General features: G+C 35.9%; 4 protein-coding genes across 6 annotated transcripts; 2 read left to right on the forward strand and 2 right to left on the reverse strand.

Annotated features, from left to right (window-relative positions):
* Positions 1-515: 515 nt before the first annotated feature.
* arhgef28a (Rho guanine nucleotide exchange factor (GEF) 28a) lies at positions 516-80,553 on the reverse strand. Its single transcript, XM_028462854.1, has 35 exons — positions 80,317-80,553; positions 71,888-71,942; positions 58,755-58,899; positions 58,333-58,677; positions 53,947-54,136; positions 52,500-52,689; positions 52,350-52,407; positions 46,674-46,720; positions 46,510-46,582; positions 41,964-42,079; positions 41,620-41,876; positions 41,376-41,556; positions 40,448-40,559; positions 39,500-39,586; positions 37,234-37,276; positions 34,792-34,915; positions 31,898-32,033; positions 31,745-31,800; positions 31,607-31,667; positions 26,769-26,904; positions 26,590-26,699; positions 26,388-26,528; positions 24,737-24,987; positions 22,500-22,625; positions 22,302-22,419; positions 20,673-20,927; positions 20,511-20,587; positions 19,511-19,689; positions 19,345-19,436; positions 19,077-19,262; positions 17,868-18,058; positions 16,461-16,508; positions 14,268-14,765; positions 10,242-10,503; positions 516-1,745 (listed from the first exon to the last, which is right to left on the reverse strand). The coding sequence occupies exons 2-35, from the start codon at positions 71,933-71,935 to the stop codon at positions 1,579-1,581; spliced, it is 5,106 nt and encodes a 1,701-aa protein (XP_028318655.1). The 5' UTR covers positions 71,936-71,942; positions 80,317-80,553; the 3' UTR covers positions 516-1,578.
* Positions 80,554-82,019: 1,466 nt separating this feature from the next.
* ankra2 (ankyrin repeat, family A (RFXANK-like), 2) lies at positions 82,020-88,233 on the forward strand. Its single transcript, XM_028462467.1, has 9 exons — positions 82,020-82,152; positions 82,663-82,971; positions 83,799-83,957; positions 84,041-84,106; positions 85,238-85,335; positions 85,410-85,535; positions 85,611-85,677; positions 85,745-85,825; positions 86,862-88,233. The coding sequence occupies exons 2-9, from the start codon at positions 82,704-82,706 to the stop codon at positions 86,915-86,917; spliced, it is 921 nt and encodes a 306-aa protein (XP_028318268.1). The 5' UTR covers positions 82,020-82,152; positions 82,663-82,703; the 3' UTR covers positions 86,918-88,233.
* A 3,120-nt stretch (positions 88,234-91,353) lies between these two features.
* btf3 (basic transcription factor 3) lies at positions 91,354-99,465 on the reverse strand. 3 transcript variants are annotated; one of them, XM_028462470.1, is made up of 6 exons: positions 99,379-99,465; positions 95,348-95,416; positions 95,083-95,196; positions 93,612-93,813; positions 93,483-93,533; positions 91,354-91,730 (listed from the first exon to the last, which is right to left on the reverse strand). In XM_028462470.1, the coding sequence occupies exons 2-6, from the start codon at positions 95,414-95,416 to the stop codon at positions 91,684-91,686; spliced, it is 483 nt and encodes a 160-aa protein (XP_028318271.1). In that variant the 5' UTR covers positions 99,379-99,465; the 3' UTR covers positions 91,354-91,683. The 3 variants fall into 3 exon arrangements, with proteins under 3 accessions (XP_028318271.1, XP_028318269.1, XP_028318270.1); XM_028462468.1 differs by having other exon boundaries at positions 93,483-93,539; XM_028462469.1 differs by having other exon boundaries at positions 93,483-93,539; positions 99,316-99,440.
* A 6,549-nt stretch (positions 99,466-106,014) lies between these two features.
* foxd1 (forkhead box D1) lies at positions 106,015-107,492 on the forward strand. The gene has a single exon (XM_028462466.1). The coding sequence runs from the start codon at positions 106,154-106,156 to the stop codon at positions 107,153-107,155; it is 1,002 nt and encodes a 333-aa protein (XP_028318267.1). The 5' UTR covers positions 106,015-106,153; the 3' UTR covers positions 107,156-107,492.
* The last annotated feature ends 36,687 nt before the right edge of the window (positions 107,493-144,179 follow it).

A 144,179-nucleotide genomic window follows, 5' to 3' on the forward strand; every position in this document is an offset into this window, starting at 1 on the left:
ATTAGCTACTTTGCTAAAATTATTTAAAATTGCTAACATGGGACGTTTAGGCATCATAATGTTTACTCACTGTTGTTGTTACGCAATATTATTTTCAATTAAGGAAAAAAAAAAACTAAAATGGATATGATTTCTTTGCAGGTTTTAACTTTTTAACCCTTTTATTATCATTGGGGTCAATTTGACCCCATTCAATGTTTATCATTCAACACAATAATAGTTGACTTTGGTTTTTTTCTTCATATTTAATGTATTTTCCGAATCTGATGAGTACAATTGATTTAGCATAAAATTATTATGATATTTTTTGCACACATTTGTGTTCCTATGGGGTCAAATTGACCCCAAGCTGTTGTAGCTGTGTAAAATGTGTCTATACAGTATGTATAAAAAATATTGTTTGTATATCTGGAGCTGTAACAAAAATAATTTCCTGCTGGGATTATTTCTGATTCTGATGTGACCTTACATTACTATTGACCTGATGGTGGCGCTGTAGGAAAAATTAATACCATCACCACAACCAATAGGATTCATACTCTTGTGGTCATTAATGTTAATTAATTTGGATGAAAACTATTCAACATAAATTAATTCTAATTTAAAACATTTGTCCTGATGGTGGCGCTAGAGAACAGGTTAAGGTTTTATTATAAAGGGCTTATTTACGTATTCAACAATTAATAATAAAGTGCCTGACACAAAAATTTCGTCAACAATTTTCTGAAAATCTTTTTCTTGAGACAAAAATCCCTGGAGTCAGATTGACCCCAGGGATAAAATGTGATAATATAGTGATATTTGAGGATAATAGGGGGATTAATAAGTTAAATACTCAACCAGAAGATGACACAAGGTGAAAAATCACAGATTTAGTCTTTATGTCCCGCAGGGAATTCTTAATGTTGACACCAAATGTGAGGACATGATCCATCAGACAGTTTTTCTTCAGGATGACAAATAATATTTAATCTCAGTGGACCATAAAGGGCAGGAGAGAAAAAACAACACATTATGGCAATTTATCCCACAGGTATTGACCTTATAGGGATAGAAAACCTCCAAATATCTTTATTTTTAGTTCAAAAACTGCTGTTTAAAAGACCTTAGTTGAGCTTTTTTTCACGTCTCTCTTTAAAAACAAATGGGTTCAATATTTCCTTTAAAAACAATGAGAAACAATAAATTAATGCTGCATAATTTAACTGATATGTAATGAATATTGTGGAAAACTTGATTATTTAGTTTATTTTAAGACGCTAACCCACAATAGTCTGATGTTTTACAGGCTTAAGGTTATTTAATCTATGTTTTCAGTGGTAAATGTAATATATTTAGAGCTTGAGGGAAGAAATAAGGCAGAACCATTAAGTGGCATTTACAGGTTTAAGGTCACATATGGCTGGAGGAAAGAAAACGTTTAAAAAATGACCAGAAAAACCAGAAAAAAACCCACTAGTTTCTCAATCTAAGGTGCGTGTGACACTGTCTGTTTTCCGGCTAAAACTCTATGTGACACAGAAATATACATTTCATTTTTAGCAGTTGCTGTTTTTATAAAAACACGTGTGTGAAGTGTCAGAGGTACACAATGGTTTCCTCCTTGCCTTCTTCTCCTCCGCTGTCGTTCCCCATTGAAACCAGTGAACTCAGGACTAGCTGAGGGTCACTGGGATACGGCAGCAGAGGATGGGGTTTAGCTCCGCCTCCTTTAGACGACCACGCCTCCCCGTTAGAGCTGCGATCTGAGTGGGAACAAAAAAAACACGCGTTAAATTGTTTTATATATGAAATGTATCACAAATGTATTTAAAATAAAGAGAAAACATGGAAAAGTTATCGGAAAATTAATAATTAAGTGCCACTACTTCTGCTATCACATCAAAGCTTTGTTTAGATCAACAGTAAAGCTCTGAAATCATAAGATATTCACATTTATCTGGATCAGTAATAATTCACACTTTAAAGTAGAGATGTAACGATTAATCATAAGGCAGTTAAAAATCGATTCATAGGTATCACGGTTCATATCAATACTCTGAAAATTTAGTCGCAGTACAATTTTTAAACAGCAGAGGGCGCTATCTATTTATCCTTCTCTTGTCCAGAAACGTAGGCGGCAGTCAGAATCGCCTACTACTTTTAAACATGTTCATAAATGATTCCTTACCCCTTTAGCACTGAAAGAATATCTGTAATATTACGTGAATATCTGTAAAAGTCACGTTTTTCTATTAGCTCTGTCTGCTAGCACATAGCATCTCTTCTTCACTGCTAGAATATCTGCATGCCAACCGACCACTGGGTTACCAGCGCCCTCTGCTGGTCCAAACAAAAATACATGAAAATACATTTTCAGTTGCACTTTTAAAAAGAAAAATAACTATTGACTTAATTACTCCTCAAAAACACAAGCTACAGCTTATGTATCCTACATTTCATGGTTTACGCATCGTCCGTCTATAGCCAGAAACACCTCTGCATGATGCAGTAGATAGTCCAGTGTTGCAAAAGGTCAAATCTAAATAAGTTTAAATATCTCAAATTAAGGCAATATGCGCTTAATTCTTTAGAAATACATAATTACAATTTTTCACCACATTTCCCTGTTCTGATAGGAAGGGATTTGTAACTTAAAGCCAAATAATCAGAAATTAAATGGGTTAAAAGTGACCAAAAAATGGTGGAAAAGGTGGTGAAATGGGATTTTAAAAACCACAGAAATAGAGAGTGGTCAAAAACAGACAGAAAAAAAGGAAAAAAGGGTTTAAAGTGTCAATATTGGAACAATTGGTTTAAACTGACAAATAATGGGCATGAGAAATGGTGAATGTGGTTAAATTGGCAAAAAATAAACATGAAATATGGTGAAAAGAGGTTAAAAGTGACTAATGAGTCAACATATGTGACATTAGGTGGAAAAGTGGTGGAAAGCGTTTATAAATGCTGAAAATGTCTTGAAATTGAATACATGTGTCGAAAAGGAGAAGTGACAGAAAAGGGAGTAATGTAGTAAAAATGCATTAAAAAAACAAGAAAAAGTGATGAAAACAGGTTAAAATATGGAAGTTTAATGTAGTTACAGAAAAAGGGTAAAAATAAGCAAATATGGGCTCAAATCGTTTAAAAAATATATATATATTCTTAGTTTCTTTTTTTAAGCCATCTGGTGAGGCCCCAAATGGGGTCCTGACCCCAAGATTGAGAACCCCTGGTTTAGTTAGACTCTGAGCCAAAGGTTATGGGTTCTCTGGGATTTCATTCATCAACCTTTTGACTTTAAACACCAATGGTTTTACCTCCTGACAAACTGTCGTAATTTCCCCATCTATGAATCTATCTATTTATGATTCTATTTATTTACGTTTTTTAATTAAGGCTCCTGTGTGGCGATAAAACAACTTTACGTGTGCGGTTAAATCACGGCGATATACGGCACCCATCGTGAGTTGTTAAAGCACGTGTATAAAATATTTTCACAACTCTGAATCTACACCTTAATTAAATACAGCAGCAGCAGCAGAGTTTGTTTTCTTATCTTTATTTTATTATTTCAATCCCATCTGTTTTATTGTTGCTGACAGTTTGATAATGAATGTAAAGCTCATAAATGGCTAACGCAGCCCAGGGCTTTACGCCTACAGCAGAGTGCACAGTGAGCTGTATGTGGACCCATGGCTCTGAAACCCTGGAGGTGTTCATCTGCAACATGTCGTCAGATCTCTACGTGATGTTTCATAAATCGAAACACAAACTAAATAGAAGCTATAAACTAACGTTGACGGTGGCACAACTACAGAAAACCTGTAGGTTTTAACATCATACTGACAAATGATAGTGTCATTTTGTATTATAATGTTAATTTATTCTTCTTAAAGTATCTATGTTTATTAGACAAGTTAATAGGTAGACAAAAATGGTCCAAAAACAGTCAAGAGTGGGGAAAAAATGGGCAAATAAAGAGAAACAGGTGGTATGTAATGGCAAAGGGAAGCTTTAATGGGCAAAATGTGGCCAATAATAGTGAAAAAGAGCAAAATGTAGAGAAATAAGATACAAGTGGTGTTTATTGAGAAAAAGTTAGTTTATTTGAATGAAAAGTAACCAAAAAAAAATCAAAAAAAGGACAAAAATTTGATAAAAATGTCAAAAAAACTTGCAAAAATGACAAAAACTTGGTAAAAAGGGATATTTATTGGAAAAAGGAACTAAAGTCTGAAAAAAAGCATCAGAACTTTATGAAAAGTGACGAAAATGAACCAAAAACAGTCAAGAGTGGGGAAAAAATGGGCAAATAAAGAGGAACCAGGTGGTATTTAATGGCAAAGGATAGCATAAATGGGAAAAATGTGGCAAACAATTGTGAAAAAAGGTAAAAATGTGGAACAAAAAGAGGCAAAATTTAGAAAAGAAAAAAAAGTTTTTTGGAGCTATTTTGTGTATTTATGTGTGTTTCTAGAGTCATGTTGTGTATTTTTGTTGTTGTTTGGTCTATATTTCGGTCATTTTGTGCATTTTTGAAACCATTTTGTGAATTTGTGTGTTTCTGAAATTCATTTTGTGTATTTATGTTGTCGTTTTGTGTATTTTTGAAGCCATTTTGTGTATTTTTGTTGTTGTTTTATACATTTCTGTCTATTTGTGTATTATTGTGTGTTTTTGTTGTTATTTTCTGTAATTTTGTGTGTTTTTTGTAGTCATTCCGTGTGCTTTTGGAGCCACTTATTGGTTGTATTTATAGTATATTGTCTGTATTTTTGTGCATTTGGAAGAAATTTTGTGCATTTTTTAAGCCATTTAATGCAGATGTGTGTCTTACGTAAGTCACTTTGTGTATTATTGTGTTGTCATTTTGTGTATTTTTGTCATTGTGTGTGTTTCTGTAGTCATTCTGTGTGTTTTCAGAGCTACTTTGTATATTTTTGGTTGTATTTATGGTATATTTTCTGTATTTTTGTGTGTTTCTTTAGTGTGTTTTTTTTTGTTATTTTATGCATTTAAGCTTTGAGGGCAGCACAAAAGTAGACTGAGGGCCATATGTGGTCCCTGGACCACCAGTTGACCATGTCTGCACTAGACATTAGAATCACAGAGCGACCCTTAAAGCCTGACTACAAAAATAAAACAATGCTAATAAATACGGTAGCGTTAAAACAATATTAATTACTGTTTTTCAATGAAGTTCTTCAGTTTTCTTAAAGGTTTACATCAACTTTAAAATATTTGATTTAAAAAAAAAAACTTTTTCATTTGAATTTCCCATATGGGAATAATATTATCCATCTCACTGCTGCAGCATTGTGTGTATATACATATACTGTATATATATATTCTGCTGCTGCTGTATATCTCTCATCCTTTATAGTGAAGTGACAACGTATTCCAACGCGTTACAAACGACGTGCATTCTTGTATACATACTGTAGTATACATACTTCCTCTCTCACCTCCTCACAGGAAGAGCTGAGCAACAAATCCAACAAACACAACCTGCATAACTTCACAAACACCAGCAGCTGCTTCCCTCAGATTACAGTAAAGCATCATCAACACATTATGGAAATCCAGTGAATTAAAAAGAGCTGCGCGTGCAGGAGAACCTTCACAGGTAAAGGATTAGCAATGAATTAGCATTAAAAAGAGATTCTTTCACCGTTTCATGTGGAAAAAATACAATTTACACGTTTGTTCATGTGATCCAGAACAGGAAGACATGGACAATAAAGAGCATGATATAGATATAAATCAGGAGTGTCAAACTCTTTTTTGCAATAGATGAAAGGTAGTGGCAATATTATTTTAATATGTGGAAATTAAGTCAGATAAACTGAGGATGGAGCAGGATTTTTAGAAAAACTAGGTTTGTTCCAACAATTGAAAAGTTAAAATGACTTGAAAACTGGAAACTGATGCGAATAGCGTTGAGTTTGATTGAATTTGTGACAAATTGAATAAAACTCAACTTGAATAATTGTAAAGTTCTACTTCCAAATAAATCTGTTGAAATGTTGTGCTTTTTAAAAAGTGTATTATTTTACATGGATGCCAAAATCTATATTTGGATATGATAGTGATTTGAAATCACTCCCAATTTCTGGTTAATTTCAATAAATAATTTGCATGAAAAGTTTCTATTTTTCAATATTGTCAAAATTCCTGAATTTAAGTTTTGCTGGAAATTATTATTATTTTATGCTCCTTTGCAACCCTACTGATATATCACAATTAAATTATTTGGTCATTTAACATTTTCAGCCGCACGACCCCCAAAAATAAAGGATTATTTATTAATCTGAATAATATCCACTGTTATCCAGGAAGTTTATTATTATTTGCTCAATAATACATAGTCATCTTAAAGATGTAAACCATTGTTTTAATCAAAACTAAAATGGGTTAAAAGTGACCAAAAATGGTGGTGAAATGGGATTTTAAAAAAACACAAAAATTGGTTAAAAGTTGCAAATTAGAGTGGGCAAAAACGGACAAAAAAAGTGGTGGAGAAAGGTTTAAAAAAAAAGTAGGAAAAATTAGCTTATAATGGCAAATAATGGGAATGACAATTTGTGAACTGGCAAAAAATAAGCATGAAATATGGTGAAAAGATGTTAAAAGTGACAATAATGAGTCAACATATGTGACATTAGGTGGAAAGAGTTTTTAAGTGCTGAAAATGTTTAAAATTGGTAAAAACGTGGAGAAAATGCATTTAAGTTTGATGTAGAATTGTCAGAAATGGGAGTAACGTAGCAAAAATACATTAAAAGGAGACAAAATAAGGCAAGAAAAAATAATGAAAATAGATTAAATATGGAAAGTTTGGTGTAGTTACAGAAAAATGGGCTCAAATTGTCAAATGAGTTCCTTGGATTCTGGATTTGGCCCCCAGGGTCTTGAGCTGTGATAAAGATGTTTGAGGTGAAACGTGAATAATGACAGATTCTCTGTTTAAGATGATGCTGTGGATCAGATATATCAGCTTGTTAACGAATGACTCAAGTTTCCCTGAGTCATTCGTTAAAGAGGAAAAGGTTAATAAGACGATCAATGAGTAACGGATGGAAGGAAAACAACAGCAGGAGCCGTCATTTTATCTGCTGGTTATCAATAAACGAGAGACGACGTGATAACAGAGCTGAGACTCATTCGTGTGTGTGTGTCCCCCCCCCTCCTCCCACTTCCTGTCCTTTCACCTGGCGTGATGACAAGTCACGCTGTAATGAGTTCTGTAAAGATTTTTCCAGATCGATGTTCCAATCAGTCAAACCGCCGTGATTCACACGCTGTTGTCTACGGAGAGCCAAAACATTGATTTTCCTCTTTCCCGTTGGCAGGCGAAGGCCCCCAGACCACTGATGGTGTGTGTGTGTGTGTGCGTGTGCGTGTGCGTGTGTGTGTGCGCGTGTGTGTGTGTGCGTGTTCTTTCTCAGACTCAGGGTTTGTTTGCGTTCTCACAGGTAACAGATCTCCTGTTTCTGCTGACGAGGTGATAACATGACGGACTGTTGTTAAATGCAACACTGAGCCATGACCTCATACATGGTTGTCATAACATCATCAAACAGTGACGATGAAGGTGATTTAGTTACTGAGCTCGTTTAAAAACTCAAAGATTCACCATCGCCAAAAACAGCTGACGAGCAGCCAAGTCACAATAGGAACACAAATAAAACAATTTCATTTCTTTGTTTGGCTCTAAAATATTAAAATATGGAGGTAGATTTATGTCTTTATAAAGACAAATGTACTACCCATATTATAATATGGCCCAAATACAAAAAAAATTACTTCAATCAAAAAAAAGGGGCGGGACTAATACGTTTATACTTCCACCCACATCTTTTGAACACAAAAGTATGTGTATGGAACAGTAGTGTGTGTATGGAGCCGTAGTGTGTGTATGGAGCCGTAGTGTGTGTATGGAGCAGTAGTGTGTGTATGGAGCAGTAGTGTGTGTACGCAGCAGTAGTGTGTGTATGGAGCAGTAGTGTGTGTATGGAACAGCAGTGTGTGTATGGAGCAGTAGTGTGTGTACGCAGCAGTAGTGTGTGTATGGAGCAGTAGTGTGTGTATGGAACAGCAGTGTGTGTATGGAGCAGTAGTGTGTGTATGGAACAGTAGTGTGTGTATGGAGCAGTAGTGTGTGTATGGAGCAGTAGTGTGTGTATGGAGCAGTAGTGTGTGTATGGAGCAGTAGTGTGTGTATGGAGCAGTAGTGTGTGTATAGAGCAGTAGTGTGTGTATGGAACAGTAGTGTGTGTATGGAGCAGTAGTGTGTGTATGGAGCAGTAGTGTGTGTATGGAGCAGTAGTGTGTGTATGGAGCAGTAGTGTCTGTATGGAGCAGTAGTGTGTGTATGGAGCAGTAGTGTGTGTATGGAGCAGTAGTGTGTGTATGGAGCAGTAGTGTGTGTATGGAGCAGTAGTGTGTGTATGGAGCAGTAGTGTGTGTGTATTAGTATGTGTATGGAGCAGTAGTGTGTGTATGGAGCCGTAGTGTGTGTATGGAGCAGTAGTGTGTGTATGGAGCAGTAGTGTGTGTATGGAGCAGTAGTGTGTGTATGGAGCAGTAGTGTGTGTATAGAGCAGTAGTGTGTGTATGGAACAGTAGTGTGTGTATGGAGCAGTAGTGTGTGTACGCAGCAGTAGTGTGTGTATGGAGCAGTAGTGTGTGTATGGAACAGCAGTGTGTGTATGGAGCAGTAGTGTGTGTATGGAACAGTAGTGTGTGTATGGAGCAGTAGTGTGTGTATGGAGCAGTAGTGTGTGTATGGAGCAGTAGTGTGTGTATGGAGCAGTAGTGTGTGTATAGAGCAGTAGTGTGTGTATGGAACAGTAGTGTGTGTATGGAGCAGTAGTGTGTGTATGGAGCAGTAGTGTGTGTATGGAGCAGTAGTGTGTGTATGGAGCAGTAGTGTGTGTATGGAGCAGTAGTGTGTGTATGGAGCAGTAGTGTGTGTATGGAGCAGTAGTGTGTGTGTATTAGTATGTGTATGGAGCAGTAGTGTGTGTATGGAGCCGTAGTGTGTGTATGGAGCAGTAGTGTGTGTATGGAGCAGTAGTGTGTGTATGGAGCAGTAGTGTGTGTATGGAGCAGTAGTGTGTGTATGGAGCAGTAGTGTGTGTATGGAGCAGTAGTGTGTGTATGGAGCAGTAGTGTGTGTATGGAGCAGTAGTGTGTGTATGGAGCAGTAGTGTGTGTATGGAGCAGTAGTGTGTGTATGGAGCAGTAGTGTGTGTATGGAGCAGTAGTGTGTGTATGGAGCAGTAGTGTGTGTATGGAGCAGTAGTGTGTGTATGGAGCAGTAGTGTGTGTCATTGTCAAATATAATGTAATCGTAAGAGTTCTTATTATTACAACTCCTTTGTCCTGTAACTCCTCCTATTCTATTAATGCAGCACTAATGACACGTATGTCATCATCTCATAGGGACAATGTTAAGGATGTGCAGTCGACCTTTTTTGGAGCCAAAGAACAATGTCAAGGTCAAGATCTCGTGAAGCGTCAAAGACAGAAATTTTCCATATCTCTACCAATATTTATTGTACAAGTTTGATGCTTACATTTATGAAAAGCTCATCTCAAGTGGAGCATTTTATTTCATTGGACCGAAGCTGTACGACCTACCAGTAAAAAGATCAGTAGGGGTCAAAGTTCATGACGTGACAAAAAAAAAATATATATTTTTTTTTTCTTTTTTTCCTTATAACTTGGCCACAAATTGAGATACAGTACTCAGACTGGTACCATTGAACGACATTTCCTTTCAATGTGTGACCTTGACCTTCAAGGTCATATTTAAATGTTATAGTCAGTGAGACTGCATTGTTACTATCAATGTAATCAGTAGAAAGAACAAACGTGTCAACAAATAGACATTTTTGCCAATTTTTTCAAATGGCAAATAGCAAAAAGTTGCTAAATTAGCAACACTACACAACGTTCCACTGCTTGGCAACGTTGTGTACACTACATACAAATACCATGTGAAAAATTATTATTATTTATTTATTTCTAAACTAAAAAAAAACAATGATATACTGGTCACTGCCCAGAACTAAACTAACACACACTAACTTATTTTACTCATAAAAGTTGGAATTACCTTAAAAAAAGAAAACTTCCCACAAATATGATTGTAACTGAAGGAATCTTGCATGTTCTCCATGAATGTTTTGCTTATATAAATCTAATTCTGTTTCTTTGCTTTCTAACCCAACGTGTTGTGATGTGACTCTTACCACTGACTGTGTGCTGGATCCTCCCTACAGGGCTGTAGAACACCCCTCTGTCTGGGAGCCAGCCCTGACAGTGGGGGTCCTGGCCCTGGGGGGCCTTAGCCACGGGGGACTGTCTGCTGTTGGATCTGGCCAGCAGGGTGTTCAGACTATTGTGGTCATTCCTTTTGTTGCAGGTGTGGTGGCGGTTATTGGTCAGAGCCGCTTCGTTCACAAACACAGAGTCGGTACCGGCGCGGCCCCTGGTAGGAGACGGAGTGGAGGCCTGAAGGGGAACGGAGACGGAACGTTTATGTTGGCAGATCAAAGATGGACGTAGAGAGAACAGGAAGCAAAGATAAAAGGGATTTAAATGGTCGCTTGGTTTCTATACTTTAGCACTGATAGATCATTTAAATGCACTGGATCACACCATAGGAATCTTAGACTAAGTGCCAGTTAAAGGAACGGGAGGAGCAAATCATATGAATTCTACCAACATTTACTGTTTATGAATTTTTACAAGCAGGAGAATTAGTGGCAGAAAATAAGGCTTCAGGTCTTAAAGGGATCCTACACTGTTTTTACAAATGTGTAAACCTCTTATTTACCGTGAGAGGATCAAAACGCGACAATTCCAACTCTGTAGATTGGTAGGAAACAATGAAGCAGAGAAGAAGAGCTTTCCTAAAGGGTCCTTTACTCCCCCTGTGGGAGGTTTACATCTGAATCTTTAACTTTTCCTGGTTTTTTAGAGCAACCAAAAGCAGCACAAGTTGTCATTTTGACTGAAAAAGCTGCTAAATCATCTAAAAAGTTAGTAAATTACCTAAAAATATTTTATACACACATACACACAATATACAGTACATATAATACACCTATATGTAGTATTATATGTCTGAAAAGGGGTAGGAATAAGTCAAATTACTTTAATCCTACCTCATCGCCAATATTTAATAATCACATCTTATAATCATTATGAATTTAAACAAAGTAAGAGGGAAAAGTAGTGAAATGTGATTTTAAAAACCACATAAATTGGTTTCAAGTTGCAAATTAGAGTGAACAAAAGGGTTCAAAGTGTCAATATTGGCTTAAAAGTGGCAGAAATTGGGGGTTGGTGTAAAGTAATTTAAAAAGTAAGAACAATTAGTTTAAACTGGCAAATAATGGGGATGAAAAATCGTGAATATGGATAAATTGGCAAGAAATTAGCATGAAATATGGTGGAAAGAGGTTAAAAGTGACAATAATGGGTGGAAAAGTGGTAGAAAGGGTTTATAAGTACTGAAAATGTCTTGATAGTGGAAAAATGTGCAGAAAAGACATTTGAATGTGATGTAGAAGTGGCAGAAATGGGAGTATGTAGTAAAAATGCATCAAAAAAAGTGATGAAAATCACTTTGAATATGACACGTTTGGTGTAGTTGCAGAAAAAGGGTAAAAAAAAATAAGCAAAAACGGGCTCAAATTGTTTTTTTTTAGTTTCTAGAAGGCATCTGGTGACCCTCCTCCCAGTGTCTCGTGACTCCAAATGGGGTCCTGACCCCACGGTTGAGAACCCCAGGTTTAAGTAATAGTCTAATATTGAAGGTTGGTCCCCAGGTAATTTAATTTCACAATGTCAAACGTCCTTGGGAACAAAAACAAAACAAAACAAAACAACCTTTGACTAAAGAAATAAAACAAAAGGATAAAAAGACTGAAGGTGAAAATGTTGCAGTTCTTTTGGTCTTTGCAGCAGGAAGGCTGCACAGCTGCATGTGTGTGTGTGTGTGTGTGTGTATGTGTGTGTGTGTGTGTGTGTGTGTGTGTGTGTGTGTGTGTGTGTGTGTGTGTGTGTGTGTGTGTGTGTGTGTGTGTGTGTGTGTGTGTGTGTGTGTGTATGTGTGTGTGTGTGTGATCCATTCAATCTGACCCTATGAAATCACTGCCCCAGGCTACAACGCTAGCAGAGCCTCGTTCTGATACTGTTGCTATCCCAGCAGCCTCTGCTCTCACTAGAATTATAAATAAGGTGTAAAAAAAAAGAAAAAGTAGAGCGTGGTCATGGCTGGAGTGAAAAGTCCTGAGGGATGTGGGGGGTAAATTAATGATGGGGAGAAGGATATTGCAATCTGAGACCCTCCTTTGTCTGCCTGCTCGGATGTTTTATGCACATCTTCTATTCAGAGTTTCTACCTTTATTTCAACTCAAACAACATAAGAACAGTCCTTTAATTCTCTCTGTAGTGTTCTACTGTAGTGCGTTAGCTGTAAAATGACAATAATTCACGTCCTTTACGGACAGGATTAATGGGGTCCTCGTATTGTGTTGCTCTGGTTTTAATTACTTTGTTGGACCTGGTATCTGCAGCGGTTTATTTAACATCAATCACGTGAATGTTTATTGGTGAACGAAGCTGCTGAAGCGCTGAGACAAATGAGGCTCAAATTACTCTCATAATCGCAGCTCGTATTTCAGGAGGGAATTAAAACAGCTCAGAGAGAGAATGAGTGAAATAGAGAAACTTAGAATATCTGCTTCATCACCTGATGGAGGGAAATTAATCTTTATTATTAGCGATCAAATCAAAACCATTGATTGGACGGTTTGATTACAAGACAATGTCCTACTATCACCCCATATATGCCTTATTATCACCCCATAAACCCTACTGACACAAGTGTACACCCTATTGTGACTTCATATACCCTATTGTGACCGTTATACACTCTACTCTGACCACAATGCACCCTACTATTACCCGATAAACCTTACTATTACCCCATGAACCCTACTATTACCCCATAAACCCTACTATTACCCCAATGCACCCTACTATTACCCCATAAACCCTACTGTCAACCCATAAACCCTACAATTACCCCATAAACCCTACTATTACCCCATAAACCCTACTATTACCCCATAAACCTTACTATTACCCCATAAACCCTGCTGTGATCGCATAAACCCTACTGTCAACCCATAAACCCTACAATTACCCCATAAACCCTACTATTACCCCATAAACCCTACTGTTACCCCATAAACCCTACTATTACCCCATAAACCCTACTATTACCCCATAAACCCTACTGTGATCCCATAAACCCTACTGTTACCCCATAAACCCTACTATTACCCCATAAACCCTACTATTACCCCATAAACCCTACTGTGATCCCATAAACCCTACTATTACCCCATAAACCCTACTGTCACCCCATAAACCCTGCTGTGATCCCATAAACCCTACTATTACCCCATAAACCCTACTGTTACCCCATAAACCTTACTGCCACCCTACTTGTTGTCTTGTGTGTTTTTACTGTCGTTTTGCATTATTTTGAAGTCATTTGCGTATTTTAACTCTTTTTTTTTCTTACAATTTTTATCTCATTTTGCTGTTGTGTGATTTTGGAGACATTTTGTGTATTTATGTTGTCTAGTGCATATTACTGTTACTTTGTATGTGTTTTGGACTCATTTTGTGCATTTGCTTTGGTGGCCGCAGGTTGCCCCCGGACCGCCAGTTGCCAAAGTCTGCCCTAGATTATATATACCTCACTAACGCTGTATATATAGTAGTGCAGACTTATACAGACTTTGATGACATATATGATCTTTGATGGAGATTGCCAGTAAAATTCACTACAGGTACGGTTTTAAAATGATAGCAGTGGTCATTATTAGTGGTTTTAGCGCCCCCTGGTGGCATTTTCAAATACAAATTAACAAATCAGAACACGTGACAATAGTATGTATAGCAAAAGTCATGCATATATCTTCAATGAGAAGATACTTGAAGGAGAAGAACCATTTATTTTGGGATATTTTTTTTGTTTGGTTTTATATATAATAAAATAATATAATAAATAGCAATTTTCCATTCATTTCACATAGTTTTAAGGAATAAATACTATATTGGAATATCTATCGTTATCAGGATATAAATCTACCCGTATTGTGATAGAAAACTTTCTCTACAGCACTAGACCTCAGTGTCCTCGATGCACCTGTTGAGTGATGTTACAAACAGGAAGTACTAAGCCCCGCCCTACCTGTGTCCCGTCCAGAGGGATGACCATGTTGGGGGTCATCAGCGGCAGACTGCTTTGCCTCTCATGTCTCCAGTGGCCCAGACGTTTCCTCTGGTTCTCCAGACTCTGCAGTTCCTTCTCCATGTTCTTCTGTCCGTCCCTGAGTCTCTCCAGGCTCTGCTGGTACTCCTCTAGACGCTCGTCTAGCTCCTTCCTCTCACGCCTCAGCCTCTCGGCCGCCACCTGGCACCGTTCCTCCTGCTCCCCCTGCTGGTTCTGCTTGGCCTGGCACTGCCGCTCCCACGCCTCCTTCTCCTGACGCAGTCGCTCCTGGAGCCGCCTGGCCGCCAACGCCTCCTCCTTCTGCTTCTCCAGGTTACGCTGCTTCTCCTGCTCCTGCAGGGTGGGGCAGCGGGTGCTTGGGTGGTGGGTACGCTGGGCTTTGGGGGAAGAGCTATCGCCATCCTGGAGGAGGAGCTTCTGGACCTCATAGCAGGTGTCCTGGATTGTCACCGCCGCCTGAAAGGGAAAGTAGGAAACCAGAGATGGAAATAAAGGAGATGAAGTCAAGAAAACTTCAAAGGAAACATCAAAGCTCTCAGCAAATTATTATAGTCTTCTTTTTTGAATAATATGTCATTCAAAACATAACATATATCCAATAAATCTTGATATTCCAGCAATATAATGCTGGAATTATTACGCAGAAGTCATGGAAACTTCAAAGGACACATCAAAGTGATCAGCAGACACCTCTGACGAAGACTGGCAGTTGTCAGTTGAAACATGTCCGAAGAATTAGCTGCAAAGGCTAAAGCTGCTCCTTTTATTGTAAAATGGGATTGTCCATGAAATAATAAACTAATAAACAATCAAACAGATCAAAGTAGTTTTCCTAAGGAAAAGTTTTCTGAATAAATAAAACCTTCTAAACATCCATCCATCCATTTTCAGACTCGCTTGTTCCTGTTTTTCAGGGTTACAGGGAAACCTCAACATATTATACAAAAAGAATCTTGCTGGAATTCCCACGCAGAAGTCAAGGAAACGTCAAAGGAAACATCAAAGCGATCAGCAGACGCCTCTGACGAAGAGTGCCAGTTGTTAGTAGAAACTTGTCAGGAGATCAAAGAGGATTTTCTAAGGAACAGTTGTCTGAATAAATGAAACCTTAACATATTATTCAAAAAGAAGACAAAAAGAATCTTGCTGGAATTACTATGCGAAAATCAAGGAAACTTCAAAGGAAACATCAAAGCAATCCCACATTGGAATACTAATGCTTTTTTGTTCTGTTTTTTTATTTTTAGATTTTTGTTCATACTAATGTTCATTTTAAATTATCTATTTATTGTGTTATACATTTCTGAAGCAGTTTGTGTAGTACTTAAACAATGCTGGAAAAGTGTAGCTTTAATTAATCAAAAGTTCATTGTTTTTGGATCGATTCATTTTTCGTCTTTCTCAACTAAACAAGTAAACAAAGCCTTCTTATTGTAAATATGAGCACACAATGCTGAGTTTGTTTTTGTGTGTTATGATCAGATGTAAATTGTTCCAGGGAGAACATGTGTTTATTTGCATATGGGGCGCACCTGTGACACGATTGAGGTTTTGGTCATGATGTCATTTTCATATTCAAAATACTACAACCTTCCTTGTTTATGAACTGGAAACCACCGTGATATGGGAAAAAGCTGCGAAATGATCTAAAATGTTCCTCATCTGTAACCAAAAAACATTCTGGCAAATATTTTGTGAGTGAATTCAGTAAAAATAGTATGAACAAAAGTGGTTTACATCCACATCGTCAACTTTTCCTGTTTTTTTTTTTGAGCAACCAAAAGCAGCACAAGTTGTTATTTTGACCTAAAAAGCTACTAAATGATGTAAAACGCTGCTAAATAATCAAAAAAGAAGCTAAACGATCTATAAATCAGGTTAAACGCTTCACTCCAATAGAAAACAATGGGCCGTGTGACATCATCAATCACGTGATTTCAAGATGGAGGAAAACAGGCTCTAAACTGTAAAGTAGTCCTGTTTTTAAAAGGCAATTAAATGAATACGGTGCATAATAATGTGTTTTTCTGGGCATAGATCTACTAATAAGTAATAAGATTTTAGCCAAACTTGTAAAAACAGTGGAAGATCCATTTAAGTGACTCCTGTCAACACATTTATTAGTAAATAGAACATTGTAGAAGCTCTTACCTGTAGACTGTACAATAGCTGAGTCAAGTTTTGGACACTTTGGCCGACCTGAAAAAATACACACACACACACACAATAGTGATAAATGTGTCAGTATTTAACACACAATAGCACTGCTGTGTAATCAGCTGCACTGGAACACAAAAACACAACAAGAATTCCTGACAAAAAAAACCTAGTGGTGGTACAGGTGTGCCCCCTGGAGGCTGCACACTGCACTACATCACTGTGAGAGGAAAAACATTCTGGTTGGGATCATTTGACTCAAACAACCTCACTGTAGTAGAGCAACATTCTCAGACTCACGACATGTTCTTTTCATCATAAACCCATCAATGATTCATGACGTTAAGAATGAAATGTAACTCTTGAGAAACGTGGTAAATTACTAACACAACTGTTGGCAATCTTGGGCCGCACATCTGTGCAGATGTGAAGTCCAGACGCAGCCTGAAAAGAGGCTCTACGGACAAACCATTACAGCCGTAACGTAATGGGACCATTACATTAATAATGATAAAACTTACGATAAATAAAAACAATGAATAAATTAAAAAAACTATTCCCAACTTAAAGTGTAAACAGGTTCCTTACAAACACAAATTGAACTAGGTAAGACCAGTATTCGCAAGACGAACACATACTTGGCAATTTGATAAAAAATGGCAAATAGAAGTGTTCATGTGAAACACATCTTATTGTGTGTATGTTGTTGACTAATGTCCCTTTATGTTGTTCTTTTTACTAATTAAATTGAAAGTAATAATGCAGGAAAAACAGAAGACTGACCTTGACCTTAACAGTGACCTTGAGTGAAGGTCAAGGTGACACATTGAAAGAAAATGTTGTTCAATGGTACCAGGCTGAGCACTGTACCTCAATTTGTGGCCAAGTTATGGGAAAAAAATAATTTTTTTGTGACGTCATGAACTTTGACCCCTACCGATCTTTTTACTGGTAGGTCGTACAGCTTTGGTCCAATTAAATAAAATATTCCACTTGAGATGAGCTTTTCAGAAATGTAAACATAAAACTTATACAATAAATATTCGTAGAGATATGGAAAATTTTGGTTTTTGACACTTGACACAACCTTGACCTTGACTTTGACATTTTGGCTCCAAAAAAGGTCGACTGCACATCCTTGACATTGTTCCTATGAGATGACATACGTGTCATTAGTGCTGTATTAATAGAATAGGAGGAGTTACAGGACAGTGAAATAATTAAAAAAAACAAACCCAGAACTCTCGTAAACAGGTTTTTTAGTGACGTTCTTGGCTAAATTAAGGGGTCATTTAAATTTCGTCATCAATAAGAATTTTCCAAACCCATTTTCATATCACAACTTCAGTTTATCTCCGTGGTAACAGAGATAATGTGAGATAAACACACTGAGCTGCTGACCTTTAAGTCAATGTCACTAAGATGAGCTGAAGGCTGAAGGACAACGCCCTCGCACCAGTTCTCCTCGTGGGCCTCGGGGTTCTCAGGAGACGTCTCGGATGAGTCGGATGTGAGTTCACTGATGGGAGGAGGAGGGTCCGCATCCAGGGACGACGAGATTTTAGAGGACAACACGGACTTCAAATTTACAGCTGCAAAACGTCAACAGGAGAGAAAGAAGAGGATGAAGAACCAAGGCCGACATTGATTTCTAGAACTGTAAACATAACATTTATTGAATAAAGACGTGTAAATGTTTGACACATCGTGGAAGTTTCAGGGCTTTTCAGTGAACCAGAAACTGGACATGTTGCCTCACGTGTGTGTGTAAATCATACATAAAGTATGTAAAGTGTTGACAATATCAAGGCAATAAGTGACAGACATCAGTCCCTGCAGGATTTTGTCTTTTAAATTTCATTGATTTTGTGACAAAACTCAATTATTTAGTAATTTAGACAAAAATTCACATTTTTTTTTCTATCTTTTTAACTTTCTCCTACTTGTGTGATTGTAATTGATCCAGTTTTACATTATTAATCCATATAAACAAATAGATACTTCTTTAAATGTAGTTTAATGTTCACTTCTAAACTTTGGTTATTCTTTTCTTTAATTTGTCAATTTATCACTGTAATTAAATAAAAATGAAATGTGTTTTTAAACCAGAATTTTATTTTGAAAATATGTGAAGTGGACACAGGCAGAGCTTTTTCTTTTATTATTGTTTTCATCTATTTTTTAATTTAATGTTTTAAGATGAAGATCCTGAAGAAGTGCAATCTTTTTTTAAGACAGCAAAGCATTTTTTGTTATTGCAATTAAAAACATGTATTTATTTAAATACATTTATTTATTTTTTAATGTTATTATTGTTAGTTTTTAAACTCTATATATTGTTTATTTTAAAACTCTTGCTGATGTTATAATGTTTTAATATTTATTTTTAAACTCTCTAATGTGTTTATTGTAAATATATCAACAGTTTCATGTTTTCTGCTCTTTTCTGTCGTGTAAAACACATTGAGTTGCTTTGTGTTTAAATACATTTGTCGCCTAAATCTGAAATGAAACCATTTGTAATTGATCTTTGATAGCGGACAAAGTGCTGAAATTAATTTGCAACAAATTAAAAAGTAAAGTTCATTAAAAATCTATACAGTATCTCACCCTCCTGCAGTGCCTTGCTCAGCAGCGTGGCAGCCTGTGGCGGCTCCTCAGACAGGACCTGAACCATCAGTCTAGGTTGGGTGGGCGGAGCCTCCGTCCTCCCACTCAGAACAGAGAGTTCAGAGTAGATGTGAAGCTTCTCCTCCAGGCAGGAACAGATCTGCTGGTCCACGTTCATCAGACTCTCTGTGCACGAGTTTCAACCATTAATACGTGTGTACGTATCACATGGGTTTCAAAAATGAGCTTTAAATGGACATTTTATCACCTTGAAACTTGTGGATCTTGATAGAACGAGCCTCAGCAGCTCGTTTCTCCTCCTCAGACTCACTAGTGTACTCCTCTTCCTCCTCTGGGCAGCTGAACAGAAAACATCATCACACTACAGTAGCTTCCATCTACACACACACACACACACACACACACACACACACCTCTCCACGGCCTCTCTGATCAGTCTCATCCAGGTGTTTCTCTCCTCTTTAGACGACGTGTGGACTTCGTACATCTCAGGTCCAGCAGCCGAGGCGCTGATCAGAAACATTCCTCTCTCTTCGTTTGCAACTTCACGAACTATTAACTTCTGCAGAGAAATGACCGGAGGTTTCTGGTCCTGGAACGACACAAACACACTCATGTTTCACCAACGTTTCACTGTTTGAATGACTTTTTTATACGTGGCCCCCTAGAGGGCGACGAAGGTGCTGCAAGTGGGAGACGTTTTATTCAGGGTTCTCGACAGCGTGTTTGAGCATTGGGGTCCCCTACACTGTGATTTTGAACCTGGTCCCTCCCTGGGGCAGTGGGGCATGGGTGGGGGTGGGGTCAGTACATTGGTGGAGGGCCTTGGGGTCAGTGGCGGGGTGCGCTGGGTCATCAGCTTCTTGGAGCTTCCTCAGGTGTGAGTGTGGGGGGAGGTGGCTGCCTCTCGGCCTGGGGTCTCTGAGGCGTGTGGGGGGTCTGCTCCAGTCTCACTGCGTCTTCAGGCCAGGGGCGGTGCTTGGGTTTGCAGAAGCTGTTCTTGCACAAATATTGATCATGGATGCACTGTCTGTGGGATAAACTCGTACTGAGCTTAACCTTAGACACGTTAATCTAGTTCATCTCTGCTGACCACCAGAGGCGGGGCTTAAAGCACTGAATGTTCCTTTAGCACACATGCTCACACTGAAATCATGTTTTGAATTTTATTTCTTTTTGCTTTTAAGTTGTATATATATATATATATATATATACATATATATATATATATATATATATATATTATTTTTTTTTTCTTTTTCGAACAAACAACAATTTAATACCATAATAACTAAAATATACAATAATGCCAAAAATAATCCCTAAAAATCCTTCTTCCCTTCCTCTTTATGTTTTTTGTATTTTAATACATGGAAACGACCTTATTACTGTGTTAGTGTTCTAGATACGTACCACAGCTGCAAACGTGTACTTCTGGTCTTTCTCCTGTAGAAATATGAGTGCGTCTGTGAGGAGCAGAGCCAGGACGTCTAAAATAAATATAAAAAACGACAAACATGTGAGCACGTCATTCATTTACAGGAAGTGACCACACGTGACTCCTCCTCCTCAGACCTTTGAGTCGACCCGTAGCGGTCTTCCACAGCAGCAGACCCTGGTGTTTCAGCCTCTGTCCTGTTCTCATCATGTCCTGCTTACGGAACGTGTGTCCGTTCTTCAGTTTGGCCGCGCTGCGGTTCTCCATGCGGTTCCAAACCTCCTGGAGCTTCTGGTGCTGCTCGTGTTCGTTGACCTTGAGATCCACCGCCGCTATCACCTCCCGAATGTGAACCAGAGCTTTGGAAATGTCAGCGTGTTCCTCTGTTGATCCTGATAAAGAAAAGAGAAGTTAGATACAGACTCCTTCAAGAAATAAGAATATTTTCTGAACAATTTCAGCCCTTTTTTGCTTATTTTTACCCTTTTTCTGCAACTACACCAAATTCACCATATTTTAACCTATTTTCATCACTTTTTATTGCCATATTTTTGCTCCTTTTAATACATTTTTGCTACATTTCTCCCATTTCTGACACTTCTACATCACATTTCAATGTCTTTTCTGCACATTTTTTCCACTTTCTAGACATGTTCAGCACTTATGAACCTTTTCTACCACTTTTACACCTAATGTCACATATATTGACTCATTATTGTCACTTTTCACCTCTTTTCACCATAATTCCTGCTTATTTTTTGCCAATTTTACCACATTCAAGATTTGTCATGCACATTTTTTGCCAGTTAAAACTAACTGTTCCTACTTTTTAAATTACATTACCCCATTTCACAATACTGACACTTTGAACCATTTTCATCACTTTTCCTCTCCATTTTTGGCCACTCTAATTTTCCATTTTAACCAATTTCTGTGTTTTTTAGAATTCCATTTCTCCAATTTTGATCGATTTTAACCCATTTTATTATCTTTAAGATGACTATATACTATGGAGCAAATAATAATAAACTTCCTGGATAACAGTGGATATTGTTCAGATAAATACATATATGTGGTTATCTTAACAAATTCATCATTCAAAAGCAGCCTTGTGCCTCCAATGTGTCATGTGTAAAATATATATATATATATATATATATATATATATATATAGTTGAAACAGTATAATTGTTGAGAAATATTTTGTTCAAGTGTCTATATTTAGTTTGTTTTGGTAGTGCTTAAAGTAGAAAATGCCTCTGCATTGTTCATAAAAATAATCATATCTCAAAAATCAAAATAGGTAAATTATTCAAATCACTAGTATTGTGTGTTCACACATGCCTTGTTTAATTTCCTACTTTGAGAAATCTTTTGGATCAATGTGTTTTGTGTGTTTATTTACTAAATATAATAAAATAAAATATGAAAGTATTTTCCTATTTATAACACAAATGTAACACATTTAACTACTGTTTATGGTTTATTTATATGTATAACCTTGTAGCTTAGGTTGTAAGGATTCTAGGGATGTAAAGTATTTGAAGATACTTTAATAAATGGCATCAGAATGATGAGAAAAATATGAATTTAGGTTCTGGCAAAACCTCAGAGGATTAAAGACCAAATATAGAAAAGTATAAACTTGATCATTTAAAACGACTTTAATTTTAGGAATGGGTATTATTTTCACATCCTATGTCTGTTGTATTGAGCGTGTCGGTGTAATTCCCTGCCTGGCCTGCAGAGGGCAGTATATCACAAACCTTGAGTGTACTGCAGTAATCTCTCCAGTAGCACTGGGTACTTTGTGAGTCTTTGAGTCACCAAGAGGATGCATTGTGGGATTTCTCGTCGCCGCACCAAAGAGTTGGTTCCTTGTTGCTGTGGAAACGTCAGAGTGAGCTCAATGTTGATGTGACTGTGAGTAGAAATTGAACGCTCCTAAATCAAAGGATCCAGACCTTAATGAAGCTCTGGAACCTCTTGTTGTGCTGCTGCAGCTCCTTAAAGAAGCCCACGGCTTCGTTGTGATGACTGCAGAACTCTCCGTAAACCTGCTTCATTTTCCCACCGTTGTCCTCGGAAAACTGAGAATCAGTAAATCAACAAAACATTAGCTATCAAGGAACGGAACGGGTTGAGGCGTTTCAGAGCTCGCGGGACGTCACGATTATAGATTTTCTTGGTGTGATTTTTGTTAGAGAATTATTCAAAATATTACGACAATCACGATTATTTTTGCGTTATTTAATTTCACACCAACATGAATGAAAGTAAAATCACATTAAAGCAGAACTAAATAACTTTTTCACCTTAATAAATCCTTCTCATGGTCCCTGTGTAGGGATGGAAAGTGGATTCAAAGGTGTCACGGTTCACATCGACACCCTGAATTTGAATCGCATTCCTTTTTTTGTTTTTCTTTAACAGCAGAGGGTGCGATCTATTTAGAATGTGAAATTCAGGACGCACCACCGCGTTTTAAATCAGAAGTGAGGAAGCATTTTGGCTTCCCCAAGACAAAATGAAAGAAGTGAGAAAGAAATGAAAGTTTGTTTCTTTATATTATTTCTTTGACATGGGATTTGTTTGAAAGTCCAATTGTTAAGACACAAAATACATTTTCAGTTGCACTTTTAAAAAGAAAAGGAACTATTATACAGTTTTACATAGTTTACTGTAGAGCCAGAATTTAAATGAATAGACTTCATTTGTATTATTGCTTTATTTATTTCATTCAGGAGTTTTTAATTAAATTGCATTGTTTTGCATAGTTTATCGAAGGAATCTTTTAACAATGAAAGACAAAAAAATAAAAAATAGTACAGTATTTTTATTTTTGAAGAAAAAATTGAATATTTTTCAATCATTTGTCTACAGTCTCATTTTGTAAAATAAATTGTGAGAGAATCGTATCGTGAACCCAGTATTGTGAATCGTATCGGGAGTTGAGTGAATCTTTACATCCCTATCCCTGTGAGGGTAATACGGGTGTTTATGGGGTTATTAGGGGGTCTTTCATCGCCCCCTGCTGTCTCCGACCCGGTGGCAGCCCAATACACACTATTGCTAGATTATGACCAGCCCTGTGGCTGCACACGGTTGTTTACTAATTCACTTTTCTCAAACTTATATCAGGGCGGAGCCAGCAAAAAAAAAGAAGCAGAGAAGACTTTTGTCTGAGAAACGGAGCAACTCCATGTAGTGACAGCTCAGCAGCAACACACAGGAAACAGACACACTGTCCTCACGGCAACAGGCACGCACACACACTCGCAACCCAAAGCTCTATCAGGCAGCACACACACAAATATCCATCCATCCACTTTCATATAAAGGCTAAAGGAGGAAAGTATATGAAATGGTTGATATTTTTAACTCATGAAAATTAAAAATGTTTTTAAAGACAATTCTGGGTTAAATTTGTTGATGTAAAATGCAGCACAAACACATTTATTAACCAATAGCTGTGCTACTTTTGCCTTTTTCTTTTATAAGGGACAGCACGTGTGAGTGAGTTCTCCTAAAACAAGTATTTTAATACAAAAAAAGCTATAAAATCAAAATATATTGTAATAGGCAATACTGGAATTTTCTATATCGCCAAGATAGAGATCTCAATATATATTGAATCTTGATTTATTGCTCAGGCCTATTCTAAATAAATATATTATATCATAATTTAATATGAATACAATATATATTTATAGATTTCATGACTATTTATTTGTAATAATTTTTTTGCTAACAATTTCAGCCCATTTTTGCTTATTTTGACCCCTTTTCTGCAACTACACCAAACTTGTCATATTTTACCTATTTTCATCACTTTTTCTTGCCATATTCCTGCTTTTTTTTTTAATCCATTTGTGCTACATTACTCCCATTTATGACACTTTTCCATCACATTTCAATTCCTTTTCTGCACATTTTTCCCACTTTCCAGACATTTTCAGCACTAATAAACCTTTTCCACCTAATGTTGCACATATTTACCCATTATTGTCACTTTTAACCTCTTTTCACCATATTTCATAATTATTTTTGACAATATAACCATTTCGTAGGCTGAAAAGGTTGAGAACCCCTGCTCTAAAGGAACGTGGAAACAACATGGAAAGCTTTTCAAACAAGTCATATGTCATAACGTCACAGCGTGAGTCAGCGGTCCCATGAACAAAGAGCTGAGTCAGCTGACCTGCTGCAGTAGGACGTCTCCTATCCTCTGGATCAGGTAGTTCTTGGTTCCCGGAGGCTGGGCCGACGCGTGGCGACGCTCCTTCAGGGCGGAGAAGAAAGCTCTGTGAAAGTGTAGCAGCTGATCCAAACAGGGGAAAACACGCTCCACTGCGTCTGTGTCCAGCTGCACTTCCTCCTTCATTCCTCTACGGAAAACCTCGGCCATGATGTGGAGCGTCTGCAGGTGGTGGAGCTCCGTCTGCATCAACTCTGTGTGACAATAACCATGAACAGCACGTCAGATCAATGGTTCTCATGGTTTATTTATTTTAAATGAAATGTCTCGTAAATACTGATTAAAAACATATATATATATATATATATATATATATATATATATGTTGCTCATTTTATCACATCTAGCTCAAACATCGGCAACAGGAGGCTGGGGGGCCACATGTGGCCCACAGTCTAATTTTGTGAGGTCCCCAAAATAAACAAACAAAATTATTAAAAGAAAGACACACAAAAATAACAGAGAAATGTACAAAATGATGACAAAAATACACTGAATGACTCAAACTACATAAAATTACAGAAAAATATACCAAAGGACAACAAGCATACACAAAAATGACACAAAATAAACCTAATATGTGAACAGAAACTCACAAAATTAACACAAGACGACATAACAGAGTAATGTATGAATTGACCACAAAAATACACCAAATGATTAAAACAAAAACACAAAAAGATATAAGACACAAAAATAACAGAGAAATGTACAAAATGACACTAAATAACAAAAAAAAAAAAAAAAAATGACAGAAAAAATACACAAAAGGACAAAAGAAATCTAAAATGTGAACAAAAACACACAAAATTACCCAAAAGTAGCACAAGGTGAGTAAAAATACACAAAAATAACAGAGTAATGTATGAATTGACAACAAAAATACACAAAATTTTAAAAGAAACATAAAAAATTTAAGGAAAAGAAGCATAAAAAGACAACAAAAAATGTATAAAATGTAACAGAAATACACAAAATTAACAGAAAGTTGCACAAGACCACTAGAAATACACAAAAATAACAGACAAATGTATAAAATGACAACAAAAATACACTAAATGACTGAAAAAAATCATAAAATTACAGAAAAATACACAAAAGGACAACAAACAAACACAAAAATAACACAAATATATATGAAATGTGAACAGAAATACATAAACTTACCAAGAAGTTGCACAAGGCAACTAAAAATACACAAAAAATAACAGAATAATGTATGAATTGACAACAAAAATACACAAAACCCTAACCCTATACACAAATAAAACAGAAAGTTGCACAAGACAATTAGAAATACACAAAAATAACAGAGAAATGCTTGAATTGACAACAAAAATACACTAAATGATTTAAAGAAACACAAAATTTAAGGATAAAAACACAAAAAGTCAACCAAAATAACACAAAAATATATAAAATGTGAATAAAAATTCACAAAATTAACCAAAAGTTGCATCAAGACCACGAGAAATACACAAAAATAACAGATAAATGTACAAAATGACAACAAAAATACACAAAAATGCCTTGAGAAGTACTGCGTTAGCCTGATGATTGTGATTTAAACTAATTGATGTAAAGATCAGCTGACCGTAGATGACGTCCTGCCTCTTGATGACTTGTTTGTCTTGTTTCTTACAGAACTTATGTTCCACCGTCAGACTCCATGACTCAGCATCGAAGGCCGTGGAATCAACGGAGAAGAGACTGTGGAGGTACGAGTCGCTGCAGTCTGTGGGAGAAAGTACACGTCTTTGGTCCAAATACTCCGTCATATAGATTTATCCACGTACCTTCACCAAACGATGAGTCAGCAGGTGACGCTGGAGTCAGGAGGAGCTCCTCTGATTGGCTGCTCGGCTTCTGAGCGTCTGACTCCATCTCTGAGCGCTCGCTGGGTTCACTGCGTTACAGAAATCCATATTTGATCTTATATTTAATCCCCAGGCTTGAACTGATTAATCTCACTGACCTGTCAAAGGACGGTAAACATCCAGGAAGTGAAACGACTGGTGTCGTCACCTCTCGTCTCACTTTAGGCGTCATGACGGGCAGAGAAGAAGAAATGGGAACCGTGAGTTGAGGAGCACTTTCTCTCACTGTGAAGTCTGAGAAGAAAAAAACAGGACAAACACAATGAAAATATCATGTTTGGTTGTTTTATTTAAATGATGTATGAACCAGTCGTTCAAAAGGTAATCTGATCAGATTTTGGATGATGGATTAGTTCAAATATTGAAAATGGGTTGTTCAAAACTAAAATCAGATTCTGAGATCAGATTAGATCAGGTTTTAATCTAAATCAAACCATGAGTTTGTGTTTCAGTAGAATATTGATCACTCTGATCCAAAACAATCAGGATGATTCTAATCCCAGCAGAGTGGTGGATTCTGGAACAAAATGTGATTTCAATTAAACTCAAACTGGTCAAATAAATTACATTTATCATGCAGTATATACACATTTATTTATTGATATTTTGCAACTGATTTTCAAAGCATACAGTTGAATTTATGAACTAGTTCACACTACAGACCAATAAAGTAGCATTAAAATAATCCTCTGAAAAGCTTTCAAAATCAAACAATATTCAATTCTAATTCTAATTTGAAACTTTACAGTATTTCTGAACCCATGCTGACTATCTACCAGTACACACTATTATTACACACACCTGTAGCATTCAGTGTGATACACTGTTTTATTTAGAACACTCATTATCCTGATTTTGTAATATTAAATGGTTGGAATCTCAATTTTGCTTTGAGCGACTGGGATAAAATTAAGACGGATTATGTGATCCTGGATAGTAGAAAAAATTGATTTCAAAATGTATTCCAGATTACACCTTTTCAACAACTGGACCATTGAGATTAATAATATCGTTCAAGAAAATCCAGAAAGCAGTAAAATGATGGGATTATTAAGGGAAAGAAAAGCGACTGTAGTTGATAATTTGACTCCTCAGATCCAGGTTGTAAAAATGTAAACGTGTGGTTGATGTAACTCAACCCACCTCAGGGTGGCGCTGTTATTCCGTCAGAACACAAACCAACATTATTGTTTGTTAATCTATCAGATAGGGGTGTCCCGATCCGATATCGATCCCATTTTAGCCAGAAAACAAATATTGGATTTGATCAGACTGCATCTAAAATCTCTGATATAAGTTTTAGTTATTTTTGGCCCCGCCCTCAGTTGTTCCCACCGTAAACTGACAGGAGAAAATAACTGACGTGAACATGAATTGTTGACTATGGGCTACGTGCACGCTTCACGTCCACGTTTGAGTGAAGGCCGTGAAAGAACGTTCGGTTCCTAACCCTAATGCATTTTAACAAATAACTATAGTTTTCATATTAATCTCACACACCTCAACAACAGCAGTAAATGTTTACAGAAAGCACTATTGGAGATATTACATTGGTATGTTGCACTAAAATAGAGTTAATAAATTGTACTTTTTCACAATCTTTTTTTTTTTTTTATCGTAGATTGATTTCTGACCAATATATTGATAATCACAGTATCGTCATATCGTGAGCTTTGTATCGAGTATCATATCGTGAGGTACCCAGAGGTTCCCACCCCTATTTCTTATCTTGTATAAAACCTAATGTCCTCATCTCAAGCAGCAAACCGTTCCAAGACAAACTTGTTCCTGATCCAACTCGTCCATCTGTCTCCGGAGCGTCGCATTTTCCACCCGGACCTCTACTATAGCACTGAGGGCTAAGCTAGTCCAACGCACCCGGCGCAGCAGACGAGCAGTAGTCGTGGTCAGGACATGATACATCTATTTCCTCCTCGGGGTCCTCAGAGGGAAAGTCTGGTCGCTCTCTTCGCCCCCAAACTCCAGGACGAGGGGCAGGAAGGAGTAATTATTCCATAAAAAAAGAAGCTCCACTTCTTATACGCCGACGTCCTTGTGGATTTGACGTCTCCTTCATGTCAGCTGCCAAAAAATGACGACTACAGACCCTGGTGTGATTCGTAATGGGAAAATTATCTCTTCGGATGTTGATGACTCACCTTTTTTTTTGCAGCTCATCCTCTTGTGGGAATGTAAAAAAACTCAACCTATATCCAGCTGAAGCTGCACACTTAGGGAGGCAACAGTGTTTGGAAGGTAAACTTCATGTCATTTTAGATGATGTCATTGTGTAAAAACACGACCACACAAACACGAAAAAAACTAAACTATGAAAAACACGTTTCAAAAGTGTGACGTTCACTTCTCCAGTGTTTTGACTGTTTGAAAGCAGTAACAGGAAATACTTCATCAGAAATACGTGACGTCTCACTGTGCGTGTAGCACATTGTTCTCTGTTTGAGTAACATCACTTTATCTAACATTCCACACTACAAAATAAGTCATAAAAGTATGTATGATTTGTGCCGGTATCGTATCGGTATAGGCCAATACTCAAGGCTGCAATATCGGTATCGTATCGGAAGTGAAAAAGTTGTATCGGGACATCCCTACTATCAGGCTGATTATACATTTATCTTATTTATTAATCTGCCTCTAGTGACTAATCTAGAGTTTAATTCTTACATCATACAGACACTTCACCTAATCCAGATGTTTTGGGTTGTTTTTTAATCTGGGGGGAGGAGCTTTAGACAAACCTGCAGATGAACCAGAAACACAGAAAACATGGTTTCCTCCCTGGATGATAATCTAGAGCTTCTGTTTGCTACACGTTAAACCACAGAGCTGATATTTAACCACGTCTACGTCTGGGATCATTCTAAAAAGATGATGAGTCATGTTAAATATTGTTTCTGAAGTTGGACTCGTGTCTCCTTCTTCTTGCTTTGCAGATACAAAAAACTTCACATTGTCTTATTAGTGTTAAAGCAACTTCTTTACCTTATTATAATCTTTCATAAGTTATTATTCTGTAGCTGTACTTCTCATTGTTTCTTTATGTACGTGACTTTGTTCCATGTGTTGTTATTTAATTATTGTGAGAACGTCTATGAAACTGTAACGTGTTGGTGTTCTGTTCCCCATCTTGACCAGGAAAAAATACTAAATAACTCATTAATCTCATTGTGGTTCTACTGGTAAAATAAAGGTTCAACTATTATTAAGTTTATAACTTAAACCAGGGCCTGATTTTCTACAGGTTTGTTTGCAGGAAAATAAATAACACATGTTGCACTTGATTTACTGACTGTGATTGCATATGTCAAACACATAAAATAAGATTAGCGCGTTAGCCTCTAATGCAAAAAATTTCCTTCAAAAAATTAAGAATATTTTCTGAACAATTTGAGCCCATTTTTGCTTATTTTTACCCTTTTTCTTCAACTACACCAAAATTGATATATTTTTGCTAAATTTAATGTATTTCAATGCATTTTCTGCACATTTTTCCCACTTTCCAGATAATTTCAGCACTTATAAACCCTTCCACCACTTTTCCACCTAATGTCACAAAATATTTCACAATATTTCATGCTTATTTTTACCAATTTAACCACTTTCACAATTTGTCATGCCCAATATTTACCAGTTTAAACTAATTGTTGATACTTGTTAAATGACATTACCCACCCCAGATTCTGCCACTTTTAAGCCAATATAGGAGGGGGTCACCATATGCCTTCAAGAAACTACAATTTTTTTTCTGAAATATTTGAGCCCATTTTTGCTTATTTTTACCCTTTTTCTGCAACTAAACCAAACGTGCCATTTTTAACATATTTTCATCACTTTTTATTCCCATATTTTTACTCCTTTTAATACATTTTAACTACATTACTCCCATTTCTGACACTTCTACATCACATTTCAATGCATTTTCTGCAATTTTTTAGTATTAAAAGCCAAAACTAACGCAAACAAAGCTGATTAGCTCAGTCGTCTCCCGTCTTGTTATTATAGTCAGTGCATCAGTGTTATTATGGGTATACTGGGAACTCTTGAAATAAGAAAGTTTTTTATAGATAAGAATGGTTTCACGCTGTTTGGTGTGTTAAAAAAAAAAAAGCGATTAACTGGGTTATTTTTTTTCACGCGTACATTTTTTCCAGTAATTAATTAATTAAACGATTCACTCAACTCCCGATATGAAAAATACTGTACTATTTTCCTTTTATTTTTCATTGTCAAAAGAACCCCTTGATAAACGATTCAAAACAATGCAATTTAACTAAAAATAAATCTTGAATGAAATAAATAAAGAAGAAGCCAATTCATTTAAATTCTGGTTCTATAGTAAACAATGCAAAACTGCATAATAGTTCTTTTTCTTTTTAAAAGTGAAACTGAAAATGTATTTTGTGCCTTAATAATTGGACTTTGGAAAAAAAAAACAGTCATTGCACTGTATTTACATCAGATATTTGTTTGGACCAGCAGAGGGCGCTGGTAACCCAGTGGTCAGTTGGGATGCAGATATTCTAGCAGTGAAGAAGAGATGCTACGCTAGCAGACAGAGCTAATAGAAAAACGTGACTTTTACAGATATTCACGTATAATTACAGATATTCTTTCGGTGCTAAAGGGGTAAGGAATCATTTATGAACAAGTGTAAGAGTAGAAGGCAGCCAGAAAGAAAGTAGTAGCAGATTCCGCCCGCCGCCTACGCTTCTGGACAAGAGAAGGATAAATATGCTGTTTAAAAAAAGTACTGTGATTCAATTTTCAGAGGATCGATGTGAGCCGTGATACCTATGAATCGATTTTTAACTGCCTTACGATTAATCGTTACATCCCTACAATTAACGCGTTAAAGTGACAGCGCTAGTAAAAAGACTCGGAGTGAAATGTGCTGAAGGAAGCGTTTTAAACTCACTCTGAGGCAGCGATGCTGTCCTGCTCTTCACTGTAGTTATAGAATATTTATCCTGAGGTTTCTGAGTGAGAAACATGAGAACGTTTAGTTAGAAACTGCTCAGGATCAGGATTGAGTTTAAACTACGACGTCACTCACCTTTAAACACGGAGGGAGAGAATCTTTACATCCCTTATGAACCATAGCAGTGCATCCTGTTGATTAGACACACACACATATATACAGTATATATATATATATAAAGGTTTAACTAATAAACATAGTTTATTTTAATAATTCAGTGTGTTTTACCTGAGCAGTGTAGGAAGTCTTTCCCTGAGGCTGGTTTATCACACACTAAACACACTGTGGGGCCTAAACATGGCCCGCTGGAAAACCGGTGTCTGTTCTGTTCTCTTTCCTTGGAATCTCGCTCCTTAGATTTACCCTTTGAAAACCAAGTCAGAGACATAGTTTTTTTTTTAAAAAACGGCCTGTGAACGCCTGCCTGAGAAGCAGCGTTTGATTCAGATGATTTCTCAGTCCCTTCACAGAGAATCCCCGCCTTTTTTTCTCTCCAAGCAACAAGAAAGTCTACAGACACGGAAACAACACCAGCGTCACATAAACACTAAATGCAAAGCAGCAGAGGAAGGGTTTCAATCTCTGAATCTGCTGACTCAGCAACAGCAGATTAATCATTAAGAGGAAGAGCCTGGACCCAATGTTTGGTCTGTGACACCGACCTTCACTTTATCCCACAAATAGCAGCTTTTTCCTGCTCGTTTCCCAACAAACGGCCGATAGAGACACAAAGATTCTGTGTCACACACACGCGTGCGCGCACAAGAGACACAGATACACACTGACAAAAATATACACACAATGAAAAACACACAAGAAAAAAACATGCAAAAACATACAAAAGAGAGAGAGAAAGACACACACAGAGAAACAAAAACACACAAAAAAATGGGAACACACACGCACACAAAAACACAAACCTAGACAAAACACACAAAAAAAGAGACGGACACACGTAAAAGATAGACAGACGCACACAGAGTGACAAAAAACAGCAAAAACACATAAAACACGGAAACAAAAACACACAAAAAAGAGAGACAGACATACACACACACACACACACACACAGACAAACACACATAAAAACACACAGAAAAAAGAGAGATGGACACACACACAGACAGAGAGACAAACACACACACACAAAAACACACACAGAGACAAACACACACACACAAAAACACACAAAAAAGAGAGATGGACACACACACAGACAGAGAGACAAACACACACACACAAAAACACACACAGAGACAAACACGCACACACAAAAACACACACAAAAAAGAGAGAGGGACACACACAGACAGAGAGACTAACACACACACACACAAACACACACAGAGACAAACACACACACAAAAAAAAGAGAGACGGACACACTCAAGAGACAAACACACACAGAAAAAGACACAAACACATACACACAAAAAAGAGAGAGAAAGACACACACGCAGAAGAAGAAATGTCAAATCTAATCAATATGACCTATTATAATAATAATAATAAATATTATTATTACGTTTTATCACTTTAGTGAGATAAGTGAATGTTTGTTATAGTTGCTTAGTTTTACACTGAAATCCTATCTTGGCCAGAAGGTAATTTATCTTAATGTGGTTCTACTGGTTGAATAAAGGTGATAAATACTGTAAATTAAATAATGAGAGTTTTGTGGATGAGATCAGGATTATTTCTTTAACAGTATTTTCTATGATGGATTGAGACGTTATATAAGCACAGACAGCTCACTGTTCTATTTTAATCAAACAAGTTTTCTACTTTAAATCTTAGAACAGGAATGTTCTACTTTAGTTTTATAGGACGGACCAGTTTGATCTGAAGTGGGTCATAGAGAAAATAATTACTGTTAACATTACTGTGACCTAGTTTTCACTTCTACTAACAAATGTCCAACATCCAAGCAATAAGTAACAGATTTGTTTCAAGACTTGGGGACATTTTGTAAAATAATTAAAAGGAACTTGCAGCATTTTGGAAAAACACACTAGGAGGGCGTCACCAATACCATCAAGAAACTAAGAATATTTTTTTTGATTTTGAGCCCATTTTTGCTTATTTTTTACCATTATTCTGCAATTACACCAAACTTACAATATTTTAAACCTATTTTCATCACTTTTTCTTGCCATATTTTTAATCCTTTTAATGCATTTTTGCTACAATACTCCCATTTATGACACTTCCCTATCATATTTCCACTTTTCAGCATTTATATAAACACTTTCCACCACATGTCACATATGTTGACCCATTATTGTCACTTTTAACCATATTTCATGCTTATTTTTACCAATTTAACCACATTCACAATTTGTTGTGCCCATTATTTGCCAGTTTAAACTAATTGTTCCAACTTTTTAAAATTATATTACCCTATTTCTGCCACTTTTTAGGCCAATATTAACACTTTTTCTGTCCATTTTTGCCCACTTTAATTTGCAACTTTTAACCAATTTCTGTGTTTAAAAAAAAAAACATTAAACCACCTTTTCTGGTCACTTTTAACCAATTTTATTTCTGATTAAAACTAGTTTTTACATCTTTAAGATGACTATATACTGTGGCACAAATAAGAATATAATTTTACTTGAATTGGCTTTGATTTTCTGTTGTTTTGTCAGTTTGTTTAAAACGTTTAAACCCTTAACATCGTGTGAAAAGTACTTAATGAGTTTTAATCCTAATCATAGCAACAATAAAACAATAAAAACTTGGATTTCAGGCAAGTTTGTCACATGACAAGAAATCTTATAAATATTCTTAGAGGAATATAAAGTCACATGACCAGGATACCAGGATGTTCATCTGAGGATTTTAGTCAATAATCAACTTTAAAAAGCTGCACCTTTATAAACATATTATGGGAATGCTCAAATTGATTATTTGGGAAATTGTTTTGGTTGAAATTTGGTAAAAAAACCCAAAACAAGATGTACTTATCATATAATGAACTAAAAAGCAACGTTATGACAACATTTTACTCATGCACAACAGTCAACGTCACTGTTGGTTATTAGATCTGTTTGTTTTTTAGAGTTTTTAATCCAAATAATCTGAGATTATGGGACGTTACTTTTAAAAACAGCATTTTTTACCTTGACCTTGTTGCGTGTACTCGACATGCGGTTCTTGAGGAAACTGAAGGTGCGGATGACTTTGTATTTTTCTGACTCCGCCTTTGATGGGATGCTGTACTTGTCCAGTTCCTCTTCCTCGATTCTGCACAAAGGGTTAAATTATCAGTGCTGAAATATTCAATACAAGAGAATTTACTGGTTTTCCACAGACAGGAAAAGTTAGTAATTAAACACTTTCGCATCGAATGATCCAAAGTGGGACGTTTCTGTTAAAATAAAGACAAGAAACAACAATTGCATTTAGGGGTAAATATATATATTTATTTATTGATTTTTATTGACATAAATTGACATTTAGGGCAATACAGAGCAGTGGCTCCACCTAGAGGAAGTAGAGTGTCTTAAACGACAACTTCTGTTAGTTTATTTCTTTGTCTTTACTTTGAAAACATGAAAAAAGAAAATGAACATAATGTCATTATAATAATAACACTAATATCAACATTAGGCAACATTATTTTTAATAACAACAAATAGTTTCACCCCTAATTGCAATGGTCATTCTATTATTAGAGCAGCGTTGCTGTCCTGCTCCGTCCTGCTGTGAATACAATGAAATCAGGAGGTTTAGTTTGTTAGACACGTGCATTATTACAGACGGACACGGAGCGTGTTGTTGTTAACACACTACAGGCGGTTAGAAAGGTAAGGTACGCGGTCTGATTCCTGCACATACTCTTTAAGAAACTCAGAGAGTGTGAGATGTTGGACGGACTCTTCCAGTTCCACACTGCTCTCATCATCATCAGTGGACTGGACACGTTTAGAAAACCTAATGTCCCTGTAAGAAACACACACACACACACACACACACTGGCGTCTTATTGCATGGGAGGAGCCACAGTGAACGAGGAGGACGGTTTATAACACGGTAGTAAATGGTCCACACACTCAAAAAATTCAGAAATTTTTACCAATTGTTCCTTAATTATTCAATATTTACACAGTAAGGGGGGCACATAGGAAAGATAAATATATTATAGTAATATAGCTCCACCTACTCTCTCAGAATATAGACATAGATCTGCTATACATCCTATATATCTGGTGGACATGTCAGCTCCTCTAAATAGTCACAAAGTCAGTGTGTGTTTGGGTCTGGAACATGTTTGGGTCTTCAGTAAACTACTTAGCATATGTCTCAGCTCCCTGTAATGTGATCAGTTTAGAGCTATGAACATAGACTGTTCACATCACTAATGATTAGTCACATATACTGTATGCATTAGATCTTGGGTCACACGCTCTGGAAATCCCCAAAAAATATGTATTTTTATCGGCTCATAACTGCATGTGGGAATGTAGGAAAAAATCTGATTTCTGTTTTAATCCATAGTATAAAGGTTACTCTTTATTAGGATATAAAACAATATTTCTTTATGCAACTTCGAACCGTAACTTTCGGTTATTTCACCAAACGAAAAAGGCACAGTTTGCCTATTGAATAATCACAGAACAATTGGTTAAAAAATCTGAATTCTATGATTATTCCCCACTTTTAACGAAGGTGAACTTTCGAGCCCCACCTGCCCAATAATCCATTTTTGAATTGAATTGAACTAACAGGGAACCGGTAGCATTATATTTCATAACAAATCAAAAACTAAATTAAACATATCACCTGCATAATAACAAATACAGAAAATAATAATAACATTGTTTGTAATTTGCGACAAAATGCTTAAGAAAACAAGAAAAAAAGGAAATACATTTTTTAACTAAGCTATTGAGAGTTTGTTTATTTTTCCGCTCCACTTCCCATGCCAATACACATTTTTTTTGTACTTAAGTTCCACGTTACATTTTGTTTAGCTAATGCCATCTAATAATTTAATGCTCTTTTTAATTTTTGCTACAGTTATAGGCTTCTCATTATTTACTTTCTTTGTGTCAAGGCATTTTGTTTACTTCCAAGATGACACATAATAATTTATTTAGAAAAAATAATGACATGTTATTCACTTTAAAGACAGTTTTCAGTGTTCTACCACAGGGAAACAGTGAGAAACATCCCAATTAAACATCTTTTTAGTGATTTTTATTGTCGAGAAAAAAACGTTTTTAAGAAGATTGGCATTAAATTGAACGTTTCCTCCTGTTTGTCGCACCCCACCTGTCATGTCTTCCATTCCCCACCAGGGGGATGCGACACACACTTTGAAAAGCACTGGTTTTTAGTCACAAACGTCAGAAAAAAACCAACATCAGAGCATCATCACATCTGTTGATCCCTGAGAGAAAAGATGGAAAACAGACAGAGGAGCAGCTCTAAAGTGACCGCCATCACCTAGCAACCTGGTCGCCTTGGCAACCCACGGATGCTGCCACCAGCGCTAACGTGTTTGATGAAATGTTAATTTATGTGAGGATTGTCTCAGTGACAGGTGGGTATTTATTTACCTTTTCTCCTGTAAATGGTCGGACACACTGGGAACCCTTTGCTCTGTGAACGCAAATAATAGATGAAAGTTACTGTAATAAAGCATTAAACAGTGTTATTAGTCATTAAATATCTGTACAGGACAACAGATGGTTTAAAAAAGCAACAAAGGGAGTTTTGGATCAATCAGGCACAGAGAAAGACGCCTCACAGGTCGTGCCAACATTCCTGCTCCTGGAATCCCAGCAGGTCTGAACCACAGATACCAAACATACCGTCTTTATCCATTAGATCCAAGCAGTCTGTAACTATTATTATTCACCAGTTCACACTACAACGATAAGACGAACAGCTGCTTGTTTTTATACTTGGGTAATTCCATGTCATTTTAACCAATAATCCCACGTACTTAAGTCTAAAAAACTGACTAAATTGTTCCGCGATTATTCAATAACCACACTGTAAATATTGACTTTGTTTATCAGATGAATACTTTTTGAGATATGGATAATTTAGTGAAGGTTCGCTCCCTACTCGTTTCTTTCTTAACTAAGAGTTTCTGTGATCGCAGAAAATGCGGAATTCACTTCCTGAAACAGAAATAGCAATAGAGTTCTTATATAATCATTTTTAAATTATTGATGGAATTTAAATCAAAGTAGAAATGCAAGATTCACCTTCGATCAAGCCCCGATATGACACAGAAACAGCGTACATGCATGCTATGGGACAATTTAACCCATTTACGGGATATTTTTCCCACAAATTGGGTGACGGAATGTCTAGCGAGTAGAGATGTAACAATTAATCGTAAGGCAGTTAAAAATCGATTCATAGGTATCACGGTTCATATCAATACTCTGAAAACTGAATCACAGAGAGCGCTATATATTTATCCTTCTCTTGTCCAGAAGCGTAGGCGGCGGGCGGAATCGCCTTCTACTCTTAAACATGCAAGCAAACTGCTTCTCTCGTCTCCTTTTTCGGCATGTACAAAAAAAAAAAAAAAAAATGTAAAAAAAAAAAGTTAATGTAACCATGTTGGAAATAAACTGAATAAATAAAAAAAAATAAAAATGTTCATAAATGATTCCTTACCCCTTTAGCACTGAAAGAATATCTGTAATATTACGTGAATATCTGTAAAAGCCACATTTTTTATTAGCTCTGTCTGCTAGCGCATAGCATCTTCTTCACTGCTAGAATAGCTGCATGCCAACCAATCACTGGGTTGGCATAAGGCACAAAATACATTTTTCAGTTGCACTTTTAAAAAGAAATATTATGCAGTTTTGCATTGTTTACTATAGAACCAGAATTTAAATGAATAGGCTTCTTAATTTGTATTATTCCTTTATTTATTTCATTCAGGATTTATTTTTAGTTAAATTGCATTGTTTTGAATAGTTTATCAAGGGATTCTTTTGACAATGAAAAATAAAAGGAAAATAATACAGTATTTTCTAGTTTTTTTCCTGAAAAAAATAAAGGAATATTTTTCAGTCATCATTTGTCTACAGCCTCATTTTGTAAAATAAATCGTGAGAGAGTTGACTGAATCGGGAGTTGATTGAATCGTTACATCCCGACTAGCGAGTGTAGCAAATTCAAGAAATTTGTCAAATTTCACTCATAATCTCATTCAAAATCTATGTAATTACACAGCCACGCAGGATTTTGTGGAAAACTTGGGGTTAATTTGTTAGAAAACGGTGAAATGCTGAAAACACTTCCATATTTTGGGATCTATCACACATTTCTAAGGGCTTTTCTCTGTAAAACGGGTGAATTAGTGCCAAACAAGTGTAGCAAACAGACATGTCAAAGTTCTCCCCGTGCTGTCTGCAGAAAGTCAACTGAAGCATATACAGTATATATTAAATAAATACTAATAGTTAACTCCATTAAAAACATAGAAAATGAAAACTGGGCCAATTGAATCATCAAATACGAAGAGAAAAATATTCATATTATCTATTAATTACACTGATTAATAGACTTAGTACTGAACTGATCACCTGTGTAGGGGACCCTGGTCGATGTCCAAAAGTGGTAAAAAGACTGTCGCACATTTAGAATATAATTACACTTTTATGACTCCATCAGACACCAAAAAAGGACCAGAAAATGTCTTTTTTTTTTTAAGCAAAATGTGATAAAAATAAAAGATTGTTGAGCAAATCTGAGTCGCTTCACGTCCATGTTCATGTACGATACCTTAGCACACACAGACACACAGACACAGACACACACACACACACGATGCAGAGTGTGGTCAGTACTTACTGCCAGGGTGGAGCAGAGACAGAGATTTAGACAAAGACAGAGCCTGAAGAAGAGATCGACTGTGACTGACACTGTTGAGGACGACGTCTACAGACACACAGAGAACACACAGGGGGTCACACCTCAACTAACTAAACTAAACATGACAAAAACCAAGACTAAAATGATGAAAAAGTGTTTGTTTTGGAGGAATTCTGTGCTAAAATATTTAGTTATTTGCCTGCCACCCTTAGACAACACATATACTATGTAGATAAGATAATAATAGGTACGAGAATTGCTAAAGATGTAAATCCTTGATTTAATCAGAAATAAAATGGATTCAACGTGACCAAAAATGGTGGAAAAGGTGGTGAAATGGGATTTTAAAAACCACAGAACAGCCAAAATTGGACAGAAAAAGTGATAAATAGGGTTCAAAGTGTCAATATTGGCTTAAAAGTGGGAACAATTAGTTTAAACTGGCAAATAATGGGGATGACAAATGGTGAATGTGGTTAAATTGGCAAAAAAAGGTAAGCATGAAATATGGTAAAAAAAAAAAAATAGGTTAAAAGTGACAATAATGGGTCAAACTATGTGACATTAGGTGGAAAAGTGGTGGAAAGGGTTTATAAGTGCTGAACATGTCTTGAAAGTTTAACAAATGTGCAGAAAAGTCATTGAAATATGATGTAGACGTGTCAGAAATGATGAAGAAAAATACATTAAAAGGAGCAAAAATATAGCAAAAAAAAGTGATAAAAATAGGTTAAATGTTTGATGTAGTTGCAGATAAAAAGTAAAAATAAACAAAAAATGGGCTCATATTGTTCAGAAAATATTATTTATTTCATGAAGGCATCTGGCGACCCCCTCCCAGTGTCCCGTGACTCCAAAGTTGAGAACCTCAGAGCTATACATCTATATATATATAGATCTATTTTCGTCAATGATTTAATCACTGACCTGGACTGGACGGATCCGTTACGTGGACGTCCCGAGAGAAACGAGGACGTAAACTGATTTTGGAAGAAGAATAGGAATAGGAGCGCAGCCGGATCCCAGTGTCTCCCAGTTCCTACACAATGGTGGGAAAAAGCTAAATATGTTATAGTAACACACTTTTAGTAAATCATTGATTTTAATGATTTAAAATGTTTATTTTGAAATTAAAATGTTTTAGAGTGAGATGAACACAATTTATTCACAGATTGCTTAAAAAATATGATTTTAGCTTGAACATAATGTGTCGTAGCTAACCCTAACAATAGTGCAAAAAAATAAATAAAATGTATAAAAATAGATAATAGTGCATAAAAACATGTAATGGTGTAAAAATAGATAATAGTAAAAAAAAAAATAGATATTAGTGCACAAATAGATAAGAGCATAAACATATAGTAGTGCAAAATGTATATAAATAAATCAAAAAAACTAGAAATTAGTGGAAAAATAGATAATGGTGCATAAAAACACAATAGCGCAAAATTAGATACTAGTGCTAAAACAGAAAATAGTACAAACATAAATAATAGTGCAAAAACAGATAATAGTGCAAAAATTGCAAAAATAGATAAAAGTCAAAAATGTGTCGTAGCTAACCCTAACAATAGTGCAAAAAAAAAAAAAAATGGTGCAAAAAAAAATAAATTACAAACAGTTCCATAATGCTACTTAATTAGCTGTTACGAAATTTGATTATTGCACTGCAAATTAAATAAAAACAGGGTTGGTTCAAGCCTCCTTTATAGAATATGAATAATAGATTATAAATAACTCTCATATAAAATGTAAATTATATATATATATATGTATATGTATATGTTAGGGAGCATTGCTGTTGATAATAGTAAATATGTTTATTTGTGCTGATAAAATAAAAATGCTTGTTTACTTGTGACGCGTGTTCACAGGTGGACGTAGACTGGCTGCGTGTACAAGACAGATCAGACGACGCTGGGAATGTTTTGCATTTCTCTTCATCCTTTTCCAGGAGTGGTGAGAACGGAGAGAGCAGAGGAGTGGGCTCAGCGTTGTCGTCTTCACTGTCCAGCTCCAGAGCCACCAGACTGGGACTAGAACAGAAAAACACACTGAAACACCAGAACACACAGAGAATTATCACTACAATGTAAAACCTGAGGTCGTCTGTGTCCATTAACGGGCTCTCTCTGTGATTGGTCGGCTCTGAGGAGGAGGGCCGGCTCAGTCTGATTAGGGCCTGGTCTAACGGGGAGAGGGGGGGTGAGGAGGAGGACCCCAGGGGACCGGAGCAGGGTGGAGGTGTGTCAGTGACGAGAAGAACATCCTCCGTCTCCACTCCGTCCCATAGTCCATCTGTTCCTGAGCTGTCTCTGGTTACTCCACGGACCGTGAGCTTAGTAACGTCATCCACCTGAGGAACATCAGAAGAAGAAGTGTGTGTAGAAAAATGACAGAAGAAGAACACGTAGATGTGAAGAAAGTAGAGTTTAAATCTCACCTCATCATGTGTTGGCTGCGTAACGATCTGATCTCGGCTGTGATTCATGGTGCGTTCAAGGACTGTGGGACGTTGGATGAGCTGAACTCCAACGGGCTTCATCGAATGTCCGTTAACTACAACAAACACACAGAGGTGAAAGTAATGGATTATAAGCCCTCACGTTAATGTGATTAGTTGCTTTTACAGGTAGAATGTTTCTAAATCAGTCATTAGGGCCCAAGCAGAACAATGCGTAGGACCCTATTGTAATGCACCACATTTTCATTATTATTCTTATAAAAAAGTGATCATATTTTTGATGGGCTAAACACGTTAAAAACTCATAAAAATGTGATATTTTGGGGGAATTGGACACGTGAATGATAAAATGACTCCACGGCGCACCCGTCAAAATTCTGACATCATCACTCTTTACAGTGATGACATCATCATCACAGACAGACAGATTCTTTGCTTTTATAGAGAGATGCATCTTGCATCCAACACTGCACTGTTAAAGTACTTCACACGTTCATATTTTTATTTTAAACATACATAATTATTTGGCTATAAAACAATCTTAACAATAAAGTTGAATCTTTATAGATGTACACCTATTGGTAAAAGGAAATTATAGACATATTTGTACAGAACATTGCAGAAAAGTTTGCGATATAATCCTTGAAAATGGTCAGCTACGTCTCAACACTTTAACATTTCTGCCATACAACACGCGTGTGGTTGTGAGGGCCCGTTCAACGCTGCCTGCAGCTTTAATTTTACGTTTCAAAATAAGTAATTTGTTACATTTCTACACCCATCCATTACTGTGTAAATCATTATTTTTTGTTTAAAAACCAAAAAAAAAAAACGAATTAATTAAGAGTAAAATATACAACAAAAATACACCAGAAAGACTCCAAAAACACACAAAATTACTCTAAAATACACAAAATCCAGAGAAGTCCTCATGTTGTCATTAATTTTACTTGTACTTAAGTAAGTTTTAAAAGAAGTAAAGTAATTTGTTACATTTCTACACCCAACAATTACTGAGTAAAATTTTTTATTTATTTATTTTTTGTTTTAAAACAAACAAGAGACATTGTGAAAGAAAAAAAAAAAAATGAAATAATCAAACAACAATTAAATGCATCACATCATAGCCGACCAATCAGATTAAACGTAATGCACCGTGTTAAAACAGTATTAAATGGAGGTTATTTTCTCAGTTTTAGAATTAGTAAATGTATATATATGTAAGTTTTTATTTATTTATTTATTTTTAATTTAATTCACAATTGATGAGATAAAAATAAGTAAATTTTTATATATATATATATATATATTATATTCCTCTCTCTCTAAAAATCTTTTTTGCAACCCTTCTGAAAGTAAACCTTGAACTTTTTGTTTTATAAATCATTTGGACAGTTTTGAGTTTGATGAGATCTGGTGTTTTTAAGAATAATCGGTTGTGAAGCTGTGAGTCCTACATGTGCATGAAGGCCTTTGTGTATTTTTCTACTGTAACTCACACTTTGAACTCGTGGCACTAATGTAAAGGAAATCCTGGGCATCACACAGGCATTTCCTCTCTGCTGCTCACACACCACACACACTCAAACACACACTACACACACACCTCACACACACACCACACACACTCAAACACACACTACACACACACCTCACACACACACCACACACACTCAAACACACACTACACACACACCTCACACACACACCACACACACTCAAACACGCACCATACGCACAAACACACACACCACACACACACACACTTTCTTATGAGCTTCATCCTGTTTGTCTCGTATCTATCCTCCTGTACAAACCCATAAAAACACAGACATCATCTAAAGGCGTGAGGCTCTGATTAACATCCTTCAAAACAAAAGAAAACCGGCATTCACAGTAGTAACCATGGCAACCCCTGAAACACTCGACCCTTTCTCCCTCACTCCTCTAAAGCTTAAACACTCCTACATGTGTTTAAATAAAAGGTTCATGTATGTGTGTCACAGGCTTGTTAACATTCCACTTCTACTAAACACATCTTTTCTGTCTCCACTATAGGACATTTAAAGGAGGGAGGGGCTACCAGCCAGACTAAAACAACACAGTGTCCTGTCCTCGTCCACGTCTTTGTCCCTGTGACATTAACCATCTACAGATCCTCGCATTAATCTATGTGTGGAGAGAAAGTCACACTGAAGACAGACTCAAAAATAACAAGAACACATTAGTTTCATTAGGATGTATCCATCGGTCTGTGATGCAGTAAATACATTGATTTCCTTTTACAAACGTGGCCTAAAATCTTTTAAATGTACTTATTAGAACATTTTAGTTCAGGGGCCAAATACGGTCACGTTTGAGCTTAAAGGGCTCACGTTACACTAAATTAACTTTTCTGTGCTTTATGGCTACAAACACATGATCAAAGTGTTTTTATCATTGATTCCATCAATCATTAGTCAGAGGGTGATTTTCTTACTACAGGGTGAGACCAAACACCTCGCTTGATGACACGTTCCCACTTTGATGATGAATTTGACGCGGCACTGAGCTGGAGAAGCCACGCCTCCAGGAAGCTCTCTGCTGTGATTGACATGTAAACAGACACGCCCACGAAGGTGAGCATTTCAGCGTCCTTCACGCTGCACTATGAATGTATTTTCTACAGTCTATGTATGTACCGGTGAACGCCCCGCCCCCACGCTCTTGTTTGGATAATAAACCAGCATTAGCTCGGCTAAGGAGTGGGTGGGAGGAGGGCGGGCCTTCCTCTGGCCGTACGTCAATGTGTGGGGAGGAGGAAGTCAGTGTCCGTCTATAGACACACCCACTCATGAATATGCATAAGTAGGATGCAAATCAGCCTGTTTGCGTAGAATTGGTCAGAAAGTGACTTTTCAGAGGATAAAACTCTGGAAAACAGGCGACTTTGGGAAAATAAACCTCAAATATTATGTTTTTGTGGTTCTTAGAACAAATGGAGATGATGGTGAAAAATAGCATGACATGGACCTTTAACAGTTTTTGAGGGGAAAAAAGAGCAAATTCAACATTAATGTGCCCTGGTTTGCACTTCCATGTTTAAATGATATATATATGATGAAGTATATTAGTCCTTCCAGGATCTTCACTTAAATTTCACTGATTTAGGGGATATTTTTTGGAATAATTTGAGAAAAAAATGCCAGATTTTGGAAAAAATTAAGAATTCTTTCAACAATTCCAGGTTAAAAATGACTGCCGTCATGTGTGATTGGAGTGGCTGAGATATCTACAACTGAATTATTTATTTACAAAATATTTCATGTTTTTTCTATCATTTTTACTTTCAAGTGGGCCGAATTTGATGCTGTAAAAGCCTGGATTTGGCCCTTTACGTGTGTATGAGTAGATGTATGTTTAACAAAACACATTATTCTGCATCATATTTGTTTAATTACCTTTTAAAAATAGGACTATTTTACAGTTTTAGAGCCTGTGTTCCTCCATCTTGAAATCACGTGATTGATGATGTCACACGGCCCCACTGCCTGTAAACATCCCATTGTTTTCTATTGGAGTGAAACATTCAGCCTGATTTTTAGATCATTTAACAGATTTTTAGATTATTTAACAGATTTTTAGATTATTTAACAGATTTTTAGATTATTTAACAGATTTTTAGATAACCACATTTATTTACTGATCTGAATATTATCCACTCTTATCCGGGAAGTTTATTATTATTTGTGCCATAGTATATAGTCATCTTAAAGATGTAAATTCTTGTTTTAATCAGAAATAAAATGGGTTAAAACTGACCAAAAATGGTGGAAAAGATGGTGAAATGGGATTTTATAAACCACAGAAATTTGTTAAAAGTTGCAAATTAGAGTGGGTAAAAACAGACAGAAAACATCAATATTGGCTTAAATGAGGCAGAAAAAAGTTGGAATACTTAGTTTAAACTGGTAAAAAATGGGCATGACAAATGGTGAATGTGGTTAAATTGGCAAAAATAATCATGAAATATGGTGGAAAGATGTTAAAAGTGACAATAATGGGTCAACATATGTGACATTAGGTGGAAAAGTGGTGGAAAGGGTTTGTAAGTGCTGAAAATGTCTTAAAAGTGGTAAAAATGTGTAGAAAATGCATTGAAATTTGATGTAGAAGTGTCAGAAATGAGAGTAATGTAGCAAAAATGCATTAAAAGCAGCAAAAATATGGCAAGAAAAAGTGATTTAAAAATTAGGTTAAAAAATAGCAAGTTTGGGGTAGTTGGAGAAAAAGGGTCAAAATAAGCAAAAATTGGCTCAAATTGTAAAAAAAAATAAATAAAAAAAAATCCTAGTTTATTGAAGGCATCTGGCGACCCCTCCCAGTGTCCCATGACCCAAGGTTGAGAACCCCTGGTGCAGTATAGTATATTACACCCCATGGGGTTTTAATCAAGAAAAACAATTCAAAAAAGAAAACCAGTTGTCATAAATTAAATAAATGACATGAGAAAAAATGCAGAAAATAAGAAACAAGCGGTTTCTACCAGATGTGGATGAAGGTCTTTCCTCTTCCTCGGTGTCACCATCCAACGACAGAACACACCGCTCTTCAAAAACCTTCAAACCAACCAGAAAACACACAGAAAGCTTAGAAAACCTCCTAATAATCACATATTTCACTTTAAAAACAGCCTTGTTTGGTACTCACATTGTCAGTTAGCTCAGTCTCTTTCACATGGAGCTGCTTTCTGACGCCTGAACAAAGAATAAAAGGAATTAATCCAAAGTAAATGAACGACACGATAAGACTCTCATCCTCTCATCAGTATCAATGGGTGTGACTGTAGTTACTGTTATAGATATATACACACAGGACATGTTCCCCTCTGTGAGGCTGTTATCTACACACAGGGTTAAGGTCAATACTGATCTACACTTCCTGCATCCTTTTATCAGTCGATACTGGTATCTGCCATCGCTATGGTTACCAGAAAGAGTAAACCAGTGTGTGAAAGAGAAAAACAGACAATAAAGAGGCACTATTAATAATTAGTCAGTGTGTTGACACGTCGCTCCTGGAGGTAGAGCAGTGGTTCTTTTATATCACACATTTTAATTTAAAATGAGTTTTTTGATCATGTTCGTTATACTGTGTTACAAACATAAAGTGACAATAAGCGCCTGCTCACATATTTTTAAACTGCATTTTATTTGGACTAGATTTGGTTTTTTTTTTAACGTAGTGAAAGTATAGAATACAGAGATTGTGCGTTTGTTGTTTTTATTTGAAAAGAATTATTATTATTTCATCGCTTTATGCTTTCTGTCTCTTCCTGCACTGCATGTCTATTTATGTGGCTTTATGTATAGTTTTTTTGAAATTGTGCAATGTAGGTAAATAAAAAATATATATAAATACAGTATTTAAAGTTTGAAATATTTTTTTATTAAATTACATTTTGTAAATTTCATTGTATATTTTTTTTTTTACCATTTTTTGAAGTAATTACAATTTTTGAAATAAATAAAACTAAACTTTTTTTCTAATTTGTATTTTTTTAATTATTATTTACATTTTTTTTTATATTTTCTATAGTTAAAATTTAGATAAAATGTATTTATTTATTAAAATAATATAAAAAATAAAATATTACAAAAAATATTATTAATTTTAAAAATGTATTTAAAAAATAAATATGTAAAAATCTAGTTTTAATCAGTTTTTTTTTTTATTATTATTATTATTTCATTATTACTAGACATTTCACAACCCCAAGGTTGAAAAACCCTGAGGTAGAGGGTGAAAAAACCTGTATGTTGTAATGGTTTCTCTGTGTGTTCCCAGTTAGACAGAGTTTTAGAGGAGACTGGGCCTTTGAAGGTGTCTTTAGGAAGTGTTTCCTCCTCTCCGTCGGTCGTATGTGATGTAATGAATGTCTGGACATACTCGTGTTTGCTTTAGTGAATCTGGGTCTTTGTGTGTATGCATACCTCTACCCATACGTAAGGGATGTTTGTGCACACAGATTCATCTGTTTTTTAACACAATATCAATATTAAGGGTGTAAGAAAAATCGATTCAGCAATAATTCAATACGTGATTATCGTATCCATCCAAAAAATGTCCAAATCATTGTTTTTAATCACGCTTTTTACCAAAAGAAAATAAATAAATTTGCATTAACATATGCATAGCATGTAAATGCTGGTCAATATATTGCGATATTTCACAGCGCAATTATTGTATCGATCCCAAAAATATCCAAATTGATTGTTTAATCGTTTTTTTTTTTTTTTACAAATAAACCATTAAATTGTGCTAATATATGCATTTTGAACAATTTCAGACAATTTTTGCCTATTTTTTTATCCTTTTTCTGCTACTACACCAAACTTGCCATATTTAAACATATTTTCACTTTTTCTTGCCATATTGTTGCTCCTTTTAAAACATTTTTGCTACATTACTCCCATTTCAATGCTTTTCTGTGCATTTTTTTACACTTGAGACATTTTCAGCACTTATAAATCCTTTCCACCAATTTTACACCTGATGTCACATATATTGACCCATCATTGTCACTTTTAACCTCTTTTTACCATATTTCATGCTGATTTTTGCCAATTTCAACTACAAAAAGCTCTCCTCTTTATTCCCTCTCATCAATGACCACGTCTCCACATGACTGTTACATATGTTCCACACATTTTGTACTTGTAAAGGCAAAATTTGTAATTATTGACATTGTGATGTATCACGATGTTTATTGTATTGTTTAGTATTGAGGTATATCGTATTCTATGCTAATTTTATATGATTTTTTAATAACCAATGTCCTGAATCTGCAGGGTGTCCTCACTGCTTTGTGCATGAAACTTCTGTCTGTGACACGTCGGTGCTTTTATAACTGCAGAGCTTTTGTCCGTCTGCCTGTTTGTCTTTCCACAATCTTTCTTCGTGGTGTTTTCTTTAACCCCGCCCACCACCGTACGCTGATCACACCACTCCCTTTCCTGGTGGTGTTCACCAGTGTCTTGTTAAACTTGTCCTGCCAACGCTGGTATCCTGTGCATTCCTCCATGTTTGGCTATTATTTATTTAAATGGTTTAATGCTATTTACAATGAGTTGTATTTGAGCAACACCTCAAATGCAACTTTCAACAGTCTCTTAAAGGAAATAATAACTGGGTTTATGAGTGAGACATTTTATGACTGTCAAATATTAGCTTACAAATTAAAATCCAATATACAGAGATTGTTTCTATCTGACCTTGGAAAGCAAATTATTCTTTAAGCTATTACAAAAAAAACGAAAGTTTAAAGACTTCTTGAAGAATTTCTGCATTAGTCAACCTTCTACATGCAACACAAACTGATACAGACATCTATGTTAAAATTATGAAATAAATTAATAATAATAAAATTTCTAAACCTAAAAAAACACTTTCTGCTGAAAACAAATATATTTGAGTATTAAGTATTGCTGTTGATTGATCCTGGTCAAACTCTACACTTTAGGATAAAAAATAAAAATTAAAATAAAAGTAAAAAAATAATGTCTACAATGCTATAATACAAAGCTGGCTGTAGCTGAAAAATAAACAGTTACTTTAAACTATTATTGAAATTGAAAACTGCCAAATACATTCTCATAATAGTTCTTCTTATTATTATTTAATATTAATGCAGCATTAATGACACGTATGTCATCTCATTGGGGAAATGTCAAATGTCAAGGATGTGCAGTCGACCTTTTTTGGAGCCCAAATGTCAAGGTCAAGGTCATGTCAAGTGTCAAAAACCCCAAAGTTCCAAATCTCTACCAATATTTATCGTACAAGTTTGATGTTTACATTAATGAAAAGCTCATCTTAAGTAAATAATTTTATTTATTGGGACCAAAGATCGGTAGGGGTCAAAGTTCATGATGTCACAAAACAATATAGATATATATACTTTTTTTTCTCCTTGTAACCTGGCCACAAATTGAGATCCAGAGCTCAGACTGGTACCATTGAACAACATTTCCTTACAATGTGACCTTGACCTTTGCTCGAGGTCATATTTAAGGTCACGGACAGACTTGTCAACAAATCCAGATGCAGGTTGTGATTTTTGCCATTTTTTAAAATTGCCAAATACGTGTTTGTCTTGAGAATACAGGTATTGCCTAGTTTTTCATATGTATCATCCATAGGGACATGGGTTGGGAACCAGAGGGTCGCCGGTTCAAGTCCCGGTGTGGATCAAAAGAACCGGAAGTTGTTCTGGTAGCTGGAGAGGTGCCAGGGCACTTCTCCAGCTACTGCTGAGGAAAGTGCTATATAAAATGTATGTATAATAATAATAATAATAATAATAATAATAATAATAATAATAATAATAATAATAATAATAATAATAAACTAAGTCCTGAAAAAAACCTTTCAGACCTATTTTTGTTCACCATGTCATCAGGCAGCACAAAGTCATCAGATGCTTTTTTTTTTTTTAATTATTATAATTATGACTGTGTTAAATTTTATGTAATTAAAAACCCTGTTTTGGTGAAATAATACTTTTGTCCAGGACACGTCGGGCCTGTGTGTGATTACATGTTAAGCTGCTGTTTTTCTCAGCTCGTGTTACACAACTGGAACATCATCCATGTGACAAAGAACATGAAGCGCTCGAGACACAAACACAGAACGCACGTGTCTCTGCATGAGCTAATCCATATCGATAAACAAACCTCTGATATAAAGGATTACACATCTGGCCACAGCGTGTCTAACCAAGTACTTCATCAAAGCTTTATTACTTTAAATTACACATTTTAACGTGACATTTATGAAGAAGAATAGGTTGCTGTGCCTCATATTCAGAGGTCTGCAGAGCGTCACCAAAGTAATAAATGTCTTATTAGTGTAAACACAGTTATTACTACGCGTTTGTAATGCTAATGTCATTTGGCAGCTCGCTGAGTCAGCAAAACACCTCCCAGTGAGTCGTGAGTAAGTCTGAAGTATTTCTATTGAATCACAGACGGAGGATTATAATCTTTATGTGAGTCTCACACAAAGTGACGCAAAGAAAACAAAGAGGGAATGAGACGTTGTGAGAGGATGAACCAAGACTTTCTGATTTTATGATTATGAAGGGTTGGATTTTATACAGTTGTAAGTCATTGAGGATCTACAAAAACACTCTGCAGGGAAAAGCCTGTTACACGCAACTGAAGCTAATGCAATAGCTTGTGGGAATAAATGAAACACCAGTAGAACTAAAGACAAATATACATGGTTATATACACCAGGGTTGGGGTCAATGATAATTGTAAGCGCGTAATTGATAGTTAATCACAATTATGGGGTAATTTTAAAATTATGTGGCTGCCGTAATGGTATTGAAATTGTCACTGAGTTTAGATAATTCAATTTGTAATTTGCAATAACAATACTTTAAAAATTGTCAATTATAATTTCACGCAAAACTAGTGAACCATGTTACAGTTCTACACATATGTAGTTAACAATTATTAAAATGTTTCATGTCAAGCTTTCCCACATTTTGCCATTTAAAGAAAACTGAAATCGAGGGGAATATTTAAAAAAAAAATACACAAAAAAGCCTCAAACGCTCACACCAAAAATATGAAAACCTATATTTTCATTGATTTCCTATTTAACCAATAAACAGAAAAGAAATTATATGAAGTGTATTTTAACGCTGATTTAGGACCCGTTAGCATTAGAGATGCTAACAGAAAGCTAACACAAGAAAAAAGTTAACTTTTATTATGTTATTTATTTCAGGCTCAGTAATTGTGATTGATTGTAATTGAACTTTAGTAATTGAGAACTTAAACGTAATTGACTTTCTGAATATAAAAAATGATTGTAATTTAATTGTAATTGGAAAAATTGCAGGTCACTTTAATCGTAATTGAATTTTATTTGAAAATTGATAATTGAAAACGTAATTGTAACTGAAAAATGTAATTAAACCCAACCCTGATAAACACAAAATGTACTGAAAACAAGGTTAATCTTTTGCATTGTATCTGATGTGTCGACATAAAACAGATTCTTGGAAGAGCTGAAGATAATAATAAAAAAAATCAAAAGCAGCCTAAACTTGCATGAAATATTAAACTACATTAAAAGTAAGAGTTAGCATCGTAAATATTTTTTTTTTTATTAGACATTTTAATCTTTGAATGGTGTAAATCTGCTGCACTGTATATATATATATATATATTATTAATCCTATTTATCCTTTATTCTTTTTTGGGATGTTCATCAGTAAAACAGTATATTTTAAAACAATAAAGATCGACGCAAACTGAAAAACGACCCTTTTGTGTTCACTGTGTTTTATTAAATGTTTTTGGTAAACCTCACCTTCATCAGTTCGATGGACTTCATTTCTGTCTCGCTGTTCGCCTTTCAGCTCACGGATCTGGGATGGAACATGGAACATTGGATTAGGTTGTTTTACTGTGTAATAATTCAATGTTTTAGAACCTAAACTTGGGTCAGTTTTGGTCTCACCTGTTTGAGGACCTTCTGATCTCTGAGTTTCTCTCTAAACATCTTAATGAACTCTTCAGGGCAGCGGGTGGAGGTCTCTCTCACTGTGAGGCTCAGACAGTCTGACCTGGGAGTAAACCTCAACATGTAAGAATCATCGCTCCAAACACACCACGAACCAGGAGCCGGTCCAACTCCAGGACCAGAGGGACTACAGAGAGAGAGAGAGGTGAAATAGTGCAGCAGATTAATTGCATATTAAAAAAAAAAAATCATTAACTTTGGTATAAAATAATTACATTTAGCACAGATATTCTCTTAGGGCCACTGTTTTGGAAAAAGGTATTGGCCACTCAAAAATTCAAGATGGCGGCCATTGTAATTCAAAGGTTATTATTAGGGATGTAACGATTAATCGTAAGGCAGTTAGAAAATCGATTCATAGGTATCACGGGTCATATCAATACTCAGTACTTTTTTAAAAGTTCTCCAAAAGCGTAAGAGGCGAGCGGAATCGCCTTCTACTCTTAAACATGTTCATAAATGATTCCTTACCCCTTTAGCACCAAAAAATTATCTCTAATATTACGTGAATATCTGTAAAAGTCACGTTTTTCTATTAGCTCTGTCTGCTAGCATAGCATCTCTTCTTCACTGCTAGAATATCTGGATGCCAACCGACCACTAGGTTACCAGCGCCCTCTGCTGGTCCAAACAAATATCTGATGTAAATACAGTGCAATGACTGTTTTTTTTAAAGTCCAATTGTTAAGGCACAAAATACATTTTCAGTTACACTTTTAAAAAGAAAAATAACTATAATGCCATTTTGCATTGTTTACTATAGAACCAGAATTGAAATTAATAGGCTTCTTCATTTGTATTAGTCCTCTATAAATTATTTATTTCAGTCAGGATTTATTTTTAGTTAAATTTCATTGTTTTGAATAGTTTATCAAGGGATTCTTTTGACAATGAAAAATAAAAATAAAATAGTACAGTACTTTCTAGTTTTTTCCTGAAAAAAAATGAAGGAATATTTTTCAGTCATCATTTGTCTACAGTCCCATTTTGTAAAACAATCTACCGTGGCCTCCTGCGGGAGCAATTCAGCCTTGAGCCAAAAACAAACCACATATTTGGACTCGTGGGAAAAAAACGCGTCCTCTGGTGCCAGAAAAAACATTATTTTTACAAATTGAGCAATTTTTTGCACCGCAATTGAGTGTTTCACCTCTAGCGGGCGCAGTTCTAACTCTGCCTGGGGGGGATACACATAGTCGGACTCGGGCGGACCAGACCTTACCACTGACACCTCATTTTTATCATAACCATTGAATAGCAATCTTGAAAAATAAACGCCATAAGTAAAAAGAAACCGACTGTAACCAAGAAAACCAATTTAATCCTTTACTAAATTCCTCAACGTTAGTAAATATTATAATATTATGTTCAGTGTTAGCCTTACCCTGTTAGCGCCTCAATCATGGAGTCCCGTCCCTCCTTCTGAGCGAGTCCTAGAGGCGTGTCTCCCACCTGATTAGACGCAGTCAGCATCACCTGACCTCTTGGCTGCTGGACTAGAAAACGTACGAGGTGGATCAAACCCAGACGCACGGCAATGTGAAGAAGAGTTTCTTTAGGGTGAACATCAGCAGCTGGAAGGATTGGAGAAGGAAATGAGAACACTGTGTGTGAGCAGCTTTTTAGATCATTTTAGAAGCTTTTTAAATAATTTTAGTAGCTTTTTAGATCAATTTAAGTAGTTTTTTAGATCATTTAACAGCTTTTTAGATAATTTTTAGTTGCTTTTTAGATCATTTAGAAGCTTTTTAGATCAGTTAGAAACAATTTAGATAATTTTAGCAGCTTTTTAGATCATTTAGTAGCTTTTTATATCATTTAGAAGCTTTTTAGATCATTTTCAGTTGCTTTATAGATCATTTAGAAGCTTTTTAGATCAGTTAGAAACAATTTAGATAATTTTAGTAGCTTTTTAGATCATTTTAGTAGCTTTTTAAATCATTTAGAAGCTTAGAAGCTTTTTAGGCCGGGCTACCGGACTCAAAACGTCCTCACTTTGTTCTTCTTCTTCTTCTTGTTCTTATGTACACTCGTTAAAATCGCTCCTCCTCCTGAAATGTGGTAGGTATAATATATGAATGTGTACGCATCGACGCACGGAGCCCAATTTCTCAATTTGGGGCTCAGCGGTATCCAAAGGGGTTCCAAAAGAAAAAAAAAAAACAAAAGTCAATTTCTGCTTTATTTAGAGTCAAATATTGCGACAGTTGGTGGTACCGAATCATTGGCACATGCCAATATAAAAAATGGGCCACATGCCACGGGGGCCCCCTGGGGCCCCATTTTTCAAATGACTACTCCTCCGTTAGGAACGGGCTGTAATTTGACATGGATATTCTATGAGCGGATGTGAAGACCCTCTCTGAGACCTTTTTTACTCAGTAGAACCAAGTCATTTGACTGAATTCTAGGAAACGTGGAACGAGCTATTCGGTGCAGAGACGTTCCGCGGGACCGGAACTTGTTAGGTCAAAATGAAAACTTGTGCTGCTTTTGGTTGCTTTAAAGATGCTGATGTAAAACTCTTTTTTTAGGACTCGTGCATTTAAAAAAAAAAAAAAAACAGTGGATGATCCCTTTTAGCATTTTTGGCATGATTGTGGAACATTTTAATTCATGAGAAAAATGCCAATAAAACGGAAATAGGTTGTAACATGTTGGAACTTACATTTAAAAATAGATTAGTTATTTTTTTAAGATGGGAAATAATGTTTCAAAGACGACAGCGTCTGCGTTTCAAGGTTAAATAGTTCATATTCTTCCTTAAGTGGGTGCAGATGTACCGATCCTCAGCAGATCTATGTGAGGAATGTGAGAAAGCAGTGAAAGGTGTGGATGAAGGAATGGCTGACAGTAAGTTATGCAACGTTATATCAACTATAACACAAAGCCAGTCAAACTGGATGTTTTCCAGTGTCTGCTGAGTCACTGTTGGAGAGATTTAAGGTTTTTACTGTGACTAAATTAAGCTTTAGTAAAAATCTTTTTAGTGTTGTAGACGTTTACATGGAGCAGTTTCTCCCAAATTCTCTTCAGATGTGAACCAGGATGCCCCGTTCACCTCCACAATGGTGCCATTAATTCTGTCGACCCACTTTCTACCATCTGGGGGGGGGGGGGGGGGTACTGATTATAGTCTTCATGCTCGGTCCAACAAACAAGAATGTCATTGTCAGGTTGTTTTTGTTGTTGTGGCAGAACTTTCCTGGTGGGTTAGGATGAGTCGGGGGAAAACTGAGGAACATTTGCATCCCAACTCGTGTTTTTGAGTCAATATTTTTCAGCGTTAGGAAGTAAGAGTTTAAGAAAAAAAATTGATTCGGAGCTATATCGCAATATATATCGTATCGATCCAAAAATCATGTTTAATCATGTTTGTTTTCACAAAAAATGCATCTAATTGTATATATATATATATATATATATATATATATATATATATAGAGCTGCACATTTAATGAAATTTTAATCATGATCATGATTTTAGTTGCTACGATTAAATCAACCTGATCGTTGGCAATATTTGCATTTAAAATATGGGCTGTGCACATGATGTATTTATTCTGTTAGCCTTTGGTACATTTTTAATTCTTGGGTTATTTTCTTTATTTATTCGTTTAGTATTATTCTTATTTAAAGCTTCATTTTGCACTGTAAACTGTAAACATATTGTTTGTTTAAAAGCAGTGTGATAAAAACAGAATTCCAAACATGATAAATAATTGTGATTATGATCATGACTACAATATTGGTTAAAATAATTGTGATTATCTTTTTGGCCATAACCGTGCAGCTATATATATATATATATATATATATATATATATAGCGTGCATAGACCTTGTTACACTACCTCACTCCTTAATACATTTCAGTTTTTTAAAGAATTTAAAAATTAAACAGAATCAGAATCTGTTGTAGAAGCAAAAATTTTACTTTTTTGAAAAATTTAATTTTACAGTTTGATAAACATACCATTTGTTTTTGATACTGGTACATGAATTGTTACCATTTACTTGTTCTCACAAGTTTAAAAAAAAAAGTGAAATTAATTGTATTTCTTCCTATTTCATACTTGTAAAGGTGAAATTTGGAATGGTGATATATCGTAATGTGTATCGGGATATATTGTATCGTGACATGCATATTGTGAATCTTATCATATTGTCAGATTCATGGTAATGTACAGCCCCATTATGAAGAGAAATCATTTTCTGTAACGTCAGTCAGTGAAGAAAATAAAAATACACTTGGGTGCAAAGTTTTTACCAAGTAGTGCACGATATTCCTTTTAAAAAACAATTTCAACGTTCCCAGAGTGTTCCTCAACGTTCCCAGTGTGACACACTGTATATTTCTGAGGCACGTTTTGATTATTTCTATTCCACAAATCCCTGAGAAATGTTCTTGGGAACTTGTGCTGCTCAGTGTCAGGAGTGAAAGGTTGACTGGACAATAACATCTGCTGAGCAGACGAAGAATCCCAGTGCATGTGAATGATCCAGGAAATAAGAGAGAGCGAACCACCAACTGGGACTTTAGCTAAGGGTCCAGGGTCCAGGGTCAGGGTCCAGGGTCAGGGTCCAGGGTCAGGGTCAGGGGTCCCAAAGGGGAAGCAACAAGCTCTACACAACTTTGATTTTGTCATATCATTCCCAGCTGTTGCTTATTTTTACCCTTTTTCAGCAACTACACCAAACGTTCCATATTTTAACATATTTTCATCACCTTTTCATCCAACGTTTAATGCATATTTGCTACATTTCAGAAACTTCATCAAATTTAAATGCTTTTCCTGTACATTTTTTTCCACTTTGAAGACATTTTCATCACTTATAAACCCTTTTCACCACTTTTCCACCTAATGTCACGTGTGTTGACCCATTATTGTCACTTTTAACCTTTTTTCACCATATTTCATGCTAATATTTGCCAATTTAACCACATTCACAATTTCTCATGCCCATTATTTCCCAGTTTAAACTATTTTTTCCTCAATTTCTGTACCTTTTAAGCCAATATTCACCCTTGGAACCCTTTTTACCACTTTTTCTGTCCGTTTTTGGTCACTTTTAACCCATTTTATTTCTGATTAAAACAGGGATGTACATCTTTAAGATGACTATGTACTATGGTGCAAATTTTGTGTTATTGTGTTAATTTTGTGTTATTGTCGTTGCTTTTTGTGTTTCTGTTCTCATTTTATGTATTCCTGTTGTTGTTTTAGTGTCACTTTGTGTCTCTTTGGAGTAATTCTTGTAATTTTGTGGACATTTGGTATTTTTTTTTTGTACTTTTTCATATTGTTGTTTTGTGTGTCATGAGTTATGGGTTGTGGGGTTATGGGTTGGACAGATTACTGTATAGTTGATCACATGAACTGTATAATTATATATATATCAATGAAAAAGAAAAAAAAAAACCTACATTATGACCCCTAAAACACACAAAATGACATTTTTGAGGGCCCCGCTGTGATAGAATTGTCCATCCCTGGTTTAAGTGGTTGTTGTGTCGGTCTTTGTTGTCATTTTGTGTATTTTTGTGTACTTTGTGCATTTTGTTGTCAATTTGTGTGTTCTGGTAGCTATTTTGTGTATATATTTTATTCCTTCCAACTTCTTGAAATACAATTTTTGGGGATTTGTTTTGGGGGCCACACAAATCTAGACTGAGGGCCACATGTGGCCCCCTGGCCGCTAATTGCTTATGTGTGATTTAAACCATATGATTGGGTTAAAATACACTCTACATTCTCTTTTCTTCTTACCTTCTCCATGTTGATCGTCAGAGTTTTTCCACTTCTGAAGGAAATCCAAATTTTCCAGAGCGTGTGTGATTTTCTCATCCAACGTTCTCCGTCCAACGCCATTCCTTTGGACGTGCTCATTGTTTGTGTCTAAATGTTTGTCGTCATCGACCAACGATGGAAACCTCTTCATCATCTCGTGGCAGGTGTGGGGGCCGAGCTGCTCTAGGTTTACCCTGAGGTACTCGGCCCCCTGCTGGGCCCCATCCCTGCAGTAATCCAGAGACACTCCACCGTCACACGACTTCACCTGGTCGTCCACGCAGAGGAACGCTGTGACAGTGACCACTTCCTCTAAATCATGGCCTAGTGGAACGTAGAAGAAAACCATTAGCAGTGAAGAATGAAGGGGAACACTGGAGATGATGATGATGATGATGTACCTGGGACGCTGAAGCAGAGACTCAACCCGTCATCGTCTCTTTTTGCAGGGGCCACATGTGAGAGTCTGGAGCCTCGTGCTACAACGTAGAACTCAGCATGTGCAGGTACTTTGATGTGTAGCCTTAGGTGGACCTCCTCGTGTCCCTGAAAAATAAATATGTGTCAAATCTGTCTCATTGTCTCTCATTTATTCACTGGTTTTACTGGAGCTGTGACTGGAACATGGAAATTAAGAAGAGAGAACAAAGATATCAGCTTCAAATTCACAACCCAAGATAAAAGCTGGGACATACATTGAGGCTTTTATGATATTTCATAGTTTGGTCTGTTAGACCAGAGCTTCTCAAACCTTTTTGGCTCTTTCTCTTACTTTTAAATCCAAGTCCTCCCTTATGTCCGAATACAACGTTTTACTCAGAATTTTATGACAAAACAACTACAGATCATAATGACGGAATGAACGAGTGATAAACATTTTAAAGAATCTAATTTTTTAAATAAGTGAATTAAACAGTATTTAGTACCTGCTGAATAGATTTATTTCTATAGTTTCTATCATTTCTGGTCATCATTTCATCATCACTGGGTGTGTTTTTTTGTTGTTTTGTCTGTTCTTCTTATTTTGTGTGTTTTTGTTGTAGTTTTTGTGTGTTGTTGGTATCATTTAAATGTTTGTTTTTGGTGTTTCTCTGTTATTTCTCTTGTTATTTTTGTGCATTTTGTAGTGATCTTGTGTATTTTTCTCTCATTAAGTGTGTGTTTGTTGTAATGTGTTAGTCTGTCTGTTGTTTTGTGAGTTGCTGTTAATATTTAGTCCGATTATCGTTTTTAACTTGCTCTCTCAAGGACCCCCTGTAGTACCACAGTGTACCCCCATTTGAGAAACACTGTGTCAGGGGTTTTTTAAGGAGGGATCGTGTCTACAAGCATGAAATTTGGCGCACACAGTTTTTGAACTCATAAATTCAAATCTGCCGGGAGCCAGAGACAATTGTCAACGTGATCTCCATATTGGATAATTCAAAATGGCAGACAAACAAAAACAAGTTTTTTTCTGTAACTAGCCAATCAAAAGTCACATAATTTAAAATGAAAACACTTTTCTAAGGTTCTGGACTCAGGGATTCTAAATAAGATGCCTTTTTGACAGTAACCTTGACTGGCTTCACCGTATTTGAAAATCCAATATGGCCACCTTTGTATATTGAAGGCAAGGCAAGACAAGGCAAATTTATTTGTAAAGTGCATTTCATACACAAGGCAACTCAATGTGCTTTACATGATAAAACATTCAACTGTTTAAAATCATCAGTAAAATCAATTAAAATCATCAACAAACAGATTACATCATCAACATGACCATAAATCTCTCTCAATCATATACAGTAGAGAAAAAAAGTGCCTTTAATTTGATTTAAAAATGTTCACATGTGATGCTGACTTCAGCTCTGCTGCAGCTTGTTCCACTTCTTTGCAGCATAACAACTAAACACAGCATCACCATGGTTACTGTGAGCTCTGGGCTCCACTATCTGACCTGTGTCCATAGATCTGAGAGACCTGCTGGGTTCATACCTGACTAACATCTCACTGATGTATTCTGGACCAAACCCATTCACACAGCAGAACTTTACAGTCTCCTCTGAGGCTGACTGGGAGCCAGTGTAAAGACTTTAAAACTGGACTAATGTGTTCTGACCTCTTTGTTCTGGTTCAGACCTGAGCTGCAGCGTTCTGAACCAGCTGTAGATGTTTGATGAAGACCATTACAATAGTCCAGTCTGCTGGAGATAAAAGCATGGACCAGTTTCTCCTGATCTTTCTGAGTCATTAAACCTTTCACTCTGGAGATGTTCTTTAGGTGGTAGAAGATGTTTTTGTGATAGATTTGATCTGATTGAACATTTATGACCAGAAATGTCTTTATTTTGTAACGTAAAAGCCAAGTCATCCTTAATCTGGAATGTCAGGGAATGTGTTTAATGCTGATATTCACAGGTGGCCATATTGGATTTTCCAATATGGTGATGCCAGTCAAGGTTACTGGCAAACATGCAACATATTTAGAATCCCTGAGATCCAGAACCTTAGAAAAGTGTTTTTAATTATAATTATGTGACTTCTGGTTAGCTAGTAACAGAAAAACCTCTTTTTGGGTGGCTGCCATTTTGAATGATCCAATATGGCGACCACATTGAGAATTGACTTTGGGTCAAAGGTTTTCAAAGTTTATTTTGCATTAAAATGGAGTTTGAGGAGTCACTGCTTTTGCTACGTCTCCCCTTCACTCACTCTTGCGACAGAGCTTGATGATGTGAACAAGGAAAATCCCAGTTATTTACAGATGGTTTCACATGTGCAGGGCAGCAGAGGAAAGAAGAGGACGGAGGTAATCATTCTACTGCTGCGTGAACCCTTAGAACTGCTGTCTTTATCCACGCTAGAGAACTCACTCACATGTGCTGTCCCTGAGAGATTAAGCCAGTGGTTCAAACCTTTTTCAGGTCGTGACCCCATTTTGATATCATACATTTCTAGTGATTTGAGGGACTGAAAAAAAGAAATTAATCTTCATTTGGCCGTAAACAGTTTCATTCCACTTATTTACAAAGTTAGATTCTATGAAATGTGTGTTATCACTCATTCATTCCATCATATGATCTATAGTTGTTTTTTTCACAGAATTCTGAGCAAAATGTTGTTGTCAGACGCAGAAATAAGAGAACTAGAGGTACGAAGGCCAAAAAGGTTTGAGAAGCACTGCTATAGAACTAGTTTTCCATCGTGCTTTACTAAAGTGTGTTATAAATACAGAGTAGTCAGGATTAGTGCCATGATTTTTTATACTACATTTTATTTTAACTTGATTTATATTTGAGAAAGTTTAAGTATAGAATACAGTTATTGACATTTATTGTGAGTGTGATGTGTTAATTTGTAAAAAGAATAATAATCAAAAGAAAAAAAATATATATCTATATATAATTTAAATCAGAAAAATATACAGTATATCAAGGTTTTTATCATATATCGCCCTTTAGAAAGAAAAATATCAAGATATCAATACACACAACATCAGGTACAAAGAATGATGATGATGACGATGATGATTGCACGATCATGTATCTCTGCTTTTCTACATAATGGAAAGATATACTATTGTAGCTCCTAATCTGACATCATCTATTTGATAATCTCAGCCATTCTTTATTATTCTTTTGAGTTTTATGGTCCTACATCTGTTGGTTCATCAAATTAAAGAATAAATCCCACACGTGTTGACATTAGGGTCCTATATATGATATTAAACTGTGCCACAGTTTTTCTAATTTAAACCCAGGAGGATGTGAACACTGTATTTCATATCTTTTTATTTGGTTTCCAGCGCTGTGAGGAGGCCAACATGTCCGTGCAGCAGCTCTACATCATTACATTACTGTAGAAAAACAATCTGTGTGGAACCTGCTGAGCCTTGGAGATGAAGGATGAAGCATTTTTATAACAGTTAAAGAAATATCCTGCACCCTGTGGTTTACCTTAAGATTGTTCTAGTTTAATCATTTTATTTTTGTTGTTACTTTTATTTTTCCCATGACTAAAATTAGACTAAGACAAAAACACAACAACACACATCTAGATCTAGGTTTGTAGTGAAACTGCAAGGGGTTCCCGAGAATAAAATATTAAATTCTTAAATTGCACCTCCACCACCAATAACGGGTGGGGGTTCCATAGGGTCTAGGACCCCAAAAAAGTTGAGAATCACTTCATTTAAGAACTGTTTCATCATATTTAAAGGGATCCTCCAATGTTTGGTCAAAATCTAGTGAGTAACAGTAAACTTTTGGGTGGAAGTCCTTCAACTGTCTAACTTCAGCCACCACAGCGTGTCAGTGCACTGTTTAAAGGAGAGTAAAGGTCCCTTAGGAGAGCTCTTCTTCTCTGCTTCATTGTCTACTATCAAACCTCAGAGTTGGAACTGTCGTCCCATGTGGTCACTGTTTTTTATCCTCTTTCGGTAAACAAAACAGGTTTACATCAACATCTTTAACTTTTCCTGATTTTTAAGAGCAACCAAAAATAGCACAAAATCTAAATGCTAAATGATCTAAAAATCTGCTAAATGATCTAAAAATCTGCTAAATAATCTAAAAATCAGGCTGAATGCTTCACTCCAATAGAAAACAATGGAATGTTTACAGGCAGTGGGGCCGTGTGACATCATCAATCATGTGATTTCAAGATGGAGGAACACAGGCTGTAAAACTGTAAAGTAGTCCTATTTTTAAAAAGAAAATAAATAAATATGGTGCATAATAATGTGTTTTAATAGGCATATATCTAGGGCTTTGGTCGTTTAGTCGACTAATTGGTCGATACTGTCGTGGTCGACCAAGATTGTTCAATGGTCAACCAGCAATGGTATCAGTTTCAATACCGTTGCAATGCACTTATATAGGTGATAAGGACTAAATATCAAATATAATGTATTTAATGCCAGCAACAGCTGTGTGAGTCAGTACTGGCTTCAGCTGCCAGTGCGCTGCCCTCAGAGCAGAGAGGGAACAAATTAGGACAGGCTTGAAGCACAAGCATCCACTATTGAATCAATCCCTTATCTCTGCACAATAACATGATGTAAACTGATCCACTGCACGCTGCGCACCTGTGTTTGACGTGCGTTTGTTTCCCCGTGCGCTGATCTGATGTTGGCATTAGCAGTTGTTTATTAATAAAAACAGGCTTATCACTAAAACTAAGGTAAATATGTCATTTGTATGAGGAAAATAAGGCTTTAATTGTCGGTTTCAGGTCGGTCAAAGCTTGAATAAGGTTCATATCATAATAATCCATGTATCATTCGTTCGTTAGTTTTTCATTATGTAACAAAAACATGAAAAACCAAAAAACGCCAAAACCAAAATGAAAAAACGGAAAACGCCTTGTTTTTCAAATTCAAGCTCTTTTGCTTCCGTACAGAAAACGAAAAATGGAAATCGAACACCGTTATTTGTTTTCTCCATTACCGATTGGCCAAAGTACGTGACCCGGAAGTGTACTCTCATCTGACGCTAACGGCTATGCTAACGGCAGTTCGGCATGACAAGATCGCTGCTTCCAACTGTGCATCTGAAACGTGTCCTTTTCACTTTAGCAGGTGTTGGACACAGAACCTCCTCACGGACATTTAGGAGGATTTAGAGACTCTAAGTGTTGCAGAGATAAAGATATCTCAGGATGTGTAACGCTTCACTTCCGGGTCACGTACTTTGGCCAATTGGTGAAGGAGATAAAAAAAATAAAGGTGTTCATTTTCCGTTTTCCGTACCGAAGCAAAAGAGCTTGAATTTGAAAAACAAGGCGTTTTCCATTTTTTCATTTTGGTTTTGGAAACAAATATCAAATAATGAGTGTTTCTTTTCGTTTTTCATGTTTTTGTTACATAATGAAAAACGAATGAACGAATGATACACGGATTCATAATAGTCTGTGTTTAGACACAAAACACCAAAACTAAATATTTGTGTCTCTTTTTCTTTCTCCTCGTCGTCCTCTGCACCTGATCATTCATTCTCCATGTTTTTTTGTTGATTTCTTTGGTTTTTTGGACGACTAATCGCTACATGTGCCATAGTCTTGGTCGACCAACCATTTCCTTGGTTGACTACAGCCCTACATACAGTATATCTACTCATAAGTACATGTAAAAGGTTTCAGGCCACATTAATAAAACAGTGGTGGATATTTTACCAATATGTAAGACCTGCAGTGTGACCGTAAATAAAAGGAAGTAGTTCTAGTAGTTGTGATGTGTAGTTCGTCCAGAACGTGTCCAACTTTCTGAAGTTGGACACGTTCTGTAAGTGGAGACGCTATCTACGACGCTATCTACGTTATATATTTCTATAAACAAATGCAGCTTCTCTTCAGATTTCCTGAATAAAGTTGTATTTATTTAATATATGATGACAGAAACTGAAGCATTGCCATAGCCGAGAGCAAAACTATGATGAAAAACTACTTTTTAACTCTAATAGTGAAATAGTAACAACTGAGCATTTCTATTTCAGGTTTAACTTTGTGTAAAAAAACCCTTAACGATGATACGGCATCATTGTGGTGGTGGTGGTGGTGGTTGTGAAACGGCCACCTGCTGTTGTTCATTCCGTGAGGGAGAAAAACATGGTGTCTACTGCCTGGTATCCAGGAAACCAGCGGCTCTGGAGTGCTTTGCCGTGATCTCCAGTGTGCAACACACAGGTGACGTCAGTCAGGGAGGGGGGGAGAAAACAAAAACAGCTCCATAACAATCAGTGAGCGGAGCATCTGACGTCAGGATCGCGGTCCCCAGAGAAACTGATACTCATGACTTTCAGATCAGCTCTGATCCTCACAGCAGAAACATGTTAGTTTCAGTTCTGCTTCAAACAAACTCTCACGACGACTCCATTACTTCCATTGAATCACAGCAGGACTGGGGTCAATCATATTTGTAATTGCAAAATTGATCATTAATTAAAATGATTGTGTAATTAGTGAGGATGTAGTAGACATCCTCATTAGCTTTTGTCTTGTGTCGGTCGTTAGCTACTCCCAATGTTTGTCCAGTTTTGACCAATAAGCTATCAGAACGCTGTTCCTGAGATGTACGCTAACTTTTAAACTTTTTGAGTTATTAGATTTTTTTTCATTCATTGACGTTTCAGTTCTGATCCTATTTTTAAAGTGGACAGCCAGAGAAAAGCTGCTACACTTTTTACCTTCAAATCTTTGCAAACAAATTACAAACCATTCCACGTTTAACATGTTCAGCTAATATAACACATTTCACCCTTTTTCAACCTTAATGCTAATACTAAGCTATTGCTAGGTTAACGCTTAGCTAATTCTAGGTTAATGCTATTGCTTGGTTAATGCTAATGTAAATGCTAGGCTAATGCTTAGCTAATTCTAGGTTAATGCTATTGCTTGGCTAATGATAAGTTAGTGCTAATGCTAGGTCAGTGCTAATTCTAGGTTGATGCTATTACTTGGTTAATGCTAATGTAAATGCTAGGCTAATGCTTAGCTAATTCTAGGTCAATGCTATTGCTTGGCTAATGCTAAGTTAGTGCTAATGCTACGTCAGTGCTAATTCTAGGTTGATGCTATTGCTTGGTTAATGCAAATGTTAATGCTAGGCTAATGCTTAGCTAATTCTAGGTTAATGCTATGGCTAGGTTAGTTCTAATTCTAGGTTGATGCTATTGCTTGGTTAATGCAAATGTTAATGCTAGGCTAATGCTTAGCTAATTCTAGGTTAATGCTATTGCTTGGCTAATGCTAACTTAGTGCGATTGCTGGGTCAGTGCTAATATAAGGTTAATGCTATTGCTAGGTTAATGCTAGCGCTAAGTTAATTCTAATGTTAATGTTAGGCTAATACTATTGCTAGGTTAATGCTATGTTAATGTTATAGCTAGGCGAATACTAATGCTAGGTTAGTGCTAATGCTAGGCAAATGTTAATGATATCTAAAGCTAATTTCTGCTAATGGTAGTTAATGATAATGCTAATTATAGTTACGCTAATGCTAGTTAATGTTAATACTAATGCCGGCTCATGCTCAGCTAATGTTAATGCTAACTCTGAGCTAATGAAGTGTGATGCGGGAAAGCACCTGCATCCTCAAATATTCTATTTGTAATTGTATTTGAAAAAAATATGTTGCTAATGTAATAATAATTGAGTTGTGATTGAGTTCAGATAATTGTAATTGGCATAGAAAGCATGTAAAATACAGTCAGTGCTAAGGCATAAAAAAATGTAAAATTTTAGAAAAACAAAATTCTGAGATAAAGCTATAAAAACTGGTTTAAATATGATTGTCACACTTAAACTGTGGTGAAAATGCAGTAAGGCATGACAAATAACAAAAAAATGTGAAAAACAATAACATTTTAGAGATAAGGCCATCATAACACCTAAAAAAACCTTTTATGGGGTCTATTCTTTCAGGATCAGTAATTGTGATTTATTGTAATTGAAATTAAGTAACTGAGAATGTAATAGTAAATTACTTTCAGTGAAAAACAATGATTGAAATTTCATTGTAATTGGAAAAAATGCCGGCCACCGTAATCATAATTTAACATGTACAGTTGAAGATGTAATTGTAACAAAAACAATGTAATTGATCCCAACTCTGACTCAAAGCTGTGCAGGAGAGTCTGAAAATGACAGGTTTTACAGACATTTATTCAAATGTCAATCATCATAAACTCTCAGGAGTCTCCACAGCGACTGTATTCCTGTTCTCATGCTCGACTGAGACGCATACTTCAGATTTAATCTACCGTGCAAAAGGAATACTAATACCTAGTCTGCGTGTCAGATAAGAATGTCATTTAAATTGGTGTTGAGCTGTGAACACTTTGTTTCTAACAGACTCTGTTACATAATGTTACGCAGACAAAAAGTGAAAAAGAGTTTTTATGTCTGGAGATAAAATCATTATCTGCTTTGATTGTTTTCCCTTTATGACTTAATGGCTTTTTTCCCTCCATTAATGACCAAGAGGTAGAATGACGTTTTCTTTTCCAGCGTAGACGTGTGGAAAGCACAGCAAACAAATCATTGTGGCACTAAAGGAAGGAAAAAGTCATAAACCATTCGGCTGGGATGCCTGCGAGCTTAAAGCAAATAGCAGCACTGCCTTAAGATAACAGCTGAAGAAAGAGAGTGGGGAGCGCTTTAAACTGTTAGCGTTGAAGCTAACAAAGGTAAAACTGGAGAAAATAATCAGCGCAAAAGGACTGAACAAATGTATTTCTTTAAAATCCTTCTTAAATATGCATAAACTAAAACTACATCCCCCATAACCACCTGCTCTTTACTAAACGTAGCTGCCTGCTTACTAGCAATTAACACCCAGGGAGCAAATACAATCCGTTCCACTTTTAGTAGCTGTTATATCGTCACATTTCGCCTTTGACATGATCTGACATGTTTGTGATCCAATGCAACGCACCAGTGGGACCAAACAGTGGACTATTGTCTTAAATGGACTATTCCCGTGGTCAGAATACGTACAGATGACAAGAAAGCGACGTAGCAGCTCTGGTGAGTGTTTGAAACATCTGAAACAGATGACTGACTCAGCTGCTGCTGCTGATGTGATAAACAAACACACTGTGGAGCAGCGTTTGTCGGACTCACAATCACAACTTAAATATCCACGTGTTTTACTGTAATGTGTGTTTTGGTTTTTTTTTGGCTGAAAACAATAACAAGAGTGTGTGTATAGCAAAAGAAAATCACTTTGGTGATCATTGATCTCCCTCTCAGTGCGAGGCATGAAGTCAGCGTCTATAGACACGCCCACTCATGCATATGCATGAAGGCCCCAAAACAGCCTGTTTTTAGAAGTGTCATGAAAGTGACTTTTCAGAGGCTAAAACTCTGGAAAACAAGCAAGTTTGGGAAAATAAACCTCAAATACTATGTTGTTGAGGTTCTTAGAACAAATAGAGATTGGTGAAAAATAACATCATACTGGACCTTTAAAGCTGCAGTATGTAAGGTTTTTTGGCTTCATTTGGTAAAAAATCCATACTAACTTTTTAAACTGGACTTTTTCACATTCTCTTGGCTCAGTGGTTGAGCTTTAGAAATCCAGGAGCGCGATGCGACTTTTCAGCTAATCAGAGATTTTTTCGCAAATTTCTGACGACCCCAAAGACTTTTCTTTCACTTTCCAGAATTAGTTTTCAATTATGTTTGTTATCCTGTGTTACAAATACAAAGTAGCCAGGATTAGTAACAAGTAGTGCCAGCTCAAATGTTTTTATGAGGCATTTTATTTGAAATAGATATATATATCTAAGTAAGTGAAAGTGTTTTTTAACATTGTGTTTAAATTTGAAAAAAAAAATAATAATTATGTTAAATTAAATTATGTTAAAGAACTGGTTGTAACGACTATAAGAATTATTTTTTTTTATCAATTACTAGACATTTCAGGTAACCCCATTTATATTCCAGGCGACCCCGCGTGGGGTCACAACCCCAAGGTTGAAAAACCTGCTCTAAAACATCTAAAACACAAGATAAAGTCCCTACATTTGTCACTAGTCTCTATTGAAAAAAAAAGTCGCTGAGAGCTCCACAGTTGGAACGTTTACAATGACGATGGTGAAATCGAAACAGGGAGGGGAGATTGGAGCATTCCAGTCTCACAATTCTACATACTGCAGCTTTAAGTCCAAGTTTCTTCGGGTTAATTAAAAAATGTATACTAATATTTTAAATTGAATGCCTGGATGTCTTAAGTTAAACTATCACAGTGCTTTTCCTGGAGGACGTAATATTATATCTAAGGCACGCATTCAACTGGATCTCATAGGTAACATTTAAAACTGATTTCATTAGATATTTAAAGGTGTTAAATAGAGATAAAACAGAAAAATAGATGCCAGTAAGCACAGCAAAATCAACTACAACATTCAGTTAGTGCTGCAGCTATCGAATATTTGTGTAATCGAGTATTCTGTCGATAAATTACACTTTTGTGTTTGTAAACAACTCTATCAATAGTGTGTTATATGGAGGACCTCTAAAAATGTCAGTTATTCCTCAAAATTTTATTCAAAATTATTTTTCAAAACTTCAACTTAACAGTAAACAAATGCAGGGCAAAAGTAATTATTAATATACAACCTATTTCCTTAGGATTATCATAAGAAAAAAAATACGCTGGACTACGTTCTCCGTCTTGCAAAGCGTACAATGGTCCCACCCACACTTTAGACATGTTCTGTCTTTTTCGCACTCCACGTCTTCCGCCATTGCCAGAGAGAAAATGATGCCAATTCATTCAGTCCGGGTGAAAATCGACGTCACCAGGGACCGTCTACAAAGCGGTCGTGATACGGACTTTGGTGACGTGAATTAAACGAAGCCTCGAGGCAGAGAAAGCTTGGAGCTTTTCTGTAATGGAGTTACTTGAGCAATCGTTTCAGCTCTACATTCAATGCATGCTTTTATGTGTTCTTGGTGTCCAACAGCATCTATAGTTGACCTTGTGTGGAGGTGTGTGAGCGGTGGAGGTGCTCCATGAACCTTTACGATATCTCTCACAATAGCAGCCTTTATATCACACACGTGTGCCACTGGTTTCCTGCACAAAGCCCAGCATTGAAATCTGGACCTGGTTCAAGCTCCTGTTGAGCTGTGACCTTAGAGGGTGGAGGGAGACACCACTTCCTCCTCATGGAGAAGTGCACCAGAGCTCAGAATGGTTCACATGTCTGCATTTACAACTAATCCACCCCCACCACCACCCCACACCACCCCCCACATCACATCAGCCTCTGTGAGACAGACTGGAGAACCTAATGGTTCCCTCCCCACCTCTGAAAATGGTGACACAGCACAACAAGCAGGCAGTCTGCTTACCAGAAATCTGGCAACGCTTCACTAACTGGCCCACCCAAGCTCTCACACACACACACACGCACGCACGCACTCACGCACACACGCACACACAGAGATATAATACAGCAAAAATACAAACGCAAGAAAGAGAAAAAGAAAGGTGGAGAGGAAGAGATGGAGGCGACGTGGAGACATTTTTTATCTAGAATAAATGTTTTATCATGTTTATTACGCATCTTTGTTATTAGTGTACAAAGTGACAAAATGCACCAGATAATTGTTTTACTGGGCTGATATATCTACAACTGAATTATTTTGTAATTTACACAATAATCCATGTTTTTCATGTCTTTTTTTCTTTCTCCAACAGACCAAATTGGATGTTCTAAAGCAGTGGTTCCCACACTTTTTACAGTCCCGTACCCCTTCAGACATTTAACCTAAAACCATGTGCCCCCTACTCCTGCACTTAAATAACATAATATACATTGTGTCATATACACTGTAGCAGTGAATTTTACCCATCCATATATAATAATAATAATAATAATAATAATAATAATAATAATAATAATAATAATAATAATAATAATAATAAAATACTTGCACTACAGAAAATGCAAGTGAGGATGCAGGTGCTGGCCCACGTCGCACTGCATTAGCTGATCATTGGCATTAACGATCATTACCATTAGCCTAGCAATAGCAAAAACCTAGCAAAAGCATTAACCTAGCATCAACATGAACATTAGCCTAGCATTAATATTGACCTAGTATTAGCTTTACCTAGCATTATCATTAGCCAAGAAATAGCATTAACCTAGCATCAACATTAACATTAGCCGAGCATTAATTTTGACCTAGTATTAGCTTTAACCTAGCATTATCCTTCACCTAGCAATAACATTAGGCTAGCATTAGCATAAACCTAGCAATAGCAATAACCTAACAATAGCATAAACCTAACATTAACATAGCAATAGCCTAATGTTAACATTGACCTAGCATTAGAATTAGCCTGGCATTAGCATGAACCTAGCATTAGCCTAGCCATAGCATTAGCCAAACATTAGCATTAACCTAACATTAGCCTAGCAATAGCGATATCCTAGCATTAACCAACCATTCACATTCACCTAGCATTAGCTTTAACCTAGCAATAGCATTAGCCTAACATTAGCATTAACCTAACATTAGCCTAGCAATAGCAATATCCTAGCATTAACCAACCATTCACATTCACCTAGCATTAGCTTTAAACTAGCAATAACATTAACCTAGCATTAGCCTAGCATTAACATTAAATGCTCTGTTTATATTGTAGTTTCAAATGTTGTCAGTGTTTTTTATTCACATTCACGTACCCCCTACGACAATCTGTGTACCCCTGGTGGTACCCGTACCCCACTTTGGGAACCTAGGGTCTAAAGGGCTGGATTTGGTCCCCGAGCCTTGAGTTTGACACATGTGAATGTGATGTATAGTCACACAGAAACATTTAGAAACTCTCTCCATCGAGAGAACAGGTTGTGCAGGACCTGAAGTCTCCAGGGACCCAAACCAGGGCTTGGGTTTCACCTGTGATACCAGAGCTAGAAGATCATCATCATCATCATCATCATCATCATCATCGGTGTGTAGAGGTAGAGGCTAAACTCTAAAAACAGCTGGACCACCAACACGAGGCAGAGTTTATATAAACCAGGCTGTCACTCACGTATAAAGGCACCTCTGTTCTCCTCACTTCCATGTTCTCACCGTCCATCAAGCACCTGCAGAGGAAACCGTTAGCATAGCATTAGCTTCATTACAACAGCAGACAATGCTAACATGTGGGTGGCCTAAAGACTAGTGTTTCAGCACACGATCATTAATATTCATAATCTGAGACAGAATGTTATTTTATTTCATTAACTCCTGAACAGCATCTACTTCCTGGACATGGGTGCGACTTCCTGTTTAACAAATAGATATGCAACACAGACGGCTCCACTCTCTTAATTCTGGAAACATTGTTTAAAAGTATCCGAATTTTTGTTTAAAAATTTCCAAAAATCCATTTCAGAGTTGATGCTTTTCCGTGTCAGTTTCACCGTTTCCATTTTTTTGTTTCAGTTTTGTCTGCTTTTCTTCGGTAGATGTCATTAAACTTGTCGAGATCAAGCCAAACATGCTTAATTTAGATCATTCTAGTTCATACATTTTTGTGTTTAATTTGTTGCAGTAGTGCGCTGAAAGCACACGCTAAAAACATGAAACTTGCGAGATTACATAACGCAAAATCTCCATTTCAGGAGATGAAGTCACAAGATATCATGAGATTTGGCATTTCTGCCTTTGCTTGATTTTGTTTAAAATACTAATAAATATAATACAAAAATTAATTAGAACCTTAACCCTTTCAGGATGTGAATTCTGCCCTTTTACATGAAACCTTTCACAATAAAAGCCTAGGATGCTCTATTATTATCTTATCGTTTTTCAAAAACAAGCATATCCAAGTTTTCTCAATTTTAAAAACTTTACTAGAACCTCCAAGTCAGAAATAAACATTTGTAATGTTCACTAAACTAAAGTTCTCAGTCAGAGACTATATAATATTTGCAGAGCTCAGTTTTCCACTTCTTACATCACATGACGGCCGTCATCTTTAATCTGAAATTGTTGAAAGAACTCTCAATTTTCCCAAAATCTGGCAAATTTTCAACAGAATTTCCCTAAATTCTTAAAATCAGGGAAATTTAAGTAAAATTCCTGCAGGGACTCACATACTTTATCATTTATATATCATTTAAACGGGGAAGTGCAAACCAGGGCACATTAATGTTGAATTTTCTCCATTTCTTACCTAAAGTCTGTGGCCCACTTAAGGTCAAACTAGTCCGTATTTGGCCCCTGAACTAAGATGAGTTCAACACCCCTGATTTAAGTGATCCCACATGAACTAAAAATTTAAATGTCACTCAATGTTTGCAGTTTTTTGTCCAAATCGTTTACCTTTCATTAAGCTTTGACATGACAATTAAAATAAAAAAAACTATATATATATATATAATTATGATTATTAGGGGAGAAGATGAGTCTTATTGAGTAGCCTTTATGTGGTCAGGAGAACCACATTGAGATGAATTAACTTGCAGCTAGTGCTGACTTGTTGGACGCTAACTGTTGCAGCTAAGGTTAAAAGCCACTAACTGGAGCTTTGCAGGTTGTCTGATAAAAAGGTAACTGTATCTTCCAAACACACCTGATCCCTCGTCTGACGTGAACAACGCGTGACTTCAGAGCTGCTGATGATAAACCGACAGGCTGCGACTGCTTTGTGTGTTTGTTGTGACATGTGCACAGTTTGTGATGACAAAAACTTCTGCAATACATCAACAACAACGTCTGGATTGTTGCACAATAATCATGAAGACAACTGAGTCGAGATCCATAAACCTCTGTATGTTTCTGGCTTTAAATCTTCTAAATATATTACAATTGTCTTTTATTAGTGAGGATGCATGAGGCATCAAATGCTAATGCTAGGCTAACGCTAGATAATAATAGGCTAATGCTAGTGATAGCTAATGCTAGGTTAAAGGGGACATATCATGGTTTTAAATCCTTCCTTTCTACATATAAATCATACAGTTGTGGTCTATATAAAGCAGAACTGCAATGCTTGGGTCTGAATTCCTCATTATTATAGCTCCACCCCTTTTCTACCCCTTTTCTGATGTGCTTCTGAGAGCAACTCGTTTTGGTGCTGTCTCTTTAAATGCAAACGAGACACTCCATACCCCGCCCCCTCTCCGGGTTGCAGAGGTGACACTCGGTTCAACTCCACCCTGTTCGGCCATTTTTGTAGTTTGATAGAAGAGATACGATTATGTAGCGGAGCATAAACTTTTTATTCAGACGTTATTTACAAAATGTCAACAACGTTAGACTTGTCCATCCAGCCTTACATGTTCCAGCCAGAGTCTGACCCAGTGGAGCGAGATGAAAATGAAGATGATGAACCTGCAGAACCCTAACAAGTGAGCTAACACAAGCACCGAGCTAACGCTAGCGCCAAGCTAACGTCACGAAATGCATTTTAATACAGTCTTTTCAAAGACAAAAACGGCAAAATGAAATGACTAATGAAAACTTTAGACTTAAATTAAATCACGTAGGCCATATCATCAAGGATCTAAAACGAGCACACAGCGCTAACATATGAAGACGGTGCAACTGCTAATGCTAACAAAACAATGACAGGGACGTCTTATCATCACTTTTTAGCATTATTTACAGCTTACCGAAGTGCTCTGTTCATCGTCTCCAAAGATAGAAGGAATTGAACCCTCAATCAGACAAAGTCTTTCTGTAAATCCTTCTTTATACTGGTGGAGGTTGATGAAGCAGTCATCATTGAAGTGCTTCACACACACAAAAATGACCTTATCCACAGATGTGGTACATTTCTATAAAAAATAAAACTCAACCAGACACTTTGAAAAGGTTCTGATGCTGGGAGACGTTGTAATGAAGCGTGTGGGTTACTACATCCAACAACCCAACATTTTGACTTATCCTCTCATAACTTCGGCATCCTTGAGCTTGGACTACAAAATAAAAGAGAGAAATAAAAATGGCGGACCTGGACTTAATGTACTAATTTGGCAGTTCCGCTGCAAATACTGTGATGTAATAGTTCAAAAAACGTAATAGAGAATAGAAAAATCGAAACAGATTGAAAAATATGAGCAAAACAGAATATAAAGATATCTACGGAGCATCTGAAGAGATTAATTTGATTTTTTCTGTACTTCTAAACACTCTAAATATACAACAAAATGCATTTAAGGGCTAAAAAAGTGGATTTAGCATGATATGTCCCCTTTAATGTTAGGCTAATGTTAATGCTAGGCTAATGCCGTGTTCAATGACGCGTGCTAGCACAGGCATCCTCATTTGCTTTTTCTTCAGGAAATATATTTTATATATTATATATAAAGTATAAAACTTCACCCAATTGTAGATAAGTTTGGTTTAGTCATGTTTGTTAAGTAATAATAACTACATTATTTTAAAACTCATAAAATAAAAACTTTTACTCCAAAATATTTCATTTTAATTATTTTAAACCATTTTATTTTGCAAATTAAATAATCTAAATTAGAAATAATTCAATAAATTTATTATTATCAATATTGTTTATAAAAATAATTAAATTAATTGTAATAATAATAACAATAATAATTAATTGTATTTAAAAAGCACCTTTCAGATAACCCAAGAAGACTTTACAATAAAAACAGAATAATAAAAACAGTGCAATACATTAAAAATCGTATAATACAGAAAAAAAAGAGAAAAGAAAAGCAATGGAGGTGAAATAAAAAAACGAGAATTTACAGCATTTATGTCATAATCCTTAAAAAGAGATTATTTCATGTAAGAATCTTCCTCAAAGCCATTTATTTTGCACCCTCAAATTAATATTTTGCTCATATTGCCACTCAGACATATCAGCCTGTGCTGTGGCTACAGATGTAGCTGACCTCTGCCAGAATAACTGCAGTTTGGATGAGTAACGGCTCAGATTACACTAATAATCACGGCGTTGCTGCTAACATGACTTTCTGGTTTCCACAGGTCAAAGAACATTTCACCACTGAGGGAGCGTTACACACTGTGATTAGACTATTGTAACGTGTCATTAGAGACAGCTGACGTTCTGCACTGTAAAGTAAACAACGTGGAGGTTCCACCCTATTAGGTCAACACGGGTCATCCATCTTTATTATCCCATTTCTCCTCCTATATAATCTCCTACATCTGTAAATACATGAAGATTTAATGCTCCACAAGTTTTAAAATGTCTGCAGCCATCAAATATATATGTTAATTAACTATTCATGTGATTATTTTATTGATTAATCGGATATGATATACTTTAAAGATGTAAATCCTTGTTTTAATCAGAAATACATTTTTATTAAAAGTGACCAAAAACGGTGGAAAAAGTGGTAAAAAAAAGGGTTCAAAGTGTCAATATTGGCTTAAAAGTGGCCAAAATGGGTTAATGTCATTTAGAACGTAGGAATAATTAGCTTAAACTGGCAAATAATGGCCATGACTAATCATGAATGTGGTTAAATTGGCAAAAAATATGCATGAAATATGATGAAAAGAGGTTAAAAGTGACAATAATGGGTCAACATATGTAACATTAGGTGGAAAAGTGGTGGAAAGGGTTTATAAGTGTTGAACATGTCTGGAAAGTAGAAAAAATGTGCAGAAAAGGCATTAGAATTTGATGGAGAAGTGGCAGAAATGGGAGAAATGTAGCAAAAATGTATTAAAAGGTGCAAAAATATGGCAAGAAAAAGTGATGAAAATAAGTTAAAATATGGCACGTTTTGGTGTAGTTGGAGAAAAAGAGTGAAAATAAGCAAAAATCGGCTCAAATTTTTCAAAAAATATTCTTAGTTTCTTGAAGGCATCTGACGAACGCCTCGCTGTGCCTCGCGACCCCAAATGGGATCCTGACTCCAAGGTTGAGAACCGCTGATTTAGAGAAATGCTTATTTGACACAAAACAATTCCACTATATGTGGTGTGGGGTAAAAAATTAAATACAAATATTATTATTATTATTTTTTTTTTTTTTAAATAAACAAGGCAGAAAAAAATGTATTTATAGTTTTCTGTGATGGAGATTTTTGAGGAAGCGTTGCAGTCCTACTGTTATTACATGTATTGCGTTCAGAAAACTCGCACTAATGATCCTCAACTTCAATGTTTACATTGTGATGACAAAAAAAATAAAGTATGTCACTCATTGTCCTCAGTGTTGCTTTTGTTGATATGCAAAAAAAAAGTGGAAAACGCAACCGGACCTGGAGGAACGTGAGAAAAAAAGACAATACACGGAATGTAGCGTCCTCAAGAAACATCTGAATTAAATATAAGTGTGTATTTAAGCTCACAGGGTTTAGCACGTTTGGTTTGTTCTCTTTGTCACTGAATAATCCTTTATTACATCATGTATCATCGTATGTATTTCTTTTATAGAAAAGAAAAAACACAAAAAAAAAACATACAATTCTCTTTCTGGTAAACAAGATTTAAAGAGTTAATTACACTGAACGCTGCTGGTTGAAACCAATGTGTTGTCATCAAGCTCTGCAGAAGCAGATAAGGAGCCATTCGGTTGATTCAGGTGTGTTGGAGCAGGAACACATCTAAAAGAACCAGGAACCTCGAGGACTGGAGACCCCTGATTTAGGGTGTTTGTGGTGGTTTAAGATGAGTTTAATGCAGCCAGGACAGAAGGGGGGGAGTGGTGCACATAATACGTGGTCCCCAGAAACATTTCCCCATAAAAAAAAACAATCTTTGCCCCACGATGACAGCGTTTCATAACGATTCTGTCCATTTCCACATTTAACCATTTTCATTGGTCAAATACGCGATTCCGTTAACGCAGATTTTATAGGGCCCGCCCTACATTTTAAACTTCAGCAACCTGGTCAGTACCAAGTTAAGAAGTGGATCAGATCTGAGCGAGTATAAAAGCTCCGCCTCCTGGTGTGCGCTGCACTAATTCACTGTCATCATAGATTTATATTCATTATATTTATTTATGATCATGAACTGTTCCTCCGTTCATTGTAAAGACACTCAGTCTGCCAGTTCTCAGCAATCTCCGCCACTTTCATGTGCACGCGCACGTAGCTGTAATCACTTGGCTTAAATTAGCGTGTTGTTATCGACCGTCGTAGGACAGCTTCTCTCTGACAGGGAATGTTTGGTTAGCTGAAGCCGCTAACGGAGATGAATCCAGGATATAAATATCTACATTTGTAGCATAAGGCCTACTGTATATGTTAAGGTTTCATTTATTCAGACAAACTTTTTTCAGAAAATGTACTTTGATCTGCTCTCATGTTTCGAATGCCAACTGCCAGTCTTCCTCAGAGGCGTATGCTGATTGCTTTGATGTGTCCTTCCTTATGAGTTATTTATCATGTCGCCTGATAGTCTCTGGAGAAGTGAGTCCCGGGTGTGGGAGAGTGAAAATGCTCCCTCATCCCTGTTGATGTCGAAGCTCCGCCTCCTGATCTCGACGGCTTCTTTGATCCAGTTTGTGTTTGTTTCCTTCTGTCCCTCCCGATTACTGTAGCGTTGTCCCTGTGCGTGAAATGATTTTGTATTTTGCAGGAGATCAAAGTAAATGTCCTGAAAACAGTTTGTCTGAATAAATAAAACCTAAACAAACAAAAAAAAACAATCTGTCACATTCAAAGGTTCCAAATTCTAAATAGTAAATAACTTCTCTCCTCGCAGTAGAACCTAAACCATTGCAGTACTTTTCCATTTAGTCCAACACACGTTTACAATCTGTGCAACTAAATGTTCTGGTTCACAGAGTTAAATATAGAACAGAAACCGTCCCTGAAGCAGTGTTCAACCTTACGTCTTTTAGCATTTTAATAAAAAACGTTTATATTTTATATTTATTATATTACAGCTAAACAGTTGCAACAACATCTGTGGACAAAATAACAACAACTGGATATATTCCCATAAAGAATCATTAAAACACGCTGTTGTTGCAGTAACTGTGTTTGCAATAATAGTGTATGTATTAAAATGTTGCAGACGACTTGTTCTAACGTCTAAAAATGCTCCAAACTAAAGAACTTGCTGAGGCGTGTAATAAGGTGTGTTCACATTTCACAAAGCACAGTAACTAATAACCCCACAATCTGGGACTTTTATGTGATTACGTCTGCAGTCAGGCTACTTTAATGAGTGAGTTGAGGAAGAAAAGAAGAAGAAAAGAAGAAAAACAACCTAAATTGACACTTTGCAGAATAAAGCAGGTAGTTAGAGGCTGGTGAACATTCACCATGTATAGTGTACATACACACAGGCTTATCATCAAGTTATGGATTAGTTTAGTTCTTGTTATTTTAATCCTTAATCCAATTGTTTTTAGTCTTAATCCAGTTTTAGTCAACTCAATTCTAATTTATTTTAGTGATAAATCAAATTCTAGTTATTATATAACACCTAGTGTTGGCGTGTCTTAGGTTCCCACACAAAAATGACTTTGATTAGATACTTTAACATTATTATTATTATTATTATATATTATTATTACTGATGGTTTGATTCTAGGGGCCACGTTATCAACATTCAACAACAAATATTCTAAACAATACAATAATGACCAATCAGAATCAGATCATTATTACAGCAAACAAACAACAAAGAAGGGTTTCGTATTTTCTTTTATAGTCATTTTGAGTATTTTTTATTTTATTTTGTATCATTTTAGGTTTTTGCGTTTTTAATCAGGATTTTCTGATGTCAATTTTTAGTTGTTCTTTTTTTTGTTTTGTTTTTTAATTTCATGCCTTTTTGTGCTATGTTTTTGTCATTTTGTGTGTTTTTGTTGTCATTTTGTGTGTTATTGTTGTTGTTTTTCTATATTTTTTCTTAATTTGTATGTTTTTGTTGTTGTTTTTAGAGCCACTTTGTGTATTTTATGGTCATTTTGTGTGTTTTTATGGTCATTTTGTGTGTTTTTGTTGTCATTTTGTGTATTATTGTTGTTGTTTTTCTATATATTTTTCTTAATTTGTATGTTTTTGTTGTTGTTTTTGGAGCCACTTTGTGAATTTTATGGTCATTTTGTGCATTTTTGTTATTATTTTGTGCTTTTGGAATCATATTTGTGTGTTTTTGTTGTCTTTCTGGTATATTTTTGTTGCATATTTTACTCTAATTTATTATGTCTGTTTTTGTTGTTGATCTGTGTTCTCTCTTTTTTTTAATCGTTTTGTGTATTTACTTTTGGGGGGGCCACACAAACTTATGTCAAGAGCCGCATGTGGCTCCTGGGCCGACAGTTTTCCATGTCTGGGTTAAAACTAAAAGTAAACCACGTGAGAAAAAGATAAATACTGCCTGAGAAAATGTGATGTGTGAAGACAACGGTCACCAAAAAGAAGAATGCACACTTTACCAAAGTATTAATGATAACCTACTGACCACAGTTAGATAAACTAAACTAATACTCTCACACACCTGAGGATGCGTTTATCTGATAGTTTAGATTATTTATCACAAACACAGGGAGAATGAATCAGTTGCCATTACCTGCTGTCGTTAGGTGTTGTTCTCCGTTTCCAGCGCTGCTATTCTTATGAATTATTTCGCTTTTCTTCTCTTTAAGTCTGTTTCCATGACTACAAACACTCAGAAAGAGTGAAGTGTTGCTGTGAAACGGCTGATCGTTCAAAAGTCTCTAAATGTTGGTTCTCAGGTGTTACTAGGAACTGACAGAAACAACCACGAGCGATCAGCACACAGACTGGCGCGAGGGACGTCCCCTTCACGCACGCGCACACGCACTGGAAACAGCGACCAGGAGAGATTATTTATTATAGAAACTTCCTTATTTATTTTCCATAATGTGTTTTTCTATTCGCCAATCAGAAACATCCATTTAATCTAGCCCCGCCTCTTTTCTATTTCATAAATAAATAACTTGATGACACATGGGGTTGTCAACCTTGGGTTCAGGACCCTATTGGGTCCCGAGACACTTTTTGGTTGATTTTTTTTTTTTTTTTTTTTTTTTTTTAATAATTTGAGCACCTTTTTGGTCATTTTTACCCTTTTTCTGCAACAATACCAAACTTGTGATATTTGAACCTATTTTCATCACCATATTTTTGCACCTATTAATGCATTTTTGCTACATTACTCCCATTTCTGACACTTCTACATCAAATTCCGATTCCTTTTCACTTTCCAGACATTTTCAGCACTTATAAACCCTTCCCATTACTTTTCCACCTAATGTCACATATGTTGACCCATCTTTTAACTGTGTTTCATGCTTGTTTTTGCCAATTCAACCACATTCATGATTTGTCATGCACATTATTTGCCAGTTTAAACTGATTGTTCCAATACTGACACTTTGAACCCTTTTTTTTAACCACTTTTTTTGTTCGTTTATGTCACATTTACGCCGAACTTGAATATTCACATTTATCTATTTTTGTCTTTCTATCGCCTTCTAACGGTTTTAAGTATTGGCTCTTTTATTTTAACAAGCAAAAGCCAATAATAAGCACGTGTCGCCTATTCTATTAAAATTATGTATTTGGTTTAGTCTCTTGTTTTTGCAGTATGGACTTGTGTTATTTAAGAATTTTAAAACTTTGAAGTAAAGTTTGAATCGTGCTTTATTTTTTATTTAATTTTTACATCAACATTCATTCTTCATGAGTCGTGCTAATAATCATGAGTCTCAACCCTAATCACACACAGGACAGATTTGTCATTTTTTTTACCTTTATGTTATCATCTGGAAAAGGCGTGTTCTGTCTTTTTAATCACTTTAGGGAAATAAAAAAAAAAAACACAACAGCCTTTGTGGCTTTAAACCTTTGAGTCTGTGGCGCCCTCTGTTGTTACATTGGTCAAAGTAATCAAAAAATGCACATTTATATTTAATTTTCTTTCCCATGGCTTGTAAAAATAAATTTTCAAACAATATATATATATAAAGGGTGAAATTTTGGGATTTGACTCTAGCAATACGGACTTAATTAGAAATAAAACGGCGTTCCTACGGAGTGAAAAATAAAAACAACGTATGTTAAAAATATTTTGTAACCAATAACAAAATATATATATTTAATTATATATTGTAATTGATCTATAAACTTAAAAACCACTGAACCATTTATTAAATTTCATTTTTTACCAAAAAAAAGCACAGAGATCGGAATTGAAGGGGGAACTAAATAGAAGTTACACAAAACGTTGTATGAAACTGCGCATGCGTAGTGTTGGGGGGGGGGAACCAAATAGAAGTTACACCACACGTTGTAAGCAACTGCGCATGCGCTGATGGTCCAAACACCGACCCGAAAACATCGGTAATTTGGAGATTATTGAAGAACAAAGACATCCTGTCAAGTAATGAATGATTTAATAATTATTTGCTGTATATATATACATTTATTTATATATATAGGAGGGAACAAATCATTGTAATAAACGATATAAGTAGCACGACACGGTAATAACAGTAGCTAAGATGCTAGGTGTTGAAACGCTCCTTTATTTTTGTAAAACACCTTTATTTTCCCTCTCCGATGCTATAAATGGGTTTTACACAAGAAAAACTATTAAATTAAATAGAAAAATATCAATACAGCATGTTTTGATTCATAATTCATAATTGTTTTTCTTATTTAATCATGTTTAGCTGCAGCTAAGGTTTCACTGATGTTGTCAATTGAGCAGAATTAGCATAAATTAGCCACATTTCTGCAGAAAGAACAAACAATAAACTGAATAATGATGAAGTGTGAGTATTATGAACATATGTGGTAATAATAGAACTGTAATAAATGAAAAGTAGTTGTTTCCTCTGTAGATTATTATATTATAAATATATTTATTTATTTTTTCTGTGTATTTCAGATGATGTTTTCTGTGTGAGCGCTGAATAAAGACCAGTAAAGATGGAGAGCGTGTCAGCGGCCCCAGAGGACATGGAGGGGATCTGTGTGATGCCTGAGCTGAGCACCATAAAGACGGAGGACTCCACCGAGGACGGCCCAGAGGACCAGAACCCCCAGAATGTGGCCATGGGCATCAAGTTCATCCTCCCCAACCGCTTTGACATGAACGTGTGCTCCAGGTTTGTAAAGTCTCTGAACGAGGAGGACAGCAAGAACATCCAGGACCAGGTCAACTCAGATCTGGAGGTGGCGTCGGTTTTATTTAAAGGTGAGAAACAACGATGAATGATGTATTGTGCTTCTTTTTAGGCTGAAAATATTAATTTTGTGCAGTTCTTGACTTGAAAAGAGCTTCTCTCTACTACACGTGTCAAACTCATGGCCCGGGGGCCAAATCTGGCCCTTTGTAGCATCCAATTTGGCCCGATGGAGAAAGTAAAAATTACAGAAAAAAACATGAATCACCATGTAAATATATTTATTGCATATCTGCAGTCAATTTTAATGTTAAATTGTTGAAAAAAAACTCAAAATTCTTACAAAATCCTTTAATTTTCCTCAAATTATTACATAATATTTATCTTGTTTTAATAAAAAAATGGTCATGAAATGTAGGAAATTTAAAGTGTAGATGATATCTGTCACTTATTGTTTGGATATTGTCAGTTTCTTACATATTTCGTTTTTTATGTGTACATAGAAGTGTAAACTAGGGCACAATAATGTTGAAATTACTCGTTTTCCAGCATAAAATGATCTGTGGCCCCTGGACTAAAATGAATTTAACACCACTACTCTACTGGACTTCACTCAAAGAACCAGACCTTTAATGACTTCATTTTTATTGTTTGTTGGTAGGTACATCAGCTTAGGTGTAAAATTCAACCCTGGAATTGTGCAGCCCTACTTTTATCTTGAAACAGTGTCTAAGAAAGTCTTTATGCGTAAATTAATCCAGTGAAGGTTTTAAAGTGAACTTCATTTGATTTTGGTGAAATAATGACAAAATAAAAGCACTAGCTTGTCTTAACAAACAATGACTTTGCTTGATTGTCTCCAACCAATCACGTTCCACTTCTCCTCCTCCTTTTTCAGCTGAGTGTAACATCCAGACGTCTCCGTCTCCAGGGATACAAGTACGCCACGTTTACACTCCGTCCACCACCAAACATTTCTCCCCCATCAAACAGTCGACCACGTTAACCAACAAACACAGAGGGAACGAGGTCTCCTCCACCCCTCTGCTGGTCCACTGTGAGTAGACCACCTTCACACAGCTCACATTCTGATTGGTCACTGGGATCTAAACCAGGAAGTGCATGTGTTTTCCTCCTCAGCGTTGTCCATCCATCAGCTGGCAGCACAGGGGGAGATCGTGTTTCTGGCCAGTAGGATCGAACAAGGTCTACCATGACTCAGCACAATCTGCCTTTATTATTTATTCCCTATAATGTGTTGTAAGAGGTCGTATGTGTACACGTCAATTCTCCAATCAGAAACACCCGTTTATTCTAGCCCCGCCTCTTTTCTATTTCATAAATAAATTAAGACGTGATAACAGTATTGTCTAACCCAGGGGTTCTCAAGCTAAGGGTTGCAAGACACTGGGAGAATGTTTTTTTTAAACAATTTGAGCCCATTATTTTATTATTTTTACATTTTTCTGCGACTACGCCAAACTCACCATATTTTAACCTATTTTCATCACTTTTTCCTGCCATATTTTTTTCTCCTTTTAATGTATTTTTGCTACATTTCTCCCATTTCCATCACATTCCATTCCATTTTTGCACATTTTTTCCACTTTCCAGACATGTTCAGCTCTTATAAACCATTTCACCCACTTTTCCACCTAATGTCACATATGTTGACCCATTATTGTCACGTTTAACCTCTTTTCACCATATTTCATCTTGGTTTTTTCTGCCAATTTAAGCACAAATAATGGACATTGTCATGCCCATAATTTGCCAGTTTAAACTAAATGTTCCAAAATTGACACTTTGAACCTTTTTATGACTTTTTCTGTCCATTTTTGACTAAAATCTGTGGTTTTTAAAATCCCATTTTACCATCTTTTCCACCATCTTATCGTTAAACAATACAGAATAAAATTGGATTATAAAAATGTATTTTATATTTAATATTATTATTATTATTAATGATAATAAAATAATATATTATATAAATATAATGAAAAAAATTACATTATACAAAATAAAACAATATTTAACAGAATTAAGTTAAATTGTAGTTCTAATATTAAATCTTTTTTTTCAAACTTACTTTATTATTTAGTATGCAAAATATGAAACATGGTTAAAAAAAATTGTTTTGTTTGATTTGTATTGAAAACTGCAGATTGTTAATTGCACTTTTTATTAGAAAAAAATTCTTGGTGTTTATGAAAACATTTTGATAAGAATAAGAATGACTGTATATTGTTAATATGGGCTGAACAGTTGAAAAGTTGTACTTTGGCTCACACAAGGTTTAAAAACACTTCTAAAGGTGATTTTGTTGTTGTTTATTAGAGACGGTGATCAACCTCCAGGACGAGGAAGGTTTCACTCCTCTGATGTGGGCCGCCGCCCACGGGCAAATCGCAGTCGTGGAGTTTCTCCTCCAAAACGTATTAAATGCTTTTCATCCTCATTAAAGAATAGTGAATTATTTTAACCTTATTTGAACTTGTTTTGTGGTCAGGGGGCGGATCCAAACCTTTTGGCCAAAGGGAGGGAGAGCGCTCTGTCTCTGGCCTGTAGTAAAGGATACACGGACATCGTTAAGATGCTGATCGACTGTGGAGTGGACGTCAATGAATACGATTGGGTAGGGTTAGCTTAGCATTGTGCTATCAGTGGGCGGAGTCATGTTATGTAACTTACAATAATGAACTTCATTCAGAACGGAGGAGCGCCTGTGCTGTATGCTGTGCACGGGAACCACGTGCGCTGTGTGGAAATATTGTTGGGTAAGAAATGACATTAAATATTTGTTTAAATCTTCGTGTTTTTATTTGTGTTTATTTGTTTTCACAGAGAGCGGAGCTGATCCCACCATTGAGTCAGATTCTGGTTTTAACGCCATGGACATGGCCGTCGCAATGGGTCATCGTAACGGTGTGTGTGCAATAAACACACAATAAGTTAAAATAACACAATAAGGTTTGGTTTGGACATAAACTTTTAAAATATTACAATCGTGGGTAGAGATGTGAGGATATAAACTGAAATAAGGAGCATTTAAATAAATAAACAGTGTGAGCTTCAATTCTACAATAGGGGGCGCTGTGACTATTTTATAACCACACAGGAACATAAGCTTCACTTTATTAATTATTTATTTATTTATTATTTAAAAAAAATACTATTTTTTCACTGGTATTTATGATTAAAAACGTTTTTTTTTTATTTTGTGTATTTTTTTATTTATATATTTTTGTTTAACTTTACATGGTGATAAATGAAGAAATGTGCCGTTTATTTTAGTTCATGAATTCAAACGGTTTGTAAGAAGAAAATATATTACTGTAGTTAAAAAAAAAATTATTGACAATTTAAATGAAAGAATAAGAATCTGTGTTTTGACTAATCTGTTTTTTTCTCCAAAATATGATGTATATGTATTCAAATTTAAAGTAGTTAAAGTTCATAATTACATCCCAATCTTTGATTTCCGTTTCTTTTTTTTTTAAAAAAAATCAGAATTTAAATGGAATCGTTGGTTGAGTTGGACATTTTTAGGTTATTAAAACAGAATTAAATCAAGCTGGACATTAATAATGTGCTGAGACAGTCATGTGACTAAGCCTAGAAAAAAAGCTTTTATTTTGAAGGGGGTTTGTTTATCCAGCAGCATATAAAATATGTACAAATTAAGCTTTTTGATAAAATCATTATAAAAATTAAAACAAATGTGTTAATTTGTGTTGAATTAATTGTTCCACATGAATAAAAATCCCCAAATTTCCAGTTTTTGATTAAAGTTCTTTGAAAACAAACAAATATTTCCTGTTCTGGCATCTTTACCTTGTTTACTTTCTACTTTTCACAGTTTAAAATGTGAGAATTTAAACATTTTCACTGTATTTCTGTCATGTTTCTCTGCCGTACCATAAAGGATTGTGGGTAATTCTGTGTTTGTTGTTGTGTTCAGTTCAACAGGTGATGGAGGCTCATCTGCTGAAGCTGCTGATGGGAATCAGAGAGTGAAAACGCACCGTCATCCTCCACCAGTGATTTACATTATTTATACCGTTTGTCTCACATGGATTATTAGGATTACTAGGTTGGAATGTTTGGTCACCATTACCCAGCATTCATTGCACTTCAAAAAGCAGCTGTGATACGGGACCTGATTTTCCTGTTGATGTGTGTGTAAAAACGTGCTAACGTGATAGCACGCATCTGTCAAAACCACAAAATAAGATTTATTCAGCGTGTTTGCTACTGATAAATATGTAACCAGGGCATCAATGAACACGCAAAATATAAAGAGATGCAGATTAGATAATCAACTGTAATATATCAAGCTTTACACTGAGTTACGGTGACATTTTGATGCTATTTTTCACTACAATCTCCAGTTGTTCTACAAACCCCAACAACATAGTGTTTGAGGTTTATTTTCCCAAACTCGCCTGTTTTCTGGAGTTTTAGCCTCTGAAAAGTCTCTTACGCAGACTCCTATTGAGCGAGGTTACCCCTGGTAGAGGGAAACACCCACTTTTTAGAACCTCTACTGGGAACAATTCAGACTCTAGTCAAAAACCAAGCACATATTCAGACTGGGGGGAATAAAACCTGTCCGCTGATACGGCTTTTTGACCAAAGTGATCAATTTCAGCTCTAGCGGGTGTAATTCAGACTCTACCAGGGAACGAGTGCTGAGAGGCTCTGATGAGGGGAGTAAACATGCATTTGTCATTGTTTAATGTAGCCCTAAACAGCACAACTTTAGCGACGATGCCCCGCCTTCGCTGTTTTTGATTTATTTGTGAGGTAGTTCAGAGGGAGGAGCTCACGTTCTTATATAGAGTAGGAGGAGCCAGGATTGTCAGGAGGAGGAGTTTTTCAGAATCAGAAATGCTTTATTGGCCAAGTACAGCTTTTAAGACAGTAAAAGGAATTTGACCTCATGACATCATAAGGGGCCAAAAATCCAACTGGCCCGTTTGGAGCTGACTTTTTACAAAATGTGGAATAATAAAGGAGAGAAGAAACAGAACTTTAACTGTGTCCATCTGAACGAGGCTAAAGGAAAGTATATATCACTGTAGCAAAACCATTAGAAAGTCATTTTTTTTCTTTTTTGTTTGATTTGGTCATAAAGCCATCCTAACCTTTGATCATATAGTAATTCAAAGTGTTCTGAAAGGACTGTGAACCTTTGCTCTTCATCTTCTCTATATTTAGGCTTTAGCCAATCAGAGAACTTTTTACAAACATCTCAGTGAATCAGGCCTTTTGTCTTTAGGATTGATTTCAAGCATTTTGTCTCAATGTTTTAGGATAAACTTGAACTGAAACAACCTTTCGTTAATATCCTCTGATGCTTGTTGTCTGTTTACATTGTGTTGGATTTATTTATTTAACCATTTCAGGCCATTAAGGTCTGTTTTTCTCTGTGTGTTGTGAATTTGATGACCTCATACTGCACTGTAAGTTTTCCTCATGGAGGTGACAAAACCATTTCTATGGGTCATTGATTGTAAAGTTGTCCATGATAAATTAAACTCCAACTTCATGCAACAAAACACCCTTAAAAAACGGGGCTTTTATTTTGGTACTTCCGGTGAATTTGCATATTAGCTAAATATGTAGTTTCACCTGTGACATTTAGATTCAACATTTATTTACATTTAAGATTTACATCTAACATTTAGATTTAATATTACACATTTAGATTAAGAATTAACATTTCGATTTAACATTTAAATTCTGATTGTATATTTAACATTTACATTACATTTTTAACATTTAGATTTATCATTTACATTTTGATTTAATATTTACCATTAGATCTAGATTTAATATTTACATTTACTATGTAAGATCTAGATTTCATATTTTAGATTTAATTTTTAACATTTAGATTTATCCTTTACATTTTTATTTAATATTTAACATTAGATCTATATTAAATATTTAGATCTAGATTTAATATGTAACGATTAGATTTAACATTTACATTTAATATTTAGATCTGGATTTAATCAACATTTAGATTTAACACTGACATAATTTATTACAAATTTCAGAAATATTGCTTAAATGTGTTTTGTTGCTAAATAATGCAAAAAAGTTGCTGTGTTTTAGCTTTTTTTAACTTTATAATCAGTGCCCCATACATTTCCCACTCTTTGATACACGTGTTCCACACCTGTGTGTAAAAATGTGTGTTTGTAATAACTGGTTGTGTGTGTGTGTGTGTGTGTGTGTGTTGACCTCAGTCGGCTTTGTGTAAATATATTTATCTGACTGTAAAAAAAAAAGCGCTGATTAGTCAACAAACAAAGCTGCTTAATAAAAGATCAGCTGTAGTTAAGCTGCGTTTCTTTGAATCCTGGAGTAAATAAAAGCTTATTTAGATCATGTTGTAGATCAATGGGGGGGGGGGGGGGGGGGTAGAGAAAGTGGGTTTAGAGAAAAAACCCAAACGCTGAGGTCATGTACACGTTTAAACTTTGATGCTCTTAAACTAAGGTTAGGTTTAAATCTAAAAACATGTTTGTGATTTTTTCAAAGTCACTGTTTGTGGGACAGTGATTATAAAGTAACGCATGATAAAATAAACTGCAACATTTAGCAACAAAAATGAGCTTTTATTTTGGCAATCTTCTGGTGATTTTGCATATTAGCCTAATATTTAGTTTCACCCGTAACTTTTAGATTGAATATTTAATAATTACACTTACATTTTGAGTTAATGCTTAAAATTTTAATTTCACATTTAGATTTACACTTAATATTTAACATTGAGATGTTTTTTATACCATGTGTTAATAAACAACCCACCAGTTCACTAGTTTTACACCCATAAATCCTGACTACCTGGATATAAATATGCACATTTAATCATTCTTTATCATTTATATTTCAATGTTTAATGTCTCTGCAGGGATTAAAGGGATCTCCAACATAAATGGGGTACATCATTTTTATCATTTCTGATTACGTGAAACAACGTGCAATGTGTGTGTTTCTTTTTTTAATTACAGATATCTTGTCTAACCAATATCCAGATTATAAATTTTGATTAATCGACCAGAATACATGTATATAATGTTCCACTAGAGGTCGCTGCAGGCTGTGAACATGAGGTTCACTTAAAAGATACAGGATGTCTAATGTACTAAATGTACTATACACTACAAACTCAATACCAAACACACACAATGATACCAAGAACATATCAGTTAATACAACATACATGTCTAATATAAACTATTAGTATGATTAGGATGAAATATACATCGAAGTTTCCAAAGATGCATTTGGAACCTGAAACGTTAAAAACCTTGTTCACACTGAGGCTAAATATCTGTTGATTCTCCACCTTTACTTTGAAAGTTCTGAAAACAATTGAAGTGAGAAAGTGACCAATTAGAATATCAACATGTGTTCATTTCATCCATAAAACTCGGACATATTTCTGAGATTTAATACTTCCCTCCATTGCGCTAACAAAATTTTCAGTTAATTTCAAAATAAGAGCCTTATTTACAAGAGTTAAAAAAAATAAAATTAAAAAAAACTAATGAAAGACCAGAAGAGATGTTTTTATTTTGAAAATGGATTGTTTGATTTTTAATTTGAAGGTCCATGTAGTATACATCAAGGTATTTCTCACATACTCAATCTTTTCATACTATCAAACGAAAAAAGCACTACATACTCATTTTAATGTCAACCTTAGTATGAGTAGAACGAAAGCGTATAACATTCACTTAAAAAATGAAATAAAAAATAAATATCAGTTTTTTTTTCTGAATAACATTTTTGGTTCGAGTTTGGGATATTTTTCCTGTTTTTCGGACACATTGTTTTTTTTAATTTTCTGTCTCTTAGTGTCTTTAACCAAGTAGAAAATTAAACAAGCTGCCGTGTTTGCTCTCAATAAAGAAATAAATGTATCTGTTGTTTCAAACGTCCTCTAAGCCAGGAGTTCTTAACTGGTCTCACGCTGGGACCCACATTTTGTCATGGTCATTAAATCGTGACCCACTTTTTTTTTTGAGAATTCAACCAACCAAATTCAGTTTTTCAAAAATAGCTGTTGAAAACATACATGTAATCTTTTTAAAAGCGTAAATCTAAGTATTTTCCTGAGCAACATGCATTTCACAGCATGACTGTCGAAAGAAAAGTTTCTTTTAAAATAAAAGTCCAACATGAGACATTAAGCTATTTATTTATTTTTGACCAGCTGTCCGCGACCCACTTAGTACAGGTCTGCGACCCACTTTTGGGTCCCGACCCACCAGTTGAGAATCACTGCTCTGGAAAAAGTTTGAAAAACAAAATTTGTCAAAAAAAAGAGGGAAAAAAATGCATGAAAAACAGAGGAAAAAAAAGAGTTATTGTGATATTTAGTCTTGTATTGTAACAGTAAAATTAACAGTAAATAAAAGGCGTAAACAGTGAAATAGTGACAGTAGCAAAGGTTTATTCCAGATGTGGTTTTTAGGGAGGCCACAGAGTTAAAGTTCAGTAACATGTAAGAAACCAATGCACAGTGAGGACCCTGAACCCCCCACCCAACCCCCCCCACGGACACAGACCCCCAACAACCATCAACGGAGCCTGGAGGCGTGGCCAATACTTCAAAGACATGGTCGGATCACTACTCTAGAAAAATACTCCGAGTATCATCCGAGTACTAGTTTTGCTGAGTCATGGCTTTGTGTGATTCTATCTTTTTGTGGTGCCTCCAGTGGTCGGGTCTAGTTCTGATGCTCCAGGGACTTTAGTTCACACTAGTCGGCCTCATCTTTAGACGCTTCGTCAAAATTCTCCACCAGATCTGAAACAACATGAAGTGTTGGAGGTTAACGACGCGGCGAGAAAGAAAGAAAAGTGCATTTATGTGAAACGTGATCCTCTGTGTGAAGAACAAACATCTAGTGACTCTACAGATGTTTCAGTGGATCAAACGTGAGAAAGGTGGAGGGGTTCAAATGGAAACATCAAAGAAAACTGATTTTCTATAATGACGTAATCTCTGTGGAGGTTCAGAGGTTAAAAAGTCCCGTGCATTTAACCTCAAGCTGCAACAACGAATCGACACATACCCCCTCCCTCACTAAATTGTCCATATTTCAAAAAGTATTCATCTGATCAAAGTCAAAATCTATTGATTGATGTGTCTATTGATTAATCACAGAATAATTGGTCATTTTTCAGAGCAAAATGTGTGGGATATTTGTTGAAATGACCCAAAATCCAAAGACGATACCGACATACACTTCATCAAAATCCTAGAGGAGTGGGCGCTAAAGAGTGTTTTTAGTCCTTCGTGCCAGTAGGTGGCAGTATGCACCATTCTGATGATTCACTGACTGTTGTATTTTTAAAGAAAGCTCAGGATTCTCTCCAGCACTGTTGAACGTAGGGGCTCCCCACATTGTTTTTGTTTTATCGGTACCGTTGTAATAATTGTTGCACACTTGGACACAAAGGGACTTCCAGGTGTGCAAAGGTTGTTTTAAATCTTTATAATCTGAATTACTCAAACACATTCATCAGCCGCACCGTCTATTTAATACAGGCGATCTGCTCGGATGCTTCACCCGAGGACCCCTGCTGCCCTTTAGCTGCCCCTGATGCTGCCTGTGTGCACCGTCCGATATAAGCAGTGCTGCTCGTCATCTTTATTTATTAACTCAAAACGGATCATTTACGTGTACGCGTCGCGTGTGAACCGCGTCGAGTGTGAACGTGTTCAGGCTTAAAGAGACATCGGCTTCATTCTGGTCAGACGAGTTCAGGTCGCGTCTTCTTTTTTGGCTTGATTACTGCGTGCGTACGCATCCTTTGTGGGCGTGTCCGTTCCAATATTACTACAGGTCCCACATAAAACCTCATTTTAATTTGAAAAGAGTGTCTTTCTTGTCTCTACAGTGGGTGTGAGTATTTATTAGTGGAGGGGACACACACACACGCAGGTTTTTGTTGTTTTTGGCCCCGCCCTCAATTGTTCCCACCGTACACTGACAGTAAAAAATGACTGAAGTGAACTTGAATTGTTGACTATTGTTCTGTTTGAATAACATCAAATGATCAAGTCTTTTCTAACATTCCACACTACAAAATAAGTCATAAAAGTGTGTATGATTCGTGTTGGTATCGTATCGCTATCGACCAATACTCAAGGCTACAAAACCGGTATGGTATCGGACGTGAAAAAGTTGTATCGTGACATCCCTAATACCAAGCATGAGTAACTATAACTACGTTCATCATCACCTTCACCAATTAAATGACTTTTAGCTTTAAAATAAGGCTGGAACAAAGATTTAAAAACAACCAAACTTCAGCTTTACTTCACTAAATTTGACCCTTAAAGAGTTTAACATTTAGAAATGTTCCACATCAAAAACACTCGGTCACGTGACACACGACCACCTATGCTGTGAAAAGTTCCTGGTGAGAACCCTGAAGCTGTTGTGTAGCTGTGGATTAAAGCAGAAAGCTGTATATCAGCTACATCTGCTAATGTCCTCATTAACCATGTGACCCCTCACAGCCAATCAAAGGATGAGATGTTGTTCCTCACCTGGAACATCGTCGTCCTCCTCTTCTACTGCAGCGATCGGTGCTTTTCCATCTGTAGCTGTAAGAGGCACTATTACTATTCACTCTGCGCACACACACACACACTGAACACACACGCTTCGTCACTCACCCTGTTTGGGTAGAGCCTCTGCCAGTCTCCTCAGGCTGGTGAGGTTGTCTGCTCCCAGCTGGTTGAGGATGCCTGGCAGCATCTCAGTCAGCTGTTTGGTCTCAGCGTGGCCGGTGATGGTGAAGGTGTTTGCTGCCAGAGACGCCTGGACTTTAGGGTTGTTGAAGTGGATCACTGTGCCTTGGTTTGTAAACATGTTCACCTGGAAACAAACAACGTTAGTGTGGTCGACGCCCACAGGACGGAGTGATCTGATTGGATAACAGCCGTTAGCATTTAAAGGAGTTAAACCAAAATTTTTAAACCCATGAAAACAATTGGAAACTTTAGATTTGTAAATGCAATTTTACATTTTAAACATATGAGTTGAATTTAAGCCTTTTTTGCTTATTTTTACCATTTTTCTACAACTACACCAAACTTGCCATATTTTAACCTGTTAATCACTTTTTCTTGCCATATTTTTGCTCCTTTTAATACATTTTTACTACATTACTCCCATTACTGACACTTCATCACATTTCAATGTCTTTTTTACACATTTTTTCCACTTTCCAGACATGTTCAGCATGTATAAACCCTTTCCACCACTTTTCCACCTAATGTCACATATGTTGACCCATTATTGTCACTTTTAACCTCTTTTCACCATATTTCATGCTTACTTTAGCCAATTTAACCACATTCACAATTTGTCATACCCATTATTTGCCAGTTTTAACAGATTTTTCCTACTTTTTTCTGTCACTTTTAAGCCAATATTGACATCTTGAACCCTTTTTCACCACTTTTTCTGTATGTTTTTGTCCACTAATTCTAATTTCCAACTTTAAAACAATTTCTGTGGTTTTTAAAATCCTGTTTCGCCACCTTTAACACAATTTTTGGTCCTTTCAACCCATTTTATTTCAGATTAAAACAAGGATTTACATATTTAAAATGACATACTATGGCACTAATCATTTCCTGGATAGAATCCAAAACGCTTTATTTTGAAGGACAAACAAAAACAAAAGCTTTAGAATCATTTCAGAGGCTTTAATCTGATAGATTCTATTTGAACATGTAATCATATGAACACAGGTTTGGACAAAACAACAACGGAGTCAATGTAGAGGAAATAGGGTTTTGAAAATACTTTGTTTCTTTTTCTAAATTCAGGGTTTGGTTTATTTAATATTTCATTAAAAAAATTCAAAATATTGGTTTTCAAACCCTGTGAGATACAAAAAATAAACCACAATTAAAAAAGTGTCAAAATAAAACATGTGTAAGCTCCAGTTCAAAGGTAGATATACAGTAAGATGTGCTAACATGGATTAATCTGATTATATATTATAAAGATGTATGAGATTCCATTAACAAGAAAATTGGAGAGCTTTAAGTCGGGCTTTTTGTCTCAAAATGCTGGAAATGGAAATCTTGATACATCTTGAATATGTAAGAATTGCCCAGCTCAGACTCCACCCACCTCCTCAATGCCAGAGATGTTGTTGACACCTAGTTTCTTTAAGGAGAACTGGAGCTTCTTGTCGTCTGCTGTGGCCGTTCTGTGAACAACCTTCTTCTTTCTACGAGCGGTTCCCTGTAGAGGAGCAGAAACATTCAAACATGATGAGAACCTGAGGCAGAATCAATCTGAACACAGACACTAACAGATTTATTTGTCTAAAACACCTCAGGCTTCACCTGCTGTTTGTTTGAAAAGTGGGAGGAGTTTGACACTAAGAACTCACCTTTCCTCCGATGCGGACTTGGGTTTGTAGCTTCAAGAGTTTTTCTTGATTCATGATTGCGTCTTTCATCTGGAGAGAAAACATCTCATTATTATTATTATTATGACAAAATCTGCCATTATTTAAACACCAGCACAAACTAATGCTTCATTTAACAGAAGAGAGACAACAATAAAAACAATATCTATTCTAGACTGAAAACACAACATAGAGCAGCAGCATGACAGGAACTAACTTAATTCTAGGTTTACATGCCAGATGCCTTCAAGAAACTAAGAATATTTTCTGAACAATTTAATTCAATTTTTGCTTATTTTTCCCTTTTTTTCAGCAACTCCACCAAATTCACCATATTTTAATTTATTTTCATCACTTTTTCTTGCACCGTTTAATGTATTTTTGCTACATTTCTCCCATTTCTGTCACTTCTACATCACATTTCAATATCTTTTCTGCACATTTTTTCCACTTTACAGACATGTTCAACACTTATAAACCATTTCCACCACAAATGTCACATGTTGACTAAGGATGCACCAATCCATCGGCCGATCCTTACAAATGAAACCGATCTTCTCCAACTATTTTTTTCTACCTCCGGAAAAATCTTAAAGTGGGTCATAAAGTCAGCCACTCCCCTTCTGCTGTGTGACGACTGACAGACACGCCTACCAGTCATGTGTGGTGTGTATGTGCGTGCTGCGCATGCCTCTGCTACACAGGATAACAACAGCAGTCAAAGAGGCACGGTTAGCTTAGCATGTCCGCAGTAATACACAATGAAAGAGAGCAAAGCATCGCAATTTGTAATTCCTGTAATTAGGGCTGGGCGATATGGCCTTTTATAAATACCGCGATATTTTTAGGCCATGTCACGATACACGATATATATCTCGATATTTTGCATTACCCTTGAATTAACACTTTGATGCACAAAATCACACCAGTATGATGATTCTATATGTCTACATTAAAACATTCTTGATCATACTGCATTAATATATGCCAATTTTAAACTTTCATGCAAAAAAGGGGATATCACAACTAAGTCAAAGTTGACATAACTGTATTTATTAAACAGTGAGTGGCTCAAACATAAAATTGTCAACAGAAAGTGCACGTTCTGTGCAAAATTGTCACAGAGACATTTCAAAACAAGACATTAGTGCAGGATGCAACTCACATGGCATTTCAAAACACAAAATTAAAGTGCACTTTTTGTACATAATGCCACTACAATATTTTAAAACAAATAGTGCCATTTTGTGCATGTTGTCATTAAGATGACATTTCAAAAAAAAAAAAAAAAAAAGTCCGCGAGTTTAACGGTATGGTCATTTTCAACACCGCACAGACTACAAGCTGCGATATATCGAGTATATTCGATATATCGCCCAGCCCTAACTGTAATGCAGAAATAAGTTGTGGTGAAGCAGCAAACAAAACGCTACCTCATGCACTATAAGACACCGCTAAGCGTGGAGCATCTGAAGCTAGAAATCAAGCTAATGCTAAAGCTAACGAAGCAAAACAGCCAGTGGGCTGCTGTCACAGCTTATGATCAGTGTAAAGAGCAATGTGACTACAAAACAATGATGGAGTTCATGGTTTTGTACATGAATAAAAAGTTTAAGTTATTTTTTAGATTAACATTTTTACATTTAATTATCCATCAAACTGCTGCATTTGGACATTTTTTTTTTTTTTTTTTAATTTTGCTTTACAAGTAAAATTAAAATAAATACTTTATTAGTAATTTAAGATGTTTTGTTAGTTTATCCTGTAGATGATTATTTTATCATCTTCGCCAAACCCTGTGGTTATCTTTATTTGTAAAACCAAAATACTGCCGACTGTGCACTTTTTAGTCAAAGAGCTGTAAACATGTCTGCAGTGGAACCTGTTGGACACATTTAGTTTGTTTTTAAAATGTGAAAAATAAGAAACTAAAAAAAGAGATATAGTTTAGTATTTTGGACAGTAATGTTCTAAACTTTTATTTTATATTTGAGATAACTACCTCATGTGCAGTTAAAACAACACATTTGTGTTGTTTTGTGGATATTGTTCAATGCTTTACAATAAAATAAGATTGAAACATTCAAAGTGTATGCTTTAAAAAAAAAAAAAAAAAAAAGGGGGGTCCGCGGGTCAAATAAAAATTGATGCACCCCTTACGTTGACCCATTATTGTCATTTTTAACCTCTTCACAATATTTTATGCTTATTTTTTTTCAGCCAATTTAACCACAGTCACCATTTGTCGTGCCCATTATTTTCCAGTTTAAACTAATTGTTTCTACTCCCACATTTTTGCAACTTTAGCCAATATTGACACTTTGAACCCTTTTTACCACTTTTTCTGTCAGTTTTCGGCCACATTTTTGGTCACTTTGAACCCATTTTTATTTGTGATTAAAACAAGGATTTCCATCTTTAAGATGACTATAATAATGACAAACGTTCCTGGATAACAGTGGATATTATTCAGATGAATAAATAAATGTGGTTATCACAGATTCATAGATCAATGGACCATAATTTTGCTGACTTTATGGATGGACCCCAAAAATCTCTCCCCTTTATAGGCAATAAATACCTGGTCAGAATGTTATTTATTTAGTGGCTCCTTAAACAAGGTCCAGAAACTCTTGGTACACAAACAAACAAACATGACAGCGTGTTTAGTGCAACTAGGCAAAAACAACACTTGTTTAACATGCGTTAATCAATCCGAAACTAATTTAACGTGGCTGTTAAAACACCGAGGAGTGTTAATAAATAAACTGATCAGAAATATAAACAATATTTCAGTTTTTGCTCACGTTTTTCATGAACTCAACCTAAAAATCTAAACTTTTCCTATGTATGTTACTTTTTTTTTTTTTAAGACTAGTGACAAAAAACAAGTTATAGTTTTAAATTAACTCTACTTTAGTGAAATTCAGGCCAGCTGACTCCAGATTAAATATTTAATTTTCGTTTCCACCAAACAAAAAATTCATATTTGGCTTAGATTATCCAAACTAGAGGCATTTCCCTAAAAAGCAAACAAACAGCACTGATATGCAAGACAAAAATCCAAGTTCACATATGACAGAAAGTAGCAGTAGAAAGTAAAATAGTCTTTTGTTCTCTTCTACCTAAATATATAATACTCTACAATTATTATTTGAAAGTGTTTTTATTCAAATGGTTTACTAAACTTATCTTCTGTAGTTCTTATCTTGACCAACGCCTTAACTGCTTCTCCACACCCACAAAACATAAATAAATTACATTTGTTTCCCTAAACTGCGATTTCATATTAGAAATAAAATACAACACTTGCATTAGAATTAATAGCAGTGACACTGATTTATACTGTGATTAAATTAATTTGTAAAACAATAACTATCATGACAAGGAAAGCAGCACAGATTAAATAGGACCTTCGTGTCGAAAGTTATTATATGAATTAAAGTTTAACTAATTTTAGACAAAAGACAACAACTTTAATGTGCAAACTTCTACACTGAAATTTCATGTAGATGTTGTTATAAAATACAGACTCGTAAGGAGAAAAAGATCCATATTAGAGCCAACTTTAGGTTTAAATAGACTTAAAAACATGAGCTGACACTGAAAAGTGAAAATCCATAATAGGGCGGTCAGTGAACGCATCTTCTGATTTTAAAAGCAGTCACAAGCTAATTGTTGCCTTTGCCTTAATTTTAAACATTTAATAATAAACTTCTCATATATCCGTCCGAACGCAGTGCAGCTAAGTATTTAAATCAATCTGAGTCAAACACAAACGAGCCATGCTCAGCTTTTAAGAGACACTCCATCCATGCTAACAGCAGCTAGCCTAGGAGCTAACAGCTGCGGCCCGCTCAGCACACCCACACAAACCGCACACGGTGAGCCGGTTTAGCGTCACACCACTACCCAGTCCATCCAGTTAGAGCCACAAGGCTTTCCTTTACCTCTTTCCGTGGGTTCAAGGGCAAACAGTGCAGGGAAGAAGGTATTAAAAGCTCCTCACTGACCTGTAAACTATTACAGCAGACACATGCGGGAAGCAAGATGGAAGCGAGAGAGGGAGGAGGAAGTGACGTCAAAGGAGAAGTGGGGAGCCGCGCAGGAGATTTTAGCCCTGGGTGAGGTCTGCAGGGCATTATTAGTAATTATACACAATCTTATGGGCACAACTTCCTCTGGGACACCGGAAGTAGCAGTTATCGATTAGCTTATCGATGTATTCTGCCTGAAACAATTTAATTAATGACCATGCGTGTCAACTTTAAGCTATTTTATGACGTTTTCGATGTATTTGCTAAAAAGAAAAGGACATATCTGTTTATATTTGGGTGAACTTGGGAAATACCTGCATTGGAATTCACAAATTCCATGTTTTTATTTAATCAAGACTGTCTATCACACAAACAAAGTAAGGACAATTAGTTTAAACTGGCAAAAAAAAAAAGAAAGAAAGAAAATGGACATGACACATGGTGAATGTGGTTAAATTGTCAAAAAAAATAAGCATGAAATATTGTGAATAGCGGTTAAAAGTGACAATAATGGGTCAACATATGCGACATCTGGTAGAAAAGTGATGAAAGGGTTTGTATGTGCTGAAAATGGAAAAAATGTGCATCAAAGGCATTGAAATAGATAGAGAAGTGTCAGAAATGAGAGCAATGTATCAAAAATGCAAAAAAAGGAGCAAAAATATGGCAAGAAAAAGTGATGAAAATAGGCTAATATATCGTGAGTTTTGTGTAGTTGCAGAAAAAGGGTAAAAATAAGCAAAAATGGGTTTAAATTGTTCAAAAAATATTCCTAATTTCTTGAAGGCATCTGACAACCGCTTTCCAGTGTCTCACAACCCCAAATGGGGTCCTGACCCAAAGGTTGAGAACCCCTGTTTTACATACGGTTGTGGGAATAAGACACTGCATGTGTTAATGGCAGGGTGATGCAGATTAAAGCCAAAATATGCATTTTAGAAATAAAAAGGAAGATGGAGTTTTATTCTGAACTAAAACCATGCATTTTGTTTTGTTTTTTTAAATAAAATTAAGTTTTGGTTTTGAAATAAATATGACCAGTTTATTCCTCACCACACAATTCTCTCATCAACCACACTCAGGCATTACGCTTTAATTCACTTTCCAAAGTTTACTGTTTTCATTTTTTCTCATTTGGCACGATATTTGAATGCGTATTAGCTCAAATCTGTAAACAATTAGGTGATTGTTCATAATACCTTGGAATTAGTTAATGATTTATACAAACAACACGTGTTTCAGCATGTGTGTGCAACACACACACAACTTTTGAAAATGATTATTTTACTTAACAAAACAGTGTTTTATCCAACTTTACTGTCTCGTGCAGGATGGATATTCATGTTTTACAGCAAAACAAAGTATTTGGACTCTGAGCGGTGGGAAAGAAGGTTGAAGTTCAAGTCTCTTTAGGTCTGAATGTGCAGAGTTTGAATACTGGGGAAAAAAGGATTACATCAATGGATGGAAGATGGATGGATGGTCAAAAGGCCTTCATTTGAATTTCTGTTTTTCAAAGGCAATGACTGAAGGTTTATGGAACATATTGTTGTTTTTTGGGGGGAGAAACACACAACAAACAAAACAACGAAACTTTGTTAGATTATTGAGCATTATTACAAATTTAGAATGTAGTAAAATAAAATAAAATATATGAATGAAGGAATTCCACACTCCATAACAGGGTGTCACACTCATTCTAGTTCAGGGGCCAAATATGCAGCAGTTTGATCTCCAGTGGGTCACAAAGTTACTATGACAGATGGAGATACATTCTATAACCTCCATTAGAGCCACTTTTTGTGCATGTTTTTCCAGGTTTCCTGCAGTGTGAGGCTCTCTGCACCGAGTCTGCCTTTCTTTCTTTTTTCGTGCATGTGATCCACATTAATCACGTGGTTCACACACCGTGATGGTGACACTCACTCAGGGGTTTGTCTGAGGATAATAAAATGTTTCTTTGGTTTCAAACCAACCTCACAAACACAAGGGGAAACCAGGAGGGTAAAACCAAACAAAAAACAAAACTTACACTCAGTTACAGTTACCTGTGGAAACTACACTTAATATTATTATTTTAATTTTTAACATCACTAAATATGCCTTCAGATTAACGTTAGAAAAATTAACATCTTGGAAGTAAAGTAAGGATTTGTTTATAGTTTGTTCTATTTAATTAATACTTAATACATACTACACTTATTGGGCTTTCTTAGGGGAATAATCGTTTTTATTCATCATGAAATATATTGAAACTACAATTCAAATCAACCATTTAAATGGAAAACAAACTTTAAAGTGACGTTTTTTAATAATAAGCATTGGTAAATTATTATATTACATTATTTTAGTTTGCTTTTACAATATTATTCCTCAAAGTTACGTCATGTTTAATCAGTTTGGATTTGTTAGTGACAATTAATACAATTTCACCAAATGAAAACTATCCATGTACATTTGACTCTGCAAATGTTTAATGTGACCTGCATAAATATATAACGGTTAAAGGTTTATTAAGAAATCCTGCTCTGATTTTTTAGGGTAACATAGAAGGAAAAATCATGAATTGATTTACTTATTCTTCAATTTTAGGTTGATCGTGCTTATACTGTATGATGTAGGGAAAATGAATGAATTAATAATATAATTATAACTCTAGCATTATCAAATATTCATATCAAGGAGGCATTGGATAAATGTAAAGTTTTTTCCCCATTATGCTTTTTTGTTGTCCTTTCGTCTTATTTTAGTTTTTAATCTCATTTTTATGTAACACAGCTTAATTTCATATTGAAACTGGATGTATAAAAATGTAATATTATGAACACAAGGCCTGGGGTGTTGGTTTAAGTGTGTCACATGTTGACCACTAGATGGCGTCAGTGAAGAGCAAAACAGAAAAAAGTATCAAAATATGCAATAATTATTAATAAAAAATAAATAAAACATGATTTTGGATTAGTTGTGATTGGAAAACACGTGACAAATAAAGTTTTTTATTTATTTATTTAGCTCTAATTTAATATATTAATTAGTTTGGTTACACATTTGGATTTAGATTAATCGCTTAAGAAGTACACACAAGTTGTTTATACTATAAAGTAAAATAAATTAATATATATATCTACATATATATAGATATATATATATTTATCTGCACATGAACATTTTAGAGTGAAATGTTAAAGGAAACCAAAACAAAAAATATTTTTTTGGACGATTTAAATTCTCTCGGATGTTATATTATAATTTTTTTTTCTTTTGTTTTTAATTTTGTTTCTTTTATGTTAAAGTTTTGTACTTTTGCTGCCACTTGTTTTTCTTTTTTCTTTTCTTTTTGCATTTTATTATATATGTATTTCTTTCTTTCTTTCTTTTTTTTTACAAAACTCATTCTATTTTTTTCTGAGGGCGTGCGTGAATCTTATTTATATATATATATATATATATATATATATATATATATATATATATATATATATATATATATATATATATATATTAATCAATCTAATGACTGAGTTAATTATATACAATTCAAAAAAATCGTATCACTGACATTTTTTTAATCATATAGCGGCATGAAGTGAACACACACACACACGCACGCACGCACGCACGCACGCACACACACACACACACACACACACACACACACACACACACACACACACACACACACACACACACGCACGCACACACACACACACACACACACACACACACACACACACACACAGCTCGCATGCTCTGCGTGACCTGTGACTGATTCGAGTTAACAGCAGACACTCTTTTCCATTACAAATGGCTCGCGGATAATCTCGATAACTACACGATCACGCAAACCGAGCAGCAGCAGCATGGTTGGATGGTTGGATGGTTGGATGGATGGATGGATGGATGGATGGATGGATGGATGGATGGATACATGGATGGATGGATGGATGGATGAATGGATGGATGAATGGATGGATGGATGGATGGATGGATGGATGCAGTGCACCAAGTTTCAAATTGAACAACTAATGTTCGTGTTTTCCCCCAAAAGTGTCTTTAAACTTTTTAAAAGTTCAATCAAATGAATAGTTATTTCCTGCAGGCTGCATTTGTAATGTTTTATTTTGAAGGTGTCTAATTTGTTCTATTTGATTCTGTTCGGAAATTTTGCAGAAGCTCAAATTATTTCACATGCAGAGAAAACAAACCCCAACGGATCAATAAAAAAGGACTTTTCTAAACATTTTAGTAAAGTTTGATGTAAAAAAAAAAATGTAGGAATTTACAAAAAAGTTTGTGAAATATATTTTGATCTAATGAGATCAAAGTACATTTCAAAGTAAAAAGATGCCTGAATAAATGAAACCATAACAAAATTAACCCTGATTATTTGGTTTGTTTGTGATATTCAATTAAATTTTATTTATATCTGCAATTACAACAAAAGTCATCTCAAAGCTCTTTTATTATATTAAGGGTTATTTTATTCAGACAACTTTTTTCAGAAAATTTACTTTGATCTAAGGAGGAAATTTCAAAGTAAATTTCATAGGCAAAGCAAGGAAAATGTATTTGTATAAAACACATTTCATACACAATTCAATGTGTTTTACATGATTAAAGAGTTTAAAAGTCAATACAAACATTTAAAATCAGCAGTAAAAACTTTAAATCAACAATATTATGATTAAAAAAAATCTCCCTCTCAGTCAAGTAAATTACTAAATTCAAAGAAAATTTATGTTGATCTAAGCCAGGTGTCAAACTCAAGGCCCGGGGACCAAATCTGGCCCTTTCAGAGGATCCGATTTGGCCCACTGGAGAAAGTGAAAATGACAGAGAAAACATGAATCATTCTTTAAATTACCAAATAATAATATTAATGTATTGGATTTCAAATAGCGCTTTATCACTCAAAGTGCTTTTACATTGATGTGCATCATTCTTTCATTCCACACAAGGTGGTGGGAAGCTACTATTGTAGCCACAGCTGCCCTGGGGCAAACTGACAGAAGTGAGGCTGAACCATCGGTCCCTCCAACCACCACCAACACTCACTCACTCACCACATTCATATAATGTGGATAAAGGGCCTTGTCCAAGAACACAGCGAGAATGACTTTCATAGAGCAGGATTGGAACCCCCAACCCTTTAGTTATTGGACAATGGTCACCCCATGAATAATTCAGTTGTAAGAACTCAATTTTTTTCTAAAATCTTGCAATTTTTCTAAAACTATTCCAAAAAATCACCCCAAATTAAAAGAAAATTGGTCCAAAAATAAATAAATCAAAGGACATTTACGTATCTGTCATTTATTGCTAGATATTGTTGATACCTTCCATACGTTATGTCTAATTTACAAATGGAAGTGCAAACTAGGCCACATTAATGTGGCTTTTTTTTTTTAAAGGAAATCAAAGTAGATTACAAAGTAAATGTATATGATCTAAGGAGATCAAAGATCAAAAAAAAAAAGTTGTCTGAATAAAAATAGGCATGTTTGTGATATTATGTTATGGTTTCATTAATTCAGACAACTTTTTTCCAAGAAATGTACTTTGATCAAATGAGATCAAAGTCAATTTTACTCTATTTCAAAGTCAATTTACTTTGATCTCAGGAGATCTAAGCAGATAAGTACATTTTCCTGAAAAATGTTGTCTGAATGACTTAGGATTACTATTGCAACAACACATTAGGGTAAAACTAACCTGTCTCACGACGGTCTAACCCCAGCTTACAACATAACATTTAAAAAAAGAAGTCAAAATGAACTTCCTAGAATTATTAGGCATGTCTGTGGCCTTGATTTAAAGTGAGATATATATTTTGTAAAACCTTTAATAAACATTCACACATTCTAACTTTCCTCATTTCAAACAATCGCTCTTTTTTTTTTTTTTTCGGGTGACGTCTCCTGACCATGTGGCCAGGAAGTCGGTATAAACAGGGATCCGTGGTTCGCCCCCCATTCTGTGTCAGTCCACTGTGGTCTGGTCCCGTCGCAGGTCTTGTGGTCTCATGGGGTGCACGCGCCCCCGGTTCTGAACCCTATGGAGCTTGCATCTCCTCCTCCATAGATCAAAGTAAATTTACTTTGAAATGAAGTTAGATCTCCTTAGATCAAAGTAGGCATGTTTGTGGGTAAGGTTTAATTTATTCAGACAACTTTTTCAGGAAATTTACTTTGAAATTTACCTTGATCAAAGGAGATCAAAGTAAATATTAACAAAGTCAATTTCAAAATTGGCTGAAAAAATGAAACCACAACATAATATTCCAAAAAAGAAGACAAAATGAACTTGATGGAATTATTAGGCATGTTTGTGGCCTTGATTTAAAGTGAAATATATTTTTGTAAAACCTTTAATAAAACACATGTGTTTTCAGTGATATCTGTATTAAATTATGATTTTGATGTATATTTGGCACATGGCTGTAATAAAGTTTTCCCCCACCACAATCAAAACAGGCCGCTCTAACTTTCCTCATTTTTAATATTCATCGCTACTGTTTTTTTTTTTTTTTTGGGTGACGTATACTGACCACGTGACCAGGGTATCGGTATAAACGGGGATCCAAGGTCCGCCCCCCGTCCTGTGTGAGTCCGCTGTGGTCTGGTCCCGTCGCAGGTCTAGTGGTCCCAGTCAGGGGTGCACGCGCCCCCGGTTCTGAACCCTATGGAGCCTTCCTCGAGCCTTCCTCTCCTCCTCCTCTTCCTCCTGCTATGAGCGCGTGTCAATCGGAGCCATGACTCTCAGCTCAGAGATGTCGGATGCCTCCATCCTGTCGGAAGAGACCGACATAGACGTGGTGGGTGAGGGGGGCGAGGACGAGGAGACCCGCGGGCGCTCCTTCGTGGAGGTGGAGGACGGGCTCCTGCTGTCCGGTTCTCCTCCTCCCGGCCCGGGCCTGGACCCGTCCTCGTCCTCCAGGGACAGCTACAAACCGTCGGGAGGGAAGAGCAGCGCCCTGGTGAAGCCCCCCTACTCCTACATCGCCTTAATCACCATGTCCATCCTGCAGAGCCCCAAGAAGAGACTCACCCTCAGCGAGATCTGCGACTTCATCAGCAGCCGGTTCCCGTACTACCGGGAGAAGTTCCCGGCCTGGCAGAACTCCATCCGACACAACCTGTCCCTCAACGACTGCTTCGTGAAGATCCCCCGGGAGCCCGGGAACCCCGGGAAGGGCAACTACTGGACCCTGGACCCGGAGTCCGCGGACATGTTCGACAACGGGAGTTTTTTGCGGCGCAGGAAGCGGTTCAAACGGCAGCAGCAGACGCACGAGCTGCTGCGGGAACACAGCGGGTTCATCCCCGCAGCGGCGGCAGCAGCGGCGGCGGCGGCGCATGCGTACGCGTACGGGCCGTACGGGTGCGGAGGGTACGGCGTCCAACTGCAGTCCTACCACACACACTCTGCGCTCCTGGCCTTCCAGCAGCAGCAGCAGCAGCACGGGTCCAGAGGGGCCATCATGATGCCCCCCACCACAGACTTGTCCCGGACTCGGTTCTACCCCCACATCCCCCCGGGCGCACAGGCTGCTGCGTCCCCGGGGCACAAGTCCGGGTCGTCCCCGGTGCAGCGCTCTCCCTTCTCCATAGAGAGCATCATCGGAGGCCCCCAGAGCCCCAGCAGGACTTCCTCACCGGTCGTTGTCCCGGTTTTACCCCCGTTACCCCCGTCCTCTCTTCGGCCTCCGGTTTCCACCCAGGCGCACCACCACGGCGGCTCGAGCGCCTGTTAAAAATGTCTTAAAGCTTTTCCTCTTTTTTTTTTATTTCAAAGACTACAAAAACAAACACAAACTCTCCTCTTTGAAGGTAGGATTATTTTTCTACGTTTGTTTGATCGCACGCAGCTGAATGACGGACATTAAAAAACACGATTCGTGCCTATATTATTCACGCTGTCTGTGAACATATATTTATGTGACGATATTTTTTGGACTTTTTTTTTCTATTTACTATTTTTCTTTCATAAAGTGATTCGTTTCAGTCACTGACTGTTTGGGGCGTCTCAGGATTACAACAAAAACAGAAAACAGGTAATAAAAATAATAATAATAAATAACCACATTAGTATTTGTGTCAAACACATTCATGATTTCTATTTTTATTTTTTGTCCTCTTAGCAAATCAAAAACGGTTATTTTGTATTAAAGAGCACAGAGAGCAAAGGTCACACGTTTAATAATAACAAATCATGCAGTGTGTGTGTTTGTTTATTTCAGTAATAAAATATTGTACTTTTTTTTTTTTTTGGAAAGTGTTGTGTAATTGAATTAATTGTGATATTTTTACACAATGTTTTTCCAATAAGAATAAACTTCGTTTTTCAAATAAAAGCAGAAAACAGTTTTTTTATTATTAATTTTTCAGGACTATTTAAGGTGGTGGAAACTAAAAAAAAAAAAAGGGAGATAAAGGGAGTTTGATGAATGTTGTGTTTTTATTTTAGGATACGTTTTTTTTTTTTCTTTTGTTATTTAAGTGAATAATTGCAATTTAAAAAATAATCTGTGTTTCATTAGGATTCTGCAATTCGGTTCACTGTCAACTCCACACCTTTATCGGACATGCGCACCAGGGCCTGCGTGTCCATCTGACCTCTCTCACACTCATCCTGATAATTACAGTGTGTCAGTTGGGTGAGAGGAGGGAAAAAACAAAATGACATTTATCTCGTGGATTGGCAAAAAAAAAGAAGAAAAACAAAACATAATCTCCCTTTAGATTAGATTATATTTGGCCACCTGTGCTTTTTTTCTTCTTTTTTTTTACAGCAAGCTACACACTCCTTTTACGCACAAACTGCGTAAATTTCTCCAATTACGCAGTGTACAAAGTTAATTTCATTGCCATTTTTTTTAATAAATTGAAGGTTTTTAAATAAATACAGAAGAAGAGCAGACAGCGGCGTGCGTGCAGTTTTATGATGCGTAAATTGGCCCTTTTTACGCAGCGTAAAAATGAAATTCCCCAGCCATTTGTCACGAAAACTAAGGTTTTTAAATGTAGAGAAAGACATCAGACAGTAGCGTGCGTGCGTTGTTGTTATGGTGCGTGTGTCAGACCCTCTCTGTTGAATTTTTCATCACCTCTACTACTACATGCATGTGTGCTTCTCCTCCCATATATTTACTGTACCGCTGCTTCCGTGACTGGATGGTGCGCTCCTGTCGCCTGCGTGTGTGCAACCTCGCCTGATTGAATGCAATGTGTGTGCGCGCGCATGTGTGTGTGTGTGTGTGTGTGGATGGCTAAATTTGTTCAGCGCTGAGAGCCAGTTCACTAGGCCACGAGAGGACAAGCTAATGCGTGATGATGTAACACGCAACGAGTGTGTGTGTGTGTGTGTGTGTGTGTGTGTGTGTGTGTGTGTGTGTGTGTGTGTGTGCGCGCGCGCGCGGGCTGGAGGCATGTTAACTTTTTTTCTTCTTCATTTTTTATTAAATGTACGTCTGCGATACCACGTGTGCCTCTTCCAATCTGCCATATAATATAATTTAATCCATAAATCATTATTTAGGGGCAGTTTTTAGGCCATAGTTTTAGTTTTAGGCATCAGCTTAATAACGTCTATTATTGTTTCATTTATGTAGCCAAAATAAAAATACTAGAAAATTACTCCAAAACACATGAATTACACAAAATTAAACGTAAAACACAGAAAAAGATACAAAAGAAATCCAAAAGCACTTGAAATCAACAAAAATACAAAAAAAAGGACCACAGACAAACAAAATTACTTTAAAAACAGACAAAAATTAGAGAAAAACACATGAGTCCAAAAAAAACAAAAAACAAAATTACAAGAATGACTCAATAAAAGAAAATGACACAAAATGACTTTAAAACACATAACAATGGTCCGTCGGTTCCTAAAGTTGTGAAAACTATAATTAAATGTATTATCTCTGCTGCAGCAGGAAAAATGTCACTTTTCACACATTTGCTTCACATATTTTGATGAATTGAAGCATAAACTAAGGTTCAAAGGTATATCTGTGTGTGGGTGTGTGTGTGCGTGTGTCTTGCAATCAGCCATTAAATATAATATATTTTAAAAATGCAATTAATAAAATATATTACAATGTTTAGCAGAATATACATAATTAATCAATAATATGTTAAGGTTTAATTTATTTACTACAACTTTTTTCAGGAAATTGACTTTGATTTCCTGACATGTTGACAGTTGAAACATGTCAGGAGATCAAAGTCAATTTCTTGAAAAAAGTTGTCTGAATAAATTAACCCTTAACAAATTAATTTAAAAAATAAGACTAAATAAACTTGCTGGGATTATTATTAATTAATGCCAAGATGAAATAGACAGGAGCTAAATTCATTTTAATTATTTTTTAGTTTATCATCTCCATGCAGCCTAAATTGATATAATAGTTAATACAAGACAATTATAGATATTAATTTTTATCTCCTTTTATGTGTTACAGATCTTCAAAGTTGCTGATGAGTTTGAAAAGCACTTTGAAAATACTAAGTTTTCCCAGTTTAACTTTAATTAGAGGAAAATATACAAATGGTTCATTTATTCAGACATCTTTTTCAGGAAATTTACTTTGATCTCTGAGATCAAAGTAAATTTCCTGAAAAAAGTTGTATGAATAAATTAAACCTTATGATATTAATTTAAAAAAGAAAACAAAACAAACTGAAGGAAGACTATAACAGTATTTCTTCTGATTCATCATTGTTTCTTTTTCTGAGAAAATCATCATGTTTCTATTTTACGACTTTTAACTAATGGTAAAACATCTAACATTTGCACAATTTAAAAATCACAACCCAGCATACACCAAAACTGTGACATTTAATAAAACATTTGTCTTGAAGTTTCAGTGAAATTAAACATTTAAAGATGGTTAGTTTAATACAAACATTTGTCAAGTGCTGCAGTTTGTTACTTCACTAATGATCTGTCATAATTTATTCCAGCAAGTTTATTTTGCCTTTTTTTAAAATAATATGTGAAAGTTTCATTTATTCAGATAACTTTTTTCAGGAAAATTACAGGTAAATTTCCTGAAAAAAGTTCTCTGAATAAATCAAACCATGACATATTACATCTGTCGTATTTATCTCTGTGAGTTTGAACCCTGGAAAGTAAATCAGGTTTTAGACGGAGCTCATTGGTGATTAGAGCTCCTGTTAGAACAGCCAGGCCTCGGGCAGCCCGCGGGCCTCATGTTGGTTACCCCTGGTAAAGCTTGTGGGAAATCGAACAATAAAATAATGTTTTATCTTGTGTTTTCTTATATTTAGATACATTTGTGTTGGTTTTCTTACATAATGTGAAAAAGGTGCTTTAATATTTAACTTAAGTTTTCCTAAAAAAAAAAAAATCAGTTTTAGCCACAAGTGCCAAAGTCAAGGCCCGTAGTTTTGTCTTATTTTGTGTGTTTTTGTTGTTGTTTTTGTGTGTTGTTGGTATTATTTAAATCATTTACTCCGTGTGTGTGTTTTTCCTGTTGTTTGGTGCTTTCTTATGTTGTTTTGTATGTTCCTCTGTTATAAATTTGTGTATTTTGTAGTAATCTTGTGTATTTTTCTGTCATTTAGTGTGTGTCTGTTGTGTTGCTGGTAATAATAAGAGTTTTTCTCTCTTAGTGCGTGTGTTTTTGGTGTCATTTTGTGTATTTTGTTGTTGTTTGTCCATTCTTTTTTATTATTCAATATATTTAAATATATTTGTCTTATTTTGTGTGTTTTTGTTGTCGTTTTGTGAGTTGCTGGTAATATCTAGTATGATTATTATTTTAAACTAAAAATAAACATTATAAAAGCCCATATTTCTAATGCTTTCATTTGTTAATTCTACCTGTAGTGCCATCATGTACCCCCATTTGAGAAACACTGCTCTAAAGGGCCGAATTTGGGCCCCGCGCCTTGAGTTTGACACATGTAGCTTATATATTTTTTAATAATTACATGTTTTAAAAATAAATAAGCAACATTGTAACAGGCATCCATTTATTGTTATTATGGTAATAGCAATAAAACCCAAAACAGTAATTTCAGAGTCTGAATTTATTTTTCAAATGTATCAAATAATCTTTCCTAAACAAACCTAATCACACTGTGTGTGCGTGTGTGTGTGTGTGTGTGTGCACGTGAACGCACGCCTAGTCACGACATGTCACAGATCATGTGGACATCAGCCTCCTTGAGCATGACCCAAGCTCAGTTAGCAGTTTATCCCTGGGGGGTCAGAGGTCAAGAGGAGAGGGGATAAAGCCCAACACTCGGCACACAAAAAGACACTAGGGCTACGACCTGAGATGTTGAAAGAGAGGAATCTGGGTCAGCATCAGAAATGGTCACATTATTAATGCCCTAAATTAAATATACAATAAAAATATAATAATAGGATTAATAAAATGCACCTAAACCAAACTTGTCATATTTTAACCTATTTTCATCACTTTTTCTTGCCATATTTTTGCTACATTGCTCAGATTTCTGACACATTTACATCACATTCAATGCATTTTCTGCACATTTTCCCACTTTAAAGACATAACAGCACTTATAAACCATTTCCACCACTTTTCCACCAAATGTCACATATGTTGTCACTTTTAACCTCTTTTCACCACATTTCATGATTATTTTTGGCAATTTAACCACATTTACTATTTACCATTATTACTACTTTGTCCGTTCGTTTTTGGCCACTCTAATTTGCAACTTTTAACCGATCCAAAACACACACAATGACTCCAAAACAAACAAAATGACTTTAAAATACACTGAATTCATAGAGTACAAAAATACACAAAGCATGAAAAAAAATTGAACAAAACAAAATTAAAAAAAAACATTTAATGACTCAAAAATACACAAAATAGCAACAAAATGACAATAAGTTATACTGAAAACACACAGAACGTGCAAATAAGCATAAAAAAATGCATAAAACGTCCCATTATTACTTAAAAGATACATAAAATGACACCAAATGACAAGAAAAACACCCAAAATAGACAAAACAAGAACAAAAATACTGAAACGACCAAAGAAAACATCACACAAAACCTTTGTTCTTTCATCTGCACCAAACTGGCCATATTTTAACCTATTTTCATCACTTTTTCTTGCCATATTTTAATGTATTTTTGCTACATTACACCCATTTCTGACACTTCATCTAATTATAATTCCTTTTCTGCATTTTTTGCACTTTAAAGACATGTTCAGCACTTATAAACCATTTTCACCTCTTTTCCACCTAATGTCACGTATGTTGACAAATTATTGTCACTTTTAATCATATTGCATTTACACCAAAAGCATTTCTCTTAAAAATAATAACAGTTAATGGACTTTGTGATGTATAAAAAAGGTAAATCCTTACAGTAAATACAGATGAAATGGTGTCACATTAAAAAATAAATAAAGATTTGCCACTAATTTACCAACAAGTGAAGCTAAATAGAACATTTGTGTCATTTCCTAAAGGTTTTAATGAGTGAACCATTCAAACAGAGGCTGAATTATAAAGCAGCCAATGGAAGCTGAGGTAGAACATGTATAAGGAGTTTGAATCTTTTGTTTAAAAGCAGTTATACCTCCCACGGAGGTGCAGAATCCCTCCATCTGACACTGAATGTGTGCTACAGTTGCTACACTTATCCTCTCTCCAAAAGCAGCGCTACTTTCCGCCCCATTTAAACGTTTGGGAACTAATGCCTCGGCCTAATTAGAGGCTTTAGAGGCACGAGAAGACTTTTTCCTTCTTTCACCGCCTACTTTTCTCATTATTTCCCCTAGTTTCACTCTTCTTTCCTATTTCCTTCCTTTTTCGTCTTCTCTCACCTTGCTGTGAACCCACAGATTCTGGTTCTGCTACAGAATTATGCAGCATTTTTCACTTCTTTTAGCCACACGCGTGTTTGCTTTGGCGTGTTATCCACTCGGACAAACAGGCCAGGCTTCTCGTGTGTAGCTTATCCATCACGCTTCTGCAGAATGTGATGATAAAATAAGAGGTCGGTCCCTGAAACAAACCATTTGTTTCTGCTGGATTTATTATTGTGTCCACTGGAGACAGAGTAAAGAGCTTGTACTTTAGACATCTCCTGCTTAGCTTACAACAATAAATAGAACAGCCAGGGGAAACTCCTCAATCCTGGAGATGTTTGAGTCTGCCTGTTTGCATCCTAGCATCCATTAAGCATCCTTTGCATTAGAGTGCAAACGACTCCCCGCCAGCTCCAGGCCTGATTAGTTACATGCAACAACGCCTTTAGCTCGTAAACACTTGGTTTGAGCTGCAGCGGCCGTTCATCATGGTGACACCCACAGGTAATCCACACCACCAGCTCTGCTGCTGACACAAGGCAGAGACCCAAACAGTCCGACTCACAGACACATAACACACAGAGAATAAGAAAATACAGACGAGATGAGAAAGGCCAAACGTAACGACCTCCTGTTGGTGCACGTGGACACAGGTGGGGGGGGGGGGTGACCCTGGGTGGGGGTTCAAACCACAGCTTCCTCTGCACATATCCATGTTTGTGACCTAAGGCTGTGTTGAAAATGTTACACTAACGTACTACTCATAGTGCAGCACGATTTGGGGAAATTTTGCCAATGTAGATTATGGTAAACAATAGTGCGATTCAATAAATGGTGACATGACACTTCTTACCTGATTAATAAACATGCAGAGTATAATTACATACACATTAAAGCTGTTAAAGTACTGATTTAAATTTATATAAAAAATAGAAATTAAAAAAAAATATATATATTTAAAATATATACATATTTTTTTAAAGTGCAAAGACAATAGGAATGTAGCTTTACTGTAAACTTTAGGTATTCTATGAATAACAAAAAACAAATATTGTGGAGTCCTGTCAGAAAATAAAGGCATTTCTGCAAAATGAAACGGCCCAGGGTGAGGACCGGCCCAGAGGTGTCTGCCACTAACCTGGCCTATCTTCAAACACGGGCGCCACCGCATATAATTAACACATACGAGAGCTAAGTAAAATAAATATTCAACAATCTTGACATGAAGTCAAATGACACTGGTGCGTGTTCTCGACGGCTTGGAGAGGCGTCCCAATACTGGAAATAAAAAAGAATGAGAAGAAGAAGACGGCTGTGGACTCAACTGCTGTTTGGTTCCACAGATGTTACGCAGAGGCATATGCGCATGTCTTGCAGTAAACAGTCACATGAACGGTGAGTAAATAGAAAACTGTGTCACAGTTGGAGTGCTGATTTTTCTGTGTGAAAATCTCATTTTTTTCTTAAAGAAATGACATATTTACGTTTGTTTTAGTGGTAAGCACCGATTTTATTAACAACTGTTAATGTCAACATCAGATCAGCGCACAAGTATCAAGCTAAAGTGAAACACAAACGCAAGAGACCCATCAGATCTATTTACATAATCTATGTATCAAAGATAAGGATAATTCATGTTATTGTGCAGGAAAAGGAACTTTTATAATTGTCTTCTGCTCCATCCTCCATCCACCGCAGATCACAGCAGCTGCAGCAGGAAAGGAAGAACGCTGCATGCAAACAACACTATGCGACCAAACCCAAACACAAGTTCTAAATATCTGTCTGAACCCGACCCGTCTGGTGCCGTGGGGTCAGGCGTCCATCCTCCAGTATCAGCTGTAAACAGTTGATGCCTCCACGGCAGCTTGGCTGATGACTGCAGTTCCACTAACAACCGTAGTGTCACTATGGAGTCTGATTTATACGTCCTGCCCTATAGGCTCCTTTAAGTCAGAACCAGGAACATGTTGATATTCTACTTGGTCACTTTCTCACTTCAAATGTTTTCAGAACTTTCAAAGTAAAGGTGGAGAATCAACAGAGATATTTAGACTCAGAACGAGGATTTTAACGCTGGAGGTTCCAAATGCATCTTGGGAAACTTGGATGTATACTTCAGTGTGAACGTTCATCATCCTAATCATACTAATAGTAATATTAATAAAAATGACTCAAAGTGCGCACAGAAACCATTGTTCATTTACACCAATCACACAGGTGGTGGTAAGCTACAATGTAGCCACAGAAGCTTGGCTGTCATTTTGTTCCCATGAACCCTCTGACCACCACCAACATTCATGCACAAAACACACACTAATTCACAAGACACTGTGGGTAAAGTGCCTTGCCCAAGGACACTGACAATGACTTGAATAGAACAGCATTCAAACCCACAACCCTTCAGTAATTGGACAACCCACTCTACCACTGAGACACTACAGACATAGGCCCGGGGACCAAATGCAGCTCTAATTGTGTGCGGCCCCCAAAACAAATTTGTAATTTATGAGATGGAAGTTATATGAAGCCCAACATAACACACAAAACTCCAGAAACACACAAAACGACAGCAAAATGTCAACAAAAGTACACAAAATCATAACAAAGACACACTAAACAACCCGTTAAACACAAAACTCCAACAAAATTGCACAAAATGACAGAAAAATACACAAAATGACCAAAAATATTAAAAAACACACTCAATAAACACACAAAAAGGCAACAAAAATGAAATTACTGCCAGGAAACTAGACAAAATAAATAAAAAAACACACAAAATGTCTAAAAACTCCAAAACACTGAGAAAAACCAAACAAAAGGAAAACAAAGACAAAAATCTATTTCGTGGGAAAAACGAAGGAAAGACATTTTTCCTTTGCTGACAGAAGCACAGATTTATGAGCTCGTTGTGTGACGTCCTCGCACCATCCAGTCCTACTCCAGTCCACCTCATCTTCCCTCATCAGTGCTCAGTAACTCTATCCTCCATTGGTGACGGGTGGAGAAATGGAAAACACACTGATCTGTGTAACACATGTGCTCTCGCCCATCCCTGGACCTCCTACTCTCCTCGTTCCAGCAGAGTGGAGAGAGATGAGAGGATGGAGAGATCAAGGAGAGGAAAAGGAATCAATTAAAGCCACTGTGAGCGCGTGCACCGTGCACTGTGCAGTCAGAGGACTTACAGCTGTTCATTCAGCAAGTTCATTTTGTCTTCTTTCTGAAATATTACATTAAAGATCCAGTAAGATGCTATTTTTCTCCATTTCGTCTAAGAACCCCAACAACACAGTATTTGAGGTTTATTTTCCCAAACTCGCCTGTTTTCTGGAGTTTTTTAAGCCTCTGAAAAGTCACTTTCAGAGCGCTCCTAAAAACAGGCAGCAGACAATAGTCCATTATTTTGTCCAACCACTGCGTCGCAAACATGTCAGATCATCCCATAAAGGTGATACGTGGTGTTATAACGTCTACTAAAAGTGAAACTAATTGTAAGTGCTCTTCAGTTTATCTATATACTGGACATAAAGTTAAATTAACTGTGATATTAATCTGCCTTCACTATGTTTGTTTTAGCTGTGAGGTAGTCTGAGAGGGAGGAGCTCACATTCTTATAGGGTAGGAGGAGCTAGAATCGTCAGGAGGAGGAGTTTCTGCGTACGAGAAAAATCCAACTCGCCCGTTTGGAGCTGACTTTTTATAAAATATGGAACAAAAAAAGGAGGAAACAGAACTTTTTCAACTTTGTCCCTCTGAATGAGGCTAAAGGGATGTTTATCACTGTAGCAAAACCATTATGAAGTGAGGGCCAAATACGGAGCAGTTCAATCACAAGTGGGCCACAGGTTTTAGGCGGGAAAAAAACAATTTCTACATTAATCTTCCCAAGTTTGCACTTCCAGTTATAAATTAGACAAAGTATGAAAGACATCAATAATATCTGTTAGCAATAGGTGACAGATGCTTTATTGTCCTTTGATTTTTTGACTATTTTTTGTTTAATTTGGGGAGATTTTGTGGAATAATTTGAGAAAAATAATACCAACAACACACAAAAACAACAACAAAAACACAAAAAATAAGAAAAATGTTTTTACTGAATAATGAAAAGAACAAACAAAGCACAACAAAATGCACAAAATGACACAGGAAACCAAATGATGATGGGCATGTTTTTAATTATAAAAAACTATAAAAATAATTTTTAACAAAGTTTCAAGGGCCAAATATGGAGCAGTTCGAGGTTTTAGGCGGGAAAACAAAATAATTTCTACATTAATGTTCCCAAGTTTGCACTTCCAGTTATACATTAGACATAAAGTATGAAAGGCATCAATAATATCTGTTAGCAATAAGTGACAGATACTTAAATGTCCTTTGATTTTTCATATTTTTGACCAATTTTCATTTATTTTGGGAAATAATTTGAGAAAAATTACAGGATTTTGGAAAAAAGTTCTTTCAACAACAATTTACAACTGAATTATTTGGTGATTTAAACAATGATGAATGTTTTCTGTGTGATTTTCACTTTCTCCTGCGGGCCGAATCGGATGCTCTGAAGGGCTGAATTTGGCCCCTGGGTCATGAGTTTAACACACGTGGTTCCCAAACAGGGGTACGTTTACCCCTGGGGGTATAGGAGCATATTGCAGAGTTGAACTTAGAAAGATTTAACAAAAATAATCCAGAAATGTTTCTTTTTAGGCTATTTTTTGAACAATCTCATCACAAACTAACAGTTGTAATGAAATGTTCTAAATGACTGTATTTTAATTTATTGAAACAGGATTATTTTATGCTTTAGATGCCATTTTATTACACTTCTGACAATAGCAGACAAATAATTAGCAGCATTTTACAGAGAAAACTGTCCTTACTAGTCAAGAAATCACATAAAAGTTTATTGATATTTAAAAAATAATCATTATTTTGTAGATTAAACCTTAGGGAACCAATTTCTGAGGCACATAAGGGTTTAGGAGAGTCAGCTGTTCCACAAATTAATAAACATGTGATATCATGGCGAGAGTATTTATGATATGAGGAGGAGGTAAACATGATTTGACAAAAATGCAAATCTCATTTCTCCACCCTAACAAACATGAACTTCCCATGTCATCGTGCTTTGTTGGAGGTTTTTAAATAGTTCTGGTACTTTCTCATGGTGTTTGTTTTGGCCGCGTTTAGCCTCAGCGCTTTACATGAGTCAGTAAAATATAAACAGCCACAGACGAGCATCCAGGCCATGGTTTGAGAGGCCGCCACAGCTAAAGAAACAAATGCTGACTTTAAACAAACAGGAACGCTGTTTTCTTAGGCTTCACATACAATACGGTTTAACGTGTTCCACATTAGCCCGACCGTGATATTGTGAGAAGAAGAAGAAGAGGAGGAGGAGGACACGGTGTATACGGTTAGATATCAAGCTGTGTTTTTCCTTTTAAACCATTTATCAAGTGCAATAGAACACAGGGGAGTTATTAAAGACTGTTAGTGTTTGGCAGAAGATACGTGTTTGTGTTGGGATTCAACTTTCACTTTGGGATTTGTCAAATCTTTTGATGTACTTACGGGGATTATGGCCAAATTTTATGATGAAAAAAAACTTGGGCAAATCAAGAATAAAGTGGAAATGTTGAGAATAAAAGTGAAATATAATGTTGACATTAAAGTTGAAGTTTCAAGAACAAAGTTGAAATATCAAGATTCAAGTTTAAATATAATGTTGAGATTAAAGTTGAAATATTGAAATTGAAGTTGAAATTTTGTGAATAAAGTTCAAATATCGAGATTAAAGTTGAAATGTCGAGATATTTCTACTCCATTCTCAACATTTTCACTTTATTCTCTATATATCGACTTTAATCTCAACATTATAGTTCAACTTTAATCTTGATATTTTCACTTTATTTTTGATTTGCTCAAAATAATTTTCATCATAAAAGTTGGCCCTAATCTGCTTCCGTACATCAGGGGGAAAAAAATCCATAATCATTAATTGACTTTTACTTTGAAAGATTAGTTTTGAGTGTTTGTCCAAAACAAAAGTGTATGCATTTAGTTTACATTGATTCACTGTTACTGGATGGAGACCATGGTGTTCACTTTCTAGTGTGTGTGTGTGTGTGTGTGTGTGTAGCACTCCATAAATCTGAAACACACCATGCTCCCTTCCTCACTAGAGAAGCTGCTAATTCAAATAAAAATACACATGTTGAGTTCACAATACGACAATCCAGCGAACACATCAGACGAACCTTTTTACCGCTCAGTGAACTGTTGCTGTGCAGTCTCATTCTGTGTATTTAGCCTGTATAAACATTAGAAAACTGCATTAAAGTTCAGCGTGTAACTTTAGCCTGTGCTAACACTGAAGCTAGCCTGTGACTCTTTGAGGCGGTGGAATCTCCTGCTGGGTTTTGGATACATCTCTAGTTCCACAACCAGTCGAGGCCATTTCAACAAATCCAACAGAGATCATCACAGAAATGGCGGGACGTGGGGGCCCACCCTGAAAGCACAGCGTCCGGCGGCTGGACACCCCCGACAGTGAAGTAAAACTCAGACAGAGGCCCCTGAAAATGTTGTGACAGGACACGGGAAGCACCGAGCGCCTTGGGAGGAAGTATCAAATAAAACGAACCCTTTTTTTCTTCTTTGGTGAGATTTGATCAGTTTGACGTCTAACTTGGGAGCGTCAACGCTGTCCTCACAGAAAAGAGTTGGTTTCTCAGTGTTTTATTTCATTATTCTGCAATTTTATTTCATTCCAAAGAGACAGAGTTGGATGAGTTTTCCAAATTTTAACCCACCAGGAAAAATATCTAAGACGGCAATTTGCTGTAGACCTTAGGCTGTGTTGTAAATGTCATACTAACGTACTACTCACAATAAGTCTGACGTCTAAATGAGTATGTCGTGCATTCACATTAGATAGTGTGAAAAGATCGAGTGTGGGAGAAATAACAGGATGTGTACGATATGGAGACATAGGCAACAGACATTTTCAAGCTTGTATTAATGCTCAGATTGGTCATTTTTCTAAATGTTGACATGAATGTTGATAATGTGGCCCTCGGATCAGACAATCACGTTTTTGTGGCCCCCTCTGTGATAGAAGTTGCCCATCTCTGCTATATGGGGACATTTTTTGGGCATACTAGTCATACTCAACCTTCCCAGGATGCATCATGAGTGGAATGTAAAATGGTCCCAAGACCATTAGCTTCAAGCTAAAAGTCAAACATCCCCTTTTCAAAATAAAAGCATCCATTCTTGTCTTCCATTAGTTTAACTATTTTGTAAATAGGGCTCTTGTTTTGAAGTTAACAGGAAGTTTGGTCATTAGCTCAATGGAGGGTCTCTGAAAATGTGTGAAATGTGTGACTGAAATGTGTCTACTTGAGTTTTATGGATCAAATGAGCACATGTTGATATTCTACTTGGTCACTTTCTCACTTCAAATGTTTTCAGAACTTTCAAAGTAAAAGTGGAGAATCAACAGAGATATTTAGCCTCAGTGTGAACAAGGTTTTTAAAGCTGTAGGTTCCAGATGCATCTTGGGAAACTTTGAAGTATACTTCAGTGGGAACGCTCATCATCATAATCATACTATAGTATATACTAGGCATGTACGTTGTATGTTCTTGGTATCATTTTGTGTGTTTTTTTGAACCATTTTGTGTGTTTTTGGCTTCATTTTGGGTGTTTATAGGAGACAGTACAGTAAATACTCATTGAAGATGTAGTGTATAGTACGTTAGTGTGACATTCACAACACAGCCTTTGAGTTATTCTTCTGAATGATGTCACAGATCCTGTGTCGAGGATGGTCTTGTCACTCAAAAGACCAAAAAGAGCTAAAAACCCACCCGTGTGGCGTCATTGACTCCTGACACTCCACTGCTTCCTTCTGTTTGTGTATCCATCCTCCTCCTCCTTCTCCGCCTCATTGACCCGACCACAAAGTGTGTGTCAGAGGACTCAGATCTTTGAAGGGACACGAGGAGATGCCGGAGCTCAGGCGTTTTGAAGTGGTTGCCTCGTAACGCTCCAACGATCTCTGTGTGGCTAAGTCTTCTCAGGCCTTTGGAAGTCTGTGCCAGTATTATAGTAGTGCCCCAGTGTCTGACACACACACACACACACACACACACACACACACACACACACACTGTTCTACACACAGCAACAGATACGCTCATAATCTGATCCAGAGATTTTTAGGATATCTACAGCCAAGCTACACTGGAGCAAAGCGTTTGCCAAAATACATACAACAATGGAGATGGAGCAAGACATCTTGAATAATTTAAGCTTTGGTTTCCTGGTCTTGGAGCAGGATGTGAGTAATGATCAAGGTGAGGAAAATCCCACGACTGGCAGGTTCAACCACAGGATTTTAGATTGGAAAATACTGTAATAGAAGGTTTATTGAGCCGTGAACTATTACACAGCTTATGTTTGATCATATTCTCAACTCTGATAGTGAGCGTTCCATCTGTGCACGTAGAAAAGTGGACGGATGGATGAAATAAGGAAAGGCAACAGGTTTTTAAACATTTTCTTTTCCTCTACAGGCTTTTACTTTGAAACCAGAAGCACACATCCTTTAACTTCCTGTTGCCTCATTATATACTGTCTACTATATACAATAAGTGTGATTAGGATGATGAGAGTTCCCACTGAAGTATACATCCAAGTTTCCCATTTAGCCTCAAAACACTGAGGCTAAATATCTCTGTTGATTCTCCACCTTTACTTTGAAAGTTCTGAAAACATTTGAAGTGAGAAAGTGACCAAGTAGAATATCAACATGTGCTCTCCTGACTAAACTTCCTGTTAACTTTAAAACAAGAGCCCTATTTACAAAGGAGTTAAAAACTAATGGAAAACAAGAAGAGATGCTTTTACTTTGAAAAGGGGATGTTTCATTTTTAGCTTGAAACTGGTCCCAGGACCATTTTACATTCTGCTCCCAATGCACCATGGGACGGTTAAGTATGACTAGTGTGCACATCGTGCATACTTGTCCCCATATAGTATACATCCTAGTATTTCTTGCGTACTCAATATTTCCATATACTCTAATGTGAACGCACTACGTACTAACTGACATCAAAGTTAGTATGAGTAGTATGATAGTGTGAGTAGTACATTAGAATGAGTAGTACGTTACTATGAGTAGTACGTTAGAATGACATTTACAACACAACCATAATGTGTTGCTAGCAAACCAATCACTTTCTACTAAGTCGTCAGTTTTGAATATGGCCAAGTTGCTACCCATAGTCACATGACAGGAGCTGGCCATTAAGGCTAAGCTAGTAGGCTAATATATAGGACAAATAAATCCTGTCAAGTTTTATAAAACAAAAGACAAGAACCACACCTGCAACTAGAACTCATTTAAAAAAAGTTGATAATTAGTTTTACAAGTATTATTATGGCAGACAATTGTACAGATATAGTTGTAGTATTAATAATTAGATACATTTAAAATAAACAAAAAAAACATTCACCCGTTGTCCACACAGTGTTGGAGGTAAGCTAAATCTAAAGCTACAGCTGCACACTGTGACCAATCTGAACACTAACGTATTTATTTAGTTATTGGGTTTAGTCTTGGACATAAACTAGTGAGAAGTACAGCCTCGTTCATAAAAAAAAAAAAAAGGGTACAATCCTGATTGTTTGCCTTTAAGCAATCAGTTCATTGTTGTGTATTTTACAGTCTTGCTACCTGATTTCCAGTTGGAAGTCCCCTGAGCAGACAGTTTAACTGCCTGACAGATTGATAGTCTCTCCTAATACTTGATGTCTTTCCCAGTCTAAACAAATAATCATTCCCAGTAGCAGAACAGGGTCCATCAAGTCCCTCCTGAGGGATGATGGGGGTGGGATGGAGGGAAAGGGGTTGAAGGAGAGAAATGGCGAGGGCGGTCAGTGTGGTGACCTCTCCTGCTAGGATGGGTTTGTGGCGACCCCCAGTATTCCCCAGCATCCCCTCCCAGGCCCAGATCAATGCAAGCCATTCATGAAGCGTGTTTATGCTAGTGACGCTCCACAGAGACGGCCTGCTATCCAACGCCATTTTATGGAGCCTGTGGGGCAGAGGGAGCAATGGAGGCATTAAACGTCCCCACTCACACACAATAACTTTTAATTCTTTATGTCTCGTTTGTTTTTCTTCTCGTTTCACCTCCAAACGCCGTCAAAATTCACCTGATTCCCCCATTCTTGAGGCACGTTTTGTCGAACCCTACGGCTGTGGTTGTGCAGAAGGATTGATACGCTCAGAAGAATAACACAAACTCTCGCTCTCTCACTCCGCCTTAGACAAACATACAGTCGAGGCGCAACCCACCGAGAGTGTGCGGGAGAGAGAGGAGGAAGTGTTGAAGTATGTCTTACGGTGCTTAACCAAGTGAACCGTGAAGTTATTTCACTGCCTTTCGAAGCAAGCATCTGGATCCCCCCAAGCCCAACTCCTGCAAACACCCCCTCGCCCCGCGCCGGCCCCCGGGGACCTGCAGCAGGAGATGTGTACACATTTTTGTTTGTACAGCTGAGGTCATTAAAGTGGTACGTGCAGAAATAGACAAGGGGTCGAGAGAAATCAGTCATATTATGATGCAGAAAGCCAGTTGGACTAAACCACAGCATAGACGGAGATTCTAGCCTGAGGGGGGCAAAAGAAAAAATATAGTTAAACATATAGACATATATACCGCAATGTGTGTAACATACTGTATACAATAATGCAAAAAAGGATTAGGAACATAATTGATAATGTTGACTACAAACATTTGCATGAACGAGTCATTTAATGTTGTAAATTCATAATAAAATCTTTCTGCCTCATTTTTGCTGCAGTAGCATAAATTTACTGTACATCGGAAAAGAAAAATTGCGCAACAGAAGAAGAACCAACTTAAAGTCTCAGAAGTTTGTCACCATTTCACTGAAAACTTTTACTACACACCTGAGGTAAAACAAACATTTGTGACATGAAACTAACAGTAATAAGTTAGAATCAAAGTAGTACATGTACATTATATTAGGAATTGTATTTTTTCAAATGAATTTGGGAAACTGTGATGGAAACTTTTGACCACTGGGTATGGGAGGATAATGCGCCCCCTGCGCCCCCACACACAGAGTATGAACCACAGCCTGTGTGTGTCTTTTCTTCTCTTTACCACCTACAGTTTGACAAGTTTAATATCTGCAATACAGATGACAACTGAAACCAGAGGACTAAAGGTGCGTTCAAACCAAAAAGGACTCTAGCGACTGGTTTACCCTCAAAATCTGTCAATGACGCAACGTCAAGCAACTTCCCTTCAAGCGACATGACTCGTGCAGTTCCAACGACTCAATCACATGATTTGAGTCACTCAAAGTGGAATTTTTTAACTTTTCAAGTGACTTTGAGTGACACTGTGTTGCGAAATCCAATCGGATTTCTCCCTACATTACTTCCCCGGTCGTCACGTCACTGGAGAAACATGGACAAAAGAGTCATCGAGGCTGTAAGTGGCTTCCTCGTCTTGTACCCCGGTGTTTATGGATTTTGTACAACAAGTACAGTGCCGCAATTGTAATAGAATTGGGAATAGATCACGCAGTGAAGTGAGCAAAAAGCGTGACTATGTTCAAGCGACTCATCACTGGCGATTTAAGCAGCTATAATCACTGATGAGTGTGAAAGAATACGACTTTGTTTATGTTGTGCCTTGATATTTCATGTTGGTCCGACAGCTTACAGTCATTATATGAGAGGTCACCCAAGGCTTTGTACGCTTCACCTGGGTTAGATTTAGCAGAGCTGCAAGAGCGACTCAATCTGAGTCACTGGAAGTCGCTCAGAGTTGAACATTTTGAACTTTTCAAACGACTTTGAGTGACGCTGTGTCACAACATCCAATCAGCAATGAGTTTCTTCCTACGTCACTTCCCCGCTCGTCACGTCACTGGAGAAACACGCAGGAAAGAGTCACGTATGTATGCACGTACCCCGTCTTGTGCCCTGGCGTTTCTGGATTTTGTACAAGTATAGTGCTGCAAACGCTATTTCATCAGCAGTGACGTGCCGTGAGCACTGGGGTTGGGTAGGCAGGGCGTTCCAAATCGAGACCACCAATGTCAACACCAATGACAATTTCATATGTTTCCGCTGGCAAGTGTTCATTCAATTCAATTCAATTCAACTTCATTTGTATAGCGCAATTTACAACAAATCATCTCAATGCGCTTATCAAAATATAAAATAAAACCCAACAAGATCCACATGAACAAGCATTTATCCATCTAACAAAATCAACATCATAAAACACCATTAAAGAAACATAATGTGAATTTCTCTTGGAGATGAATAAAGTATCTATCTATCTATCTATCTATCTAAACAATTATTTAATATAGCCTCCATACTCTCCCAACAACATATATCTCATGACACGGCTGCACATCCGTTGTTTGTGTTGAAAACACAGAAACACGGAGAAAAAAACAACAACACCAACTCAGAACAGCCTCAGTGAGGAGCATCCACAAAGCCAATTCTTCCTTTCACTGTAGGAACAATTTTCTGACCTTACGTTTGCTGAAGGTCTGGTAGCTCAGGTGTTGGTCTCCATCTTTTAAAAGCTGTCATTTTTCCTCAAAAAAAGGTTTTTTTTATCGCGTCTAGTGCTGTCATCCTGACTTTAGTGTTATCCCACCCACTAGCAAGAGAACGTAGCAGCAGCAGTCACGTGATATCAATTCACTAATGTACTGTGAACTTAGGTATAGCATTTAGCATAGCGCGGTTGTGTCCAAAGGCAGCTCTCTACGATGCCTTTGGACGTATATGGTTGTCATCTTGGGAAACTGACTGCACATGCGCAAACACATAAAAACACGCTATGGGAACAGAGGCAGAGGGGCAACATGCCTTTGAGAAGGGGTGTGGCCTCCTCCTGCCTTACAGTGGTTAGGAAATAGCGATGTTTAGTCATTTGTGCTATGAAAAGCACAAAATGCTGACACTTTCAAACTTATAGGTATTGTAGGCTATCAGAAATTGAAAAATTATTCATTTATAATTATATTATAATTTAAACAAATAATCAAAAATATCAATTCACCCTTGGGTAGGCACTGCCTACCTTGCCTACGCTAACTGCACGTCACTGTTCACCAGTCACTCTCTAGGAGTGGTAATACAAAATATTATTGATGTGTCGATAGCATGATATCTAAACACTGATTGGCTGAAATCTCTAAAGTAGCAATGTCCATATTTAAAGATATATTACGTGTGTTTGAGGCTAAAAGTTTTCTGCTTTAGGTGAAAATCTACGCTGCATTTATTTGGTGGATTGTGTGTGTGTCACTTTAAGACCCTTGTCTGATACAAATTGTAAGCTTTTCTGAGCACATGTGTACTTTACAGCCGCGCTATCTTTAGTTTTTTTAGAGAATCACAATAATTCCTTTATAAGTTCCTGCTGTAGCTTTCTGTCTTTGAGGTTTTCTGTCTCAAACATGCTCTGATACACTTCAGTAAATATCATTTCCTTTACATTTTATGATAATTTTAGTAATACCAAAACCAGGCTGTTTAAAGGTTTGAAATCACTTTCTTTTTTCCTCTCAGTTGTTGAGGTAATTACCAGGCAGCCATGACCTCATGCTGTAATTTCAGTCTAATTCCATTTAAAGGGGAAACTCAGCTGAGCAGGCTCTTGATTTCAGAGCAGAAAGGTTAAGAAACTACCACGGGCTAATAGCAGAGGTAGGGATGCTTAAGAAAATAAAGATCACTTGTTTGACCTTCTTTACTTCCTCTTTCAATTGCGGCACTCAATCATTTTTTATTGTGAGCGACTGCACATGTTTTCATTTATGAGGTGGATGTTTTCCTGTGACTCACATCATGTACCTGAGACCAAGTCTGTGATTATTTACATGAAATCCTATAATCCTACAGCTATCAGTACAAATAAAATCTTTAGAAACACTTTTATATAACGTTTAATTTAAAGACGGAAATCTTTACCAGATAAAGACAAAATATAGGCCTCATAAATCAACTTTTTTTGCATATTGTGGCAAAGAAACAAAATAAAAAATAGAAAGAATAAAGAGAAGAAGAAGAAGGAAAAAAAACACGCTTCTATGCAGCCGTCTACGGGACTCCACATCCCATAATGCAACGCGCAAAACTTTTCAGAAAATGTCAAATAAGAGAATGTTTACGGTGGAGAACAAAACTGTTTCTTTCAAGCATAAATTGCATAAATAATTTAATCTGATCGTTATTTATTTAAAGCTGCAGTATGTAAAATTGTGAAACTGGAATGGAATCAATCACACAAAGAGCAAATTCAACATTAGTGTGTTGTGGTTTACAGTTAAACATATAAATGATATATAAATGATAAAGTATGTGAGTATATCAATCCCTGCAGGATGTTCACTTAATTTCCCCTGGATTTTGCAAATTCAGGGGAAATTTTGTGGAATCATTTGAGGAAAATTTCCCAGATTTTGGAACAATTGAGAATTCTTCTAACAATTTCAGATTATAAATGACAGTCATCATGTAATATAAGAACTGGAAAAATGAGCTCTGCAAATATTATGGATTTTAATACAATTTTTGTATTTAGAAAAGCTGAGATATCTACGACTGAATTAGTTGTTTCATGTTTTTTTCTATCGGTTTTACTTTCTCAAGTGGGCCGAATTTGATGCTCTAAAGGGCAGGATTTGGACCCCGGGCCTTGAGTTTATAAAACTCTCTAAAATGTTCCAACTTCTACCTTGTTTAATTTTGTCAGAACACAACTTACATCTTTATGAAATTATCTATAAACTGTGTGTTATTGCTGTTAGTTTGACCTTTGACGCTTCTATTTAATACCATAAAAAATTCACCATAGAGTTTATTTTTGATACTCATATTCAATTAATAGAGTAAAATCTCACAACGTAGGGGATTTGAGCAGAGCAGAGTGAGCTAAATGTGTTTGTCTGGTGCCTGAATGGGAGGTTGGCACAGAGCAGTTAGTATGAGGTGTGTGTGTGTGTGTGTGTGTGTGTGTGTGTGTGTGTGTGTGTGTGTGTGTGTGTGTGTGTGTGTGTGTGTGTGTGTGTGTGTGTGTGTGTGTGTGTGTGTGTGTGTGTGTGTGTGTGCGTGTGTGTGTGTGTGTGTGTGTGTGTGTGTGTGTGGGTGTCAGTCTGCTGTAAGTGATTTAATGTTAATGAACCCACAGCTCGGGCAAAGAGCCAGTGAGTGAAAAGCCTCAGCTTTAGCAAAGTAGCCACAAAAAAGGAACAAATTTCTTCATTTTTAAACACATTTGCGAACAAATATTTAACGTTCCCGATGCGAGGATTACAATGTTTACTAATTACAGCAAGTTTAATTTTGTCTTCTTTTTAAATAATATTTTAAGGTTTCATTTATTCAGACGACTGAATGCTACGCAGAAGTCAAGGACACATCAAAGCGAACAGCAGATGCCTCTGAAGAAGACAGTTGGCAGTCGAAGCGTGTTCGGAGATCAAAGTAAATTTCCTGAATAAAAGTTTTCTGAATAAGTGAAACCTTAACATATTATTCAAAAAGAAGACTACATGAAATTGCTGGAGTTACTACACGGAAGTCAAGGACACATCAGCGATCAGAAGATGCCTCTGAAGAACATGTCAGGAGATCAACGTAAATTTCCCCAAAAAAGTAAAACACCATAACATATTAAAAAAGAAGACAAAACTAACTTGCTGGAATTTCTATACCCGGAAGTCAGGGACACATCAAAGGACTTAGAACATGCCGCTGAGGAAGACTGGCAGTTGACAGTCGAAATATGTCAGGAGATCAAAGTAAATTTCCTGAAAAAAAAGTTTGTCTTTTGAATAAATGAAACCTTAACATAATATTCAAAAAGAAGGCAAAATAAACCGGCTGCTGATTCCTTTGACGTGATCTTGACTTCCGTGTATAGTAATTCCAGATGCCTCTGAGGAAGACTGGCAGTTGACAGTTAAAACATGTCAAAAGATCAAAGTGAACTCCCTGAAAAAAGTTTGATTTCTGAATAAATGAAACCTCAAAATGAAGACAAAACTAACTTGCTGGAATTACCACGCGGACATCAAGGACACATCAAAGCGATCAGCAGGCACCTCTAAAGAAGACTGGCAGTTGACAGTCAAAACTTGTCAGGGGATTAAAGTAAATTTCCTGAAAAAAAGTTGTCTAAATAAATGAAACCACAACATATTATTCAAACAGAAGACAAAATAAACTTACTAAGCAGAAGGCAAGGAAACATCAAAGCGATCAGCAGACGCCTCTGAAGAAGATCAAAGAAAATTTCCTGAAAATTTTGTCTGAATAAATGAAACTTTAAAATATGACATTGTTTACTGATCTAACTTTGTTGTGAATCTTTCTTGGTTGAACTCAAGGGGGTAAAAGGGCTCTAACGTCTGTATTTGTCAACTGAACATAATACCCATAATACCTCTTGTCTGTTTTCATCCCAAACACGCAGACCGTCCATGACATGAGATGATACCCTAACACTCCCTCTGCTTTTATCGTGAAAGAGTGAATCCTCACAATTCAAAGCCATTCATCAGTCCTTTTGTCAGCAGCGTTCCTCCTCAGCCGACGCATCAGGTGATATTTCAAAGCTTTTATCATCACGTGAAAGGAGGCGGATACTTTTAAACCCATTAGGAAGGAAGAGCAGATGGTGCGTCTAACCAGAGATAATATCAAAGTGTCAATTATAATTGTAATTGTGTAAAGGATAATTCGTTAAAATTATGACGTAATAATTGTAATTGAATTTTTTTTGTTGTTTTCATCATAATTAAATCATTGTAATCAAGTTCAGATCATTGACTTTGTAACTGTAAATGACCAGGAAATTCAGAAATTCAATTCAACGACAAACTGGGGAATCATGTTACAGTTCAATGCAGGGTTGGGGTTAATTATAATTTTAATTGTGTAATTGATAATTAATTACAATTATGACATAATTATAATTGTAATTGAAAATCATATGTTGTCAAATTAGATCATATCAATATTTATTAGTTTATTTTACAGCTGAATTTAAGACGTGGATCAGAACTGATCAGTTATCATTAGAGATGCTAACAGAAAGCTAACACAAGAGGAAGGCTAGGGCTTATTTATTAAAGGCTCAGTAATTTGTAATTGAACTTTAATAATTGAGAACGTAATTGTAACTGACTTTCAAGGGGAGAATGATAATTGTAGATTTAATTGCAATTGGAAAAAATGCTGGTCACTGTAATCATAATTTAGTTCATTACATAACTGAAGACGTAGTTGTAATGGGAAAATGGAATTGACCCTGGTGTTGTATAGTGTTGTGTGTAGTGAGTGTGTAGTTGTGTGTGTGTGTGTGTGTGTCCCATATGAGACATGTCGTGCGTAGATCTGCTCCCAGAGACGCTGGAGCCACACGCAGAGTTTATGAGAGATTATTGGAGCGAGAGAATCCAGTGGGAGGAGGAGGTTCCTAGAAAGACTGAACCAGTGCATGGACATGGAACCAGTGTGTGTGTGTGTGTGTGTGTGTTCAGCAGGGGGGAGGGGCTGCAGTCACATTATCAGATATATATAACAGTAACACACATGTTGTGACAGTGACAGATTGACTGACACGAGGCTATGTAAACACACAGATGATGCTCTAATGTAGTGTTTCTCAAATGGGGGTACGTGTACCCCTAAGGGGTACGCAATGGCACTCCAGGGGGGTACTTGAGAGAGAGAGAGAGAGAGAGAGAGGAAAATTAAACAAATAAAAGCATTAAAAATATGGGGTTTTTAAAATGTTTATTTTAGGTTCAAAATGATAATCACTCTGAATCTTACCAGCAACTGCCAAAAACGACCACAAAAATACACAAAATAAGAGAAATATATACTGATTGATCTAAAGAACAGACAAACAACGTCAAAATACACAAAAAATGACACCAGCAACACACAAACGACAACAAAGACACACTAAATGAGAGAAAAACACACAAGATCACTACAAAATACACAAATATAACAGAAAAACATAGAAAACAACATACGAAACAAACAAACGACACCAAAAACACCAGAACATAAAATATACAGAAAAATAAAAAGAACAGACAAACAACAAAATACACAAAATGATGATAGAAATTGTTTTCATAAGAACATGAACTGAAAACACAAGTCAGTGTTGGTCCCACATCAGGAGGGAAACGAACATGAATTAAAACTATAGAAATAAGTCTATTCAGGAGGCACGAAATACTGTTTTAATTCATTTATTTACTAAATGAGATTCTTCAAAATGTGTGTTATCACTCATTTATTCCATCATTATGATCTATATCAGTTGTTATATAGATTTCTGAGCAAAATGTTATAGTCGGACATAAGGGGGGACTTGGATTCTGAAATAAGAAAAAGGGGGGTACTAGAGCCAAAACATTTTGAGAACCACTGATCTAATAAATCACTGCAAACATCACTCAGCACACGTTTAAAATATATAAACTCCAACAATATTAATATAAATATTTATTTCTTCAGTCAGAATTCATGTTTTTGCAGCAGATCAGGTTTGACATTTAATACACACATAGTTATATATCATATAAGACACAAAAATAGCAATTATAAACCCAAAATATGGCGATTTTCTATCAATGGAGGTTATTTTAAACTTCAGAATGGTTTGTGTCAAATAAATCATTGTAAAAGAAATGAAAATTTCAGCTTATAACATTATTTTCAGTTGTATTTAAGCCTAAACCACAAGATTAATCAAATTATCTAAATTATATATATATATATATATAAATATAAAATCTGGCTTTAATAAAAAAAAAAAAAAAAGTTTAAAAAAGGAATAAAATTACGATAAAAATAGAAACAGTTATTAGAAATCAACTTAATTTTTTTTAATATAATGGCCTGACTTAAGTTTTACAATTTTTAAATAAATACATCTGAATACAATTTACAAAAATAAATAAATAAAAATAAAATAAAAATAAAAATAAAAATAAAAATAAAAATAAAAATAAAAATAAAGATAAAGATAAAAATAAAATAAAAATAAAATAAAAATAAAAATAAAAATGAAAATGAAATGAAATGAAAATGAAAATAAAAATAAAAACAAAAACACTTTAATTTGTTGAAATATTTAAAAGCTCTTTGATAAATGTAAATCTAAATTAAATAAAAAATCCAGTTTGAAGTATAAGTTTTAATCATTTTTGAGTCAATCTCTTGTAACAATAAAACAAAAGTCAGAAACCACTTATGGCTCTTTAGCTGCTCTCGCTGCTCAACTTTATCCCATATTTTGGCCTGTATTTATACAAAAAATCTCTTTGGTATTTAAAAATATATTACTTTTGTTGCAGGCAGTATGAACACAAACCATGTTTGTGTCAGTGTGATGGATAAAAAGGTTTCCCAGCAGTGTGTTGTTCATCCAGCTGAGCCTGGAAAAGCTACAGTGGTGAAACTGAGGGAAAAACATGGCTGAACACACAGAACAAAAGCTGCCTAACGCACACGCCTGGTTGGAATAAAACACCACGTCTCTTGGTGTAGAAACCTGTAAGAAGGAGAAAAAGATGAAGGCCGATCCTGATCCAGGGACCACTGCTGCTCTGAAAGTTTGCGTGAGGCCGCTTAACGGAACGTCAGCTTGTTTTTACGCTCTGATGCGTTTCTGGACTGAACCATAAACTCAAGACGACATGGTCTCATTAGTCTGAACCACACCATTTAGTGTACCCACAATCCCCTTTGTTTCACTGGGGGGGGAGTCAAGTCAAAGGTCAGGCTAAATATTGATGAACTTTTTTAAGGATAGGAGGAGGAGGAGCAGGAGGAGGAGGCGGAGGAGGAGGCGGGGCCTGAATTACAGCTGTACCAGAAACAATGTGTATCAGGAAAAACAGCCACAGCACAAAGTAACATTAACACAATCTCTCACCAGGGTTCTCAACCTGGGGGTCGGGACCCCATCGAGACACTGTTAGGGGGCACCAGATGCCTTAAACAAACTTTTAAGAATATATTCAGCACAATTTGAGTCCATTGTTGCTTATACCTTGAACCTATTTTCGTCACTTTTTCTTGCAATATTTTTGCACCTTTTAATGCATTTTTGTGACATTACTCTTATTTCTTAGATTTCAATGCCTTTTTTGCACAATTTCCCCACTTTTAAGACATTTACAGCACTTTTTCACCTGTTTTTGACCCATTATTGTCATTTTTAACCTCTTCTCATTTCATTTATTTGGGCTTATTTTTGCCAATTTAACCGCATTCAAGATTTGTCATCATTCCTATACTTTTTGCCACTTTTAAGCCAATCTTGACACTTTTAACCATTTTTATGACTTTTTTCTGTCTCTTTTTGTCCACTCTAATGTGCAACTTTTAATCAATTTCTGTGGTTTTTAAAATCCAATTTCACCACCTTTTCCACCATATTTGGTCACTTTTAACCTATTCTATTTCTGATTTATACAAGGATTTACATCTTTAAAATGACTATATATAATGAGCAAATAATAAAGTTCCTGGATAACAGTTGATATTTTTCAGATAAATAAATAAATGTGGTCTTGCCATATTTTTGCTTCTTTTAATCTGACACTTCTCCATCAAATTTCAATGCCTTTTATGCTGATTGTTTTTCCATTTTAAAAACATTTTCGGCACTAATAAACCCTTTCCACCACTTTTTTAATCATATTTCATGCTTATTTTTGCCAATTAAACCACATTCACCATTTGTCATGGCCAGTATTTGCCAGTTTAAACTAATTGTTCCAATATTGACACTTTGAAACCTTTTTACCACTTTTTCCGTCTGTTTTTATCCACTCCAGTTTGCAACTTTTAACCAATTCCTGTGGTTTTTAAAATCCCATTTCCATTTCACCACATTTTTGGTCACTTTGAACCCATTTTATTTCTGATTAAAACAAGGATCTACTGAAGATGACTACGGTACGGTGGGGGTCCCCGGTCTCTGGCACCTTTATTTTGTCTGAAAAGGTTGAAAACCTAATTTCTACACAGATCAACAGCCAATCCGTGACCAGTTGGAGGTGGTGTGCTAACGGCGCTGCAGTGTTATGGATTACACTGTTTGTTTAAATCCATGTTAGGTGGATTATGCTCCTTCACTAAAGAGGGTTGGTTGGGGTCAAAGGTCAGTGAGGCAAAGGCTGCTATAAGAAGGTTCTCCAAACACAGCTTTCTCTGTGACTCTGAGGGAGTTCCACAGACGCCCGCCTTTGTTCCCGTGACCCGTGTTCGCTACGACGAGGCTGTGCAAACACGGTGAAGTGACAGTGCAAAGTGCACGGCTCAGAAACACACGTTCAGCTCAACGGACACACACACACACACACAACACTCGTTTTGTTCTTTTGGTTTCACAATCTGAACAAGGGGTGTCAAATATATGGACAGCAAGCCAAATATGGCCACCAGGAGGGCTTATAATGTTACAGTTAGCATACATCAGACATGGTGACATAAGATCCTCGCCAGAACAAAACTTGCTCCTGACCAGGCAAGTCGTTCAGACTAAGTTTCCATGGTGATTTAGCTCCGTAAGTTATTAGCTTCATAGGACACAATGTATTTTCTGTGATTTTGTGTATTTTTGTTGTCATTTTGTGCACTTTTGTGTATTTTTATTGTCTCTATGTAATTTTGCTGCTATTTTGTGTTTATAAAAAACATATTTTGTGTATTATTGGAGTCATTTTGTGTGTTTTTCTGTCATTTTGTGTGTTTTTCTGTCATTTTGTGAAGGTTTTTTTGTGCATTGTGTGATTTCATTTTCCTTCCAAAGGTTATCATTTTCTTAATAATTGATCAAAACAATCGCTTGCTTTCCTTGGTTGTCGACGGGTGAAATGTATTTATTTACTGAGGAAAGAAAGGAACGTTTGGGGAAACATTTGTAAATAGAGTGAAGGATTCCTTTAAAGCAGAGGTCCTGGAGAGCCACTGTCCTGCATGTTTTAGATTTTACCCTGGGACTGTAAAGTCTAACCCATTATAAGGACATTAGAATAAAATAAAGCTCTATCATGAGCTGTAATTACAGGTTTTCAGGCATAATTCAGTCATTTTTCTTGGACTATTAAGGTTTAAAGTCAGCTGACAGGTATTAAAGGGAATGATTGACAGGTAGACATTTTTCAGCAGTTCATGAACAATTGAATGGATTAGATACAGTATTTCTCCATAGCTACACAAACTGGCTCTGATGTATCACGTGTAGCTGCTTAATATGTTTTATGGGTAACTGACCAAATATGACAGCCAATCAGCTGTGACAGCTACGTTCTTAGAATAAATCTAAATGATTCATTTTGGGTTTTAAACATGATTTGATGAAACTGAAAATAAACACCAAGAAGATCATTAAAAACGGAATGACGGGCTTTTATTGATTCATTCTAAAATTGAATATATTTTTATTTATGATTATTTATTAGTTTGGTGCTACAAATGTTCTTAAAAAATCATGTTTTGACAGATATACTTGTGTGCTATCCTGGATATTTAAACATTTGGTTTTACACACTGGTTTTCCAAAATTCAAATCTCAGTTCGTAACTGACCGATCTTTATGAAATTTGACAAAATTACGTCAGGTTTGTTTCTCAATTAACACAACGAGTTTAATCATAATTCTGCATTTTATCTGTATTCTACTGTTTGTGTAAATGACGACGTGATAGGGTCACATTACAATAATATGGAGGTGAGATTAAAGTTGTAATTTTATGAGAATAAAGTCTTTTCTGAACAAAATTGTACTTTTAGGATTTAAAATCATAAAATTTCGAGAGTCGTAAGTCGTAATTTTATGGTGACTTCACTCTCATAAAATTACAACGTTATTCTTGAAATATTACAACTAATAAAATTACAGTTTTATTATGATACAACTTTATTATAGTATTACGACTTTATTTTTGAAATATTACGACTTTAATCCAATGAAAATACAATTTTATTAAGATAAAACTTTTTTCTCATAAAATTATGACTTTATTCTCATAACCTTACGACTTTATTCTTGAAATATTATGACTTTAATCTAACAAAATAATGATTTTATTAAGATAAAACTTTATTCTCATAAAATTATGACTATTCTCATAATACTATGACTTCATTTTTGAAATATTACAACTTTAATCCAATGAAAACACGATTTTATTAAGATAAAACTTTATTCTCATAAAATTATGACTTCATTCTCATAACATTACAACTTTATGTTTGAAATATTATGACTTTAATCTAACAAAATTATGATTTCATTAATATATGACTATTCTCATAAAAATATGACTTCATTCTCATAACATTACGACTTTATTCTTGAAATATTACGACTTTAATCTTATAAAGTTACAATTTCATTAAGATACGACTTTTTTCTCATTTAATTTACAACTTTATTATCAAACTATTATGAGTTTAATCTCATAATTTATTTTTCATTTCATGTGGCCCTAACACGCTGTTGTAATATTGTAATTAATGTGTATAGAAATGGCTTCCAGGTCTTTAAAGGGAGAATTATCATATAAAACCAGGATCAATGATAACTGTCAATATCTAGAAAAGTTCTTTATTAATGTAAATTTCATCCTTTTTCTATTTCACGTTCAAACTTTTGTCTTTATTTTGTCGCTGCAACCCAAAGAAAACATTGCCAAACATAATCTCACTCCTGAAAACTCGGCAAATACACTTTAAAAATTAACCGACAGGTTTTTTTTAAAAAACCACAGTTTTTAAATAAAAAAAGACCTGAGTCCACCAAACAAAAACAAAGTGGCCGCTTTACGCCCTGCAGCTTTTTTCTCATGGTGACATTTAACAGCGAGGAAAACTATTTCCTTCACCATTCCAAGCCAAACGCTCCTAATTGGTCCAGAACGTTCCATGGCTGTGGTTGACTGGAGGCTGTGTTTATTCCATGTGGAGGAAAACTGGGCTTTACTCAAGCTCTAATTTTGATATGACACCAAAATATTCCCTTGAACGTGCAGCGTTTGTAGAGCGTTTGTAGTCTAATGGCCATTCATTATGGGTTTCAACATAAGGTTATGTTCCCATTAAATGTGACTAAACACAGAAACAAACTCAGCTTATCGGACCAATCACATGGCCTCTAGGGTCACTGATAAACATCTTGGGAACAGTTTCTCTGCTTCATGGACAGAGGGGAAAGTAATGGATTACAAGTACTGACGTTACTGGAATGGAGTTTCTTTATTGCTGAGGTCTGCAACTTTTATCACAGCGGGGCCACAAAAATGTGTTAGTTTGATCAGAGGGTCACGTGATCAACATTCATGGCAGCATTCAGAATAATAAGCGATCTGAGCATTAATACAGTGTTTTTCTGTCATTCTGTGGATGTTTGTTGTCGTCTTGCTTATTGTGAGGCATTTTGTGAAGTCTTTTTGTGCATTTTTGCTGTAAAATATATGTTTTTCTGAGTCATATTGTGTACTTGTGCAGTCATTTTGCATTTTTTTAAGTAATTTTTGTGTATTTCTGTTGTCTTCTTGCTTGTTTGTTAGTATTATGGGTTTGCAGTCATGTATCGTGCTATCTTGTCTTTTTGTAACTTTTGTTGTCATTTTCTGAGATTTTGTATACTTTTCTGAGTAATTTTGTGTATTACTGTTGTTGTTTTGTTCATTTTTGTAGTAGTTTTGCGTGTTTTTGGAGTATGTCCTGTTTCTCTCTCTCGTCTTTTACTGTGTTTTCCTGCAATGTTGTAATTCTTTGTGTTTTTTATGTATTTTTGCTCTTGCCTTTGTGTATTTTTCTGTCATTTTGTACTTTTATTTTGGGGCCGCATAAAATTAGACCGAGGGCCGCATGTGGCCCCCGAGCCGCCATTTGCCTATGCCTGCTTTAATATTCCAAGTGCTGTTTGTTCTTTGGTTATTCCTTTTTAAAACCAAATCAAAATATCAAATAAACAGTGTGGTTATTTTGTATTAATTACTTAAAACCTAAACAGAAAATTAAAAAAATCAGACAAGTAGCGTTTTTGTATTTTAAAATTAAAATATTAATGGCAAAATCTTGTTCTATTTGTGAGATATTTGGATATTTACTGCTGATTTTAAAGTTTTTATTGATTTTTAGACTGTTCAATGTGTATTCTGTGGCACTTTTTAATCAAGTAAAGCACATTGAATTGCCATGTGAATGAAATGGGCAATACAAATAAATTTCCTTTGCCTAAAAAAATAAAAAAACAAGAAAGAAAAATTTAATTTTAATCAGTATTTATTTATTTATTTTTTTTTTTAGTTAATTAGTAGAAATTTCAAGCAACCCTATGGGGTCACGACCCCAAGGCTGAAAACCACTGACTTAGAGCCCAATAATTTTTTTATTATTGTTATTATTTTGAATTGAATTAATTGATGTTATTTAGGTTAAAAAAAAAAAAAAAAAAAAAAAAGTACATTTTGACAAACCCTTTATTTTATACAGATGCTTTTGTGGAATATAAATTAAGATTTGGTGTCTTATTTTAAGTTTATACATGAGATGTTTACTGTATGTAAGGGCACCGTACCAATATTTATTACCAAAAATAAAAAACGTGGGGGGTTAAAGTAACTAACGTTTACTTTGAGTATTATTTTATTTTTTACTTGTACTTGAATATTTTATGACTAACTTGTTACATTACTTGTACTTGAATATTAAATCAGTATCTGTTGGGTTAAAGGTGTTTTCCTGCTCACAGCGCCCTCTACAGACACTGTTTATGAGCTGTTTTAACATAAAGAAGAGTGGAACTAATAAATCCTCGTTGTTGTTGTCATTTTATTTTATTTTATTTTATGTGAGTGTTGGAGAAAGTGGAAACAAGTGTCTCACAAACGACTAAAGCACGAGTTCATCACTGTTTTACGTCAACAAACACCTTTAGACTAAAGTCTTTAAACGTGGAGCCGCAACTAGTTTAACAAACTAATTACACACAACTTCTTTCTTTTTCTTTTTTTTTTTTTTTTTTTAAATAAGACCCACAAAAAAATATAAGGCAGTTTGTAAGTTATTTCTAATTAAATATTATTGGCTACAACACACATTTATACAAAACATACATAGACTCACACAAAGTTATCAGCATTCTGGGACATTTTTATTTCACAAACTATACTCACTATTTAAAATAAAAGATAAAAAATCTAGATCTGGCCCATGCCTGAGTTATGTATTCCTTAAAATGATAAGTTGGCATTATATATATATATATATATATATATACATTGCATTCATTGAATTGAATGTATTTATTTATTTATTAGTAATTTAGTTTAAGCAGTTGTTTTTCCTCTTTTTATTACTATTTTTGATCAAACTAAAAAAAAAAATTGTAATCAACTAAATCTAAAGTTAGCCCACAATGTATTTATTTATCTATTATTTATTAAAATCCATTAAGCTTCGGTCACTTAGTGTTATGGTATTTATAAGCCTATATTTATTTCGATTTTCCACTTTATTGAATCTCTGTTCATTTATTTAATCATTAGTTGGAGTTAATGTTATGATTTTAAAATTTAAAATAACAATATCAAAAACGAACCAGTTGTATTCATGTATTTTATTGACGTATTTATTGTGCACTGCAAATGCATGAATTATGTGACAAGTGTTTTTTGTGTGTTATACGTTTATTCCTTCTTTCTATTTAAAACTACTGAAGTTATTTTCTCATTTATTCTAAAAGTCTATATTAAACTGTAAACAGGCCTCTATAGGCCACAGTGTGAGTTTATTGACATTTATTGTCCCGAAATGGATAAATAAGTCATTTTTGATGAAACCCTTTGAACTTTAAATAAAACTGTATCATTTCTACTTCTGAGTTTTTGTACATTTTAAAATCTGAATGTTGTCATTTCAATAACGCGCTCTCATTGGAGGAAGCAGCGGCTCCACGTGCATTAATAATTGATTAAGTGTGTGTGTGTGTGTGTGTGTGTGTGTGTGTGTGTGTGTGTGTGTGTGTGTGTGTGTGTGTGTGTGTGTGTGTGTGTGTGTGTGTGTGTGTGTTCGTACAGCGGGTCTGCAAAAATGTTGTAAATGTATTTAAATGAAAAAAAAACGACTTATTTATTTCTTCTTTAATCAAACTTTCACTCAACAAAACTAAAACGATTAATCGGTTTAAATCAAAGTGGGTTTTTTTCCCCCGTCCTCGAGCTGTGTGAATAAATATTAATGTCTGACAGTAAAAACTCGTTTAAGAATGCATGCTTTGTCTTGTTAAACTTTGAACTAAACATGTTTTAGAGAAAATAAAAAAACACACACACACACACACACACACACACACACACACACACACACACACACACACACACACACACACACACACACACACACACACACAAGATTTCAATCACATTTTCATCACTTCCGCACAGGAATTGTTTTTATTTATTTATTTATTTATTTTTATTGCACCAATAATCGATTATATTTCTTAACCTGCTTCATTTATTTGTGCAGCTGAGGGGGGATATTGATTCATTAATAATTAATGATTGCGTTATGTCAGTGTCACACATTTAATGAAAAGTCATCTTTTCATTCATGTTTATTTATCTATATAATATCAACATTTTCTCTCGTTTCTTTTAAAGTTTCTTTTTATTTTAATTCTTTTTTTTACTATTGTTTTTGTGATGTCTCATTTCACTTAATTGTGTAGTTTTTGTTCTTCCTTTTTGTCTTTTGTTTTTCGTTTGTAATATTTCGCGATCTGTAATAAAGTAAATACTTCTGATTCTGATTTCCACTGCACACACACACGCGCACACACACACGCGCACACTAACCTATTGGACGTTATTATTTTTTTTTTTTTTTAAATCACAAATATTCCTTTGATTTTCACGAAATAAAGTGTTTTGTATAAAATATCTGATGCTTTAAAAAACAAACAAAAAAAACAAAGTGAACAAACTTTGCGCGTCCTTTAATTTTTAATGATTAATTTGAAAAACGCATTGTCTGACAGAGTTATAATCATTGATTATTGGTGATAAAATGCCGCCCAACAAACATTATTTCAGTAAATTCTCTCTTCCAGGTCGCGCGCACTGACGCGCTCCTCCTCACAGCTCCTGAGGCTGCAGGCCGCGGACCCCCGAAGGGCCGCGGGAACGATCATTAGAGGACCATTGATCCTCCTCCCTGGATTAGAATCACGTTTAAACGAAAAATTGAAAAAAAAAAAAAAAAAAACTTTTACATTAAAAATAAACATAAAAGTGGAGATGCTTTATTTACACAAATTTTAATAAAAATGACACAATATTTATTCATCACTTCTTTTGACTAATTAAACTGGACAAAAAAAATAAATAAACAGTAGAAAAAATAATATTTTTTAATTTTACATTGTGTATTTAAAATGATTGCGTGTAATAACCAATATGACACATTTATGAACAAGCACGTCATGATGAATAAATCATTTATTATTTTTATTTATTTTGGCTTAAAATTCTCAAAACTGGGAAGTTTCTTTTTATACTTGTTGCTCTAGAGCAGTGTTTCTCAAATGGGGGTACGTGTACCCCTAGAGGTACGCGGTGGCACTACAGGGGGTACTTAAGAGAGAGAGAGAGAGAAATCTATTCAGGAGTAGCTGAAATCAGCGTTTTTCAACCTTGGGGTCGGGACCCTATGTGGGGTCGCCAGGATTTTATATATATATATATATATATATATATATGTGTTCAAACTAATTCTCAAAAAAATAATTATTGATGTCAGAATGGGGTCACAATCCAAAAAAGGTTGGGAACCACTGCACTAAATACTGTTTATTTCCACTTATTTACAAAAAGAGATTTTTAAAAATGTGTTTTATCACTCGTTCATTTCAAAGGGGGAACTTGGCTTCAGAAATAAGATAAAGGAAGTACTTAAAAAGTTTGATAATAGTGGAGCAGTTTCCATAAAGAAATCAGAGGCTTTGGATCAACCAATGGCTCCATTTGTTATTGTATTTTACCACATGTGTATCACACTTAGTTTATCATAATTGTGTAAAAATCCTCAGATCCCAGATTTGACATTTTTTCAACTGATTCAGAATCCGAATATTGATCCAGATCCTCGCTAAAAATGTAATGGAAATTGACTTTGATCTCTTGACATGTTTCGAAACGTGAGGAGATCAAAGTAAATTTCCTGAAGAACAATTGTCTAACATTATTTAAAAAGAAGACAAAAATAATTTACTGGAATTATTACGGCGAAGTCAAGGAAACATCAAAGTGATCAGCAGACGCCTCTGAGGAAGACTGGCAGTTGACAGTCGAAAAACATGTCAGGAGATCAAAGTACATTTCCTGAAGAACAGTTGTCTGAATAAATATGACATTAACATATTATTTAATAATAATTAAAAACAATACTACAGAAAAATGCTAAAAAAATATTATGTACTACAGTATTTCTATGATCCTTCTATTGACTCCCTTAAAAGCTGGTTATGGAGTAATGTGGGAAGTGGAGCATTTAATGGATTTAATTACAGAAGGATATGTATTTCCTGTAATCCACATGCCTTCTATCTAATGGAGGCTCACTAATCCTCTGCGTTCCCTTTAGAACGTCTAAGAGGGTGAGAGGAGGTGCGATAGCGCTTTGATCAAAGCATTAAAGTCTTTACGTTTCACCAGGTTTGAGTCTTGAACTGAGAAAAATCAAACTGCTGCACAATTTAAACTCACAGGAGACGGTTTTAGAACCAAATCTGAGAATGTAACGCATAAATAACTCAAAATATGGCTTTAACCTCCTCCATAATCAGACTCAAACATCCAAACTAACTTCAGTGGTTCAAAAACTCCCCCTTTCTACGACTTCCACATTTTACTCAGAAATCTGTGAAAAAACAACCATAAATCATAATGATGGAATGAATGAGTGATAATACACATTGTAAATAATCTCATTTTGTAAATTAATAGAATGAAACAGTTTTTAGTGCCTCTTGAATAGATTTATTTCTATAGTTTTTATCATTTACGGTCATTTCCCTCCTGTTTGGGACCAACAGGTCATGTTTTAATCAAGATCATTTCTATCAACAGTGTGTGTGTTTTTAGTGTAATTCTGTGTATTTTATAATAAAATATATAATCATTTTATTTTAAAAGTGCCTTTCAGGCCACCCAAGGACACTTTATAATAAAAACATACATGAAAAACAGTTCAATACAAAGAAGAGAAAAGAAAATGGATATAGGTGAAATTAGGGATGATAATTTACAGAAAGTTGGCTGATATTTTGTTGTTTGTATAGTTTTCTCCTTTTTTGGGGCATTTTTGTTGTAGTTTTTGTGTTGTTGTTGTAGGTATTTAATTTATTCTCTCTCAGTGTGTGTGTGTGTGTGTGTGTGTGTGTGTTTCTATGTGTCTCTGTTATTTTTGTGTATTTTGTTGTCTGTTTTTTTTTTTATTATTCAGTATATTTTTCTCTTATTTTGTGTGTGTAGTTGGTATTATTAGGGCCCGAGCACCAACAGTGGTATAAACCCTATTGTAATGCACCTCGTTTAATGTATTCTCTTTCAGTGTGTGTGTTTTTGGTGTCATTTTGTATGTTTCTTTGTTAATTTTGTAGTGATCTTGTGTGTTTTTTTCTCATTTATTGCAGTCTCTGTTGTCGTTTTGTGTGTTGCTGGTAATAGTGAGTACTTTTCTCTCAGTGTGTGTGTTTTTGGTGTCATTTTGTGTATTTTGATGTGGTTTTGTCTGTTCTTTTTATTAG

The sequence above is a fragment of the Gouania willdenowi genome, chromosome 12 (assembly GCF_900634775.1).
Source record: "Gouania willdenowi chromosome 12, fGouWil2.1, whole genome shotgun sequence".
NCBI lineage: Eukaryota > Metazoa > Chordata > Actinopteri > Blenniiformes > Gobiesocidae > Gouania > Gouania willdenowi.

Bases quoted from the DNA above. Each gene is read 5' to 3' on its own strand.
- arhgef28a (XM_028462854.1), bottom strand. From the start codon at position 71,935: ATGGACGGTGAGAACATGGAAGTGAGGAGAACAGAGGTGCCTTTATAC. The intron at 34,916-37,233 runs GTAAATAAATAC...CCCTTTGTGCAG, and splicing joins GACCATTTACAGGAGAAAAG to AATCGAGGAAGAGGAACTGG. The intron at 26,700-26,768 runs GTCAGTGAGATT...TCTGTAACGCAG, and splicing joins TGTTTACCGTCCTTTGACAG to TGAACCCAGCGAGCGCTCAG.
- ankra2 (XM_028462467.1), top strand. From the start codon at position 82,704: ATGGAGAGCGTGTCAGCGGCCCCAGAGGACATGGAGGGGATCTGTGTG. The intron at 82,972-83,798 runs GTGAGAAACAAC...CTCCTTTTTCAG, and splicing joins GGCGTCGGTTTTATTTAAAG to CTGAGTGTAACATCCAGACG. The intron at 85,678-85,744 runs GTAAGAAATGAC...TTGTTTTCACAG, and splicing joins CTGTGTGGAAATATTGTTGG to AGAGCGGAGCTGATCCCACC.
- btf3 (XM_028462468.1), bottom strand. From the start codon at position 95,416: ATGAAAGACGCAATCATGAATCAAGAAAAACTCTTGAAGCTACAAACC. The intron at 93,814-95,082 runs GTGGGTGGAGTC...GTTTGTTTCCAG, and splicing joins ACATCTCTGGCATTGAGGAG to GTGAACATGTTTACAAACCA. The intron at 91,731-93,482 runs GTGAGGAACAAC...ATGTTGTTTCAG, and splicing joins GGAGGACGACGATGTTCCAG to ATCTGGTGGAGAATTTTGAC.
- foxd1 (XM_028462466.1), top strand. From the start codon at position 106,154: ATGACTCTCAGCTCAGAGATGTCGGATGCCTCCATCCTGTCGGAAGAG.